Source organism: Phoca vitulina, unplaced genomic scaffold, assembly GCF_004348235.1.
Source record: "Phoca vitulina isolate PV1807 unplaced genomic scaffold, GSC_HSeal_1.0 scaffold8, whole genome shotgun sequence".
In the NCBI taxonomy this organism is placed as follows: Eukaryota; Metazoa; Chordata; class Mammalia; order Carnivora; family Phocidae; genus Phoca; species Phoca vitulina.
This window is the reverse complement of record NW_022589711.1, coordinates 38,242,717-38,379,412: the sequence shown is the minus strand read 5'-3', so window position 1 is coordinate 38,379,412 and position 136,696 is coordinate 38,242,717. Positions and strand designations below refer to the sequence as shown.

General features: G+C 40.2%; 1 protein-coding gene and 1 pseudogene across 1 annotated transcript; both read right to left on the bottom strand.

Moving 5' to 3' along the window:
- Positions 1-12,567: 12,567 nt before the first annotated feature.
- Positions 12,568-12,882, bottom strand: LOC116633672 (annotated as a pseudogene).
- Positions 12,883-15,116: 2,234 nt separating this feature from the next.
- On the bottom strand, positions 15,117-114,130 carry GAP43 (growth associated protein 43). The gene is made up of 3 exons (XM_032406600.1): positions 113,848-114,130; positions 59,499-60,108; positions 15,117-15,820 (listed from the first exon to the last, which is right to left on the bottom strand). Exons 1-3 carry the CDS (start codon positions 113,875-113,877, stop codon positions 15,732-15,734), a joined length of 729 nt encoding a protein of 242 aa, XP_032262491.1. The 5' UTR covers positions 113,878-114,130; the 3' UTR covers positions 15,117-15,731.
- Between the last annotated feature and the right edge of the window lie 22,566 nt (positions 114,131-136,696).

The window sequence follows — 136,696 nt, the reverse complement described above, 5'->3', positions numbered from 1 at the left end:
ACAATAGATGAATGAGAGAACAAAATGCTAACAGGGTAACAACAACCCCAGAAAAATATACACTAAACAAATCAGAAGAGACCTGAAACCGGGGGAAAAGAAAGGGAAAGAAAGAAAAAAGAAAAAGAAAAAGATTAAAAAAAAAAGAATATGATCAAATATGATCAGGCTAGTGAATAGATCAGTGCCATACACTAGATTTTGGCGTTTTTTGGTCTGTTAGAAGAAAGTGCCTCCCAAAATTTTAAAGAAAGAAAAACTTATATATGTACCAAAAAAAGGGTAAATACAAGGAAGGGATGGAATATGACTGTAAGGATGAAAATTATAAAAGATTTTATAAAAGGAATTGATAAGAAGTTGGTTGAAAAAAGAAAGAAGAGGATTTAAAAAAAAAAGGGAGAAAATGTGATCAGGCAGGACACTAGAACAAAACCATACACTAGAGATTTAGGGTATATTTCGGCCTGCTAGAAGAAACTGTATCCCAAAATTTTAAAGAGAAAACAACTTATATATATACCAAAAATAAGGTTAACTACTATGAAGGGATAGAATATGACTCTAAAAATGAAAAACAAAAAAGATTTTTAAAAAAGGGGTTGATAAGATGTTGGTTGAAAAAGGGAAAAAGAAAAATTAAAAAAAAATAGAAAAAGAAAAAAAGAAAATTAAAAAAATTAACTTTGAAAGACTAAAGAATCGGTGGGGGGAAAAGCCATGAATTCTATGTGCTGTATTCCCCTAGTGCTGGGTTCTGCCGTTCTCATTGATTGGTAAACTTGGTCTTGGCTAGCTGTTCTTGCTGATCTTTTGGGGGAGGGGCCTGTTGCCATGGTTCCCAAATGTCTTTGCCGGAGGTGGAATTGCTCCAGCCTTGCCAGGGGCTGGGCTAAGCAATCTGCTCCGGTTGGTAGCTTCTGTTCCTTGCAAGCTTTCTGTACAGCTTTGGAGGACGAGAGTGAAAATGGTGGCTTCCCAATCTCCAACCTGGAGGAGCCGAGAACTCGGGGCCCCACTCTTCAGTGCACCCCCAGAGAAAAGCAGTCAATCACTCCCATCTCTCTGGTCTCTGGCCACACTCCGTGCTCACCCAGCCTGTGACCAAGTGTTTCTATCTCTGGCACCCGACCCCGTGTGGAGTCTCCAAACCCAGCAGATCCTTGTGGTGTGCTCCCGCACCTCTCCTCCCCGGATCTGCTGCTTGTTGGGTCCCTGCTGGGGGAGCAGTGGCCCGACTGTGCCAGGGATCATGGTTTATGGCAACCCCGAGCTGAGAGCCCGCTCCTCGGCTCCATCTTTGCAGCAGGCTTCCCCACTCCAATCCCTGGGAGCTCTGCCGCACTCAGGCACCCCCGGTCTTTCTGTGACCCCGAGGGTCCTGAGAGCACACTGTCCCGCGAGGGTTCCACCCCCTGCTTAGCCACTGGAGTGACGTCCCGCAGCAGAGCCGACTTCTAAAAGTTCCAATTTTGTGCTCCGTTGCTCTATCACTTGCCAGTAGTGGCTGACAGAGGCCCCCTCCCCCACCGTCTATCCTCGTGAATATCGCCTCGGATTCACTTCTCCGCACATCCTACCTTCCAGAAAATGGTCGCTTTTCTGTTCAGAGAGTTGCTGCTATTCTTTTTTTCAATCTCCTGTTGAGTTCGTAGGTGTTCAGAATGGTTAGATAGCTATCTAGCTGAATTCCTGGGACCAGACAAAATTTGGCTCTCCTACTCTTCCACCATCTTGCTCCTCTGATCTCTCTAATATACTCTTAAAAGATTTGTGGAGAAACTGAGGATCAGGGGTCCTTGAGTAATAGGACAGTGATAATCTGAAGGTAGACAACTTGGCAGGAACATAGTGTATGTTTCCTGATTCTGAAAACATGGATATTTCATATGTCAATACTTCTAAAATGAGATTCATCTTCAAGGGTGTATATACCTAATGTGATAAAGTTCCTGTTTTTATTTATTTTTTTGTTAAAGAAGCAGTTATTTAGAACTATTTTATTGGCCATTTGTGTGAAATTTCCGTTAAAATCTTTTGGCCAGTGTTTAATTGAATCATATATATTAAATTTATATTATATATTATATAATATTATATATATACACAAACATATATTCTAACTGTTGATTGTAAGAATTTTTGACATATTCTGGATACAATCATTTTCCAGGTTATATTTGTATGTATCCAGAGTATATCAAAGAATTCTTACAACTCAATAGTAAGAATACACATGAAATATACAAAAATATATATAATATATAAAAAATTTTCTCTCAATCTCTAGCTTGTCTATTTATTTTTTTTATGCTATCTTTCAAAGATCAGATGTTTTGATGACATTCATTTATCAATTTTTTTCTCTTATAAATCATACTTTTTGTGTCCTATATAAAAAGGACCACATCGTTAGGTCCTTTGCCTATTCTAGGATTACAAAGATTTTGTCCTATATTTTTTGGCCTTTTATAGTTTTAGTTTTTACCTTAAGCCTATGATGCAGTTTGAATTAAGTTAAATTTTGTATATGATTTGATGTAAGACCTGAGGTTTATTTTATTCTTTACAGATATATTGGTTTAGTGCCCTTTTTTGAAACAACTATTCTTTCCCCATTGAATTACCTTGGCTTTTTATAAAAAATCAATTGAATATATAAGTGTGGGTCTATTTCTGAACTCTGTTATTTTCCTTTGAGATAGGGCAACATCATACTGTCTTAATTACTGTAGCTTTATAGTGAATTTTAAAATCAGGTAGTACAAGCTAGTTCTTTTTCAAAATTACATTGCCTATTTTAGGTCCTTTGCCTTTCCAAATAAATTTTAAAATCAGTTTGCCAATCTTTCCTTAAAAAAAAAAAATCTTGCTGGGATTTTGATTTTTAATCATCTATGAAAAGCAAATTAAAAGCACAGTGAGATACTTCTACACATCCAATACAATGGCTAAAATTATAAAAACTGACAACACATCCAGTGCTGGTGAGGGAGGATTTGGAACAAATGGAGTCCTGCTGGCGTTGCTGATTAGAATGAAAATGGTATAACCATTTCAGAAAACAGGTCATCAGCTTCTTAAGAAATGAAACGTTCACTTACTATGTGGTCCAGCAATTTCAATCTTAGTTATTTACTCAAGAGAAATAAAAACACATGTTAATACAAAGACCTGTGCATAAATGTTAATAGCAATTTAATTTGTAATAGTCTCAAACCAGAAACAACTCAAATGTCCAACAACATGTGAGTGGATAAACAGTAGAATAATGTTCAGCAACAGAAAAGTCTGAACTACTGGTACATCTGGTACACTAAACTACATGGATGAATTTCAAAAAGATGCTGCTTGAAAGAAGCCAGACACCATGTGATTCAGTTTATATGAAAAGATAGTTCAAATAAATAGTGGTAGAAGGAGGACCAATTGGTGCTGGAGAGTTGGGGTAGGGTTGGAAATCGACTGGGAAAATGCAAAAAGGAACCTTTTGGGGAATAATGGAAATGTTCTATATCTTGTGATAAGGATTACAGATTACACAGGTGTATACATTTTCAAAGCCTATTGAACACTACAGTTAAAATATGTGCATTTAATTACATGTATATTATACATCAGTGAAATCGCTTTTATAGTTAATACTGTTGACTTCTATTTCCTTCTTGAAACACTCTTCTTTCCCAAGAATTTTACACTTTCATGGTCTTTCTCCTGCCTTTCTGGTTGTTGCCTCTTGGTTTCCTTTATTGGTTCTTATCTATGAATGCCCTGGAGCTTGGTCCTGAGCATTTTCTCTCTTCCCTCTCCAGGTCAATTGAAATACTCTCTATAATATTTAACTTTTATAGCTCCAGCTTAGCTCTTTCTTCCATGTTAGAGACTCATAAATCCATCTTCCTATTTGGCATCTCCAATTAAATGTATCATAGGCATCTCAAAATTAACATATGCAAACTAAACTCATTTAATCTTTCAAACCTGTTTCTCCCTCCCTCTTTGCTTTCCCAAAAAATGGCACCAATGTATGCAGTTGCTCATGACAAGAGTTTGAGAAATATCTTTTATACCTCCCTTTTCCTCACTCTCCAGACAGTCTGTCAGCAAGCTTTGTTGAATCAACTCTTAACCATACCACATGTACTAGTCACCATTCTCCAGAGAAATAAAGCCAATAGGGCATGTATATATAGAGAAAGAGATTGATTATAAAGAATTGGCTCGCATGATTGTGGAGGCTGATGAGTCCAAAATCTGCAGAGTGGGCTGGCAAGCTGGAGACTTTGAAGGGCCAATATTGTAGTTTGAGTCTGAAAGCCATCACGCTGGAGAACCAGGAATAGCCAGTTTTCCAGTTTGAGTCCAGTCTGTCTGCTGGAGAATTCTCTCTTACTTGGGGAAGGGTCAAGCCTTTTGTCTGTTCAGCCCTTCAGCTGATTGGATGAGGCCCAACCACATTATTCAGAGGTATCTACTTTACTCAAAGTCTTCCAATTTATGTGTTAATCTAATCCAAAAATACCCTCACAGAAACTCTGGAATAATGTTCAATCAATTCTCTGGACACCATGGCCCAGCCAAGTTGACATATTAAATTAAACCACCACACCATGTTTAATTTCTTCCCACCTTTACCACTGTTTCCCCCATCCCAGCCACCATCATCTCTCACTGGTATCCCATTTCCATTCTTTTTTGCCCACTAGCCTCACTTTTCAGAAAACCAGTCCCCTTCTTATAAGATACATGAAATCACATTGACTCTCTTGCTTAAAGTTCTTAAATGGCTTCTCATGCTACGTCGGGTACAATCTCCTTATCAAGGCGACAGTGACCTAACGATGTGGTCCTTCTACCTGACAGTCTCAAGCTGTCCCAATTTCCCTTACTCATCACCTCTCGCCACACTCCTCTGCATTTGTTTGCTAGAACACAGCCAGCTCTTGCCCACTTCAGGGCCCACACTTGCTATTTCCATGGCCTCATCTTTTCCTCCTCCCTTCTTCCCACAGCTTCCTTCTTCTCAACCCTTATTTCCAGTGTTTCTGCTTTTTCCCCATCTCCCATCTAAGCAATAATTTTAGCCTTCTGACTAATCTTCATCTTCACAACTTCTTTGTGCCCTGCAGTATTGCCAGTTTTCTTTTTAAACCACAAATCCAGTCTCTAAAATTTCTGTAGTATAAGCATATGCATCCATTATCCTCTTTCTCAGAATATTAGTTGAAAATAATAATATGCATACAATTATAACACAAATTTATTGTGAAATAGTTACCAATTTTTTTTCAAAAATGTGTAATATGGTTATTAATATGCTTCTTTGGTAACAACAGGATGTAGCAGTAGATTTCATTACCAAAATTTTGAAGAGGTGATTAGCATAAACATCTTTTTGAGGTATTTGCAATGACTGTAATGTGAAAAGAAAATAACTGATTTCTTTTGGTGACAAAGTCATAGGTACTGTTGGTACAACTGTGTTTTGTTAGCTACATTCATAATTGAAGGTGTTATGACTGAATGTTTTCTCCCAAAATTCTTATGCTGAGGCCCTAACCCTCAATATTATGGTGTTAGGAGGGGGAGAGCCTTGAGAAGCAAATAGATTTAGATGAGGTCATGAAGGTGGAGCTCCCATGATGGGATCAGTGCTCTCATAAGAAGAGGAAGAGACAGAAGAGCTCCCTTTCTCACTGCCATGTGAAGATAGAGCAAGAAGGTGGTGGCCATCTATAAGAAAGGAAGAGAGCCTTCACTAAGAATCAAATAATCTGCTTGTCACCTTGATCTTGGACTTCCCAACCTCCAGATCTAAGAGCAATAAAGGTCAGTTGTTTAAACCACAAGTTTATGGAATTTTGTTATAGCAGGCCAAGCAGACTGAGACAGAAGGAGACTATGTTTCACATGATAAAGATTTATTTTATTTTTTCATCTGAGTTTACAAAGCCATTGAATTTTATCCCAGATGGATTCTAGTGGTTGAGTCCCTATACACCATTGCTTATACAATAGAGTCCAAATTCCTTAGTTTTCTAAACTCTTTATAAGTATCTCCAACACTTTTTTACAGCCTCTTACCTGTATAAAACCATATATCTCTTTGTACTCTCATTTATAGTCATAGAGACCTCTTGCCTTTTCCAGTCATTTCAAGCTCTCTTGTACATTGAGGTCTGTAAAGGTGGTCACTCTAGGTGGGATTTCTTTCTCCTATTTCTTTGCCAATAAACTTCCACATCACTAAAAACTAAATGTCTCTAATTTATCCCCCTCCTCCAGGAAGCCTTCCTTATTGTCTGCACAGTTTGGGTGCACCTCTACCTGGTTCTCACAGCACTATTCCTCTACAGTAGTCATTACAACCTTGCACTGCCCTTGTTTTACTTTGGCACCCTTTAATCTTATGGACCACATCTTATTTCTTGTGGTATCTCCTTTGGGCAGCACACATGTTTAACACATTTCTGTGGAATCACCTGATGATGACTTGAACCTGGAGTAGCTTCTAGACTGAGCATAGACAAATAGAAGAAGTGATTCCATGTGAGTTGCCCTGGTAATAGCTTTAAAGTAACAGATGAGGACTTGGTTAATAATACACAACACGATGTGTTGTGAGGTCCAACTTAGGCCTCACAAAGACTATTTGGAGAAAGTCAAGCCAAAAGGGGAAAGAAAAAAAACCCGACTTGGTCTTTTCAAAAATACAATAAAGCCCCCTTCTAGGCAGGCCTTGGATACTAGCTAATCATCCTTATTTTAAGTGCAAAATGAGCTCTTCCTCTGGAAGAGATCCGGGATAGATGCTAGTGACAACTGATTCTGTATTATAGCTGTTAAAGTGAGCCTCCTGTGTTTTCGTTTTATTTTTGTTTTCAAATTTTAGTTTCTTATCTCGCTTTCTGCATTTTATCAAATTACCGTATATGTGTATATATATATACACATACATACATATATATTATGTGTGTATATATGCATACATACATACTCACATATATGCAGTGTTTCTACTCTGGGCAAGAAAACTATACTAATTTTTATTTCATTCAACACCCACTCTATTTCAGTGTAACAGTAATATACCCAGAGTAAATATTTTAAAATATTTGTTCAACATAGTTTGCTAATAGCAAAGGACTCATGTTCATTGAGATGTATAATTACTTTCATACCATATGCTGTTCTGATATAAATTAAGGTTTGATATTTGAGAGAGATACCTATGATTTCAAGACTAGATTACACTTGATATCCTGTTCTTCTAAGCATATAACATGTTTTATGACTTTCAGTCAGAGTTTGGGGCTGGGAAAAGTATCATTGGCATCCCTAAACCTCACTTCCAACCTCAGCTCTATATTATCATGTTTTTCTCCTCTGTAGACACAATGGTGTTAGCTCTCAGCATTTCAGTTTATTCATTAAATCTTGAAAATATGTGATCAACATGTGGGGTGAAAAAGGAATGTGTTATATACTTGGATAACAAATCACCATGCTTATGCCACAGATGTTGTGAAAATGTCCAGGGGCCAAGAGAAACCAGGACCAGCCAGTGGGAGCATCACCCAGGGGGTTACTTATATGTAGGAGGTTACTGGGACTGGTCAAGCATAGAAGGGTTGATATATCAGGAGTATTTTAAGTTGTACATGGCAGAAATCCAATTCAAACTCACTTAAGCACAAAAGGGTATTAACACAGATAAATGAAAAGTCCAAGATTAGTAGTTGCTTCAGGCATTGTTAGAACTAGATGACCAGTTAGGAGAAACCAGTTTTAAAAGTGAGAAGGTCAAAAAATATGTGCTAAATTCAGGGAGCAAATAAAAGACTTAAGTAAAGTTTGTGGTTGTAATTTTGAGAGAGATTTAGTCATTCGCTGTTTACTGAGATCCTACTCAATGCCAGCAGTGTCTTAAGAGCTGAAGACAGAAACAAAACAGAGGAAGTTCCTAACTTCATGAATCTTACATTGTAATGATGGAAAATAGGTGAATAAAACAATTGAGTAAAGGATATCATATTTATTATTTATTTATTTATTTATGTATTTATTTATTTTAGAGAGAAAGCCTGATCATGAGCTGTGGGGGGTGGGGAGAGGCAGAGGTAGAGGGCAGAGAGAGAATCTTAAGCAGGCTCCACACCCAGCAACCCTGAGATCATGACCTGAGCCGAAATCAAGAGTCCCACACTTAACCAACGGAGTCATCCAGGCACCCCAAGGAAATAGTACTTTAAATGGAGACAAGACTTGTTCCCACCTGAAATACTTTCACAGGAAAAGGTGATACAAAATATTGAGCAAGCTGGTCATGAAAGGCTTTGGTGAGAAGATGCTATTTGAGGAAAGACCTGAAAGAGGTATCTAGGGGAAGAGCATTCCAAACAAAAAGGGACAGCAAGTGCAAAGGCAATGATGAAGTAAAGGAGGGCCAAGATGCAAAATCAGGTGTGGAGCAAGCAGGGAGGGACAATGGGGATACTGTTGCTGAAATCTCTCAGCCATCCACCATTTGTGACTGAACTGCAACTTGTAAGATTGACGGGGCCTTTGCTTCTCCAAGTTCATCGCTGGGTATGATATGCGAGAGTGCTGAATTCTCAGGGAAGTACTTCTTTCTCTTAGACAGGAGCCTTAGTTGCAGCTTGGAGCTCCTGTGAGAAGTTTGCAAAACCAAAGGAAGGGAAAAGGAGGTAGAGACTGACAGGCAAGAATCAAAGCTCATCCATTCATTTATTCATTCACCCATTCGTGTGTTCTTGAAGCATTTGCTTGATATCCACTTGCTATTTTCAGACACTCAGGTAACCAGAGTATGAAACTGAGTATGACAAAAATCCCACCACCTAAGTGGTTTACAGTCTGGCTGGCAGGAGTCGTCTACACAGACAGGGTGGGCTACGTTGGCAGGGGGTGGGGGAGGAAGGCAGGACACAGGCCCAGGCTGGTAGGAGGTCAGAAAGTCAGCAAAGGCAGCACTGGAGAGCACTGTTGGTGATCTCCTATGGGAAGGGCAGAGGCTGCCTACCCTCCCGGGGTGGAGGTGACTCAGCGCGCAGGGGCTGCCTCCCTCTGGCTGCCATTTGCATTCCCCCTTGTTCACTGAACCCCTCCCCCCCAGTGTCTCCAGGCTCTTCCCTGCCTCCACTTACTCAAGATAGAGGGGAAGGGCTATGGAGGGTAGAAAAACAAGAACGGATGGACACAAAATTTCTCCTTTTGTTTCGAACCTGCATCTTCTTTTTCCAACATGGTGGAAAAGAAATTTTTAAAAAGCAGAATTCTACCTCCCTTGCATAAAAAAATCCAAACAAGAGAGATGCCTTCTTTTTTATCCCTAAGTATAAAGTGAAATAGTCATCTTATCTACAGTTTATTTATTTTTTTTTTTTTTAAAGATTTTATTTATTTATTTGAGAGAGAGAGCACATGAGAGGGGGAAGGGTCAGAGGGAGAAGCAGACTCCCTGCCGAGCAGGGAGCCTGATGCGGGACTCGATCCAGGGACTCCAGGATCATGACCTGAGCCGAAGGCAGTCGCTTAACCAACTGAGCCACCCAGGCGCCCCTTATCTACAGTTTAAACACAAATTTGCACTCATGGTGAGTGAATAAAGGAACACTTTGTTCTCACAACACTTAGTAACCGTTAGCTCCAGGTTCTAAGAGACCCTGGTTGATCAGCTTCTCCACCAACCCCAGTTTTGAAGTGACCAAGTCTAGTTTCACAGCTGCGCGCTTCCCAGGCCGTGAGGAGTGGTAGAGCCCACCAGGCATTGCAAACTGGTGGTTTGGTTTGGCAGGCCAGTGTTCTTCTTCTTTACTTTTTTAGTTTATTTCCAGAGCATTTAGGTAGGGCATGAATTCATTTTGCCACAGCCCCAACCAGCTTTGGACCACTCCATACTGCCTATATCCACGTGTTTCACCGTCTCTACCTTCTCCTGAAGGCAAGGAAACGTCTTAAAGTAATTCTATTAACTTCCTAGGAATATTAGACATTTAATTCTGAAGTCCTCATGGGCCCACCCGCTCTCAAGCCTTACAGTCCCTGTGTGTCCCTAAGAGCCCACGTAGTCACGGCTGCCAGTCAACAGAAAGTGTCTGTTGAGAAAACAATAATTCTAGCATTCCCTTTGGGAGCCTCAAGGCCAGGATTAGGGTGGGGCAAGTGAGGTGCTTGCCCCAAGTGTGAACTTTAAGGTCACATCAAAAAAATCCGAAATTAAGATAAATAATATTTTAATGCAATATTTGACAAATCAAAATGAAGGCACTGATAAATGCATTAGCGATAAACAAAATATCAAAATTTCAAATAAAGACAAGCTTCTGTTCGTATATCCGCAACCCTGTATTTTTGCACAATGACATCAGTTCTTTTCAATCAGCCCTAGATCCCTGGCCTGACAAGGGATCCATGGCCACCCACAGGCGGGTTTATGAGGGGTGACAACGGTGTGACAACAGGTTGGGCAACCAACGTGAGGCTTTGTATTGAGATATGTCTTTGATTGTAGAGATTTATTAGCCTTCCCACTTGTTCCAAAATATAGGATAATGTTCTAATAAGTGTATATGTATAGCGTTGCACATTTTCCCCCTTTACCTTGGCCATCCATAAAGCACTGGGAAGCAGCAATAGGAACCATGAATTTTAAATCATCGGTCTGTAATTTTAGCAATCTTTATGAAAATGTCTCTTGTGGAGCAATTTACAAAATATGTGCACCATGAACCCATTTTAAATACATATCTACATATACATAGAGATATAGATAAATAGATAAGTGGAAGGTGTATAGAAAGGGAAGAAGGCAGAGAAGCAGACTATATAAAGCTATATCTCTAAATGTTAAAATGCTCAATTTTGGGTGGCAAACCGTGGAGTATTTTTATCTTCCTTTTCTTATTTATATTTTTTTACCTCTCTAAAATGAAACAGTATTATTTGGGTAATTAAACAATAAAATTACTTTAAGATTCTTTTGACAAGCCCATGTGCTTTCATAGTCTGATCACATGTGATGCAATGTTAACCAGAAATGTTTTTCTTGGTATAGAAGCATCTCACCTCAATAAAAAGGTACTTATTAAGGTACCATCTGCAACACTAAATACGCAGCCATTACCAACAATGACACACACCTGTAAAAAAACAAATCAAGTAATCGATCTGCTGGAAAATGTACACTCAAAATATGTTTGCCACTTTAATAGAATTCTCCAAGAGCATTTAGTAACACATCATTCTTAGCTATAATCTTGCCCTCATTCCTGATGACGATGAATTTCTTCCCAGGAATACAGGACAAAATTGCAATTATATCAGAGTAAATATGTGACTGAAAGAATTGGTGGGTGTGGATGCAGGCCTTACCTACATGATAGGCAGGCATGAGTTTTAACCCCCCAGGAAAAAAAGCTAGGTGGGGTTTTTTTTTGGGGGGGGGGTTGTTTTGTTTCATTTTTTTGAAATAAAGAAGGCCCACATTTCTAATGCTTATTAGCTAACATTTAGCTAGAAGGGTCACCAATCATTAAATTATTTTTATAGGCAGCTTAGCAGAAGCTGTGTTTCCATGACAACAGACAATGTATGGAAAGGTTAAAAAAAAAAGTTAATGGGATTTGTGGTGATCTCAATAATGCTCTATGGAAATCATTCATTAATCTGATTTTCCTATTTCTCAGGCTTCCATGCCAACTGCAGAACTGGATTTTCTGGGGCTGGCTGATGTTGGAAATAATGCATTTTTGAGAGCTCCGAAGTGCCTTTTTCCTTAGGAGTTGAGACAGTTTGAGAATCCCTCCCTGAGCTGAATATGGGCAGGGACCACTATAAAAGACCTCCAGAACACTTAAAACTGAGCAAGGAAAGTGAAGATTTGGTCAGAGCAGCAGGTCCAAGTTTATCTCATAATTTGCTCATAATTAAATATATGAGGAAAAGAGATACCAGCCCGCTTTCCAAATTCCTGAAATAAGTCACAGGATGGATGATGGTGGAAAAAGATTGAAGGATGGGCAAAGTGTGAGTAGAATGATAGGAACTGTATTACAACATGACTGAACATTTTAGACCCAAATAATACAGCTCAATGAAAAGACTACTTCATGTAGACATGTCCATAGTTCTGCTATCAGTAGAATATTGGGAATAAAATACGGTTTTATCACTATTTGAAAAATTCACCTGTTGATGGTGAGGCTTTTTTTACTTGTCCTCAACCTAGTTTTAATTTTTTAAAAAGATTTATTTAGTGCTCGCTTCGGCAGCACATATATTAAAAAGATTTATTTATTTGAGAGACAGAGAGAACACAAGCTGGGGGAAGGGCAGAGGGAGAGGGAGAGAGAGAGAGTGTCCAGTAGACCCCCAGCTGAGTATGGAGCCCAACTCAGGGCTCAGTCTCAAGACCCTGAGATCATGACCTGAGCTGAAATCAAGAGCCAGACACTTAACTGACTGAGGCACCCAGGCATCCCTAATTTTTTTTTTAACAAAAATATAAGAGAACAAATCTATACCTTTATTTACTTTTCAGTAAGTTTAAATCCTTGAGAGGTACAGCATCACATGGATTCTGTGGCCAGTGGCTTTAGCAGGAAGGTTGCTTTGGAATTTGGCGTGAACCATGCCACTGTTTCCATGAGCACAAGTCACTTTTCTCCAGATTACTCTGGTTTTGTTTGGTTTGCCCACAGGAGTCACTGTGTTGTTCTTTGCTTTGTACACATAAGCACATCTCTTGCCTGGATTGAATTCCGTTTCATCTCGAGCATAAATACCTTCAATTTTAAGAAGAGCTGTGTGCTCCTTCTGGTTCTAGAGACCCCTCTTATAGCCAGCAAAAATGGCCTTGGACCAGGATTCCAGACATATTTATCATTTTAGGAGTCCTGTTCCCAGGAGGCCTCCACAGGTTCCAAGATGAGGGAAAGAGAAAGGCCAACCTAGTTTTAATTTTTATTAAGTACTCCAGATGTAGATTTTTTGGAATCAACAAATTATGTTGCTTTCTGACCAGAATTAGAATCTATTTATTTCTGTATCTTGAATGGTCTATACTAGCCAGTATCACCCTGACTTTGTGTGTGTTATGTATAAGTTTGAGTCACATTGTTTTGTGTCAGTGTGAGGACTGCAATTATCCTTGGTATATCTTTTAGGATTATCACAAGCTTCTCTGATGTGTCCTCCTCCACCTTGAAAATTCTATTTAAGGAACCAAGAGTTTATAAAGCAAAAAAACAGATTATTCACATGTAAAAAACAAAATCCCAACTTTAACACAACCAGTAAGACCACCAAACAGTGTATATTAGTATAGACTTAAAATGCTATTGTTTTCAGTGTGACCATGGATTCAGTGGAAGAAGTTTAGAATTATACTTTGAAAAAGAAGTTGAACCGTGCTAAGTCACAAGGATGTTACTTTTAACTATAGATTTGGGAGAGAAATGAAAGCATTTATCTTACCAAAAACAAAAAAACAAAAAAAACTTTAGGGTAAAAGAGAATGCCTAAATAAATACTGCCAGTATGACTCCAACCCATGGATGACCTTCTCCAACACCTTATCTCACACCTGTTGAGACTTTAATCAGATTATGATTGAGTCCCAGATCCTTGCTCCAAAGTCTTCTGTGGAAATCACACCAACTCAGAATGAAGTAAAAAAAAAAAAGCTCTTAAATTGTTTGAATATGTTACTGATGCTTTCTGACCTTTTTCTGTGTGGCTGTTTCTCCCAGTGAAAATTTCACTCAATAACAGTGACGAGGAAAGACCCCTTGATCCAGTGAGGACTCACCCCTTCTGTGACATCAGCTTTCTTCAATTTATTCAGTAGGCACTAGCTCCACACAGAGCTGAGTTAGCAGGGTGTAGGTTGTTCCTCCTAAAATCACGTATTTCCATGCTCTTCATTACTGTGAAGGCTTCGACATAATTTTCTTTTCCTTGCCAGGGAATTCTATGTGGAGATGAGTATAGGAAGCTGAAGGGAGACCACTGGCCATGCCTGTCTATGAGGGGACTCAAGGACAAGGCAGAGTAGGACATGTTAGGAATTTGCTCTGGGATTGATTTAGGAAAGTTAGAGGGAAAAAGAACAGCAACAGACACTTCAAGATTTAGGAACATTGCTGTTTCTCATGGGAACTGTTTACCTTCTGACAGAGAGTGCTCAGAAAATGGGAACTAGAAGGAAATTTGAAAAGGATGGATGTGCTAAATGTACACCTTTTCATCATATAGTATCACCCCTGCAGGAACAATGACTATAAGTAATCGAGAGTATGGCAGCTGCCTTGCGAGGGGATAAGCCCAATAGAAGTATTAACTTATTAAGGCTGAAAAAGATATAATGTATTATGTCAATACTTGGATTAAAATAAATCATCTAAACAAAAGCCAGGCGTTTTCTGAGTCATGTATGTCTCTATAAAACTTAACAAAACCTAGAATAACTTTCCACTGCATAATTCTCCGGAGTCATGAAAATACTCTAAGGTGATTTGAGTTAAAGCAAGCCTTAGTGCCTGATAGGGGTTGAATTGTGCCCCTCCTCCCCAAATGCATATGTGACTTTATTTGGAGATAGGGTCTTGACAGAGGTAATAAAGTTAAGATGAAGTCATTAGGGTGGGCTGGTGTCCTTACAAAAAGGGGACATGTGGACATAGAGATACCCACTGGTGATGTGAAGAGACACAGGAAGAAGATGGCCATGTATACATTAAGGAGAGAGGCCTGAAACAGATCCTTCCCTCCTCACCCTCAGAAGGAACCCACCCTACCAACACCTTGATTTTGGATTTCTAGTCTCCAAAATTGTGAGAAAATAAATTTATGTTGGTTAAGCTACCCAGGCTGGGGTACTTTGTTATAGTGCCCCAGCAAACTAATACAGTCTGCAACAATCCCATCAAGGACCAAAGCGATTGGTCCTGACCAGAGTCTTAGGCTTCATCCATCTTTTCCTTGTCAGGGTCATTGATGCCAGACTGGGAGGCCAGAAAGAAGACGAAATGTGAGACGCCAGTATGTCAAATCAATTAATGAGAAGGTGGAACAGAAACACAGAGCCACTGGAGTTTGATTACTCTCATGATTTATTAATATTCAGATTGAAAAAGGAGCCTTAGAGCCGCAAGTTAAGCTAATTGGCACATTTGCTTTATTTATTTATTTGTTTATTTATTTATTTTCAAAACAAACTGGGTTTTTGATTTTTTTCCTTTTTGTTCATTCCATCACATTAAAAGGAGGAAAAGAAAAATGGTTTTGAATTCACTCGATATTTTGGACTCCTCAGATGAACGGAACATTGCACACACACTTGGAACAGAGAGATAGAGAGGAAAGTGGACTCCCACAGGGCCACACGCACCAGATCAAAAAACTTGGATACAGTGCAAGAATTTCCCAAAATGATTGGATCATCATTACCAAAAACTCGCCATAACAACACCAAGAAACAAAAAATGTTTAAGCCACACTGTTTGACTTGGGATCTTTCCTGCTTTTTTTTTTTTTTTTTTAAATGTTTGCCACACAGAGAGAAAGAGGGCTAGTGGGTAGGAGAGGACAGACTCACGGACGTGAGCAGGACAGGAAGGGAAACTTCAGAGTGGAGTTGAGAAGAGGGTGGGGAGAGACAGGGTTCAGGAGAGGGGAGGGTGGGGACGTGGAAAGCCATTTCTTAAAGTTCAGGCATGTTCTTGGTCCGCCTCACGTTCTTCTCCTTTACCCTCATCCTGCCGGGCACTTTCCTTAGGTTTGGTTTCATCTACAGCTTCTGAGGAAGAAAACAAGGTGGGGAGGGGGGGAGAGGGGGTTAGTATTTTGTCTCATTTGTGAATATGATAATGCAATGCATTTCTCCTTTTCATACCATTTCATAAGAGATTTAAGATAAAAAGAGATTTTGCTATCCCAGTAATATATTTTCCAAGTTCAGAAGATGTTACCTCCAGGAGGCTGTTCAGTGACAGGTATGTACGAGCTCAGGAACAAAGCTATGCATTGGAGGAAGGAGCCACTAAACAGAAATTACCATGGTCTTTAATCTCTCAGTCTTGGAATTAAGATATCCATACATAGGCTCTTCAAATAAGGAATCAACAACAATCTTCTATCTCTTTTCCATCAAGGTCAGGCTAATTGTGACAGATAGTTTTGGGGGATCATTGAACAGCCATTCCAACTCTCTCACCCCTTATTTGTGGTGTTAGGCTGGAAAGTAAAATACTTGAGTTTCCAGATCCCCTTGCAGCTAGGGGTGTCCATATAACACAGTGATGGCCAATTAGATAGAGAAAGAATTCCCTGGGGAGGATCCCAGAGGAGGAGGTTGCCCTTTACTTTCTGCTATTCCTGATGACTGAGACATAGATCAGTACCTGATAGTGTAGCAGCTATCTCCTGACCATGAAGACAAAAACTATACACTAAGGACGGTGGGGCAGAAAGATGGGGAAAAAAAACTATCATTGAGTGACCTATCCCTCCTACACATCTTTTCCTCAGACTTTTTTTTTTTATTATTATGAGACAAATAGCTAACCTCTAAACTAAACCATAGTAGTTCTTAGTTTCTTGCAGTCAAGGAACATTCCAACTGAATATACTTATCCATAAGGCAATGTGCTTTGCTTAGCAAGGAAGACTGCATCTTTTTAAAGGATAATTTTTCCTCAGGAAGTAGGCAAATTTTCTAACTCTTCTGCCTGATTTCCTGATAGACTCAGTCAACTGATTTCATGTTACAGTCAGTTTACTAATATGCCAGCTAGTGAAAAGAGAATTCCTTTGCCCTACAATCACCTGTGTTGGTAACCTAAACTCCCTGTGTTGGGTGTCCCTCAGCTTACCCCCAGGCTCAGTAATTTGTTAGGACTCACAATACTCAGTATACAGTCCTATTCATGGCTATGATTTACTACAGTGAAAGGATATAAAACAAAATCAGCAAAGGGAAAAGTTGCATGGGATGAAGTCTGGAGGAAATTACACACAAGCTTCCAAGAGTCCGTTCCCTATGGAGTTATACAGGATGTGCTGAATTCCTTCAGCAATGAACTGTGACATGTATGAGATGTCATCCAGTAGGGAAGATCACCTGAGCTTACAAATACCGAGTTCTTACCAGAGGCTGATCATGTGGGCACCCTCTACCTAGCATGTACCAAATCCAGACTCCCAGAAGGAAAACAGATGTCCAGCATAAACCACATTGTTTGCAAAAGAGTTTAGGCATAGTAAAGACTCTTAGTTAGGGAATGGTAAGAACCCTCTCAAAATCCAAGTTGCTAGATGCCAGCCAAGGATCAACTTCACAAGCAGCCTTTCTAAGAATTGAGAAATGTTGAGACTAGAGAAATCAGGGCCTTATAGGAGACCATTAAAAGAATTCATACAAATGTATGTCTCTTTCAAATAATTCAGCTATATATTTATATTCAGATAAAGCTCAATGTCCACATCCAAATAAGACCACCACTGGAAATACATTTTTGGAGTTCTTTCTTTGGAACAAGCATCTAATAATATTCTTTTAAATCTTTCAGTAGCAGAAAATGCTTATCTCCTTGAAAATAGATTTGATTTTTAGAATGAAATGAGGCTGGTCTGGTAAATAAGGTAGCAGCTATGATGGATAATTTTAATGTTACAATGACTCGTTTTTTAAAGATTTATTTATTTATTTGAGAGAGAGAGAATACAAGTGGGGGGAGGGGCAGAGGGAGAGAGAGACAAGCAGACTCCCCACTGAGTGGGGAGCCCAATGTGGGGCTTGATCCCAGGATCCTGAGATCATAACCTGAGCCAAAATCAAGAGTTGGGTGCTTAACCAACTGAGTTACCCAGGCACCCCTGCAATGACTCATTTTTGGCCAAAGTTTTTAAGTCTGATTTATTTTGGGGATTTGTCATTGACCATAAGTTATTTCCAAAATGTAATTATTACAGTAAGGCTACCTACCATTACTCATAAAGATATTTTAAGGCTATAACCTTCTAAGTTGACCATTATTGGCATACCAATCATATTTTCCAGGAAAAAATTTTTGTATGAAAAGACTAACTCAGTTCTGATCATTGTAATGCTTTATGTACCAGCATTGTTCTCATGGATTATAGAACTTCAGTGTACTAATGAATCAGCTGATTTTCTGCCAGAAGAAAATTCTCAGATTTATTTCGGTGAGGTTCATTTATAGCAATTTGGAATTCTTTTAGAGAGTTTACTTTGTTCCCAGCCCTGCTCAAAGCTTTGGATACCAAAAGTATGCCCAAGGTGGTTTACTATCCTTACCACCCAGAGAACAATATATTTAGTGTCCTCTTCAAACCATGAAAGAAAGAGAACCTTGATTTAAAGTGGCCAGAAGCATAGAGAAGGTTCAGTTGTAGGAACAAGACAAGACTTTAAGCTTTTCTTTCTAAAATAAAAACTTGGGAGCTATGAGGTAGTTTTGAGGGAGATTAGGGAACTTGAGAGAAAAGGTAGAAGCAGGATAGGGAAGGTGAGAAGAACTGTTTGTAGAATAAGGGAACAACATTCCAAAAGGGAAAACAAAAGAACAAAGATTCAAGGAATCCTGAGAAGCAGCCATACTTTCTGTCCTCTGTTGGAGTAGAATCAGGTTAAATCCTCCCAAATTCCCATACTTTATCTTGTCACCCTTTGTCTGGCCCTGGGAGAAAGGGCGAAACTTGTATACATCTGTTTATTGTGACAGGAAGTGCTGCTGTCCACTCCCTATTAAAAGAGCTTCAATATCTAATTTCCTTTAAAAGCTTCAAAGTATTTGAAATATAATTATTTATTCATTTACTTGTTCAGTAAGTTGTTATTGAATACCCGCAATGTGTCAGACATTCTTCTAGATATTGAGAAGAAGAGGTGAAAAAAAACAGCAAATATTCTTGCTCTCACTTAAGCCTTTCAACAATATACCCTGAACAGACAATGAAATCCATAATCATAGAATGTTGGCAGGGAGAGGGGCCTCAAAGAACATCTAGTTACTAGACATAACTCTTCAAGGGTAACAACAATATCATTTTGCTCAACTTTGAACTCCCCCGTGTCTAGCACAGAACCTAGTGCAGAAAGGGCCCTCAGTAAACATTTGTTGAATGAAAGAATGAATGGACATCCTCACTTTATAGATGAGGAATCAGAAGTCCAGGTATTTCCCTGAACCATATGGTTTTCTCATGACCTAGCCAGGACTAAAACCTAGAAGTTCGACTAATCTTGGTTTCCCCATTATATCAGGTGGACAAACTTGACCAGAGGAGGGCAAGATCAAATCAGTTTTATCAATTCAGCATTAGAAATGAGTAGCTAGGCTCCACAGGCTTTCAGTGATCTAAAAAATCTCTGACATTAAGAACGAATCATTGGTTCCAAAATTTAAAATAAAAACCATAAGGGCGCCTGGGTGGCTCAGTTGGTTAAGTGATTGCCTTCGGCTCAGGTCATGATCCTGGAGTCCCGGGATCGAGTCCCACATCGGGCTCCCTGCTCAGCAGGGGGTCTGCTTCTCCCTCTGCCCTCTTCCCTCTCGTGCTGTCTCTCATTCTCTCTCTCTCAAATAAATAAATAAAATCTATAAATAAATAAATAAATAAAAACCATAAAATTAAAACTGATGAAGTTCAATTAGTTGACTACAAAAGGGAACATGTCAGTCAGTTAGCTGGAACTCAATTTAACTGAATACATACAATTATATATACATTATATTTTATATGAGATGAGTTTTTTAAATTTTATTTACTTGATATTACTGAATAATGAAAAAAGGCATCATCTTTGTATTAGAAGAAGGGATGACTAGCGGGTAGAAATAAAATGTGTCAAGTCAGTGGATTCAGTGAAATTTATATAGGCTCCCAGGAAATTATGGGGAGAAAAAATATGGAGGAAGGAAACAATCTAAAGTAAGAATCTTCTACAACCACAAAAGTAAAGCAAGCTAAGAACTCATAATAATATTTTTTAGGACCTACACAAAAACAGAAACAAGCCAAAATAAACTTACATGCAAATGAAGGAAACAGTAATCAGATGTGGAGCATATACCTGCTCTAGCTAGATCCACTTTGATGGGAGACTGTGTATGAGTTTGGGCAAGGTTTTAACCTTAGACAAAGGGGAAGTTATTGGAAACAGAATCCAAGAGCTATGTATAAATGCATCCATTTGAGCCTGAATGCCAGAGAGAACTTCTGGATATTGCGAACTTGTTCCTTCTCCTTCCGATACCAACTCTAGACAAGTCATTGTAGTTAATAAATCATGTTGACCACATACTTGTATAGCTACAGTTTTTTACCTCTTCTATTCAGCAACCTCACTGCCTGGAAAGAACCACAAATTATGACTTTCCTGACCCGTTGTATAAAGTATTTAGCTGTAGCTAACATAGTTGAGCACTTACTATATGCTCACTCAAAGCAGTTCTACATGTACTTGTGTCATGTCATTGAATCCTTGCAGCTCTTTAATTGTCCCATTTTACAGCTGGGGAAGCTGAGGTATAGTGAGATGAAGTAACTTTCCTAAGGCTAGACTGTTTGTCAATGGCAGCTGTAAATTTCAAACTAGGACAGAGACATCTAGGCAGGTTCTATTTTAGATTGCCCACCCCCCACCCCGCCCTTATCTTTGCCCAAGAAGAATGGGTGGGCTCACAGTGGGAACTAGAGTAGGGGGTCCATTGGTACCTACTCCTGCAGCCTACAAAGTCCAAAAACTGGCCTTAATAAAAGCAGCTCAGAATGGAGGGAAGAATCTTGATTAGTCTTGAACAATATGAAATCTGGTCTTGGCACTCTCTGGCACTAATTACATAATTGTAAATGCTAGAGATGAGTTAATATGTAATCTTTAGTATTTTGTACGAAAACTTTGATCACCATGGTGAGTGTCAGAGATAGATGAATGGCTGAGGCCGGCTGGTCACTCCAATTATCATGATCCAATTAGGGTAAATAATCACCTTCCCCATCTAGAGGATCAACCTCCCTCTGAGACAGTTACTGCTTAAGAAGAGGCTATGGAAGCTAAAGATTGAATGGGATTTTTAGTACCCGGTGATACAGAACAAGCAAGTGGAAGTAAATGGGCCCAGAGCTAGCAAACAAGGAAAGCTTGGAGTTGCTCATGTGATTGTTGAAATCCAGCAAGTTAAGGGGTAGCAAATGCTTTCTCTTTTTTTGGGTCAGCTCTCAAGAGCATTTTTGCTCATATTAAACATGGAAACCTAATATTATGGTTAAGATACTATAGAAAAAGCAAGATTAAAGGAATCACAAGTTATTCACAGGAATCACAGATATTTCAGGTGACCAGTGAACTTATTCTCATTAACAGACATTACTATTCGCTACCTAGCAATGGCTTCTCCCCACAAATCAGTCTTCACCAAGGGAAAACAACCCCGTAAATTCAGTTTTATTATAAGGCAGAATGTATCCCCCAAAACAAACAACAACAAAAAACCCAAACTGAAAACTGATGATGCATTTTAGCAGTCTGGTTTAAAGGGGTAAAAAGTTGTTTTTAAAAAAATGAAATTGGGCATTTTTTTATAATTATTGATATTAAATATATTAAATATTTAAATTCTCAAAAATTACATGTAGTCAATTTGAACAGATGACGTCCACATCTGGTAAAGAACTGTAACCTTCTCTGGCACTGGCATTTTAGCCTTGACAAAACCATTACTTCTTTCAGACCCAAAGACCTCTTAGAAATGACCATGTTCACTAGGGGTCTCCATGAATTTTACCATGTCTGTGTTAAGAAGAAAATTAACATCACAGAGAGTAAAGTCATGAATTCTTAATGTTCTAAAGTTGAAGACACAAAAAAGGGAAGACAAAATGTCTTCATTCATTCATGTATTTATTCGGTGAAAGGTCCTGAGCCTCACTATGTGCCACACACCATTCTACGCATTGCACCTACAGCAGTGGTGCTATCGCAATGAAAAGACCAAGTAAGAATCTCTACCTTCCTGGAATTTATATGCTAGTAATTACTGGCATATTTATATGTCATGTGTATTGTTTGTTGGAGAAGGAGTGCTAAAGGAAAAAGTCACAACTGGACAAGAAGAACTCAGCCCAAAGGGGCATAATTTCTCCTGGATTTGCAAATTTGAGTATCTTTAATAAGCCATATAAGTTTCAAAGTATGGAAAACCCTGCACTTTTCACATTCTGGATCCACAACCACCATTCCTAGGAAAGATCAAGACCACATTAAAACAGCAAGAAAGATGGAAGTCATTTCCGTATGCGCTTGAAACAGTGTGGTGGTGGCCTTAAAAGAGTAAGGGGACTCAGGCAGATGACTTCACAGTGGTCCTTGAAAGATGCATGCCAAACTGGCTTTCTGATCTTTATCGAAATCAAGTCTGGAAGCAGCTCTTGACTTTACGCATCCCGTTCATTTCCTCGAAAGGGTGAGAATAGCACGTCTGTGCATTCTGTCGGTGAGCACACAGCAGGAGCATATGAAGCAGCGACTGCTCGCGTGCTCAGTCGGGCGGCCCGGCTGCAGGCTGCAGTGCTGCTGGAGGGATGGCCGTGTTCCCAGCTGCCATCGCCTACCCTCAGCTCTAATGGCCCTGTTTACTGGCTCCGCTCCAGGCCCCTCCACAGCCCTACATTACTGAAATTAGGTTGAGTGGATTTCCGAGTAAAACATTATCTCTTGGGACCTGCCCAGCTCTCCCCAGCCTTGTCAACATTGATTAAATAGAAGCTGCTATCATCCTGGGGCCATGCCCACAATTACTCTACCAATCACACGGGGCTGCGGTGTTTGCTTTCCCTTTTTATTTTCACTTTTCTTGAATATTAAACATTATCACCTCGAAGGCTCAAAGGAAAGTAATTAAAAAAGCATTCTGTAGCTAACTCACATACATCCCTTTGTCGCTCACATGGTCTTCCTCTTGAGCTATGGACCAGATGTCAATTTGGAGCCTGGATCATGGCTTTGGATGGTCACCGGGATCCACATTTTGAACACCCTTTTTTAAACTATGTTTTACAGTTTAAATTCCTTTCAAAGCACTGAGCCAGTATACACCATTTTGATGTCAGCAGAAAGGTGCAAATTTTACCTCTGCCCCCACCTCTTGCTTTCTGAGCCTTTGAAAGAGAGGATAATTTTACTGCTTATACTATTCACTTGAGGATTTCAAAGAGTAACAAACAAAAATTTAACCAAGGAGAAAACTCAAAGGCAGCATGGTGGCGGGGTCCCAGTGATACCTGACACATACATACACATGTTTACTCCTCTCAAAAGGTTAGGCCTAGGACCAAGCTGATTTGTATTCCAACCTTGACCTTGCCACCAATTAGTCATATGATCTCAAAGAAATTACTTTTCCTTTCTTTGCCTCAGTTTCCTAATCTATACAAAATATGAATAATATTGACCACCCCACCTTATTGCAGGTTGTATAAAAGCTCAAAGAAAGCATTTAAGAGGACTTTATAAAATTTAAAGTGTAGAATGCAGTATGTTGAGACTTTAATCCAAGCTGTGAGATTCTGGTGAAAAACACCCATCAAGTTTAACATTCTCATCCCAGGAGGGGAAAAAAAAATTCCCAAAGGGATAAAAAACTTCTTTCCCAGATAAATGATTAAAAGCACTTCTCCCCTAGAATGTTCCTGTAGTCTCTGACTCTGATCAGAAAATAAGTATGCAAGTGATTTATTAATTAAATAGCTATTCAGTTACAGAGGTTGGGAAAGAATCTAAGATCTCTAACATTTGGAGCAAAAGTTGGTGTTTTTTTGGTCCTGCTTCCTTGCTTCCTTGCTTCCTTCCTTCCTTCTTCCCTTTCTTCCCTCCCTCCTTCCTTCCTTCCTTCTTCTCTTTCTCCCATCATCCCTTCCTTCCTTCTTTCCTGAAAGAAAAATGACCCAGATATTTTTGTTTTGAAAAAAATCAAAGCAAAAGTCAAAGAACATACAAGTTGACTGGCCTTGAAAACTTCTTAAACATTCTCTATGTAAAATGTCTGCCAAACCATCAAAATTAGTGTTCTATCTTCTTCCCCCATTAGAAACGTGCAGAAAGATTTTTAAAAAATTGAAATTTATGTGGCTCACATAGTTGCCCTAAGTCATTTCTGGGACAAGATGGAATAAATATATAAAATTAAACTGTTAATAGTATTTCTTACCGTTCTCACAATGAACGAGTCAACTTTTAAAGGTTAAAAATGAAAACAAAAATCGGGGGGATTTTCACTCTAGCATAACAGTCAAGTAACTTTACCCCTTCATTCTTCCCCTTAGCTAAACTATGTGCTACGCCGGCAGTTGAATCTGGAGATCTAGTGAGACACCGCTCTCCGTCAGACCGTTAGTCTGAGGGGTCAGCACAAACAGTGACAGCTCCTATGACACAGAAACTTGGAGAAGGGCCATGTTAGGGATGCAAAAGTGATGTTGTGATATTGAGTGTTGCTAATAGTGATGATCAGAAACAGTTTAGCCTAAAAATTGAGTTTGTTTTCCTCTTTTCTGTGGAATTGTGTATTTTTTAAATACTTCAAAATTCCATCTGACAGGAGTTCAACTCTCCATGGCCCCTTTTCACTTCACAGGATCCCAGGTGAGGAGAATCCTAGCTGGGAGAAAGGCTTAGTTGCATGTCTCTGGCCTTTACAAACTCAATTGTCTTAGAGGCCAGGCAGATAACATTAATGTGAAAAATCTGGCCACTGGTAAAACCAGTGGTAGGGTCAAAAGGCATTCAAAAATTTTAAAACACTCTCACTGGAAAAATAAAAGGAGGCAGGGTGTCTGGAGTAAGATTTTTTAATTGTACCAAGAAGATACATTTGTGGACTCTGATTTCAAAATGAAAGAGGTTCCTTTTAATCAGAATAAAAGTCATATTTGTCTTCAAGAACCAACTTTAAATCAGGAATCCTGAAGAATAATGCCTCTTTCATTTTGTTAATTTTAAATTACAGATCTTCGACTTACAATGGGGTTATGTTCCCAAAACCCCATTGTAATTTGAAAGTATCATAAGTCAGGGGTGCCTGGGTGGCTCAGTCGGTTAGGCAGCCAGCTTTTGATTTTGGCTCAGGTCATGATCTTGGGGTCCTGGGATCAAGCCCTGCGCTGGGCTCCGCACTCAATGGGGAGCCTGAGGATTCTCTCCCTCTCTCTCTGCCCCTCCTCCTGCTCACTCATGTATGTGCTCTCTCTTTCTCTCTCTCTAAAATAAATAAATCTTGAAAAAAAGAAAGTATCGTAAGTCAAAAATGCATTTAATACACCTAACCTACTGAACATCATTAATTAGCCTTGCCTATCTAAAACAGGCTCAGAACATTTACACTAGCCTACAGTTGGGCAACATCATCTCACACAAAGCCTGCTCTATAATAAAGTGTTGGATATCTTATGGAATTTATTGAATGCTGTACTGAAAGTGAAAAACAGAATGGCTGTGTGGGTGCAGAGTGGTGGTAAGTGTATCTGTTATTAACCCTTTTGATCGCCTGGCTGACTGGGAGCTTCAGGTCGCTGCCACCACCCAGCATCACGAGAGAAGATCGTACCACATACTGCTAGCCTGAGGAAAGATCAAACTGCAAAGTATGGTTTCTACTGAATGTGTATCACTTTCACTCCATTATAAAGTCAAAAATCGTAAGCCAAATCATCGTTAAGTCGGAGACCATCTGTATTCATATTTCAAGATTTTTTTAGTGAATGGAATAAAAATAGGCAATGCCTATTTCAGGTTTTATAAATGGCCTACCAAAGCAAAAAGAGGTAGCAAAAAGTTAATTCACAATATTATCTCTCCCTTTGCTTGCCATTCAAGTTTTCGATACATCTCTGTATCCCTACTGAGGCCTCCAGATGTCCTATGCTCCTTGTCACAGATGCTGTCGGTGCCCTCTCAGATCCCTTTGCCATCTCCCAGCTGCTGGAGGTGTTGGCCGCCCATGGCACTCTTGCCCCTCGGGTGGGGGTATGAATTGTGAATCACCACAACCTGAGGTGCCTGAAAGGTGATGCCCCGTTTGCCCCCCGTGACTCTAGTGCCCTTGTTTTGGGGCAAAACAGTCTGGCTGTGGTACAGTTTGTACTTTAGAGCTCTCTGTGGGATCAGGTTGAGACTTCACTTTTCCTGAACTCACATCTTTGACTGTCTTCTTCCCCTGGTGTGTCCTCTTTTTCACTCCCTTCCAGATTTCCACTGATAAAGTATTCACACAAGAGTCCCATCTCAGGTGCAGATTTTAGAGACTGGGACCAAAGTTATTCCTTTAACTAAAAATTAAGGACTGGAGTTGGGAGGCAGGCCAGTCAATTATCTTAGTCAATGCGCATAGCGAGTCTTCAAGGTCTGAATCATTTGAGTTGGCTGCTTAATTTTCCCTCATGACACAGCTCAAATGTTGTTTCCGCACCTCCAAAACTATCCTAGGTGTAATTAGTCAGTTGCTTCTCTTTATTTATATGGAAATTATACTCTTGCATTATACATCAGTTTGTGGTATCCTTTGAGTCTTCTTGACCGTGAACTAACTTTTCAAAGGCAAAGGATACATTTGCTAGAATTTAAACTTCACAAAGGCAGAGATTTTTTTTTTTTAAGTTGGTCTACCTTTTATTAAAACCATGTTCTGACAATTATAAACAAAGTAAATAATAAAGCACTTCCCTTCATCAGGGAAGACCACTCCCACCAACCCACACCACTCTTGGTATGACACTGCTTTTAGGTTTTAGCATCCAGGCTAACTTCTCAAGAAAGTCATCCATGATCCTTTAGACCAGTTCCTCTGTTATGATCCTCAGGCAGAGATTTTTTTTAATTTATTTTATTCATTAATAAATCCCAAATGCCTAGAAAAGTACCAGGCACATATATATGTTTTAGTGAATCAATTCATTTACATTAACCCCAACTCTTAGTATCATGCTTATCACAAGATAGGCATTTAATATTTATAGGGGAAAGAAAATATGGAAGAAGGGAAAATCCCAGGAATGCTTTGTGACATGTAAATAAAACCTGTATTGCCTCAAGCAGAAAAACTGTGGACCTGTAATGTTTGAATAGCAGGGGTCTGTCTGAATTTCAAAACATTGGATTATAAGAAGGAACCTCAACATTATCCTGGCTCATAGCCATGAAAAGCATTATCCCATTCTCCTCCTTTCCTCCTTTTTTTTTTTTTTTGGTTAACTTTAATTTTATGTCTATCTTCTAATTTTATAACAAATTACTCAGATAAAAAAAAACCCCAAATGTAAAAAATAGATATGTACTAAAAGCATAACTATTTTTAGATGATGGCGTAGAGTAGTGAATAAGAAAGCTGGTTCTTCAGTCAGACTATTTGCATTTAAATTCTATCTCTGACACCGTGACTTTGAGTGAGTTACTTAACCTCTCATTGCCTCATTTTCCTTATCTGTAAGGAAAATCTGTAATTGGTGCTAGTATTGTTACCCACCTTATGGTAACACTATAAGATACCTTGCTTACCTATGTGCCTAAGAAATGAGAGTTATCATCTCCCTATCTCCACTAATTCATGCTTATCCAATCTTAGTGCACAGGCCCAATTTTTTTTTTTTCAAATAGCCCAAGAAAGGGAAGAACAGCCTGTGGCTTACAAAGTTTTTTGCTTGTAGAGTGGAAAAAAAATCATTCTTTGAGAAAAGGTTTTGAAGTCAAGGGCCAAAGTCCAGAAATGATTATAACAGCAAAGATGACAACTGACCAAACTTGAAGGGCATGAGTCTATGATGTATGATGAAAGAATCAAGGCTGCTAAACAGTAATGTTTCAAAAGGCAGGAACTTCTCTGCTATTGCTTCTGCTTAAGAACAGAACAATCTCCTCTATTTCATACCCAAAGAATAGCAGCTAATTGATTTCAAAAGGAAATAACCTTATCTTTGGCTTTGGCTCCATTTGATTCCATAAATTTTGTAGCAAAAGTTTACCACACTGAATGAACAAGAACTAAGTCACCCCCATCCCCAGATATGCAGTAAATCTTGCATCCAGTAGGCAACTTACAGAGGTTATGGCAACTCTCCAGGCACAAGACATCATATCCAATTTTAAGAAAAATTTCCTTATTTGATAATAATCACCGAATCTAAGACTTGAAAGAGACCTAAGACTTCTTGTCCTTTAACCTTAAGGAAAACTATTAGATACAGTGAGATTCTTCAACTTCATTATGAGAAAGATCTTTTCATTTCCAAGAAGACTTACAGTCATCTGGGGACAGGGCGTATGTTGGGGGATAAGTCCTTGGGGGCTGTGTAGAGACTGCTCTGATGGGTTTTTCTTCCCACCTATGCACAACACTCTCTCATTTCTGGACCTTCTAAAGCAAGGAATTATAGCAGACTTTGAAGGACAGAGTAAAGATAGAGTAGGAAGGATTGTTCTCTTTTAAAAATTCTAGGCAAGGAAATACCATACTTTTTGGAATCTTGTTAAAATATGGTTAATTTAGCATTCCCCCCACCAAGGCTTATCTATAATTTCTCCTGCTGCGTTCTGGAGAAAGTTAGTAATTTTCAAAAAAATCAGACCCTCAGGTATTTGATATTAATTATTTAGGTCCCTACTTAAGAGATGGGAAAAATTAAACAGGATTATCATTTGTTGGTCATTTTTCACTGAGTCTACTTCTCAGCTTTTCTTTCTCACAATTTTTCCTTTTCACTCAAACAGGCTGCTTAGACATTGTACCAGCCTTTTCAAGTTTGTTTTTCCTTAGGTATTTCTATTATAGTCACTATAGATCTCATCTAGAGATCAGTTATGCAAGTGTGGTCATTTGTGTTTGTCAGACCTTAAGAGATTTCATGAACAATCTTCTGGACTATACTGATCTTCTTTTTCTTTTTCTTTTTTAAGATTTTATTTATTTAAGAGAGAAAGAGAATGAGAGAGAGCGAGAGAGTGGGGATGGTCAGAGGGAGAGGCAGATTCCCAGCTCAGCAGGGAGCCCGATGAGGGACTTGATCCTGGGACTCTGGGATCATGACCTGAACCAAAGGCAGTCGCTCAACCAACTGAGCCACCACTATACTGGTTTTCATTTAAAAATTCAACTCATCAGGGGCGCTTGGCTAGCTCTGTCAGAAGAGCATGCAACTCTTGATCCGGGATTGTGAGTTTGAGCCTCATGTTGGGTGTAGAGATTACTTAAATAAATAAAACTTAAAAAAAATAAAAATAAAAGTTCAAATAATCATTTGTAATGTTTTAACAGACTGCGTTAATATGCCTATTACAGAGATTATATTTTCAACATTTGTATTTAAAACAAAAACAGATCCTAGGTTGTCAAATCCCAAGATCTGATATTTGATTAAATGATTTGATTATCTGACCTGATAGTTAAAATACAGAAACCAAAGTTAGACATAATTGTAACTGTGTCAGAGTCACTTCAACAATGACTATAGCTGCCTAAGAATTTTTCCTACTTGTGAGTATCTATTGCTTAGGTAACATTTAGATTTTTAAATAAAAGCACTACATTTATGAGTCCTATTCAGCTTGTGCCTTGCTGTGACTCGCTAGGATATGTTTGGGTGGTACTTGAGATTAACCAGACTGTTATTTAACTTTGTTGCTGAATTTTCCCTTATGGCTGTATCTATATAGTACAAAAGAAAACTAAAGATGTGGCAGTTGCTAATTTTATCAATGCAAGTGGATAAACCACATAATTCAGGACAAAAATACAAAAACTATATGTATTGTCATAGAGTTGGCTTGTAACTGTTCATAAAATTACAGAATAGTGGGAGTTGAAGGAGGTCTTGGAAATTATCTGATCTCAGCCCCTCATTCCCTCTGACAAAAACTGACGATGGAGAGTCTCTATGACTTGCCCAAAATCACACAGCTAATTAGAATTCAGACCCTGCCATAATACCATTATACCTCTCACAGCCTTTGGGGATGAGTGGATTCCACTGCTTGATTTTAACTTGCATCTCTCCCCAGTGGTCCTAAATGCACTCCATAAATCTATTTCTCCACCCCCTGCCAACTCTGTTCTTACCCCTTTCCCCCTTTCTCTCTCACCTCCCTTCTCCACTCCCTCCCTCCATTCCTTTTCTCCTTTGTGAAATGAAAGGTAAATTCAATATAATTTTGCTTTAAGGGTCACCAGAAGTACTTTTAGATACTCTGGATGTTTTCAGAACCAGGACTAAGGATCATCGTTGTATCAAACTTTAATATATTGTGTACAGATTGTGAGGGGTGAAGCAGATATTCTATGCAGAGAGGAAAAACATGGGGACCTCTAAAATTAGTAACTTGGGCTGAAAATTTATCACCAACTACGGTAGGTTTCATAAACTAAGTGACTAAAGAGTTACCAGATAATAAAATTCCAGAATTGCTAAAATTACTACAAATGCTGTCATATCTAGGAACCTGTAAAAGACCATTACTATGTCCTGAAGAAGAGGAAATGAAAATGTACGTCATCCCACCTACCACCCCCTTCACTTCCCAATGGAAGCAGGGTGTTAAAAAAACCAACTGAGAAGGTTTAACTCAATTTTGAAATTAATTTTAAAAATATTATTGTAACAAGAAAGCCCTATAAAAGGTGCTTGTGTTATATGCTTGCATGTGGGTAAATAAATGCAATCCCCATCTCTTACTGGGACAATTTGTTTTGCACTCATTGTGTGTTTTGGCTTCCTGGGGCTTGTCAAATTATGGCACTGCCTTTGAGTGAAAAACTGCTTTAAAAATCAATAGCATTCACTGGAATACAACCAGAACACTATCGAAAAAGTAATATTTGTATTTGTACTGATTTTTCTCTCTTTAGTCAAAGAGCTGAAAGTTCTTTACTTAGTGGCAAAGAATGTAATAGCTTTGGCTATTTGAGGACATTGGGAAAATAAGCAGTTAAAGAATAAAGATTCACAGTGAGCCTGTGGTTTACCTGGAATAGATATACAATCATATATGTTCTGCCCATCATATAATACTCCCATTTGAAAGCTCATCCCACTGAAGGCTTTCTCTCTTTTTTCCACCCAGTGTTTTTCTCTAAGAAAGCCATTTTCCAAGGCACACCTTATGTCTATAATTTACCTTCTCCTCTCTTCCTTCTTTCAAAACCCTATTTATTTGAAAGTAATCAGACTATGTACATACAGAAACTATAGAGTAGAAAGGGGCTTTGGAGACCCTCCAGCAATGCCTCACCTTAAATACAGGAATCCCCTAGAACACTCTTAGTGGATGGACAGCCTCTGCTTCAACAGGCCATTCCAACTTTAACAGTAACTTATTCCTGATATCCAGCTAAAATCTACCTCCCTTAAGCCTTCATAGAGCTCTTTATTATAGAATAACATGGAACAAAATATATCCTAAATATATATATATTTTTGTACAAGACAGTCCAAAAACGCAAAGATAACTACCTCCTTGTTCGAGAAGTTTACAAACCTGTTCTTTTCCTCTTTGATCAAACTGCATGAAAAGCCAAGTTGCAGTTATGCTATCATTTCTTCACATCATCTTTTATTTCTCTATAAGCTGACTTTAACTTTACCATTTTTCTGACAGTACTCTCCTCAAATTCACCAAATATATATATATATTCCAAGTCATAAGGTCTTTTGTCATTTACTGTTGTCCTAGATCTTTTTTTGATAACTACTTCTTTTGACAGTTGTTGACCTTTAATTGAGCTCCATGCTCCAGAATACAGTGACAGTTAAGGAAGTCTCCTCACCCTTTTGTGCTCCAGAAAATGGCTTATTGCAAAACACCCTTCTCCCCATGATATGCTGTACACACTTTCTCATGATTCCCAGAAGACTTGTGGGTGACTCCCTTGTTTACCTGTAACAAGACCAAACATGGGGGCACCTGGGTGGCTCAGTCCTTGGGCGTCTGCCTTTGGCTCGGGTCATGAAAAAAAACAAGACCGAACATGGTTCTTCCCCCATCTTTGCCTATACCTGCTGACAAAGCCAGACACAGATGCTCCAACTGCCCCTTCTTTGTCTCATGAGTAGCTGAGATTAGAACTGTTTGTCCCTTTGAAACAAGCTAGATACAGAGATAAACAAATCCTGTTCAGCTAACGGACTATATACTTCTGCTGACTGCACAACCCCAGTTGTAAATCACCCCACCTGTAACTTGACTAGACTGCTCCTCCCTATAAGTCTAAGGGAAAGCTACCGCCTACCAAGCTACTATGATCTTGGGAGTTGGAGTCTCTATTTCAATAGCTTAAATAAAATAATCTCTTTAGTTGTTGATGCATTTTTGTTTCTTAAAATATTCCTTTTTTTCTTAACTTTAGTGAAGACTGTGTTCTAGATTTATTTCTGCTGTTTCCTAGGTCTTCTCTTGCCATTATGGGTCTAGTTTTTAATTCCCTGTCCCCTAACATGACTGCAATTCAAGAATCCTACCTTTTTTTGTAGACTCTGCAACAGAAAACATTCTAATGACTTCAACGCTGACCTCATAACCAAATAACTGCCCAATTTATATCATCACCATCATATTATTAATCCTTATACATCACTGAAAACATATTACTTTCTTTATCACAAAATTTTAATGACTCCTGGCCTCATATACATTAAGTTCCAATTTCTACTGCCAAATATTTCTCTATATCCTTGGATCTACTCCTGGTTCCAATCCTATATCTCAATCTATACTGGACATCACACAATCATTATTACTACAGATATAACCAGTTTGGCCTTATCATTCCTTAAAATCTTCTCTTTATAGCACCTTATTTATATCTGTTGATTCTTCTTTCTCAGCAACTTATCTCTCTACTTGAGGCCATGAAATGGAAAGAAAAAAATAAGAACTGTATTGACACTTTTGTTGGAAAAATGTGCCAAACTCAAAGGGAATAGAGACTAGCCATATTACTACTGCTTGTGTATAGTGCTCTTTAATTTTACCTATTCTAGAAAGGGGGCAGTGGAGACATTAAAGTCTGAACCAGTGCAGTCATCTTTCAATGTGTCTTTCTGTTTCCAAGGTGGCCCTCTTGAAAGTGTCTTCCCTACCATTGATAGTGGTAGCTAAAATAGTTATTTAAAGCCAGCAAATGATAATGTGAAAGAGAGAAGAGATGGTTCCTGCCTCACCAAATTCTCTGTCATCATAGTTTGAAACAGGGGAAATGTCTTTCCTCCTGTTTTAAATGAGAATGTACTAAATCAAAAATTTTTTGGTCATAGTCTCGCTATAATTTTGCTTAGACATGTTTGATGTTTGCACTCTGTCTGACCCACTTCTTTGCCATCACTGCTGATTCGGATTACAAAATTTCTGAAGAGTAGTAGGCTTTTAAAAAAAATTTTTATTTAAATTCAATTTAGTTAACATATAGTGTATTATTAGTTTCAGGGGTAGAATTTAGTGATTCATCAGTTGCTTATAACACCCGGTGCTCATTACAACAAGTGCCCTCCTTAATGTCCACCTCCCCCCCACTGACTTGCCCTCCAGCAACCCCCAGTTTGTTTCCTATAGTTAAGAGTCTCTTATGATTTGTCTCCCTCTGTTTTTATCTTATTTTATTTTTCCTTCCCTTCCCCTAAGTTCATCTGTTTTGTTTCTTAAATTCCACATATGAGTGAAATCATATGGTATTTGTCTCTCTCTGAATGACTTATTTCACTTAGCATAATACCCTCTAATTCCATCCATGTCATTGCAAATGGCAAGATTTCCTTCTTTTTGATGGCTGAGTAACATCCTATTTTATATATATACCACATCTTTATCCATTCATCTGTCGATGGACATCTGGGCTCTTTCTATATTTTGGCTATTGTGCACATTGCTGCTATAAACATTGGGCAACACGTGCCGCTTTGAATCACTATTTTTGTATCTTTTGGATAAATACCTAGTAGTGCAATTGCTGGGTCATAGGGTAGTTCTATTTTTAACCTTTTGAGGAAACTCCACACTGTTTTCCAGAATGGTTGCACCAGTTTGCATTCCCACCAACAGTGTAAGAGGGTTCCCCTTTCTCTGGATCCTCACCAACATCTGTTGTTTCCTGAGCTGTTAATTTTAGCCATTCTGACAGGTGTGAGGTGGTACTCATCATGGTTTTGATTTGTATTTCCCTGAACTGAGTGATGTTGAGCATTTTTTCATGTGAGTAGAGAGGCTTTTAAACTCATCCAAGGGCCTGGGTCATCCTGTCTCATGTTGAGACCAAAAGCAAGAAAATACTAGGGATAGGAAAGATAAATTAGGAGTTAATTTTATTTTCTGAGTTAGATTTTTATGAGATCTTAGAAGGAGAATTGGTAAACTCAGGGAGATATAGTAATAAATTTGGGGATAAAGATAACATTGGAAATAGAAGATGTGGGAGAAAATGAGAAAAAGATTTTTGACTGAAGTAATTTGACTATAAATTATAATATAAAAAGAAATTCTATGGATTATCAGCACCTTCCAGCCAAGGACTACCAAGAACACCTGTAGTTGAATAAAGTTGGATTTATTGACATGTTGCTCCCAGGGAGAACATAGACAGTGGGAAACCATAAGGCATCGCAGTAAGACAGGGTTAGAAAGGACTTATCTGGGCTTGTGCTAGGGGATTTGGAGTTAGATTCAAGGAAGCAGAGCTTTGGTCTGAATTGGATGCTACCATGAAACAGGGGTCATTTTATGATTGGGCATCTCAACAAACATTATCTAGAAGGAAGGAGGAATGAGGTGAGTATCAGCACTCACATTAGCCAGCTAGGGAAATATTTGGCTATTTTATGGTTTAGACAATGCCCATAATTAGTCTGTGTTCAGACATGATTATGGTGGTCTTGAGCCATCACACAAAGTCTGATATTGGCATTCTATAAAATTGGTTGTCAACAGGAGAATACCAAGGCCTATCTGTGAGTGCCAGGCCAGCTCCTAGTTATCAGGAGCTGCTTTTCTCTTTCTCAGAAGAAATAGGGGAGATTAAACTTGACTCTTCCAGATCTGATGTGTTGCTGTTAAAGCCCTTCCTTGCATGTGCCTGTATCCCACTCCAAAGTTTTCCATCTGGTAATACTTAGGGATGTATGATTCCCCTGAGCATCAGAGAAAGAGATATTACATTGATTGTCCAGAGACGGTGAAAGGTTCTACCTCAATCCAGTGCCATCAGCTGAAGCCTATCCTGAAATGCTTTTACTGGCTCTGAAAGATGCTTATGGCTCCCAATGGACAAGTGGCACTGTTTTCTAATTTAAAATATTTTAATTAAATAAAATCATTTGTGAAGAAGAAAGAGAAGCCAGATTGGGGTCTGTCACCTCAGTTTTTTCGCACTTCACTGATATGACAAGACAGCAAGTTTGGCTCTTCTACCCTCTCTCTCTTCCCTCCTTCTTTAATGGCCTATCAAAAGGAACTCCCATCCTGTGTTGGCATTAATGCCTACTGTAAATAAAGAGGAAATGGGAGGAAAGAGGAGGAGGGAAGAAAGGGGTGTGTATGATAGAAGCTAGATTTGCAGCTCAATTGCAAGGCATCTCTGGGTGTCTAGACACCAGCTGCCTGGTAACCATGGAAACCCACTAACTTTGGCTGATGGGCTGAGGAGTAACGACTCTCAGGAGATCTGGTGGGAACATGGTGGTGGGGGTGGAGGAAGGAAAGTGGGAGTAATGGCAGAGAGTGTTAGAGTAGTAGCAGAGAAAGCGAGAGCAAACAAAACTCTCTTTGTGAACAGGGGCATTAACCTTGTTACTGGTTTTCTTGTGCACATTACACACATGGTGACAAGGTACAAATCTGCCATACCCAGCAGGTGTCAGGACACAGGTTGCTAAAGATGAAAAGCTGAGCTGGAAGGATTATATTCCCATCAACCACCTGCCAGTGCCAAAGTACTTCCTCAGTAAACTAAAGCTTCCCACAGTAAACAGACACGATCAACAATTGTCTGTGGAAGTCTTGGGAGTAGGAAATTCCAATCCCCAAGACTGGCTGCCACTTTTACAAGCCGTCAGCAATGAAGATTAATCACAGCCCTTTATACCTGAAGTGTCCTCCCTGCCTGCTGCCCCCATTTTCCCTTGTTATATGCAAGGTTTGGCTGCTGATGGTGGTGGGAATCTGGAGGGAATGAGTAAGAAATGAAGAGTTACCAATCTTGAACAAAATCATCAATCATACTAATGTATTTTGTTCTTTATTCATAAACAGATTCTTATCATCAGAGGTTTCTAATCCATAGACTTTAATGCTTTCCAGTTGTGTGCTATAATCCTGGTTCCTTCCACTACCCATTCCTTCTGGATTGGGATTTTTCAGGCAGCACTACCCCCACCCTCTCATCACCTAATTTTGTTCCCAGCCCCACCCCCCACCCACATGTCTCCATTCCACCTCACCACAGACAAACATACCCCTAGGGACCTCCAGGCTCTTTGCTCCTGCAAAACAGTCCTTTCTCACCAAAGTTCGTCACAGCTATACAGACTCGAGTTTCTTGTTTCCAGTGTTTTGCTTTTACTCAGGCAACCTTGCCCACCTAATAGACTCTAACAGAAGATCTGCGGGTTTTATTAGAGGTATCTGGGTCACAGAACTGCTTTCCAACTGTGCGAAGTTTATAGATGGTGTGAGAGTTAATCCTTGCTAGTCTGACTAATCAAAACCAACAGAGATGCCTGATTATATACATATACACATACAGTCTGCAGATCTGTATACAGTGGTTTCCTCCTGAAATGCTCCTGAGCGAAGAAAAAAAAAAAATGCCCCCATCATTATCATATTGAGCTATAATCAACATTAGGCAAATTCAACATACTTGAAAAAGGGTTACTAAGAGGTAAACGCTGACCTAACAGTAATTTATGATAAATAGAACATTTCAATCCACCAGGGACTCTTTATTAGACATAAAAGCTTCCATGACTTTGATTGGATGATTTCACATGAGAGAAAGGCAGCTCACTCCTAAGCAAAGGTGTGTTTTTGTCAGCTATTTCCAGTCAGGGTAGAATTCCCAGTGGTTCTGATTGCTAAAATGATTCTCTGCTTTTAGAGACATGTCTTTGTATGGGGAGATGAAACCGATTTCAGCCCTTGGACTTTTGCTCCATGTAGAGAATGACTGTGAAGCAGTGAGACTAGGACACGGCCACGCTGGTCCCCTGGTGCCACCAACACAGCCCAGATATAGTCACTGTCCAGCTGCCAACATCTCTGGTCAATAGGAGGAACAGCATCACATGTGAGAACTATATGAGCCACCAAGGAACTTGCAGGGCCAAAGGAAGATGGGGGAACATCTGTCCAGGTGGCAGAGGAAAAGTTTCTTTAGTGGCAATAAGGAGTGAACCAACTGAATGTCAGAGTGATTTGGGGTCACTCTGCCACCTAACCATTGACCATCGGGATGACTCAGCTACTCTGTTTGGCTAAGTAGGTATCTTCTTCCTCACCCGTTGAATCACGCACGCCTATTGAGCACTCACTACCTGTTCTAGTTGCTGGGGATAGAGCAGTGTACAAAACAATAATGAAACAAACAATCTCCTCTCCTCTGGAGCTTATATTATACTATAAATAGACAAGTGGAACGTATAGCATGTCAGGTGGTGCGACAGAGAGATAATAATGGGGGGAAGGAGAATAGAGAATGCTGGGATGAGGGTGGGGTGACAATATCAAACAAGGAAAGTCTCTCTGAGGAGGTGACATGTGAAGAGAAGCTGAGGAGAGTTAGGGATTGGATAATATGAGCCCCTAGAGGAGGGAGATTTCCAGGCAGAGGGCACAGGAAGTGCACACACCCTAGCTGTAAGCGCACTTGGTTGCTGGAGATGTAGCAAGGGCATTAGTAGTGCTAGGATAGAGCAAGAAAGGGAGAGTAAAAGAAGATGAGATCCAAGCAGGGACCTAGGCGGATGTTAATTGTGGAGGGCTTTGAGGCCATTGTAAAACTGTGGCTTTTGTTGAAGCCAGATGGGTGTCAGAGAAATTGAGATGGGCTTAGGTTCTAGATGTATTTTGAAGGTGGAGCCACCAAGATTTGCTGACAGATTTCACATCATTTAAAAAAAAAAAAATTCAGGGATAATTCCAAGATACATGGCCTGAGCCTCAGGAAGAGATGGGCCGCCTGCTATTTCCTGAGATGGGAAAGACTAGAGAAGGTGCAGGTGTAGGGAGAAAAGGCAGGAGTTTGGTTTTCAAAATATTTAGTTTTGGGTATTTATTAGATATACAAATTGAGATGTAGAGTAAGCAGTTGTCTGGAGTGGGAACAGAGATTTGGGCTGCAGATGGAACATTGGGACTTATCAGATTGTAGACAATAATTACAGCCATGAACCGAGAGAGATCACCAAAGGACTAGACGTGAATGGAGAAGAGGAGGTCCAAGACTAAGCTGTGGGGTACCCCAACATTTAGAAGCCAGGGGATGAAGAAAGAAGGGCAAAGGAAACTGGAAGGGAATAGACAACATGTGAGAAAAATCAGGAAGAGACAATATGCTGGAAGAGGAGTAATGAAAGCATTTCAAAGAGTAGAAAGTGGTCAACTATCAAACGCTGTAGGTAGGCCAAAGAAGATGAGGTCTTAGAATTGACCACTGGATTTTAGCAAAGTAGAGGTCATTTGTGACCAGCAAAAGTTGTTTCAGTACAGGGTGGGAGGGTAGGTGTGACTGTTTTTCTTTCCTTTGGACGCATTCAAGAGAGATTAAGAAGAAAATTGTAGACAGTGAGTATAGACAACTCTGGTTAAGAACACAGACTCAAGGGCTAGACAGCCTGAGTTTGAATCTGGAAACAACCACTTCCAAACAAGTTTGTTTTTTTTTTGTTGGTTTGTTTTGTTTTGTTTTGAGAGGGGGCAGGGGCAGAAGGAGAGGGAGAGAGAATCCCAAGCAGTCTCCATGCTCAGCAGCACGGAGCCCGACGCAGGGCTTGATTTCATGACCCTAAGATAATGACCTGAGCTGAAATCAAGAGTCCCACGCTTAACCAACGGAGCCACACATGTGCCCCTCCCAACAAGTTATATAACCTTTCAGTACCTTAATTTCTCTATCTATACAATGGGGATACAGTACCTACCTCATAAAGGGGTTGTTGTATCGACATAAAATGCACAGATGATATGCTAAGTATTAACTAAAACAGTCCTTATCATTGATTTTCTCAATCCTCAATAAGACAGGGTCCTTGTGAATGAGTTCTATTACCCGTTCTGGAGACTAAAATCATAAAAATTGTTGTTTGAGCAGCTATGATGAAAATTCTGCTAACCTTGATCTACTATAGCGCTTTATAACAGATTTGGATCGAACTACCTCAAGGGAATGTCATATTTCATTTTCCACATAGTGTAACATTCTGGTTTAGTAAAAACAGTTTAATAAAATACACAGTGATCCAGAATATTTAATGAGTTTGAGCTTTTCCAAGCACTAATATTCTTTACTCTGAAAGATCCCAAAAGATTTTTTTCCGATCACAATAAGCTCCAGTGGTGGTTCACATAAAGTACTTCAAAATATAGAACACTCAAAAGTGTTATGGCATTGATATGTCTGTGCTACAAAACAGTTCATCTGGCATTCTGTCAAACAGACATCTTTATCAACTAACACTTCTGCATTACAATAAAAATTGACATTTGTATAATGATCCTGAAGCATTTTATGACTATGATTACTATACTTCTAATGTTGTGTATATTTTATGATGTCCTAAACCTTTCCCAAATGGAAATCCAATTATAACTCAGATGGTAATTCTTAATCAAAACATTTGATTTATCAGAATGTTCCATTCCCCAATCACACTGGAGAACATATAATTTACTGTAAATGCGTTGTTCCTTTTCTATCTTGAGGACACCCGAGTTAGATAAAATGGGAAGAATAAAAGTAATTATATAGAGGGAGCAGAAATGAGACCCCGGTGTACTGACACTCGCTAGCCATGTGGCCTAAGATAAGTTGTTTAAGTTCTCTTACTTCCCTATAAGGGACAATGATGCCGCTCATCAAGGATCATAGCAGAGAGCCTGGTACAAGGCAAGTAAATGTTCTCTATATTGTTACCGACAGCACTTTTATTGTTGCTGCTGCAGTTGTTCTAGGGTGAGGACCTAACAAGCGAGCACCACACCAAAGACTGAGCGATTCAGAGCTATCAAATATGCATTAGATGCGAATATGCATTGGCTTCACATGTTAATTAAGGCTTGAGTTAATATTAGAAATATAGAGTCGCCATTGTCTTTGTGAGGGAGCCTCAATTAATTATAGGAGCTCAATAAACATACAGGGTATGTGATATCTTCATATGGATTTACTCCAGATGGATGGCTTTTAGGGTGGGGCTGGAAAAAACCGTCTCCACTCAGATTTCTGGGCTGCCTGCAATAGCAGCCACAGCCACTCAAGGCATGGGGGGGGGGGCTCACACAGCCTCCTGAATGACTGCACTCCCCTAAGTGACAGCGGGACAAATGGCTGCTGTCTCGCCACACATCTCCCCTTCCCATCTCCTCCACCCTCCCGCCAGCCCACCAGGCACGTGCCAGCAATGAGCTGCCTGCCTCGCTGGGATCCTCAGCTCCATTAATAAGCCCTGCAAGGCTGATAATTGGGGATTTGTGGAGCCTGCAGTCTTTCAATAAGCCAGGTTGTTATGGAAACCAGAGGCAAACCTCCATGTCCATGCTATTGATCTTAAAAAAAAATAAAATAAAAGTGGAGTGTTGGAAATGATCATTTCATCCACTCCCCCCATCGTTTTATTTCAGAAGTTCGCTTCCAGTGTGCACACAGGAGAATTCACAACTCTTCTCTCTTCTGCTTTCCTTCTCATCACTCCCCCAGCCCTTTCTTACTTACAACTGAATGTGTTTGCACCCCTAGCAAAAAATCAGCTGAGCAGGGTACTACAGGAACCCCAGAGTAGACACTCGAAATTTAATTTAACACCATGGCATTAATTCTGATTATTTGAGGCAAGAAATCAGTGATGAATATCAATGCGCTTTACCCACCATTAAAATTGAAAAAAAAAAACAACAATAATTGAACAGGATAAAAAAACATGGCCTCAGAGTTTCTCACTGGCCTCTCAAGAGGTATTGTTCTGTAGCAAGATGGCCACCACCCACAATGAGTCATGGTATTGTGTTCAGTGAAAGGAGAGTCCAGCTCTCAAACTGTCAAGTAAAAGGGGCCAGTTTTCTTGGACTACTTTTAAAAATTAGCTGACAACCTCTTTACAATAAAAATCCGATTACTGCTTTTGGTTAATGAATTCAGGCATGATGCCAGAGCATACCTGACTGGGATGGTTGTAAAGAGCACTGAATGGATCCAGCCTGGAGGCTGCTGTGGGCTCAGAATCTGGGACTCAGCCCCTACACTGCGGAGACCAAGACACCATTGTTTCCTGCTGAACTTCCCATCTCTGCCCAGCAGAGGGCACCAGCGTAATTCCATTCCCAGACGTCGCGCTTGGGTGGAATGCTAAGTCAGGATTTACTCTCCGGGAAGAAATGACTCCAGCCAAGTGACAGAGCAGATGCAATCAGTAGGGTTGGTACAACCTATTGTGACTGGGTCCTACTGTAATGCCATCCTGAAATTAATTTTTATTTTTCAGTCCTTCGGAAATGATCAGTCTAAGTACTTTTCATTTAAAGTGCTTTAAGGAATAAACTGAAACTATTATTAGTCTTTGAAGTGAATTAGTAAAGTGTAGATTGTGATTTGCATAGATCTTGCAGAAACATCAGAGTCCTTCTTGGAGAAAAATAATATAATAAGGCACCCTCTATTTATTTGCACTGTCAAGTCCTTTGAACACTTTAAGTCTTTTTAATAAGCAAGTCCAGCAGATTCACCTTCCCCGCATGGACACAAACTACTAGGGCCAGTATTCCTACCAATATCCCATAGTGATGTTCATTTCTTTCCTTTGGACACTACCCACCATCCTGACTTCTGAATTCCTTCTCTGCAATTACAGGCTGCAGCTTGCAAGCAGACATATTGTTCTTTACTGGTCCTGGGTTTCTTTTTTCTTTAAAGACCCCTACTTTTTTCTCTCAACCAGATTGCAACTTTCTTGACAGCAGATATTCACATTTATACATCTATACCCCCCATCGTGCCTAATGCAGTATGGAAATTATGCATATTAAAAATAAAAATCAATTGAATGATAGGAAAATTCAGTCGTTGGAACATCTGGGTTTCCTGCCTCTATTCTGATAAGCATTGTGTGACCATGGGCAGACCATGCAACCTGAATCCCCGAGCATGTTTCATCTTTCATTAAAACATACATCTCCTGAAGATTGTTTGAGTACAATGGATCTTAATCTTTTTGTGTCATGGTCCCAGCTGAGTATCTGATGAAAGACAAGGACACAAGAATGTCATCCATATACACACATAATATAACATGTTGCAAATGATTTTGGGGGATTAAAGGACCCTCTCGAAGCCCACCCATTCCACAGATCTAGGCGATAGTTAAGTTTCCTTTTAGGTCTAAGAATGTAAGACTGAAATCCAAGATGTTACAGTTTATAAGCTGGTATCTACCTAGAAAGAGTGTATTAGCAATTTCCCTTAAGGGACCCCAACAGTTTCTGTTGAATCCCTAGATCACAGTTTCTGAGGGACCAATTACGTGGAGCCTAAATTAATCCTAACATCACTACCTGTGGCCTTGGCTGACTTACAGGCTCAATCATTACTGATAATGTAAGGACTCAGTAATCTCGCTGAACTACAAGGTAGGCCAAATAGAATAGTCTCGACTCCCAAAAGAGACTGCAAATCATTATGTGTCTCTCTTGCTGGCCATAAAACATGTCCTATTTGCCCATTAATTTCCTTTATAAAATCAGAGGTGTAACGCCACAGGAAAAAAAAGTTTCCTGATAGCTTTAGCAGAAAAGAACCAGGAGCAATGGTGACTTTCCATTAGACACTTACGATGTGTTCAATAAAATACCATGGTAGGCACTTTACATGTGATCTATGTAATGCTAACAACCACCAAGTTCAGCAATGAGGATATTACATTATTTCAGAGATGATAAAACTGATGTTGAGCTAGTGCCATAAAGCTGGTTAGAGACCAGGCCTTTCATCCAAACACAGATAGGTCCAATTCTAACACCTGTGATCTTCTCCTTGCACTGCAAGTCTCTAAGGAAGAAAGTTGGCTAAATCCAGGGCTGTTGCAACTCTCTGCCTACTGTTGCAGTATCCATTAAGCAATACATTTTTCTTCTGTAGTACTTATATACTCTTTGAGATACTTTACTTTGGATTGCAAAAAAAAAAAAAAAGTTTCTCTTTATTTACTGGATGAAAGAATCTCTTTCAATATTTTACCTATGGACAGATGACAGATAATCCTTGCTTCTACCACCTCCAATTCAAAGATCTGCCCAGGGGATCTCCATATGGGGAGAGGGGAGCATTGAGAACTATTTATTTCAGGTTATCAGAAGACAGGGAAGGCAAAATGATGTTCACTGCGGACCTATACTGTACCAGGTTCTCTAAATATGTTACATTACTGAATCCCCACAACAACTGTTTGAGCATTAGGTTATTACCTCCATCTTAGGAATGAAGAGATTGGGGGTTAAAAGAATCATGAAAGCCACACAGTAGGAAACCTGGAGCTGAAACCAGGACCCAGTACTGTCTGCCTATGGGGCGTTTTACATAAAAAAATATTTCTCAAACATGCCTTGGCATCCATAATGGGTTTGTATGAAAAGAGCCACCCATTGAAACTTGTGGGGTAATGAAGCTCAACTCCTTTTTCCTTCTGCTGCCTGGAAGCAAGCAGAGACAGTGTTTCTTGGTGGCAGAGGCTGGGGACTGACGCTGTAGAGGGCTCTAACAACAGTGAGCCCAGCCTGGGGGCTGGGGCAGGGTGTGTCTCCTTGGGGAGCAGCCCCATCTGCCACTTAGCTCTGCTCAGAGACAGAAAATCCATTTGCTAGGGAGGTCTTCAGGCCTGCTATTTGTGAGGTCAAGAAGAGAGAGTGCTAGAGATGGAAGATACTTTCAAAACCATATCCTTTTATCAGAGAGAAAGGTAAATATGTCCTGCCCACTTCAGAGAGCATGTTCTATCTAAAGCTGCAGGGACACAGTCTCCTGGTGCCTAGCTCCATGCCTTTCCTCTGCTCTTCCCTGTCCCTCCCAGTCCTGCCCCCCATGCTTCATGCTTTCCTCTCTTCCTTTTTTCTACCTTCTTTTCTTTCTCTCTTTCCTTTCTTATTCTTTCTGGTCCCCCTGATACTTTCATTTCCGGTCCTCATCTACTTTTCTACTACTTTTTTCCTCTCCTATTTTCTAGCCTCTCTTATTCTTCTTCCCTTCTACTTCCTCTCTCCTCTTTGTTCACTGAAGGGTCCCCACCCACAACCTACCTGGTTTTTCTAGGGGCCCCAGCTTCTTTTCATACTTCAACCAATTTTCCTTCTGAGCCAAACATCCAGATGCAAAGTGTCTGGGTGCCTGGTTGATACTCAGAAAGTCATCGAAAGGAGGTTCCTGATTTATAAAGTCTAAACAAGTTGGGCTGTAAGCAATAAAATTGGATTCTTGCCTTAAAAACTCTTAACTTCTTTGTGGGTCTTCAAATTTGACAACTGAAATAATTCTGTCCTTTTCTCAAGCTGCTTATGAAGAGAAATCTCTCCATAGGTGAAATTCATGTTATTAGTCCATCAGTGATGTCCATCAAGGGCTATCTATGCGCCAGGCTCCATCCTGAGGACTGGGGCTACAGGGTTGAAAAATGCAAGTCCCTGCCTTTGAGGAATGGGAAGTCTAGCAAGAGATAGAGAAATAAGTAATTTTATTTTATTTTAAAGATTTTATTTATTTTTGTGAGAGAGAGAGAGAGCATGAGTGGGGGGGAGGGGCAGAGGAGAAGCAGATTCCCTGCTGAGCAAGGAGCCTGATGTGGGGCTTGATCCCAGAACCCTGGGATCACGACCTGAGCCAAAGGCAGATGCTTCACTGACTGAGCCACCCAGGCACCTGAAATAAGTCAGGTTAGATAGATAAATATAGTCCTTTTAGGCACTGAAAGTAATATGGAGAAAACAAATTGGGTAATGTGGTAAGAATTGATGGGGTTGACCAGGGTAATGTTCTGGTCAAATGGTCAGGGAAGTCTTCTCTGAGCAAGTGACTGCAAATGGAGACCTCAGCACTAGGAACCAGCTAGGGAAGATCAAAGGAGAAAGCAAGTGCAAAGTCCCGGACATAGGAACGAGAAGAGTGTTAGAGACATTAAAAATGTAGTGTGGCTAAAGAAGAGTGAAGGACAGAGTAGAAAGACATTAGATCAGAGAGGTAAGCAGAAGTCAGAGCACACGGGGCCTTATAGGCCATGGTAATCCTTTAGATTTCATTCTAAAGGTAAGTACTGGAAGGCTTTATATAGGGCATTTATATGGATAGGTATACATTTGCAGCTTTGTATGAGTGGTCTTCAGAATAATCTGTTAGACCGGGATACCTGGGTGGCTCAGTCGGTTAAGCATCGGGCTCTTGGTTTCAGCTCAGGTCATGATCTTATGGGTCGTGGGATCGAGCCTCACGTTTGCTCCACACTCAGTGCTGAGTGAGATTCTCTCCCTCTGCCCCTCCCCCGTCTCTAAAATAAATAAGTAAATCTTAAAAAAAAAAAAAAGGATAATCTATTAGAAATTGTAAGATGAAATCAAAGACCCTCAAACCCTAAGCCTAAGTTTATCATGGCATGATTGGATCTACTCCTTTTACCCAGCTGGGTTGTTTCACACTGTGATTTTAATCATTCAAGTGACATTTAGGATGTTAATCTCTGGAGTAAAATAAGAACTGGCCCCATTGCCCATGGGTGTTTCCCTTTTAGGCATCCTTTTAGACAGAGGTATCCACCATGGCTGAGGAGTGGAAAAAAGAAAGTGGCAGATTTTTTTGGAATTTTTGAGACAGATTTTGGGCTTAGCTTTCTAGAAATCTTTTTTCTTTTTCTTTCTTTTTTTCTTTTGGTAGATATTTCGAAACTACATAGATGGAATTCTTTAAATGGTATTGCATCACAGAGGATGTTTTGTTTATATAATTACGTTGAAAATTGGAGTAGAACTAAAAAATATTATTGCATTATTAATTGGTTTCTTTTTCTCAAAGACCCAGAGACTACAGATGCAGTAATTTTATTTAGCGTTGGTTAGTAACCCTGGGTGAGTTCCCTAACCTCCACTTGTTTACAATTTGCAATATGAGCAAATTCTTATAGATTTCAACAATCTGAACAACTCCTATTTGAATCTGAACAACTAGAATTTGAACAGTTCCTATAATATATCTGGGAAGATCATCTGTTAGTAAAATAAACCATTCAGGCTACATACAGAGTGGATGCCTGAATGAAAAGATGAGTTCTGAGTTATGCTCAGTTGAGTCTGAATCATGCCAACATTCAAGGACTTTTGAAATTGGCCTTAAGTTTAGAACAGTAATTTTCAGTTATTATTAGTTAGAATGTCAAAATTTTACCAAGAGCCAGAAACAGTTAGTGGAGGAAACAGGGATTATGGGATAGTGGAGGACCCGGATCTTTGCCAACCTGGCTCTGCAAGACAACCCAGTTTCCAGAAACCACTTCTGAGGTGCTACCCCATGGAATTTCAGGGCTCCAAGGAACACGGTTCAAAATTCACTGATTTCAGATTTTAAAACAAGGTTTTAGAAAATAAATTTTCCTTGGATTTGTGATTTATAAAATAAATTTTGCATCACTTCAATACTGTTTAGAATCAAAATAAAATAGAACACTGTTTAATGTACCCAACACCACGCTGAGAGGTTCCTCAGACCAATTCTATCTGTGTCTAAACAACTGGACTATAATAAGGGGGGAGGGTGTTATGTTGACCTTCTAAATAATACACATAATCTACTCCTAAATCAACATGGCTCCAGGTAACCATACTCGTGGTGAAGACCAGCTGCAGTGAGTGAGATCGACAGGTTTGGACCTGACATTGACCATTTTGCTGGCCATGTGTCGAAAGCCAGTAAGAGAGAGATTTCTTAGTGTATTTCTCATTTAGAAGGGAAGGATAGAAGCAGAGTAAAAGGAGCCCTGGGCCTCATTTCCCCCTGCCATTCCCAACCAGATCAGCTCGGTTTGGGGGTTTCATGTACATATATTTGAAACTCATTTGAACAGGTGGTACCCTGGTTAAAATTTTTTTAAAACTTCTGTCCTCAATAATGACTCACTAATCTGATCCTACCTTCTGTGGCCTCACGGTGTCACAATGCTCGGCCTAGGTTTAAAAGCATTGTGCTCCCTAAAAATTAATATGAGGAAAGGAAAGAGGCAACCCTTCCTCTACAATAAAGGTAAGAAAAGCCAGCATGGTCGTGATTCAATCTGAACCCTGAATTCACCTCTGAAAAGATAAAAAGCCTTTCAACTAATTAAAAAGATGCAGCTGAGATCACACTTTTGAGGGCAAGAAATGTATCAATTCCTCCTGAAGCAACTATTTTCCTAGTTGTATAGCAGGTACGATTCTGAACTTCACCCTTTTCCTTAACCTTTGATGAGTGTACAATGCATAACAGAAATCACTGCAAGGGTTAAAACTAGTTCTCAAGGCATACGTTAATGCATATATATGTAAGTTTGTGAGTGTTATAGATAGATATTTATCACTGTTTGGGAGCTGATAACTACTGTCCAGTATTTTAGTCACCAAAAGTTAAGTTTATTAACTTCTAGAATATATTCATTTGGGATATGATGGAGCTGGCTCACATCGGCTACTGAAAGTAAGTTGTTAGCATCACTTCCCATCTGTGTGTTCAGTGACAACACATTGGTAGCCTGAAATCAGCTATGATGGGAGGATTTATACCACAGAAATTGGCAAATACTACAAACCAGGGTTTTTTCAATTTGGGGTTTTGTTTTGTTTGGTTTGGGTTTTGTCTTGTTTTGGAGAGCCAGTTTACTAGTACATCACTACAGATATCTGATAAAGCCATCAATCACGAATGATTTATGTTTTGGGTTTGTTTGCTTGTTTGTTTGTTACACTGTAATGATATCCATGTGTAATCATCAGGAAACTCAGGGCAAATGGCCAGACAATGACTACAATGAAGATAGGGAGAGAGTGGGAAAGAGAAACATTATTCTATAATACCTGAAAATGTGATAAATGCTCCTTCTAACTCATCTTTCAAACTAATCCTCCGGTGGAGACTTCTGATGTGATGCAGCCAGAGTTCCCACATTAATTGGAACATGAAAACCTATTCATTTATTGTGTGATACTCTTGCAAAAGCCTGCTTTATCAGGATGTTAGGAAAGTAGAGAAGGGTTTCGGCTTATAGACGTTCAAGAGCAATAAGTAATTTGACAATTGCACCCAACTGGTATTCAGACCACACTCAATGTAGCACAAAAACAGTGTTACATCTTACAGGTCTACCTTTCTGCTGGGGTGAGAAACATGGATAAATAGCGAATCAGAGACTGACAAGGCTTTGCTTCATTTTTACCCCTGCTTTTCCTTTTTTAAAAACTGGCAAGAAAGAGGAAACTGACCGGTGGGCAAATGCTGCAAACGCATGGCTAAACTCTGGGTTTGCTCAGCCCTTTCCACTGGACTAGAGACATTTCACAGAGTCTGTCTTTCTTTTTATTGAATCCATGAGAGTGGCTTCAGGTTAGAGTTTATATGCGGGAAGAAATTTATTCAACCTTCCACTCCAACGTTCCTTACGGTCTGTGGCCTAAATGGCTCGCAAGCTGTACACAAATTATGTTTACACCACTGTGGGAAAGGAGACTAGGCAACAGGAGTGGGAAAGCCTGTTTTCTGGTCTCTGTCCCGACACTGTGGGCTTGGGAACATATTAATTCATCCTATAGTGGGGCACAGCAGGTTCAGGAGACTCTTAACACCCTGTGAAGATTACTTAAACATGTCAGAGCAGGAAAAGGAGCCAAGGAACCTGGCAGATCATTCCTTCCCCGGGTGTACCTGTCACACACTGGCACGAACCTCACACAGGTCACTCATGGGGCTGGAATGAAATTAATCACCTGCTTTCAGAAGGGAGCAGCTTTGGTTTCCTCTAGTTTTCAATATGTTTCTGAACATGATGCAAAATGCTCACTTTGGTCTCCGAATGGCTTGAAATCTAGCTACCTCAGGGATGACGTATGCCTCTGAGTAACAGCAAAATTTCCAGCAAGCTCTGTATTCAGCCTCCAAAATAGCAGAAAGTTGACAGCAGCACAGCTTTCTGGTTAAGCACTTAGAATCTGCATAGAGGTTGGCATGTGTCATAAATGGGCACTGTGGAGCTATTTTATTTATTTATTTATTTATTTATTTTAAAGATTTATTTATTTGACAGAGAGAGACACAGTGAGAGAAGGAACACAGCAGAGGAAGTCAGAGAGGGAGAAGCAGGCTTCCCGCTGAGCAGGGAGCCCGATGTGGGGCTCGATCCCAGGACCCTGGGATCATGACCTGAGCCGAAGGCAGACGCTTAACCGACTGAGCCACCCAGGCACCCTGTGGAGCTATTTTAGAAACAGCGGTGATCCTGAGATCCTCTGTCTGATATTTTTGTTCCACGAAAGGGTAAACTCACTTCCAGAGAATGCAAGGAATTTGCCTGCCCCAAGCATTCAGGTTAGAATCCAGTCTCTTAAGTCAGTTTAGGACTTTCTCTATTATAATACCATTGTTCGCTCATTCTTAATTCATTCATCAAATACTTACTGGCTGCCTTCTATTTCCCAGTCATTGTTACAGGTGCCAGGGACTCAACAATAAACAGAACATGTCATGGAGCTACTTTTTCCCCTATGGATTAATCTTCAATAGCTGCTGCTGAATTATGACTTAATTAAGTTATTTGTATTTTTGTGTTAGTTCAAATGAAAGGTAGTTTCTCGAGGTTTTTTTTTTTCTTTTAACAAAAGATATCCTTTTTTTAGTAGATACATCTTGTCCTTCAAGACTCAGCAGAGGTAACCTCTACACCAAGAAGTCTGCCTGGACTCTTTTCCCCTATTTAGCCTACACAGGAGTCTCATTTTCACACACTATGGATTTCATCATAGACAGCCTCAGTCCTGACTCCCAGCCCCCCTCCCATCTCACCGTACACTCACAGACACATTCCAGTGACACATCCAGCAGAGGAAGCAGGGGCACCCTCCACAGAGATCCTCTGAGAGGACACACAGGTGTTCCCAGAGCCATCCGCCCCCTCCCCCTACTCCTGGCTTCTTGATGGCCTTAAGAGTGGAAAAACATGTAGTTCATTGTTCTTCCAGATCTTCTCTGATAGCCTGAACTCACATGGGCAGGCCCTTCCCACATGTCAGATGTGTGTGTGTGTACATATGTGCTGGTGAGTTGGCAGAAGAGTATTGCTACAGGCATAGATACACGCCCATACACAGAAATGCTTAAACATATCTCAATTATATTTTTCACCTTTTCATACCCCAAAGAGAAGATTCTTGCAAGGCTACAAAAATGTTCATCTCTATCTGAGAAATACACACATTCACCATGCACCAGCAAGAAGGGACTATTTTAGGGGAATGGTTTCTGGTTTGTATTACAAAATCCAAAAGTTTCTACCAACTACTACTGGAAAAAAGTAAAAACAAAACGCTAGGCTCAGAACTTACTTGACTATATTTATGCCTCCAGGAAAGAACATTAATACTAAACATGATTTATAAGAAAAAGCACCTAGCCTTCTTAGGGTACTTTTTTTCCCTTGAAGATACCTTAAGAATGGTATTCTATTCCAAACAGAATACTATGAGATGATCAAACTGAAATATTTTGTCTTCTACATTCCCCTAATTTGTGATTTGAAGGTTGAAAATATGCGTGAGAATTGCTAAGTCCTCACAACCAACCTGTGCCTCACCTGAACCGTCTCTTCTTGGAATGTTCGGTAGCCTAAGTCCAACCACTTAGACCTGTCAGCTAATTTCACTCACGGCCTAAGATCCAATTTCTATGACGGTAGAATGAATGAAAGAATTGGAGGGACACAGGATTGGGCCTATCCACATAACCTTATGTTTTAGTGACACTCCACTGACAAAATTTTTAAAATGCTTATCAACCACAATTGTCTGTCAGATGCAGCCATTTCTCTACACAGGAATCCAAGGCTCCATGTACTGTTGGAGTTGCTTTAATTATTTTAACAAATAAGACGGGTAAAAAATAAAAAGTGAATTAAGTCCAAGATGAAAGTGAAACTGCTGACAGCAAATTATAGCTATAGATTTCCATCTCAGAGACAGGGTCGGGAGAGACATAAGCAAGAGTCTAACCATATCAGAAAACATCATTGTCAACTCCTCATTTTCAATCTCAAGTATAAGGTGGGTTAGAAAATTTCATTGAGTTGTTTTTTTTGTTTTGTTTTGTTTTTTGGTTTTTGGTTTTTTTTGCAGTCTCCTGGGCCTCCAGTGTAACCATAAACTTTCTTAAAGCTGACTCTTCCTGGATTCTTTGCCCCTCTATTTAGACTTGTTTATTATCTGCCCTGTCCCCTAAACCCACTTTTTAATAGTTTAGAAAATAAGGGACTGCAGGAAAGCAAGGAAGGTTGAATAAGAGGCCATGCAGCCACACTTGAAAGATTTCTCTTCAGTCTATCATTGCATATTGCCTTTTGGAACTAGAAGGCAGAGCAGACCTAGTCGAACACACTTACTTTGCAGGTGTTGGAACTAAGCTCAGAGGGTAGAAGGGCTGGCCTGGAATCACAGCAGGACCTGAACGAGAACCCAACTCTCTTGACTTTAGACGTAGGTTTAGTCTATTTATGCTGAAAACACAGAGCACTTGAACCAAATAGTGCCTATAAGATAGTGGATCCATTAAAAATATGGATTCTATTCATCATCTTCATGAAAACAATTTATGGGCAATTCTTTTAAATAAGCCCAGAAATAAATTATTTGCTTAGAGAGCCAAGCTTTATTGCTGTGAGATCAATAATTGGCAAAAAATTTTTGAAGAAGGCAGAGGTTCAGATTTTCTTGATTATAGGAATTGGTCTGAGGTTCAGCACCTGATTCAGTCATTTCCTTATGACACAAAATTCACACATGACTAAGAGGGTTGGCAAATCTTACATATCCGCTCAAAACCCTCCCTCCTCTTTATGCGTGCTGTAAACCATATCATCTTGGGAGATCTTCAAGGGCTCAGGTTCTGTAGCTCGAAGCAGCAACATTGATTTCCTTCTTCCCCTCCTTCTGTGTCTGGTTATAGAAAGCTTTCCATTCTTTATTTAATGAAGCTATGATTGTGAGAAGAAAATAAGAGTAATGACCGCTCAGTGCTTTCTAGTCCATTAAATTGAGTGCTCTGCTCTCTCTCCATGTTTAGCCAAATGGACGGTATAACCCTCGCTGCTCTTAGTTCTGTCTCCTCCTCCTCCTCCTTTCAATCCTTCTGCTGTGTGCATGTGTATGTGTGTAGAGAAAACGAGAAAATATATTTGATGAATATACATTAGCATCTGGAAGTATTCTGTATTTTAAGAAAAATTCTTTCATTTTCAGTTCCAAATATAATTCTACACTTTAAAATTAGTAGAGTTACTTACATGCCTTTCTGATTATTAGCTTCTTTATGAGGGAACAGCAATTAATTTAATATGAGCTATGAAAGAATCGGTGAAAGGCTTCAAAATATGAGTTTCTTGGTTCTAAAACATCTCTTCTGATCTTTTGTCAGCTTCCATTTTTTAAACTGAAGAGAGAGTGATTGCTCTCCAACCTGCCCTCTCTATTAAGTTCTTTATATTATTTTAGTTACAAATATAAATGTATCGGGGTCCTTTAGAAATGTACTTGCCAAAAGGGAGGAAAAAGATATAAACAAGAATTTTAAAAGATGCTAATTCTGATAAGCCAAATTCAGAGTAGGCATCACCTAGAACACATGAAATTACCTTCATCTGATTGAGATCTGAAAGTTTCACTTTCTAATGTTCAGCTCTCCCAGCATATTCAATGGAGTCAGTAGTACTTCTGTTAAGGACAACCAATTTCAACTGATCTTTATAACTCTCTTAGACTTAATAAGACAGTGCTTAAGGATTTTCAAACTAGGAACCCAAGACTCAGAACTAGTTTAATATTCCCAATAATTTTGGGGTGATGGAGCTATGAGGGAATTATGGCCAGGAGTAAGGATAATTACTAAAAACTCATCTGTCAAAGTGATCACTTACGATTCCTGGAAGAGCCGAGAGGGATGTTCTTAGATTAAGACACAATGTTGGGGTTCTTAGATCTCCCCCTTGTCTTTGTTTCTTTTGGAATAGTACTCATAGTGGTGTCAGGGTTCAACGTAAGGCTCAGCACCTGGTTCAGTTACTTGCTAGCTGTTAACAATGACTAGGTGCTGCAATCTCTCTGAACCTCAGACTCCTCGTCTGTCAAAGTACTTATACCACAGAGTGCTTTTGATGACTAAATGGGGTAATCCCCATATAGCAGTCAGCAAAGGGTCAGACACTTGTCAAATGCTCCTTAAGTGCTAGCCATTATAAAAATTATGCATTTTAAACCTTGAAAAAACTTTAAAAGCCAACTCTCCTAGCCCCTCCTCTTAAAACTGGAACCTAGAGAGAAGCAATGACTTGCCTAAAATCTCACAGCTGGTTAGCAGAAATACTGAGATAGAACCCTAGTCTCCTTATTCTAGTCCAGTGTTCTTTTCTCTGCATTATCTTACTGGGCACACAGGACACAGAACAGCCCAGAAAATCCTGGTTGGTATTGTATGACAATAATCAGAAAATGTTGCAACTGCTAAGAAAAAGAGAAAATGCAGGAATTGAGATAAAACAGCACCTTAAAAGAGATGTAAAGAACTGCAAGGCTAAAATTAAGGTGAGAATTTAGAGTCCTATCAGTTTGACCCCTGGTTCATCACTGACTGTGTCTGTGGGCAGAATATGCATTTACTTTGCCCCTATTCTCAAAACATAAAAGCAGAAAGTAAAATATTTTCAAGTGCCACTGGATTGTTGTCAAGAAAAGCCAATAAAAATGATTACTCTAGCAATATAAAAACGCTCCATAAAAACTTAATAATCAACAGGTTTAAGCAGCATGCCACTGAGTATCTGATGGGGTGCCCGTGTTTTATAGACAACATTTATGGACTTGCACAACCCAAATTTTCACTCTTTATGAGTTGTGTATAAATTTGGGAAGTGGTTGAAACCACATTTCAAATCAAAACTGCTTATGAGGCACCCTGCCAAATAAGTGTAAATATACTTGGGAAATCTCACAGCTAACACAGAGTTTGGTGGAAGAGGATCTGTCCTTTGGAGAGCTAAAAATGTTATGGATGGTTACCCTGGGACTTAGGAAAACTTTGTTTAGAGGAACATAAAGAATTGCCCCAAATCCAGAAACATGGGCTGGACACTTAATTATGATTCCAGAAACTATAAATTTTGCATCCATTCTTTTGGCTAACAATTTGGCAATAGAGACACACATTATATAAAAACTTTTTTTTTAGCATGCTTCAAATTGCATGAAGCACTGTCTCATTCATATTTTGTCCCATGGTGCCTTGGCATACAGAAGTAGTCCATACCTTCTTGCAGAATTTAATTTAGTTGAGATTATTACTATGATTGTTTTCAACACCACTCCCTGAATTTCACCCCACACCCACTACTGGATCGGGACTCCTTAAGATCAGTGGCCATATCTTACTCATCTTTGTGATCTTAATGCCTAGCACAGTAGAAAGTTAATATAAATGGAAGACAAAAAAAAAAAAAAAGGAAGAAGGAAGGCAGAGAGGGAAGGAGGAAGGAAGCAGAAGAAGGAAAAGGAAAAGAGGTATGACAATGACAAACTCCCGTTTCAGCACATGAAAAGATGCTCAACATCACTCATCATCAGGGAAATACAAATCGAAACCATGATATACCACCTTACACCTGTTAGAATGGCTAAAATTAACACAGGAAACAACAGATGTTAGTGAGCATGCAGAGAAAGGGGAACCCTCTTACGCTGTTAGTGGGAATGCAAACTGGTGCCACCACTCTGGAAAACAGTATGGAGGTTCCTCAAAAAGTTAAAAATAGAACTACCCTATGATCCAGCAATTGCACTACTAGGTTTTTACCCAAAGGATACAAAAATACAGATTCAAAGGAGTATATGCACCCCGAGGTTTATAGCAGCATTATCAACAATAGCCAAACTATGGAAAGAGCCCAGATGTCCACTGATGGACGAATGGATAAAGAAGAGGTGGTATGTATATACAATGGAATATTACTCACCCATCAAGAGGAATGAAATCTTGCCATTTGCAATGACATGGATGGAATTAGAGGGTATTATGCTAAGTGAAATAAGTCAGTCAGAGAAAGACAAATACCATATGATTTCATTCATATGTGGAATTTAAGAAATAAAACAGATGAACATATGGGAAGGGAAAAAAGTGGGGGGGGGGGAATAAACCATAAGAGACTCTTAACAATAGAGAATAAACTGAGGGTTGATGGAGGGAGGTAGGTGGAGGATGGGCTAAATGGGTGATGGGTATTAAGGAGGGCACTTGTTGTGATGAGCACTGGGTGTTGTATGTAAGTAATGAATCACTAAATTCTACTCCTGAAACCAATATTACACTGTATGTTAACTAACTAGAATTTAAATAAAAATGTGAAGGAAAAAAAACTCCCTTGTTTTGAAGATCATTATTGGTGACTCCAGTTAGAAAGAAGTAATGAGACCATGAAATTAAAATGCAGCCAAGTTCAATATACAGAAAGCCTAGGGTAATACAGAGTTACACCCCCCACTAGCATCAGTCAAGTACCCCGTGGAACCACCTCTTCAACCTCTCTGGTTTCTAGCCACCTGGATGTATTACTTTGGTAGTACTACATCACTGAATATGGCCACAGCAGAAATTTTGGAGTCCTCTATTGGGGAAAGTCAATATAATATCATGGAGAAGAGACACAGCAGAATTCCTTCACTGGAAAACCCAATGAGGAGAGTGACACTGTTTAGCAAGAGACACCAAGGACACTATCACTGAAGTTGGCTTGAACGTTCTCTCCTCATGGCTAACGGGGAGCAGTGTCCTAGATATGCCTAAATACTCCTCCTCCTATAAAGGAATCATCATCAGAAATGCACTGAAATCTTTTGGTCATAGGCATATCAAGAGATAGGCAGGGAGAGTGGCAGAGCAGAGAGTGAGGGAGATATACTTGGAGGATTTTAAAAAACAAAAGGAAAGAAAAAGAACTAACCAACTCCAGAGGTTAATGTAAATGGCATCTATGTGTAATAAACCCACAAATGGTAAAGGAAGTAAGATGACATATTTATAATTTATAAAGCATTGCCATTTGTATTAAAGCAGTGATCAGATTTGGTCCAAATTTTTTTTACCCTCCCGCTGACAGAAATTATTGTCCTGAATTCTCTCTAGTGACTTGTTTTGCCCCAAACCCTGCTCCACATTCTCTGCTTATCTCTCTAAACCCATCCAGGCAGCCATAGAATCCTACAGCAACCCAGGGTAGCCATCCATTTCCAGACAGTGGAGCTCAATTGGAAATACTGTTATTTTAACTTGGATTAGAATGAAATGCAATGGGATATAGAAGAAAATGTGGTACAGGGCTCCTGGGAATTTGGGCCTGCTATGCTGTGATAGATCTCCCTGCCACCTCTAGTTTCTGTGATTCCTGAGACTCACCACATCTGGATAATTTGTGCTTGTCACATACAGCAGGCAAGGCTAATAGACACATCAGTCCAGAAAGAAGCTACCGGCAGCATTTCAGAATCTAACCAAGAAGACAATACCTACCCCAAACTCAGAAACAATGTAAAATAAATTGTCCTTTGTGATTACCTTCAAGTGGAACTTCACCTACACTTTCAATTACCTTTCGATGTACATATTAAAAATTAGATTAATTGAGACATTTTTCAGTTGGAATCTGTAAAACTTAGGACAGAGCACAATCTTTATTTGCCTACAAAAACCAAACACATGTTTAATCAAATAAGTGAATGGAGTAAGCAAGGTTGCAGGAGGAATAAGAATGAGTGAACAAATCATTATAAATTAAATCTAGTCAATTTCATTCATTCATTCGTCACTTGACATTTATTGAGCATGTACTACATAAAGTACTTTATTAAATCATTTGGAATTGCCATACTTTGCAAAATAACAAAACTGAATTTCCTTAAAAATATATTTTAGGCTTCTCATTGATTCAAGCTTTCCTTCTTTCTATTAATCCAAATCATGAGCACATACCTAAAATCAAAATGTCCTTGTTTATTCTCACACTTGAGAAATTTCAATTAAAAAATATGACTTCAGCCATTCAAATATTTTGTTTTTAAAATCATGATCAATTTCTAAATTTATGAGGATATGATTTCCAGCCATCATATCTGAGATTATAACCTTAAGCCTAAAGAGAAGCAGTTAACTCTTTTAATTATAGAGAACAAACTGATGGTTACCAGAGGGGAGGTGGGTGGAGGGATGGGTAAAAAAGGTGATGGGGATTAAGGAGTACATTTGTTGTGATGAGCACCAGGTGATGTATGGATCTATTGAATCCCTATATTGTATACCTGAAACTAATATAACACTGTATGTTAACTAACCAGAATTAAAATAAAAACTTAAAAAAACAAAACAAAACAACAACAAAAAAGTAGTTAACAAGGTTGGTTTTGCTGAGAAAATTAAAACCAACTCCCCGTTATTTATCACATGCCTTACCTTTTCTAGGGAAATATTCCCATCTTCTTAACCACAAGGTCCAGCCCCTGGGGCAGGTATGTAGTTAGAATAAAGATTTAGAATGAGTCACTGGGAGAAAGAGGTGTGTGATTTGTCTGGAGCTAGAGAATGTTAATAACAATAAGAATTAATACAGTCTGGCTTCTTACAGTATTTTGGGGGTAAGATGAAAGAAGTAGCCTTGAAAATACCTAAAATAATCATCTGCCAATTGTAATATCTAATTTAGTATCTAACATGAATATCAAGGCAAATGTCCAATGATTACTTTCTCAATATAATGGTCAGATGCCAAACATTTTCCCATGTAGTAGGTCCTTTCTCAAGGGCACAATGTGGTCCAGTCCAAGTGTGGGTCCTTGGACACATCATGGGTTAAATTCACGAAGTTTGAAAGCAGTAAACCCAAACTTTTAAACAGGCACAGAAGCAACTTTAAAGTCTTTGAGGCTGAAAGGTATTCATGGGTCATATTAGGCTAGAGAAAAGTCTTGGAGACTGTTGGCCTCCTTCACCACTATGGATGGTTAGGGTGAGGGATGGGTCTAGTCTCCAGAGGTGACATTCTGATAGATTGATCTTGCTCTGGGAATGCTCTATTCCAATTCTGCACAGGCTATTTGGGCCATAATAGGGAAAACACTCCAGCTTTCAAGTTAAGCTCCAAACTGAAGAGAACCCAGTTCCTTTTTGTAATCATAGTCAACCCTCAATTATTTGTGCATATGGTAGAAAGTAGTATCTTCAATAGTAAAATGATAATTTATGTTTGACTTCACAGCATGTTCTGTATTTGGGGTTTTTCTTTTGTTTTTGGCAACATCAACAGACTTATTTTCCTAATTAGTTTGACCCTGATTCAATGGTACAATTAACATTCTCTGAGAGTACACACACATACGCACACTACTCACCAATTGGTGGTGGGGAGAATGCCCAGAAACATACTGAGGGATAGGCAAAGGTGGTCTGAGATTATGTTTTTGCTGCCAGCAATTCACAAATAGATCATCTAGATCAATAGGGAGTTGGCTGTACTTATAACCACGCACTTCCTAGAGCCAAATAATCATATTAGCTAATTCCCTTCTATAAAATATATGTAGCCTCCGTGATTACTTAGTAAACTAAGTGTAACCAGCACACTTAATATTTTTTTTTAAAACCGGGATTTACCTAGTTTTGCTATTTATGCAAATTCAATTAACAAGACGATTGCCAGACCTCTCCAGTACTGACTGCTACACAGACCTGCCCGAGTTCTCTCTCAGGCTTGGAGATACGGGGGAATGTAAGTGGCCAGAGTCAGCCCTCTGCGCCGCCACTTTGGGGAATTAAGCGCAGCTTCCCCGGATTTCCTTGAAAAGCCTTCTAGACTTTTTCCGTCTCCCCCGTCGGCCCTGGTGGCCCACCCACCCGCGGCGCGGGACCCTCGCGGCGGCTCACCTATCTTCTCCTCGGCTTGGCTGCTCTCCACAGCATCCGTTGGAGGCTGGGCTGTTGCCTTGGCAGCAGCATCCTCTGCAGCAGGGGCGGTGGCGGCGGCAGCAGCGGTGACAGCAGCAGGCACATCGGCTTGTTTAGGGTCCTCCTTGGCTGGGGCGTCTTCGGCCTTGGAGGACGGCGAGTTGTCAGTGGAAGCTTGAGTAGCACTTTCTGTCTCAGCAGAGCCAGCCTTCTCCTCTGAGGGGGCAGGAGCCTGGGGGGCTGCCTGCTCTGTGGCAGCATCAGGGGCGCCCTCCCCCTTCTTCTCCTCGGAAGGAGTTTCGCCTGCCTTGCCGGTTTCCTCCGGCTTGGGGCCCGAGGCCGGGGCCGCGTCAGTGGGAGTGGGACCTTCTCCCTCCTTCTTCTCCGCGCCATCGGCAGCAGGGGCTTCATCCTTCTCATTCGCTTCCGCCTCAGCAGCTTGGGCATCACCCTTCTTCTCTCCTTTGAGCTTTTTCCTTGTTATGTGTCCACGGAAGCTAGCCTGAATTTTGGTCGCGGCCTTATGAGCTTTATCTTCTGGTTTGATGCCATCTTGTTCGATCTTTTGGTCCTCATCATTTTTTTCAACCTTTGTGGAGAAAAGGGGGGTTAAAAAAAAAAAACAAACAGAAGAGGTGAAGTGATGTTCTTTTCCTTCAGATCACAGCATTCAACAAATATTCGTTAAATGATTTCTTTTGTGTCAGGCTCCAGATTTGAAGTTAAGAAATCAACAATACCCTGGATTCAAATCAAGCCTTTCCTCTCTCCTTGATGGGGAATTAAGTGGCGCACACATTATCTTATGGCAAAACTAATGTCCTTTTGGACTTCCAGAATCACTGGCATTATTTTATACGTGTTTCTTTCCCCAGCTCAATGTCTCTCCATTACTAAACTTAAACCAGACTTTTTTTTGGATGTACCTTGATAATTCAAATTACATTCATCCTAGGTTTTAATCAAAGAGCTCCGAAAGATACTGTTTTTCAGAGTTCCTGAAAGAAAACTCTGTGAAATATGTGACGGCTTAGAAATTATTATGGAAAAGTCTATTCGTTTCCCCAGGATTTCAAATCTGGTCAGGAAACCAATAGATGGAGGCCAAGAGTATGATAAAGGTTTAGACGACAGATCTATCAGGGTTTGGTGCAAAACGCAAATGAGTTTCAGGGCTTGGAAGGATTTGTTCGGGTTGTGAAAACTCAGAATGCTGGTCACAAAATGATGCCTACTTTCACCTGTATGCGGTCTAACATCAGTAATCAACATAGAAACCTTCAAAATTTGAATGCAGAAAATGGCCATTATTTTGAGTTAAAAAAACAAAAGAATGGAAAACACTGCTTCCACTTTTGAAAGAGTAGTATATATTTACTAAATCATAATTTCTTACTCCCAAAGCAATTTAAACCTAAAATTAGTTTTATATTATCATTAATGGAGTCATCTTGGTACTGAAGGCAGGAGACTAGAACACAATTTTTTTTTTTTTTACCATTTGGTTGTAACATTTATGGAATAACATATGCTGCAAATAACTTTTTTCAATAAGGAAATTAAATCAGAAGATAGGCAGAAAAGGTATAGTCATGGAAAGAAATGTATAAGGAAGTACACAAAATTCTATATAGCTCCATTGCTCACCGCTCACCGTGGTGCCCTAATGTGGTTACTTATAGTCTCCATTCACTTCTTCCTTTAACTTTGGAACATCTAACTTTTGTTCACTTTTGTGAGCACTGTTCTAGGCAATGGGGAAATACAGTAGTGAACAATACAGCAAATTTCCTTCAAAAGACTAATAATAGAAGAGTGCTTATCATGTACCAAGTGCTGTGTTTGGCCCCAATCTTGACTTTGGCCTGATCTTGGCCTTTACTCCAGTTTAGGAGGTAAGCCACAGCAGGCCCAACACAAGGGTGTATTTTCTATCTGTCATACCAGCTCTGCCCCAGTGACCCAGATCCTGTGAATCATGATGTGGGTGTGTTTGACATTCTTTGGACAGGCAGATGGGCCTGTTGCTATGTAGATTCATCAACATGCTAGTGGGTATACATATATTTTGGAAAATTAGCCACATTTGAGAGTAAAAGCAGGATTGACAATTTTCCGGTAAAATTTAAGACAAGTTTTTCTTTTTCCTCAGTTAAATGTGCATGTATTCATACAAAGAATGAAGGAGTGGATGAAAAGCATTTTGGAGAGGCCCATTCCTCTCCCTCCTCCCAGTGCCATGCTGCGACACTGTTCAGTTCTCTGATGCACCACCACCTTCCTCCATCCTGCTGCTTTTGATAACTCCTACTGGGATGCACACAGCGCAATCTGGGGCACGGGAGCAGCTGTCCCTGCCAGGAACTCTCCGCTCAGAGATGGAAGCATAACCCTGTTAAATTAACAGTTGTGAATGGAGCACAGAGCCAAGATGTTGTTAATTTATTTTACTCTATCTTGAGTTTTCTGAATGAGGCACAGTCGTATATGATAGGACATCTGCACTTGGGCATTGATGCCAAGTGGCTCTTTAATACAAATACTGCTCCTTGTGAAAGTAGACAAACCAATTATTTCAGAGTGGGCAGGTGTGCAGAAAAAAAAGCTACAATTTTACACTCCCTTTTTCTCTTTAAGAACACAAAGCAAAGTGGATGAAACTTTCAAAAAGCTGGAAACATAAAAAGAAGGAAGCTGAGACTCTGCCTGCTATAACGAAAGAAACTTTACATGGATACAGCAAGAGCTCCTCTTGATTCTTCCCCCCAACCCACTCATCTCCCTTTCTCTCCTACCCTCTCTCTCTTTCTCCTTCTCTCTCTCTCTCTCTTTTACTTTTTCAGATTATCTGCCACTTTAACTTTCCAAACGATCAGGGCTTGAGATTTGTACAAAGCATCTACACTAAAATATCTACTTAGAAGGGCTCAGACTAGGCTTGGGTGCCAAGATTGTGGGACCAGCCTCATTGGAACAATCCAAGAGTATAAGGAACACAAGAGAAGAAGAGGTAGGTAGGAAGGGAGAGAATCAGGGAAGACCAAAGTTAGGGGAGACGTGAAGGTAATCTTGTAAGAGCTAGGCACCAAAATAGGCAGATAGAACCAAAGAGGTGCTGAAAGTATGCCATGGGCTTGCAGCTCATTCTGGAGAAACTGCTGGACCACTTAACATCATTAGAAATTTAGAGAAACTGGATTTTAGAGATTGGTTGAAAAAAAGAACTCATAAATGTTTCAGATAGTCAGAGGGAAAGAGACTGAGACAGAAATGGAAGGTGAGGGGAAGAGAGAAGAGGAGAAGAGAAGAAAGGGGAGGGAGGAAGGGAGGAGAGGGAAGAAACCAGCCTAAGATAAGGTCAGACTTAAGTGATTGAATAAAAACATCCAAAGCCAAAAATATTTTAAATAAAAACTGGGTCTTAAGCTAGACAGTGCTAGATTGTGAGTGTGCATGTCTTTCTTTTGTACCTGTAATTGATTCTATTAATATGACTTAAACTACAGGTTATTTTCTGATAAAATTCCTTTCACAGTATTAGAGGTAACTGGACTAAGAGTGTATGTTCTTGAGAGAGGACCAAGAAAGAGGACATTTCCCAAGAGTGGCTGCAGGGTAACCCTAACGTGTCAGGCCACAGAGACTTTTTCCAATTGGAAATAGAAGAATAACCCAAGACAAAGGTCATTTGAGCCCAGAGAAACCAGAGGTCACTCAGCAAATTCAGCACAACTCTTTCAGTTTCTAAAAATGGCCCCGAGAAGTTAAGTGACTTGCCTAAATTTATAGTGTGTGTGGGTGAGTCAGCAGCCCAGCTTGTATTTGAACTAAGGTCCTCTTCCTTCCTACCCAAACCCAAGTCTGATTTTATTGCATTAGTAACCTGGAATAGCTTAGGCTTTCTTGTGACAGATAATCCATAAAGCATCATGCCAACACCACCATTCATTTATTCATCTAAAAATACTGAGTACCTATGCTAGGCACCGTGGACACACTAGTGAACAGATGGTACTGTATTTATCCACATAAGATTCTTTTTTAAATATGCTTTTTTGGGGGGATAACCTCATGCTGCCTTAACAATCAGAAATTTCCCAGGAATTCACATTAGACACCTGATCTTATGCTCATTTTGTAAAGTAGGGCCGATAGTCTACACAGTGAGTTATAGATGGAGGAGGTCTGGAAAAAAAGAGGATCCTGGTATTCAATAGCTAAAGAATCAGTTCATAAGTCTCATCAAGATAGATTTACTTTTGGGGCGCCTGCCTGGCTCCATTGGGAGAGCATGAGTTTGAACCCCACACTGGGTGCAGAGATTACTTAAAAATAAAAATAAAAAAAAATAAACATTTACTTTTTAAACTTAGTCCTGTAACAAATAAGCTTTATGCTGAGCTCTGATGTTTCTGAGGGAACTTCAAAATTCTTTCATTTTTCACATGGGACTGTTGCTATCTGTGAATTAACTGAGGAGGACTTTCCAGGGCAGTGCAATTTATGTAGGAACAGTCTCATTATAAGTTGCAATAACTTTTTCAGGAATCTTCACTTCTATAGCTTTTTGTTTTTATTGACCAATTTTTTGGGAGCTCTGTAATTTACAAAGTCTCAAAGGAATTCAAAGTATGTAAAATCTTTACCTTTCATCCAATGCTAAAATCTTGGATGAATATTGGTCTGAAGATGGATACTATCATACTAACTTGTTGGAACCCAGTCAGATTTCTCAGTCCATTAGGTGAAGGGGCAATAATTTTCAACAGTGTTTAAGAATCACAGGTAAGAAAGCCACATATAAGATGTAGTTATTTAATATCCAACACTGTTGCTCCGGTTAATAGTTTCCTTTCCCTTTGGGGAAGGTGGAGGGCACAACTTAGGATTCATTCTAAGATGACCAAACATTTGCATTTATTAAGTTGCAAAAGAACTTTAGGCAAAAATCTATGAATGCCTGACTTTCATAACTAAAATAACATCATCTGTTCAACTGGGACATCTCAATTCATTCAATGTTTTCCAATTATCATAGGACTGCTTCAACCTTCCAAGCACAGAAGAACTTGGCCCTGTATCTATTTCTGCCAGCCATAAATACTACTATTAAAATACTTCAAATTCTCTCTTAAATAAGATTGAATTGTAAATGCTTTTAAAAAGTCATTTGTGTATACCAATTCTTCCTAAGAATATCTTTAGTAAATCAAAGTATTTTCCATCTGAGCAAAAAATATTTCTGAGAAGCAAAATTGAAGGGCCAGAGATATCTTAAGCAACATTTTCTTTATCATACTATAGTTTTCATGCCTATCATCTTATGCAATCCATAAAGGAACCAGAATAAAGTATTGATGATGTATATAAAATTTGGCAGACATCTACTATGGCTCACTTTAGTTTTATTAATAATTTATTGAGATAAAATTCACATAGAAAATTTCACTCTATTTTTAAGCTTAGTTTATTTTAAATATAGTTGGCATATACTTTAGAAAAAATGCCCAAGCATTAAAGTTCATGCTGAAGTTTCTGTATTTCTTCAAACCTAGTCAAAGATCAGGAATCTAGTGAAATGCCCTTTATGGAGGAGAAAAAGGAAGATGGACCAACCTCTCCCAGTTGTGAGGATAAAATGTCTTCAGGTTTCTTGGCAGTTGTAAGGAAGTGTCTGGTAAAAAGATGAATTGACACAGCTGGGATACACAAGGTTCCCTCAACACTCAGTCTGGTTTGAAGATCTAACTAAGGGTGTGAGGCAGTGGGTGGGAGGAGCAGAATGCAGGTGAGAACAAGGAAATTGTGGGGGGTTTTGCCAACAACTGTCATCACATTTTTAAACTCCGATTTTCAGGCGCACCTGAGTGGCTCGGTAGGCTAAACACCGCACTCCTGGTTTCAGCTCAGGTCATGATCTCCCAGTAGGGTGAGGGAGCTCCTCACTCTGTGGGGAGTCTGCTTCCCGTCTCCCTCTGCCTCTCCCCCACTGAAATAAATAAATCTTTAAAAAAAAGAAAAAAAACAACTCTGATTTTCAGTCCAGGGCAAAGTCCTTTTTTTTTTTTTTTTTTAAGTTTCTGGTCAGGTGGGAGCACAGCAAATATATAATGACTGAGAGCATGTAAAACATCAAGAGTGATTTTGCAAATCCCGGCAGAGTGGTGGTGAGGGAACTCTCTTTTTCCCGTCAAGTAAAGGGTGCCACATATTGCTGCAGCTCCAGAGTTATAATAAATGAGTAAGAAATGCTCCTTGTTTGACTAAATTAGAGGACTAAATATCCCATTTTGGAAACTGGAATAATAATGTTAACTTTTCAGATAACAGCTAGTGATCAAGACGTGGGTCTTTAGCTCACTCTCATATATTATTTATTGGACATGCACAGCCCACCTGCTATAGAATATGAGGTGGCATATGCAACACAGTGTAAGGTGCTACTGGAGGAGAACTCAGTTTCCTTTCAAAAGGGCTCTCTTTTATTTTGTATTATGTATTTGTAACTCTTTCTGTCCTACAAAGACAGAGAGAAGAGGTAAAGGGCATATGATAATTGGTAGCTTCTAACAGACAAAAGTCAGCACATGAAAGACCTTGCCCATTTTGCTCACAGCTGGATTTCCAGTTTCTAGAATGGTGTCTGGCACTTGGTAGGGGTTTGATTAATATTTATTGAATGATTCCAAAATGTGACCCTGTCAGTATCATTTCAGAAAGATGATGACAGACAAGGAAGTCTGGGGTTCCATTTTGTCAACTTTCCTTAAAATCCTTGATTTCGCAGGGATGGAATTCAAGAGCATCTGACTAAAACAGGTATGTGTCCCCCAGTACCTGAATAACTGACCTCATATGGTGAGGTTGAACACAAAAACCAATTACAGAAATGAATGAGTAGAAATCAGAGAAGAAGAGAGATCGCAAACCTATAGAATGGCATTGATAATAAAAGGCACTTGAAAATGGCAATAAATCTAAGATAAAGACAAATGATTTATATTTATCTTATCTATGAATTGGCTAGAGTCATATCAATCAAATTATTTTTCAAATATATATCTCTGATGCTTCATTTGTAAAACAGGTGAAAATATGCATTGGGGATTGTTGGAGACTCCTCCCCCTTCCCTCTATTTATACTTAATCTGTATAATAAGCTCCAGGGCCTATGATTGTGAGCTGGGGATAACTACTAATCCCTTAGTTATTCAAAGAAGAAAGCTCTCCCTCCAGAAACTGGAGCTGCGGAGAGCCCCAAGTTGAGATGAGGCACATACTTAATGCTGGTCCATCTATCAGGACATATGGTGGACAGAATTTGACAAAACTCTTTCAGAAAACCTTTGAGTACGGCAAACATGGTGTCCAAGCAAATACTCGCTAAGAGTCAGGTCTGGGAGTAGGACGAGCCCCTCTGACAAGTGTCCATTGTAGTTCACGACCTCTATAAGTATTCACTACCTCTACAAGTGTTCACTGCCTTGACAAGTGGCACGCTGAAAGGAGAAAAAGGCAGGCAAGGTGAGGGAGACACTAAATCCTGCTCTTGGAGGGGTTTCTATGCCTACAGAGGCCACTGAGCAGGCAACAAAAGGGAGGCACTCCCCGTCAAGTGCTGAGAAGGCTGGGCTTACACAGGAGAGTGTGAGAGAGACTGGGGGGCTTCTTCTGCTAACGCCTGGACAAAGAGGGAGAACCGCGGGCAGCCAGTACATCTGGGAGAAGACAGAAAAGCAGCCAACCAACAGACCGCCCCTCGTACCACCATCACGGGTGAATTGCTCCCAGGTGTGAGTTCCCAAGAGCAAACCACGCCCCAAGCTGCCGGAGAAGGTGCTAAGAGCCAAGCAGTGGGAAGAGAAGCCCCAGGCCCCAGGGAACCTGATAGAAAACTATCCTCCTTCCAGACAAGATGCTCCAAAAGTCTCTTGTTAGACACTCAGGAATACAGGACACAATGAGCTTTTAAATAAATTATTATATTCTTCCTCTTATAATGAACAGTGATTACTGATTTGTTATTCCCTAATTAAGCTTCTTTCATCAATTATATTCTAAGTCAGTCGTACTTGAAGTATTTTGTTCAATGAATGCATGAATGAGAGAGACCTCCCTCAACCACTCTAATGCACACCCTTCCTCTTGGTCTACTTAACTTGCTTTTCCTTCTTTGTGCTTATAATTAGCTGACATATTTTTATTTCATTACTAACTGACTCTTTCCTTGGACTATAAATTTTTGGAGAGCAGGACCTTGTCCATTTTCTACAACCCTCAAAACCTCAGTAGCTAAAATAGTGCCAGCTCGTGGTTGGTGCCCCAAAAACGTTTATTTGTAGTTGTCGTCAAGTGACTCTGTGCCACACTGTGCTAGTGACCAGAGCACAGCTGGTGTCCACGAGTGGCAGCCCGCTGAGTGGCCAGGTGTCCCGTCTCCACTCTGGGACACCAATGCTTGGGGTCTCTCTCTCCTCTTACACATATCGAGAGTAAACAGCATATGCAGGTAGTATTTCAACCCAGTCCTCAGCATAACCATGTGAGGAACATATCGCGGTGCCTATTTTATAGTCAGGATAACTGAGAAAACAGAAAGGGGCCTGTGTTATCCAGCCTCGGAGTGACAGGACCCTCCCTCAATCTTACTCCTCATCCAGTGCGTTTTAAAGAATGAGGAAGCGAGGATTCCCTGGTATTTAAGAGCACGGGCTGTAGAGTCCAATGTGTGTCAGGTTGGATCTCGACTCTGTCACTTGATCCCCAGCTCGAGCTTGGCTGGTCAGCTTCAGTGTCCTTACCTGTATGACGGAGGGGAGAACAAGTCTCTCACACTGGATTGCTGTGAGGATCACATGAGTGAGTATGACAGATAAAGTTCTTAGCACAGTCCCTGTCACATTCAAAACCGGCTAGCTGCTACTTTTTCTCATCTTGATCATTATCCTCATCATTATCCTCTCACAGTAATTTCTTTCTTTTTTTAAGATTTTATTTACTTATCCAAGAGAGAGTGAGAGAGAGAGAGAGAGAGATCAGGAGCAGGGGGAGGGGTAGAGGGAGAAGCAGACTCCCCGCTGAGGAGGGAGCCCAATGCAGGACTCAAGGCCAGGACCCCAGGATCATGACCCAAGCCAAAGGCAGACGCTTAACTGACTGAGCCACCCAGGCGCACTTATAGTAATTTCTACATTACCATTAAACTAAGTTAAGACATATTAATAAGATAAGTACTGTAGAGGCCCAGGCCAGGCCACCCCAAAATATACCACACTGGCATATTAATTATTTTGAATTGAAACTACTTGGGAAACAACTGGTTCAAGGACACTCAAGCCCTCCTCTGTCCCCCTAAAAGCAGGAAACAAATCTCCCATATGAGAAATACCTTCCCTGTACTAAGAAGTAAAATGATATCCTTATCACCAGAGATAGGGACTTTAAAATTGAGAAAGCTGCAGAAACAAACCTTGTTATTATTATATTTTTTTTCCTAACCTATTACCTCAGCCTAAATTCTGCTTAGGATTCCTTTTTAAAGTTCCCAAATACCTGTTTCCTTTATCCTGTCAATTACTCACACATTTATCATCTCGTTGTCTAAAATGTATGAAAATGGCCCGCCGTGGTCATTTCTTTGGATCTCAGGTTCATTATTGGGCCTTCATGCACATGTAATTTTCTCCTGTCTCATGTTAATTTAATTCTTAGTTAAGCTGGAAAGACCTTGAAAGGTACAGGAAAAATTTTTCCCTCCCTACCATCCCGATGAGGTTTGGCCCTAAGACCTTATTCATCTCCATGATTATTGGTATCCCTACCCAGGGAGGGGAGAGTCCATTTCCTTAACTCTGTAGTGCTCCAGAGCTATCTATCCTCAAAGAAATGAGCAGAAATCTGTCTAAAATGTGCCACAATACCCATTCTTTCTATCCTGGGGAAGGGGGAGGATCTGTTCACAGTGTCAAGCATAAACCATATTCCCTCTCCTCTGCCACCGAGCACACACCAATCCTCCCTAACTATATCCATCCCTAAACCTCCACATGGTCCAGCATCCAGTGATGAAAATTCACCCAAACTGCATATCTATTCATTTTCAAAATATATGCCCTTCACTTGACCACCACCTGCTTGGAAAAAAAATCTCATTCAGCTACTATTTCATATATCTATCCCAGGGATCAAACTCTAGACCTTACACATCAGTGAAACAATTGCCAGTTTAAGTTCTGAGAGCTACTCTGTTTACTCATGTCTGGTCATACTCATACCTGGTAAAAGCTGTGGATGCAGCTGCCCGACATTTTGTGGGGGCTTAGCTTAGGAACATCTGGTCCTGAGGAGAGAGGGGCTTCATGATTTGGGATTTCTAACTCTATCCACCACACCCCCACTGGATAGTTAGTAGAACTCTTTGAATGTCATTTTACCTAATGTCTAGTGATGGTTCATAACTTGTCATCAGAATGCATGTGATTATAAAACCTAGCTGATGGCAGATGGACAAGAACCGGGACTCCATTTGCTAAGGAAAAAAAAGAGAGAGAGAATAGCTTGAATTTTTGTATTACCGGTTATGAAGTACTTTCAACTTCATAAAACTGTCCCTCTAGGCTGAGCAAGTGTGCTATGCCTTTTACAAAATGAAGACATTGAAACAGAATGGAAAGCCCCACAAATGGCAGAATGGGTCTTAACCCTAGGCCTCCAATCTCCTACATTTTAAGGAACTTAACAGAGAATTCAATCTAAGAATTCACCACTAAACACTCAGAAGTTATCATTGAAGAAGTAGCAACCCTCACATCAGCATGTAGACTACTCGAAGCACTTTTTACTTAACAGAATTGGTCTTTATTTCAGATCCTGGGACAGAGGTAGCTCCAGAATCTCTATGTAGGAGGGGTTAGGGGCAGAGACCCATTTGGAAGGGGGAGTTAGGTGATTCTGCCTGAAATTGCACTCGTATGGCAAGATTCTTACCGTAGGATTATTTATATGAGGTGGCTGGTGGGATGATTTTACAGGGCGACTGCTATCGATCAGCAATAGTTTGCACATGCCTTAATGTACTAGATCAATCACCAGGTAAGTGATTGCCCATTTACAGTAGTACTTTAGAAATCTTTCAAAAAGTGCAGGTGTGGGGATGTCTGGGTGGCTCAGTCAGTTAAGCGTCTGCCTTGGGCTCAGGTCATGATCCCAGGGTCCTCGGATCTAGTCCTACATCGGGGTCCCTGCTCAGCAGGGAGTCTGCTTCTCCCTCTCTCTCTGCTGCTCCCCCTGCTTGTGCTCTCGCTCACTCTCTCTGACAAATAAATAAATAAAATCTTTTTTTTTTTTTTTAAGTGCAAGTATGTATCCTCTCTGATTCTAGAAGATGTGTTGTGGTATTCTTCCATGTGTGGAAAAAACAATGGAGTGTTTTTGTTGGGGTGAGGCAGGGATGTCAGGTAAAGGGCATAGAATTTGAGGACAAATAGACTTCCATTTAACGGGGCTTCTATTCCCAAGCTACTAGACAGTAAATCATAACTGAGTCTAAATTTGCTCATGATGTGTTTGTCTTTGTTGTTCTTCCTTTCTTATCCCTCCCTTTGTTTTTGGCATCTAGCTCTCTCTTGATCATCAGTCACTGACACTCACTGATCACATGTTCCCTGGCATGGTTTTGGGGTCAAATGATTTGAGTTCAAATCCTGACTTAGCCACTACTCAAATGTATGACCCAGAGTAAACTACCCAATTCCTTTAGAATGCAGGGTCTTCACGAACCTTCAGATTGGGATAGTAATACCTACTGTGCAAAATTTTCTTTAGATGAAAGAAAGTAGTATTTGTAAAGTGCCCAATACTTAAGAACTCCATAAATAACTGGTTGGAAGAAGATATTATGAGTGAAGTGCAAATTACTACTTTCTGGAGACTAGGGACTGAGTGCATTATTTGATAAATATTTTATGATTTTCTTTCCTTGATGGCTCATGAAGGAATTTTTTTCAGGACTATGCACATTTCATAAAAATAATAAATGCCCCTCTCCAAAAACAACAACAACAACAACAAAACCTTTTAAAGGTAAAGACTATAAAATACCATCCGATCCTTGGAGGAAGTAATACTAATAATAAATTGAAAAAAATATATAGTACTATGTGCCCAGTACTCTTCATCCAAGTATTTTATTACATATTTTATATACACACAAAAATATATTTATGAAATATATTATATATATTGACTGGCTTAATTCTAACAAGGCTATACCGGGGGTACTATTGTCTTACAGATAAAGGAACTGAGGCACAGGACATTAAGTAACTGCTCAAAATCACACAGCTGGTAAGTGGCGGAGCTAGGATTTGAACTCAAAAGACTTGTATAGGTTGCATGTGAGATAAAATCATACCAAGAAGACAGGGCTGATCTACTCTCTGCCAGGTTTTCCCTGCAGGCTCCCAGGCAAGATGAAATGTGGAGAGGAGGATGTGGTAATTCAGAGCAGGACTTTCTTATGGCCAGTGCCTACTAGGGTTGGGCTAGTTCCGAGTGTCTAAAGGACCAGGCTTCAGAGCTGTCACCACAATTTCATCTTCCCCTTTCAAAAATCTCTTTACCAAAGAAAAGTACAAATACATTCTCAAAGCAGGGGCTGTGGTATCAGGACCTCATCACCCAGGTTGATGCCATGACTCATTTTCCTTGTGAAGATGTTGACAGGGAAGATTCACACTTGAGATGTTGAGAACAGCCCAAAGACCAGGTTCCCTATTAATTCTGAAAGCAGGAGAGAAAAAATATCAGAGATCAGGGGAAAGTGGCAGGGAGAGGACTCCAAGTCAGGAATTAGGGCTATGTAATTACATGAGAAAGGCAGATGAATGAACCAGAGTCACCGATATGCATTCTTATCAGAAGGAAGGGGTTGAGCAGGTGGTAAAGAGCAGGTTCTGTGACTTATTCCCAAATCTGAGGATTTAATTCAGCCAGAGTTCCTGAATGAGACACTGCCTTTTCTTTGAACCAACTACTCTAGTTCTTTTTCTCACAATTGTAGAGAAGCAAACAGGGAAATCCATCTAGAACATTCCATGGATGTCATACTAGTCGCTCTGATTATATTCTCAAAAACTGTCATACTATTTATGCCACATAGTTCATTGGAGGAATTTAGTGACAGGGTTCATCATGGCACAAAGAACCAGCATACCTCCCACTTTGTGGTTCTGTAGGGAGAAACACTGTTTGGTACCACCAAAGAGAGAAAGTTTTTGAAACTAAACAGGCAAATTCTACAACTTCTGAATGAGTCTGTATGAGCTGTACAGGGATCCATCATAATCTGATCTTTGAGCCAGAATTGGGTAAAAATGAGGAAATATCAAGTCTGATTCTGAGGTCTTGAGGTGAATGAAAATCACTTTCCTTTCTTTTTGAGGCATAGACAACTATGAGATGTGCCATGACCCTCTCCTAAGTGGTATCGCTTGACCCAAAGAGCCACAGAGAGCACCAAGTCGGCCCGGCACTGTGAAACTGCAAAAAATGATGGGCTTTGTGGATGTGTCACAACACGGAGAGGCCTTGGAAACTGTCCTGAGCTTCAGAGTCCCAGAAGGTAGGGTGATGCCCCCACGTTTCCCTGAGTTCCGATTTACTCATCACAAGTCAGTGATTCCCCATATGCCTGTGTCTGCTCAGGACTAGACCCAAGACTACGAAGATTCCAGGGTTGGGACGCCTGGGTGGCTCAGTCAGCTAAACATCTGCCTTCAGCTCAGGTCATGGTCCAAGGGTCCTGGGATTGAGCCCCGCATCAGGCTCCCTGCTCAGTGGGGGAGCCTGCGTCTCCCTCTCCCTCTGCCTGCCGCTCCCCAGCTTGTGGGCTCTCTCTTTCTCTCTCTCTGACAAAGAAATAAAATCTAAAAAAAAAAAAGATTCCAGGGCAATCTGATAAGCATTTTCCATTGTGGTTGGGGTAACTCAAGTTGGGGCAACTGGACAGCTCCAAGCTAGAATAATTCCCTACTTTCTACCCAGGCTGAACTCACAGTTTAAAGTCACATATAAAAGCGCAGTGAGTCTGGGACCCCTGGCTGCTCAGTCAGTTGAACGTGTGACTCTTGATCTCGAGGTTGTAAATTCAAGCCCCAGGTTGGGTGTAAAGATTATTTAAAAATAAAATCTTACAAAAAAAAAAAGAAAAGCTCATGAGCTTAAAAAAGTAAAACTGCCTGGTACCTCTGCAGCCTGTGTGTGTACAGTCTGGCTGCGCCATGGTGTACGAGCAAGCCAGGAATAAACAACAGAAGGCTTAAATCACTGTGGAGAGCTAAGGGAATAATGGGGGTGGCTGGCGGCAGTAGCTGAGGGGGTGTGCAGGGAGAACTCAGACAAAGATTCTCCTTCTGCCAAAAGGCTGAAATTCCACCTTGGAGCATGATTCCCTTATTCCCTTATTATTATTATTCCCTGAAAGCTAAAACTATAGACACTCACTTAATTGGTCTGCCTTCCACCTTCTGCTACACATTTTATCGGATTAAGCGAAAGCAGAATTATGGTTTTATAATTTGTCCACTTCCGCCACCCCAAACCACCCTCTGCCCCTCCCAAAACACTTAAAATATTCCCATTGCTTATCACACTAGAAAGAAATGCATTGTTTTAGCATTTGAGAAATTTATGGAATGGACCCAGTCTGCCCTTCCAACTTCTTGTGTGAGTACGCTCTTTACTTTAGCCAAGTAATTGATGTGCTGCTCACTGAACACGCACCTCACTCCCTGAGTTCTCTGACTTCACTTATGATGTGGTCCCCCTCAAACATTTCTCTGTCCCATGTCTGCTGAAACCCCACCTGCCCTTCACGGCTCATCCCAATCCTTACCTCCTTGGCAAGAGAGTTTTCTTGCATCACCCTAAATGAACAGTCCAGGGGTCAGCAAATTTTTTCTGCAAAGGGCCAGAAAGTAATTTTTGGGGGGGGGGTGCTTCTGAGCTATATGGTGTCTGTCACAACTCCTCAATTCTATCATTGTAGTGTAAAAAAACTATAGATGCTGCGTAAATGAATGAGCATGGCTGTGTTCCAATAAAACTTTATTTATGAACACTGAAATTTGTATCGCTTGCAATTTTAAAGTGTCACAAAATATCATTACTCTTTTAATTTCCTGTCAACCACTTAAAAATGTAGGGAAAATAAAAACATTCTTAGCCCGTACACTGTCATTTACCAATCTCTGGGGCAGGGTATACCTTTACATTAAGCTCCCACAGCATCCTTGGTTGTATTTTCATTAATTTTTTTTGTATTGCAGTTATTGGTGTACTTAATCACCAAACTCCATTATAAGATTTTTGAGGGCAAGAATATTATCTTATTATTAGAGACTGTGATATTGTGACTTTTATTAAGAAATATATATTAGGTCTTTGTCCCCATTTTTGGCACAGAGTTCCTAAAACCCTTTGAATCACCTGTGACAATTGCAATAAAGGCAGCTTTTGTTATGTTAATGAGGCGACTTTGGGAGAGCACCTAGAGATGGGGCTGGTGGCTCCGAACCACCAAGTGATTGGAGGGTTGAAACTTTCCGTTCCAGCCCCCTGACCTCTGGGGAGAAGTGGGAACTGGAGGTTGAATCCATCACCAATGGCCAATGATTTAATCAATTTGGCCTAAGTAATAAAGCCTCCATGAAAATACAAAAGATCAGAGTCTCAAGAGCACCCCGGTTGCTGAATATATGAAGGTTTGGGGAGAGCGGCATCCTGGGAGGGGGCAGGGAAGCCCTGCACCCTTTCCCCAAACCTTGCCTTGTACATCTCTTCCCCCTGGCTGTTCCTGAGCTATACCCTTTTATAATAAACCGGGGATCTAGCGAATAAAGAGTTTTCCCAAATTCTGTGAGCCACTCAAGCAAATTAATTGAACCCAAAGAGGGGGTTCTGGGAACCTCTGACTTACAGGCCACCGTTCAGAAGTACAGGTAACAACCTGAGCTTGCCATTGGTGTCTGGGGAGGAAGGCAAGATTTTGGGACTGAGCTCTTTACCTGGGGAACTGATGCTATCTCCAAATAAACAGTGTCAGAATTGAGTTGAATTGTAGGACGCCTAGCTGGTGTCCGGGGCACTGTTGGTATAGGAAAGCCCCACCCCCACAGTGGAATTGGGTTCTGGACCCTTCCAGAGGCTAACATTTATAGATCACTTTGTGCCAGGCACTGAGCTAAGTGTTTTCCGTGGAAAATAACAACAATAATAACTGTGTGAGGGAGGGACTATTATTTTTAGTGAGGAAACGATATTATTATTTTTACAGGTGAGGAAATAATAAGGAAGATTGAAAGTGAGCTCTCAGAGCAATTTAGAGAGCAAAGGCAGAGGCCCTTCCAAGGCAGGCAAGCTTCAGAGAACTGAGAACGGAGTGGCACTGAAGCTTGCCTACCTTAGAGGGGTTTCTGTCCTGTGATCCCTTCGACGCCTGCTCAACTCAAAGGGGTCACAAAGACACTGAGACCTGAATCCAGGTATCACATACAGCTTGAGAAGAAATGCAGGGCAGAAGTGAGCGGTGGGAAAAATGCCCGGAGAATGGCTGAGCCCCCGGGGGAGGGCCGCGGCTGTGAGCGAGCCGCAGAACAGCTGTAGTCCCAGAAGGAGAGAAGTGAGCTGCAGCTGGGAGGACACTCGTGGGAGAAAAAAGACTTTTTTTTTTTTTTTACCATCAGAATTGAGTAAGTTGCTTATGTGCGAAAGCTTTTGTGGAACCAAGTTAGATGGTGCTAAGTCACTAGACAAAAGATCACACCCTCCAGCTCAAGCTACCTGTCTCCAGGGACTGTTTCCAACAGTCTTGGGTCTGAGTGAGGACAACGGAGTGAAAGGCATCTAGATTAGCTGAAGGAACACAGTGACCTGGTAACAGGGGAAAAAGGGGGGCTCCTTAAATCCCCAGGGCTGTTCTATCAGTGAGAAAGAAAAGATGAGGAGTAAATGCTGTTCACAGTTCGGTGGCTCAGCACTCAGATCAGCAGCCTCTGTACCACCAAGAGCTGGGTGGCAATGCACTCTCCTCCCGCCCCAGATCTACTCATCAGGATCTGCATTTCCACAAACCTTCTGCACATCACAATGTGGCCTACAACACCCAGACCAAACAGACCCATCCCAGGAAATCCACAGTTCCTTTTGAATATTTCTTTACACAAAAATATGATTTCAGAGGTGCTTCTCTTCTCTTATAAAGCAGTAAGAGAGAAATAAGAAGCTGCAGGTAAAGTAGCAGAAGCTGTGGACTAGCCATCAGGAGAGCAGGGCTAGAAACAGGATACATCCCAAATTTTCAACCTCATGGAAGTCCGTTCACTTCCCTGGGCCTCAGTTTCTGTGTCGCTACATGAAGGGAGTTGACTAGGAGATCTAAGACTCAAACATTCTAAGTATCAGAGTCCTAGTTGTGTGCAAACGTATATATGTTCCATTTTCCTATTTCCCTAGAAAAGAAAGCCTCAGAGAAGTTGACTGTCATCCAATCCTACCACCTGGAATGGACAGGGTCTCCCCCACACAGTCACTTACCTTCTAAAATTAGTTATATACATTGAACATTCATGAGACTAAGATCATTCTCAAAATGTGCCAATCTCCAAAGGGGATCACCAAACTGAGGGAGCACAGGATTTTTCCACTGACCAGCCTCCCATGCACTAAGACTCTTGAATCTGCACAGTTCAGGATGACTTTGCTCAGGTGCTTCTATGAACTAGTAATGACCCACCTCATCAGGAAGGCAGACACCACCTTCCTTCTGGCGCCTAATTTCAACCCTTTCAGAATGCAGGAGCACATCATTCCTCAGTCAGCCAAAAGCTGCCTCTTCCCCACCTTCCCCAAAGCCTTGATGTGAGAGACTGAAGCTATTCTAAAGAACACCTTACTTTACAATTCTTAAGGCCTCACTGTCAGTCTGTGTGGAAAATCTGAATGAGATTTACTGTCCTAGTTGGGGGGAAAAACCAAGACTGCTAAAAATAAAGAGGAGATGCAAATCACTCATTCTTTGCCACAGTTGGTTTTAACCTACTTAAGAAAAAGAGGTCAGAAAAAGAGAGAGAAAGCTCTAAGCCCCATCAACTTCTTGCCCACATCACTTACAAGTGTGGCTGGTCTTCCTCTCCAGCTCCTCTACTCTCCAGGTCCCTTCACATTCTCTCATTGGGGGGGGGGGAGGGGAGTGGCACGGGGGCATCCAGGCCCTAGAGGAGCTAAGGCCACACCCTGGCTCTCCCCTCCTCTTCCTCAGAGCTATGCCCTCAAGTGGACCTGAAGTCACTTACAGCTAGAGACAAAGTCCATCACAGAGTAAGTGCTCAATGTTCAATACATATTTTTGAAGTAAATTTCTAGGCCCAAGATGGAGGCGCTCCTGCCCCTGGCACCATGTCAGTAAACTGAAAGTTACTTTTCATGTCCCTGTAAATGCTCCACTTAACCAGAAACACAGTATATCCAGTCAGCCCATCCCCAAATGTCAAGCCAACCCTGGTCTCTGTATTTATTTCCTTGTTCCTCATTGTTTATCCTATAAAAGCTTCCTTTCACCCCATTTTGCAGTTCCCTGGGACCCTTGAGACCAGAGACTGCTGGCTTCATGAAGTGTTAAAGTCTGTTTGTAACACCTAAATTGACTTCCTTAACCATTTTTTAACAATATTATTGGATGAACGAATGAATACATGCTGGTACCATATGTTTCCAGGTTAAGAGAAAATCTCACACCAAGTCTAAATTCGGCCACATCTCCAGAAGTCATCTCATTTCTTCCCTTTTGCCTCAGTCATCTTCCTTCCCCCAGTTGTCTAAGGAGCCTGCATTTCATCGCGGGAAATGGTAAGCTCAAATGAAGCAGCCTAGGAAACTTTTCTCTTTTCTTTTCTTTTTTTTTTCTCTTTTTAATAATGAAGGATCATTGTCTCTGGCTCTGACCTAGCTGGTTTTCTCACTGTTATACTCTAATGACAAGGCATTGCTGCTTAGTTTCCAAAGGTCTTTTCCTGCGGACAAACAGAAACCTTCCTCCTTTTCTGGTGCTGGAGAAACAGGCGCGCACAACCCAAGGAATGCTAATGTGCTTTTTGCAGCCTCCAGGCAAGGAAAACTGGGAGGGACAAGACTGCGACTTCCAGTTGACCCAGCTTTCACTCTCTTCCTTCCCCCTCACCCCCGCCACCCCCGCCCCGCAGAGTAACCTTGACATGACTGAGGGCCCAGTCCCTGCAAACAGGCTGCTGCTGGTCCTGCAAGCAAGGGGTGAAGGCCAACAGACTAATGAAGGGCGAGGGAGGGAGCCCGCGCGGCGCCCCTGGTACTCCTCCACCGTGAACAGGCCCAAGGCTTTTGTTCTCCGGGCCACCGAAAGCAGCAGTTACCGCCCAAACAGGAGCTGGCGGAGATTCGTTAAAACAGCACTCCGCGGTGCTGCGGAAAACAGGAAGGCAAACCCGAAAGCGAGGATTTAAAAGAGGAGCTGTGCCGTGCGAGCAACGCCCCGCGGCCAGGCCCCGCCCACCGCTCCCGCAGCTCCGCCCAGAGTCGGGGCGGTGGCGCGGGGAGGGGCCGGGGTGCGGGGAGGGGGCGGGGGGCCGGCGGCGCAGCCGGGGAGAAACAAAGGGATGAGGTCACCCTAAAGAGAGGCGGGAGGGAACGCCCAAAGGGGACGGAGAAGGAGACGCGAAGCGGGGCAGTGAGACAGAAACCCGAGTCCAAGTGCAGGGGGAGGAGGCCGGGGGACAAAGGCTGAGCAACGACGCCCGACTCGGGAAAGGGAGGCCAGGCGCACAGTTGTCTGTGCCGCGAGAAACGGAGTGCGGAGAGACCCGGCAGAACCAGCTTTCCTGAGGAAAGATGAAAAAGTTTGCTTAAACCCTCTCCGCTGCTCCCCGTCATGCTGTTCCACAAACTCCCATGGTTTCTGTCAGTTCTTTGAATTGCATAATTTTTCAAAAAATGTCTGGGGTGTTCTAAGGATGGGTTCCTGAATCTGAAGTAGTATGTGATGTAGGTTGTTTATATAATTATGTTTATATGATTATTTTTCTGTTGAATGTCCATAGCTTTACTACGAATGTAAGAGGTGTCCATTACCCCCCAGGAGATTAAATGTTACTAGACTGCGGCATTGTAGGAAAGAAAAGGAAAAAGAGAACAAACAAACAAAAAAACACCTAACATGCAAATGACACCAGGTTTGAGGAATTCTGTAACACCTCTTCTTTTTGGTTAATCGGGTTAATATCAGTCACCCTAACCAGGATATTTTGATGGAGAAAGGCCAAAGGAGAGTAAGCTTTGTTTAAAGGAAGACTGAACACTTGGTTCTGAAAGACCCAAGAAATTGGGTTGGAGTAGAAGTTCAGGAGGCACTGTGGGCATATAAGTGAGTGGAGAGAAAGAATTCCTGGCCTGTCTTTGGTTTTGTCTGGGCTGACATTGAGGCAAGTCGTCAAAGGAGCAAGCCTGTATCTCACTGCAGAAGAATATTAACTAATATTCTAGGGCCACTCTTGTGCTTGCTTAACCCCCCACTCAACTGTAAGTTCATTGAGGGCAAGGACTTTGGTTGGCCATTTCAATACCAGTTCCTAGCATAGCTGATAGGACATAGTGAGCGCTCAATAAGTATTTGTGGAGTAAATAATTGAATTGCCACAATAATACCACATAATCTCCCCTCTTCTCTATAAACTGACCAGTACCCAAGAGGCCTTGGATCAATTTTGCCATCTGGTGGTAAATATAGGTAATTGACAAAATCTCTTACCCAGTGTTCCTTTCTTCTGTCTGGGGTTGGTAAACAGGCACCCAGTAGGTTTTTCTCCTTAGACCTAAACAACTCACCTCTCCTACACTTCCACTTCAGGCCATCACATGCTCACATAAACCACTCATTTCCTCTTTACTCCTCTTTTTCTCCATTTTCTCTCTGTCCTGACCTTACCCCACCCCCAATGGTATTTCTCCTGACTTTTATCCAGTCAGCATTGGAAATTTCCATTTAACCACCCCTCTTTTCATTCCTCAAGAGAATCCTTTTATGAGGGTGCTGTGGCTCAGTCGGTTAAGCTTCTGACTCAGCTGAGGTCATGATCTCAGGGTTGTGAGATTAAGCCCCACGTGTAGGCTCTGTGCTGGGCCTGGAGCTGGCTTATGATTCTCTCTTTCTCCCTCCACCCTTCCCATCTCTCCCTCTCTAAAAAAAGAAGAGAGAGAGAGAATCCCATTATGACCCAAAGTTGCCTAATAAACAAGAATTTTGCTATAGTTTTCATTCCTACTACTGTTTCCCAGAAAAGGGAAGTTTGTGTATTTCCTTTTTCAAATGAAATTAGATATAAAAAACTGGTTCTGTTACCTTCCAAAACCCAATAACATTGTTTTCTCCTGTGCTTCCATTACAAATGTACCGAATTTGAGCTACATTTGGCTTAACCTGAATTTTATAGACAGGTCTAGAAATCTTAAGAGGATTTTATGTTATTTCTGTGGGGAAAGCATTGTACATTTTAAGTTTAACATTGTATTTTTGAAATACAATCCATTTGTAACTAGGAAATTGCTTGCTTTTCTAAGAAGCTGTTTTCTAAAAGGCTGTTCCACTAAGACACTAACACTTTTACTTTCTGGGAAATTGGGAAAGACTAATGTTTCCATTTTTTTTTTTAATATTTTATTTATTTATTTGAGAGAAAGAGAGCTAGAGCGCGCACCCATGCACTCGTGAGCCTGGCGGGGAGGGCAGAGGAGGAGGAGAGGGAGAAAGAATCTGAAGCAGACTCCCTGCTGAGGGGGAAGCCCAGATTCCAATACAAGGCTCTGTCCTGCAACCATGAGATCATGACCTGAGTGGAAACCAAGAGTCAGACTCAACCAACTGAGCCACCCAGGTGCCCTGATACTGTTTCCATTATTACAAAATTGAGGTTTAGGGCAAATTAAGTGATTTTGCTCCCAAGAAAACTTCAGGTTAGCAGAAAAAGTGCTCTTTCATTGGGACTAGGGGTTTCCAAACCTCAGCATGCATATTTACCACCAGGAGTGCTTGTGTAAGTCAGATTCATGGCCCCATCTCCCATGATGCTCACTGAGGGAGTATGGTATAGAGCTAGCTGCGGAGCACATGAAATGCATTTTAATAAGTACCCTCATGGGCTTAGACCACAATAAGGGCTATAATCTGACCCACACTCCGGTTTGGAAATAGCTTCCTTGATTTTCTTGAAATGTCTATATTAAGCAACAGTGAGAATTTTCTATTCCTACCCCATTGCCTCCTGATTTTAGAGACAATTTGCACTAACCCACACATATGACCAAGAATTTCTATTCTAAATTCCAGTATGCGCAGACACAATGAACACGGAAGTCTAGAAGAGGTCATCAAACCATGTCATTTCACAGCCATGGGAACTGAGGCCTAGAGGTGAGTGGCAGAGCTGGGTTAGCCTTCATCATCTCCTGTGTTTTTGTTTGAGTCCCCAAGGCCACAGAGAATGAGAAGGCTGAATTTGGAACAAAGTAGATAACTGAATTAGATCATTAGTGTCAAAAGGCATGCTTTGGCCTAAGGCAATTGGCAGGTCTCTTTATAATCCTTCCATTCTGGGCCTGAACGATCCAGATTAGCAGACTAGATTGTTCCTCTGTTACATTTCAATCATAGAACCATGGTTTGGTGCTGATGGGTAGTTTGTATGGAATCACGAATGCAGAAAAGCATAGCCTGATAAAAGATTATGCTTCTGCCCCAGAAGCAAAATTCCCAAGTCAGGCATAATGTCGTTGCTTATTATAGTTTGTAATGTAAGTACAAATTAACGATGTTTTAGCACATTTACTAAGTTATAGGATACATACTGATCTTCTGCAAAGTTTTGGAACATGTGAAGGTACAGATAGCCTGGGTCCAGGAGAAATCGCATCCTTTAGGCACACACTGAATCACTGTATAACATTCTACACGTGAAATTTGACACAGTTTAAGAGGAAGAGAATTTATACAGAAAGAAGGTAGTGAAGCTTATAGTGATATCCATATCTGTGATAACAGGCCTGTTCAATAAGCTATTCCAAAACAATAAGCTTACCTTGTTCACTTTGTGTTTTGTTTTAATTTTTAGGGGTCACACTGATTTCCATATATTCACATAAATATATATCCTCAGGGAAAGCTAGTATTTTCAATACAATAAATTCAATAGTAGAAATAATTTCATCTAATTCGTCTTATATCCAAGGTAACATAGGCTTTTAAAATAAGGAATTATTGGATTCTAGCTGTCAGGGGAGGATCTAGGGACCCCCAATCCTTGCCAGCCCCTGCAGTGGTGAGTTTAGGAATATTCTGGTGTTCACAGGTCAAAAGTATGATCACTTTGATGCAATCTGGTTTCACTGAAATCTGGTTTTTGTATCTTAAATGCACAGAGGTTTCCTAATTCCACTTTTTACTCGATACATATTTCTTGATTGAAAACTTTAGAATCAAAGATTTGTTATTACCTTCTCTGGATATGGAAATTTGTCCAATATCACTAGGAATTTTTAAACACACCAAACAATCTGAATTATTTTCTGGGTAACCCTGGACTTCCCTGTTAGATGCGCAACTGAACTTTCATACTCTTTAAATGTAGGCACATTCAGTTACAGACACTAAAGAGACCTCCATACAGAATATTACAGCTGCACTGCACTGTGTACATTTCTGGAAAGTGGACTTGGTATTATTTTCCCCCAAGAAACCACCAATTTACACATCTGTTCTTTGCAGCAATGGATATAATTACTACGATGCTGTTCGTAGGCACATGACCCTCTGAAGGGGCACTGGTTAAACATCTGTAAACAGGGATAAACATCATATTGTGTCTTTTTCTCAAGCAATTTGAGTAATTTTTGCTGGAGGAAAAAAAAAAAAACAAAAAACAAACCCACAACGTCTTTTGTCCAGTGTTCAGCAGTATCTGTCTTTCTGGGAGTGTGACTGTGTGAGATTGCTTTGCCCCCAGGAAGACAGATTTTGCTGAAGTACTCTTTTGACTCAGGAACACAGTGTTCAAATAAAATAGGGCTTTTAAAACAAGACTGTGAGAGAGGTGTGCTGAAGTAGTATTGGGTTTGCTCACCATTTCCTCAGATCTTCCTGGGAAGAGCTGAGCTCTTCAATAAAGAGAGAGTTTGTATTTCCTAAGTCTCTTTCTCCAGAGAAGAACTTTTCAGATAAACTTGTGTAATTTGCTATTTCATCCACTGTAGGTGGCTAAGTGGACAAGTATGTGATTTGCTTAAAGTCGTACTAAAAATGAATATAATAGTCAATATTTGAATCACTTGGTACTTTCCTCTCAGTGCCAATTCTGTTTTATACAGATAGTGGGCAACTGAAAAATTAAAGTGAAAACAATGGAAAACTTGAAATATAGGCTATTCTACAACAGAGCAGAAAACTTAAAACCAATAAGACTTAACTGAGCTGAGTTTTCCAGCCTTAAGAATGGCAGAATTATCTTATCACAGAGGCAATGCATAAGTGCTTATATACAGTAGATTTGGGGTAGAGGGAAAAGTGGACAGGACAAAGGGAGTAATATCTCCTTTCCACTATTGTTACATATATTTTGGGAAATACTCTTTAGGAGTAATTTTTAAATTTCAAATGTTAAGTATCTGAAAAGTGAGAAGTGAATCTACTTTTTCGTGGAAAAATCTATTAAACACAAACAAAGCATTTAAAATTTAGAATGTTGGGGTACCTGGATGGCTCAGTAGTTAAGTGTCTGCCTTTGGCTCAGGTCATGATCCCAGGGTCCTGGGATCAAGCCCCGCATCAGGCTCCCTGCTCCTTGGGAGGCCTGATTTTCCTTCTCCTACTCCCCCTGCTTGTGTTCCCTCTCTCTCTGTCTCTCTCTCTCTGTCAAAAAATAAATAAAATCTTTAAAAATAAATAAATAAATAAAATTTAAATGTTATTTTTAATATAACAGCAATATTTTCATTTGGATGGAATTACCCAAACTCTAGGACTAGTACCAAATTGAGGCTTCAGAGATAAGACCCAGAGGTTGCATATCTGTAAACAAGGGATTTGAACTAGATGGCCAAGTCTTTTCCAGCTCATTAATTCTAAGAATCTATAAACCTACTCCTGAGAGAAATAGGAGTTTAAGGTAGAGGTTACTCTTGGTGAACTAATGGCACAAAACACAAGGTAAGAGCAGAAACCATTTCTCAGATCTTCCTTAGCCTCCTTTGACACTGGAAAAACTATCCCATAATTTGCTCAAGAAAAAATAAGAAAATGCAGATCCCCTGATGTCAGTATTTTTCCAAATGAGGTGTAGAAGTCCAGTGTCCAATTCTTAGTTCAGCCTTACCTCTCATTTGGCTGTCTATTTAACCTAACCTAACTCTAGACCCTTCAGCTTGCCTCATAAATTTTTTGTAGCTTCCCTCTACCAGAGGTTATGAATAACAGGACACATTCAGTGTAAGCATGTATAAAATTGTACAGAATCCACTGATTGGGGTGCCTGGGTGGCTTAGTCGGTTAAGCAACTGACTTTCGGCTCAGATCGTGATCTCAGAGTCATGAGATCAAGCCCCATGTGGGGCTCCATACTCAGCAGCAGAGTCTGCTTGAGATTCTCTCTCCCTCTCCCTTTGCCCCTCCCCACTCCCCCCCACATGTGCATGTTCTGTCTCTAAAATAAATACATAAAATCTTCAAAAAAAAAAAATCCACTGTTAATAATGTTACAGAAATTCTCCTGCAAGTAAATTTATTAGCTGCCATTTTGTCTCAAGATGGTAGTCTGAACACAATTAAATCTTTGTAACTACTACTTTTTATCAAAATCTGTCAACCTTTCAAAAGTGACAACAATGAAAGAGATATACAAAATATTAGCAACTTAGTTGAAACATCTTAACAATAAAAATAATTTATTGAACACTGCATCAGAATCAGGAATATAGGGACAGAGAAAATGCAATTCTTGCCCTCAAACTATTTAGTGTTTAAGTAAACAAGCAATAAAATGGTAACAAGAAATAAAATGAAAGAATTAAATAAATAACACAAAGCAGCATACGCTCAGAATTAAATGGGAGGTACAGTTAGTATGTGCTTTACAAATTCAGATGAGAAAATCATCACTGAGACGGGAAGAAATAACAGAAAGGGGGGAGTCCAAAGGGGAAGATGGATTTTGGAGAAAGATGATGGATTCAGTTTCGATCATAAGGGTCTGGAAGGGGAATTCAATTAAAGATATCTAGTAAGAATCATTTTAATACAGGAAACATAAATTTGGGAGTGATTTATGAAAAGGTGATTGCTGAAGCTAGGAAGGTGAATGAGATTTCTGATGAAGATAAAAGGTCAGAAAGACTAAGATCTTGTTCTGGGGGATATCTGTATATAGAGGACAGGAGGAGAAAGTTGATCCAGTGAAAACCAGCCTTGATAAGCATTGAGAAAAACCAGAATAGGAACCAAGAGAAGAGAGAATCCCAAGAAGGTGTGTCCAGCAGAGTCCAATGCAGTGAAAATGTTGAGTGAAAATTGAGAGAAGGTCTTCGGAAATGGAAATGCAGAGGTCACTAAGGACCTCAGACAGCAATTTTAGAACAGGGAAGGAGTGTGGGGAGGACCAATTATATGTGTTTAAGAGAAGCGTGGGACAGATAAAAATGGAGGAAACTACTATACTCTTTTAAGTATATTGGTATATTGGTTGAAGGAAATAAACTAAAACCTCCCATTTCTGCATTGGTAAGTAAAATGGAATGCAGTGTAAGAAACAAAAATATAGAATTTACATATGAAATGAGTTTAGGATATGTTTACTCTTGATGATAGGGTCCAATTCAGTGTTCCAGCATTCAGTGTTGACGCTCTCTCACCCTAGGTGGTAGTAAATTTTTTTCTACCAAACAAACAAAAAACTCAATCAATCAACCAACCAACCAAACTAAAAACTAATGAGATAATCTTCAAACACTAAGCCTAACTTTTCAAACAAAATAAAATAACAGTTCGTGTGTGTGTGTGTGTGTGTGTGTGTGTGTGTATGAGAGAGGAGAGTGAGAGAGAGAGAGAGACTAAAACTTCACCTAGCAGGAAACTAATAATGCTACAACTCCCAGAACTCCACCACGAATCCTGTGCTCCTGCTATTGTGGGCCTCCTGGTATATGAGTTCTAAATAATTAAAGGTATCCCCATGTGGCAGAACTGAATTTTACTTTCTTCCACACACTTTTTCTTTCCTCTTTACTCTTTATGAGGAGTAAGACAAGATTAAGAAACACTGACTTCTTAAATATAAAATAATATATCAAAGTTATGCTACAGAGAGGGGGGCAAGGTTACCAAGCAAATGTCAGTTGATCTACATGTGCAGCTTTGAAAACTCTAGGGACCAAATGTCTGAAGCTTCTAATGCTGATCCAAGAACTAGAATAGAGCAGGCACAGAACTATAAAGATCTAATATCCCACCTCAAATCTGGGATGGAACTGGGGTGGGGGAGAAGGAGGGACAGACAAAGTGCTAGAAAATGGGGATGAGTGAAAAGAGAACAATAAGGGAGCCCAGAGAGAGATAGGGACTCCCAGATGCCCAAAGGAAATTCCTAATGAACTAAAAGGAAATTCAGTGGAAAAAATAAGTGGTTTACATCATCCTCTAAACTTCAGGTACATACCTAATTAAATTGAGGTTTTCTTCTTGGCTGTAGATACACCTTAGCGCTTTCCCAGATGTTATGGACCTAACCAAGAGCTCTTGTCAGTATATGCTGGGGTGAGTTTCACTCTCTTTCCCATATAAATACACCTAGTGAAGGAAGCACTCTGAGGATTGTGAAGATTAAAATGGCCGCGGGGTGAGAGACATTGTAGTTTCTTGTTAGCTTCCTAAATTCACAGTATTTTCAAGATGGCTCCACCTCTCAGTAAGGCACTGACTCCTGACCTCACATGCTTCAGAGTCCTCTGAGGAGCTTGTATATGAAGTCTCTCCTCCAGAAAACTGCATTTGAAAAATCTCTAGGTGATGCAAATTCATAAACCACTGGGGAACATGCTACTTAACTCACTCTTGTTGCTTTGTAAGCTCTCCTAACAGTGTTTGTTTCTCATTTTTACTCTGAGCAACTGGCTGAAGTTCTTCACCAAGAAAAAAAGGAAGGGGTGTTAGAATATGACAGGATCCCCTGAATATATAACATCCCAATCCAACAAATCTCTCATCCTCTTCTTTTTCCTTTTTATTCTGAAGGATATTTCTCCACAAGGAACTCTCTTGAAATTTAGGAATTTGAACCTGTCTGGTCATTGATGTCACTTTTGTTTCCTGCGTTAGCTTTTCAGTCTTCCCTTCGCTATTCCTCTCTCTGCTTTAACATAGGTCTCTCCGTAGCTCAAAAAATAGCACCCTTTTATTACAATTTCATCTCTCTCCCTCTGTTCAGTGCCAAATTTCTTGTGTGTGGTCTCTGCCAATTGCCTGTATTTCTTCCACCTCAGTCCCCTCCTACGTCTCTACAATCTGGCTCTCATCTTCACCATTCTACTAAATTGCCCACTTGGAGGCTATCAATGGTCCTCCCACATGCAGTGGTCTATTCTCCATTTTCATCCTTTTTGATCACTCTGATTTAGTCATGTTGACCATTCTATTTTGGAGCTTTCTCCTTACTGGCTTCTTTGATTCTGTATGCTAGTTTTTTACTAACTCATCTGATTCTTTCTTTCTTTTTTTTTTTAAGATTTTATTTATTTATTTGAGAGAGAGAGAGAGAGAGAGAGCACACGAGCGGGGGAGAGGCAGAGGGAGAGGGAGAAGCAGACTTCCCGCTGAGCGGGGAGTCTGAGACGAGGCTTAATCCCAGGAACCCAGAATCATGACCTGAGCCAAAGGCAGACACTTAACCAACTGAGCCACCCAGGTGCCACTGTTTCTTTTCTTTTAATGAAGTATCTTCTGCCACTGAAGGGACAGTAAGCCTTTCCCTCAGCTCTTCTTTTTCTAACTCTCCTTTAACTGAAGCCCATGGACTTGAATAAGTTTTCAATCATCCTTTGAGTCACTTGCCCTGTCTCCTCTCCCGCCACTTCTGAATTTTCAATTAAGCATTTATTTCTGGATACCTTACTCATACAACCCATGCTGGAAATAAAAACCATGGTCTTCCTTAACAAATCAGCTCTTAACTTTCAAGTTTATCAATTCTGCCAATACTATTTCCACTCTACTTATCTAAGCTGGAAATCTTACAATCATATTTTATTTCTCTACCCATCACAGGGCGAGTTAGGGGCACTGGCGTGGCTTATAGGGTTCATTGGATTTGAAATGGGTGACAAAGTTCAATGTTAGAAATGGTCTCCAAGGCCAGAGAAGACAACAGGACTGAGAGGCCAGTAGAGGAAAATCCCCAATCTCAGGCCAAGAAGGAATGCCTGATAGAGTACACATGAAGGGGTCAGAAGCAGAAAATAAGGGTGGGAAATAGAGCTAGTGATCCAAGAACTAGGAAATTGAAAATGAGGAACAAGTAGATCCATAGAAGGGCCCAGAATAATTGCCTAAAACAAGAGCTGCTCTTATGACTTGCTTTGTCATCCTACCTATGCCACCTGTCACCTAGTCCAATGACTAGGAAGAGTCACAGACCACATGCATTGACAGAGACTTTGCTTCATGCCCCTAGCCTCTGAAATTGGTCCATTTTCTTCAAAAGGGCCACCATCAGCTTTATATTTCAATTCCACCTGTGAACACCCCAGTCCAAGGTTTCATTTCCCTACTTATATATGAAAAAATACTGAGCTCTGAACTCACCTTCCTGCCTCCAGTCTCCCCAGGAAACGCTGCATGCACTCATGCCCGAAATACGTCTTCCATCATGTCACTCCTTTAGCCAAAAGTTGCTGATGACACAAATTTCTTACCAGAACAGGCCTTTTTTTTTTGGCTAGGCCTCATCTACACACCTATTTCCTCCCCTAATTCTTATCATCAAACACTCTTCACTTTTTTCAGGATGGTCCCCTCAAAGCTCCACAATTTGCCCTGTGTCATCCCATGTAGCTGGAATACCATTTCTCCTCTCTCATCTTGACCACTCTCTGCTTTTCCCATCTTTAAAGTCTTCATGTTCCCCTGCCTCTTCCAACAAGGATCTGTCATAACACCTGTATCCTTTAATTATAGACTGGCTATTTCATTATTTTCATGAGTGTCATTCCTCAGTTTGTACATATTTCTTAAACATCAGTCTTCTTTCCTCTCCTAAATGGTGGGGTTTACATTCTCTTGGCCATCACAATATGTCCTCATGGAGTTAGGCTCACAGCAAGGGCTCAGGAAAGACAAGTTGGTTGTTACTTTCCTGGAAAAAGATACTTAAGAAAAAACAATGTGAGAAGGGGATTTCTAACATATAATATGGTATCAAATTGCAAATGAGTCTCAATGGAGAGGTCTCCTGTGATTAAGGTTTTTCCTGATTATATCTTCAATATAAGAAATGGCAATCTACTTAGGGCACCACAAATACTTCTGAAGGCTTTTTTTTTTTTTTTAAGATTTTATTTATTTATTTAACAGAGAGAGACACAGTGAGAGAGGGAACACAAGCAGGGGGAGTAGGAGAGGGAGAAGCAGGCTTCCCGCAGAGCAGGGAGCCAGATGCGGGGCTCTATCCCAGGACCCTGGGATCATGACCTGAGCCGAAGGCAGACGCCTAATGACTGAGCCACACAGGCGCCCCTGAGGGCTTATGTTTAATCCAAGATACCTGTTGAGCTTTCCCTCCTTTGTCTTGAATTATTTCTACAGTTTTCCCTTTCTTCAGAATGATTTGAAGCATGTACTCAGTCTCTCTTTCCTTTTCTCTCATTATACCCTTTCTGAATCTCCACCTACAGCAACTGTCCCTAAGTCCTTGCTACATGACCAAGGCATACTATACAAAGCTTGAACATTATAATCTTGAGGGCTTCTTCTTTGACTTCTATCTTTGACCAAAAGGCATAGGTTAATTGAGCCTTTCTTGGCTCCAATACATAGCAAAAAAAAAAAAAAAAAAAGATAAAGAAAGATAGAAAGAATGACCCAGCACAGTAGTAATTAGTTGTATAAGCAAAGAAAACCTGGGAATGACAGCGTTGGAAGTTTCCACTGTGCATATAAACAGTCGGCATAAGCAGAGCTGCTTGCAGGAAAAATCTTTATAGGTCACAAATGTTGGACAGATTGGTGGCCTAAGCCAGACAATCTGTTTATCTAAGGCTGACTTACCCTTGGCCCTGAGTTTCTGGACCCTGACAGTGAGGAAATATTAGGAGAATCTGAAATCATGGTTTAGTCTTATCAAGAGGCATAATCTAATATGCTTTGGTTTTAGCATCATATTTTAAATTTTAAAAATTAGTTCAATGTTTAATTTTTCTAAATTATTATTGAACCAACATTCTGATAAGTGACAATTGACCATTACCTTAGACCCAAACTAGAAATCTCAATAATCCCTAAATTTCCATACCTCGAGTTTTTGTGTATATGTATGTGTTTGCATGCCATTTTATTTTTCATTTTGTGGGAAATCTTAATGCCTTAATTCTTGCCAAGGCCAATGCTGAAAAGCCTTAAGAAATGTTTTTCTTGAGATGTCTCTAAACATTTTACAAATGTAGGAATTTCATTTTAATACTGTAGATTTATTCTAAAACTTAATTTTTCTATGCAAATAAAACTAATCTGAGTTAATGAGGCTCCATTCAATAAGAAGGGAAAGTGTTCTGAAATACATTAAGAGTATTCTTTGTGGCAACAGGAGACTAATACTCATTGGGTTACAAATATCCAAATTCAGTATTTAGCTCCCATCTCTGGGTGAGTATGGAGAATGGTCAGGTACAGTGAAGTTTGACAGGACCAAGACAAGAATACAAAGGTAAAAGAGGTCACTGAATTAACTGTTCAGAGCTTTGAGGACTCTCCTTTGATCTCTGCATCTGACTTTTTGAATGATGAAGGGTAAGCACATTTTTAGTTGTGCCTCTCTACCCTTGTAAGTGAGGTTAACCTAATTTCTCTCATTTGTAGAGTGTTGTAAATGCATAGCAACACACAAAATGTTAGGCTGAACTCCAACCTAACAAGGATATCATGAAGAGGAATTAATGAATCCCATAGAGGGGACAACCATATCTAATTCATATTTTCAGTCTACATCTTTTAATTTGTAGTAGGCACTCAGTAAATATGTCCTGATGAATAAATGAAAGATTCATGGATGACTTTACTTCTAAAATCTCTTCTAGCATTGAGATACTATGAAAGAAGTGAACTATTGATAAACCAAAATAATATAGGGACCAGCCACACATGTGCCTTAAAGATACCTTTCTCTGGTGAAAGATGAAAGATTAAATAATAGCATCTTTAGGCTTCCTGCTTCAACAAGACTGTCAGATGGATCCAGGTAGGCTGAAGACACCCTACATTAGCAGAGTTATCACCATACTTCTGTCTGGAATAAAGCCTCTGATGAAAACGGGACTTTGAGAATGTCAGTGGGAGACTAGGTTTTGATTCAAGATCAGCTTATAACCACAGACCTCAGTGCCTGACATGGTGCCATTTGCCATTATATATTTTAATCTTCAAGTCCTACAAATCAAATTTCTTCTTAGAATGTCTTGGGATGTCTTTAAAAGGTTCATTTAAAAAAAAATCTCATTTTATAAGTCACCAATGCTGTTAAAAGATATACACAGAATTCTAGCTACAACCATAATCATGTGGAGTCATGGCATACTCAGCAACCATAAAGGATTTTTCTTTTTTCTTTGCAACTTGAATCTTTTCTAGATGATCTTGCTATTTTTATCTTGGAATGTTTTTGCCATGTTGGCTCTTTGAAGATTAACCTGGAATGCAAATAGGACATGCGATGGATGTTCTATCTTATTCAGTGTTTAGAATGCCTCATGGTGTCTGACTTACGGCTACAGGTTTGTTATCCTTTCTCAACCAGTGTTTGAACCCCTCCCACTCTCACCCATTCATCATCCTGATAGTCCTGTCCAAAGACTATCAGGTAAAATACAATAATCAGTCAAAGCCAGATGGTGCCAGTGGCAAAAGCAAGCGTTTCCCCTTACGGCGCCCGCAATACATAAATAACTAATACCGTCACGTTTGACAATTTAATGAGTATAAATTTACCACAGCAGGAAAATCCTCCCCAAATATTTAAACAATTAAAATGTAAAAGAAGAGAAAATAAGCATTTTGTAGTGGTAGGCAGGACCAAATTTCTCTTTCATTATTCTAGCAAATCTACTGTGTCACGTGTCTGAGACTGACAGATAGGCAGAAAGACATATACAGGATGCTACTGGTTGAGATTAAAGGACAGGAATCAAGAAGGACATGAAGGAAGGTGGAATGGACGCATTAGCTATAGCACATTTTTAGCTTATTGTTATTCTGGCATCTGAGCAGAATTTAAATTCATTCATTCATTCAAGAAATATTTATTGAGCATCTAATAGGTGCCAGGCACTGTACTAGGTGTCAGAAAATATCAGTGACTAAGAGTCAGGGAGTTTACATGCCCCTGGGATGAGCTGATAATAATAAATGAATACCTTGGGTGGATACAAGGGCTAGAGAGAAAAATGAAAAGTATAAAAGGGGCCAGAGAGGGAGTGTCAGAGTGGGTGCTGCTTTATATGGAGTGAAGAGAGAAAGTGTCCTTGATGAGATCTACACTGGTGAGAGTCTAGCAGAGCCCTAAGGAAGTCAGGAAGCGAGTCAAGAGAATAGGTGTGAACAAAGCATTTCAGCCAGAAGGAACAGCGAGTGCAAAGTCCTGAGGCTTTTGCAGTAATCCAGGTGAAAAATAGTAGCTCGGGCCTGATTTCTTGAGTATTGGGTTTCATCAGTCAAATTCTGGGGTGCAAGCAACAGAAACTAGACTTCATTAGGACAGTATTGGAGCTGACATTATTAATGGGAAAGCCAGAGAAGGCGACTTGAAAAACAGGCAGGAAGCAAGCTGAACTCAGGAAACACAGACAAGCCAAGACCACCGACGGATTAGCACATCAGACTGGGCACCCCAGCCACCAGATCCTGGATGCCCATACCACTGAGGATAATTTAGAATTGTCACTGCATGTTTGCATTTTTCCTTGAAGATTCAAAATGTCTAAGTCTAGATCTTGAGATGCTCACATTCCAGTTGCCTGGAAATGATGGGCTCCTTTAGCTTCTAAGTATGAGGCAAGCTCAAAGTTCCATTCCTATTTTATTGGCCACATCTGTAAGACAGGCTAGTTATATCTCTGAGTTCTAGACTCTAAGAACCAATATATATTAGCCCTAAAGAGCATTGAGAGTGCAGAGTGTACAAAATCTAAATCCGTGACATTAATAACTCATTTTTCAGTTAACCAATTATATGTTCGTTAAACCTCAGACATGCATACACGTACACACACACACCCCAAAGTCCAGAAGCTAGTCCTTGAAGAATTCCTACCAAAAGATACTGAGACATAGGATTCATTTAATATAGATACAACATCATCATCAACAACATCAACTATAATGAGCAATAGCTAACATTAAGTGCTTATATATGCCAGGTATAGTTCTAAGTATTTACATGAATTAACACATGTAATCCTTAAAAACCCTTTAGAGTTCTGGCATTTAAGCCTTAATACTTGCGAATGTTATCTTATTCACAAAACTCACCCTCCAGGCCTCCAAAGCAAGTTGGGTACTCATATCTAATGAGAAGAAACACTAATTTATGCCTATAATGGGAAGCTTCCCTGAGCAATAGGAAAATGCAACTGAAATTAATAAAATTATTTAGGAGCACTTTCTAGGACACAGACTTTAAAATAGACACACATAGGTCTACCACACTATACTTGAGGGTAAAGATTGTTTCTTTTTTAAAAAATTACTTCTATATTTCCAGTATTTCACATAGTTTCTGGCTTAGTACATGATTCATAAATGTCTGTTGAATGAATGAATGACATCCATATAATATTTGAGGAAAATATTATCCCACAAAATTCATCCTGATAAAGAAGACTAATTGAAAAATAAGATGAATAAGTCAAAAGTGGGGGGGAAAAAAGGTACTTCTTCATTTGTAGAAGAATCCTGTCTATTGATGAACCACATAAATGCTAACATCACAAATTTAGACTATTTAGGAATTTGTACATGTAGAAATTGAGAGCCTGATCCTCTTTCATCCTCTGAAAGAAGTAGTACTGATATAGGAAGGAATTTCTGTTCAAACCTTGCTGTGCTGAATGACCTTGATCACACAACTCCCAACATCTGCACCATGAAGGACTGGACGTAGATCAGTGTTTCCAAAACTCTGCTTCCTAGGCTTCCTCAGAGGGGCCTCAGAGGAAGGAGGGGGATGCTGACCAGACAGATCTCTGAACCACCAAACTCTGTTTAGCCACAACAGCACCTTTATCTGTTTTACATATTTGGGATTCTGATAAATATCTGGGACAAAAAGTTTCTATGGCTAAAGAGAAATTAAACAAACAAACAAGCTACATAAACTGTAAAATCCCTTTAGCTCTACTAGTCAATGATAATTATCACCATCAGACATATAGTGAAAAAGGATGAAAACTTTTCCCTGGGAGATTAAATAAAAAGATAGTAGGGTAAACTGCAGACCCAGGATGGGCAAATATTGTACAGTGCCTTGTGAAATCTAAAAAGAGAACTCAGGAATGACACCGAAGCAGTGTCTAGGGAAACAGGAAAAGACAACACACAAATACACATATAAAATGTATATAAATACTCTCTCTCTTTCTCTGACTATGTATATGTGTGTATGTATATTTATGCAACATATACCAATATACACAAACAATATGGAGAAGGAGGATTTACTAGGGAGGTTACTATAGTGATTGCAGTATGGAACCAGATGGGGAATGAGGAAATGTCTGAAATGATTTTATAAAGAGGTGATATTTCAACAGAATTTTTGGAGGCAGAACATGGTTTGGCAGAATAGAGGAAAAGAAAGTATTTCAGGTGGAGAAAATAGCACCACTTAATGTTAGGAGGTAATAAAAGCTTGTATGTACAGAATGCCTTGAAGGTCTTGTTATTCTATTCTCTAGTCTTCTTGTACCAACATAGGTCTGACCTGTAGACCTTCCACTGGAATCCAGAGAGAACCTCCATTATTTCCAGTGTGGCTGAAGTTTGGCTTAATCAGAACAACCCAGATTTATTGGCTATTCCTGGAATATAATAAAATTATTGGCAACTTAAAATTTATAGTGGCCTGACACTGCAGTGTCTCCGGGTATACATCAATTGAGAAGCCCAGAACCTTGATGTGAAAATGGTTTTCCACCCTATTAAGGGTTCTGTTGAGAGAACAGTCTACGGAAAAGTCTGTGGAAAGTGGAAACAAAAAATATATGGCTAGATCACTGGGATGGAAAATAAATCCTCTTCTAGAAATGGTTCCAAGTCGTTCCACCTATGTGTGGTGGGTCTCTCAAAGTTCCACCATATCCCACCAAACCAACCAATGTTGAATACTTGCTTCTCTCATCTACTCTCTCAGCAACCCAAACTACTCAAGCATCTTCTCCACCTCCCACATAATCACCAAAATAAAAAATGTACAACTGAGAAAAGTGACTCATTTTTTTTCAGCTGAATCTGCTTCATCTTGCCTTCCTTATGTTCATCCATTCCTTAAGCAGGCAAATTATATTCTTTTGGTCCTTCCCAATATGATTTTGGAGTGAGCATTACCCCAACCTATAAATGAGAAGTGTTTCCAAAGTTTGTTTTGCAAGTTAGCAGCTTGAAACCTAGAATATCATTTCCTAAAGAAATAAATTTGAAAAAGTGTTTAAGTTTTCCAGACCAAAAATGTATATTTAATCTCGATGTCATTTAGCTTTGGTTTAAAGGGACCCCCCCCCCTTTTAAAGTGACTTTTGGTTTAAAGGACCCCCTTCCCTAGTGACCATGGATCCATGCATGGATCATTCTTCTCCCTTCTTGATTCTCATAAGTATTCTTAAAAAGGAGACAGGCTAAGTTGAAAAATATTTCTCCCTCTCCAGAATTCCAAGGGAGAGCCTGTTTCTTTTCAGCTCCATTCCCCAGAAGGAATCATATTTTTGTGTGTAAGAGACATAAAGTAGATGTTGCTAACTCAGTGATTACCTGGCCATTTGTTTCTTCATTCCCCTGTAGGTAAATGGACTAGTATCTTTCCATTTGTTTACCAGTTTGGGGATAAATACAATATCAGACGGATGGATGCTTCCATAGCACATATACAGGGACCAGGAAAAACAATTAAACATGCATATTTTTTCTAACTAGAAATTTAAAAGAGTGAAAGGAGAGGGAGAGTGTGTACATGTACATACAGATATATAGGTCAGATCATTAACATACAGAAGAAGGATATGAAACCTCACCAAGATTCCTGTGGGAGCGGTACTAGAAGACACCAGTTATAGGTATTAGGAAAGGGCTGATATTTAGCACTAGGCTTAGGAGGCAGATTAATGGGTTAAAACGACTATAGCAATATATTTTAAATGGCTATCTCATCCTTAGCCCAGATCATAAGAAGTTCATAGTGTCAAGTATGGCTATCTTTCTGTCAATGTTGAAGTATCTCTCTACAAAATGGTGCCTGTTATTTGCTGAAGCAACCAGCTGGCACCACTTGGGCGAAATCCAAGTCTGTGTAGTCTTAGCTCTGTGAGATATCTATTAGGTGCCCAATTATAAACTGTGCCAGAGTGAGCAGGTTCCATGATTGATCGGTGGGAACTAGGAGATTTTTGCCTTAGATCTAACCAAATTTTGCCATCACATACTACTTACTAGACACTAATATTTGTCCATTTGTATAGGTTCCATTTACTCAACTTTTATTTAATGGGAGCCTAGTATGTGCAAAGCATTGAACTAGGGCTATACATAAGCAATAAACAAAACATGATTACTACCTTAAAGGAGCTCTGGTATAGTAAAAGAGACAGACATTCATGTTAATGAATATTTATAATTAAGTCTGTTGAAAGTTGTAGCAGAAATATATACTAACACAATAACGGCAGAAAGGAGAGGATCATCATATCTGCCTGGAGGATGAGAGAGTCTCCACAAAGAAGAAACCCACTCCAGCCACATTATGGAAATAAATTAGAAATGCGTTATATAAAAAGAAGAGAAAGGAAGACATTCCAGGTGAAAGGAATGGTGTTTAGAAAGAGGGAAAAGATGAAATATGGGTTATTCCATGAAATTATATAATTGCAATGGAGTGTAGGATGTGAAGAGGGGTAGATTTTGATGTTCAAAGAGATAGGCAGGGACCAGAAATTTAACAAGTAAATATTTTTTTAAAAATCAGATTGCGGGCAAATCCTAAAAGAAAATAAAAGAAGTGGGTTGATGTGTTAGAAAGTGACTTCCTGGATACCACTCAGATGTATTTGTCACAAAAGACCTCTCAAGTAAAGGCCAGAGAAAGAGCATTCCTGGTAGAGGGAGTAATACATGCAAAGCCTTGAAAAAGGAATGTTGTGTGATGAGTTTTAAAAACTAAAAGTCCAGTAGACGTGGTGACCAAGAGTATATTTTATAAGCCTTGGTGGTAATGAGTTTGGTTTTGATTCTAAGTGGAATGGGAGGCTATCAAAAGTGGGGTTTTTTTTTTTTTGGTTTTTGTTTTTTTGGAAAGAGAGAGTGTGATGGGGGTGGGGCAGAGGGAGAGGAAGAGAGAGAATCTTTTTTTTTTTTTTAAAGATTTTATTTATTTATTTGACACAGAGAGAAAGGGAGGGGGAGAGCAAGCACAAGCAGGGGGGGCAGCAGGCAGAGGGAGAAGCAGGCTCCCCACTGAGCAAAGAGTCCAATGTGGGGCTCCATCCCAGGACCCTGGGATCAGGACCCAAGCAGAAGGCAGCCGCTTAACCGACTGAGCTACCCAGGTGCCCCGAAAAGAGAGAATCTTAAGCAGGCCCCCCACCCAGCACGGAGCCTGATCCTGGCTTGATCTCAAGACCCTGAGATCATAACCTGAGCAGAAATCAAGAGTCAGACACTAAACCGACTGAGTCACCCAGGCACTCCAAAAGCTATCAAAAGTTTTTAAGTGAGAGAGTCACATGATCTGATAGACACTTTATAAAAGACAACTCTGGCTACTGAGGAGAGAACAGTTGTAAGGGATTGAGGTTAAAAGGAAAGAGATTAGAAGGGAAAGCTACTGCATTTGAGTTTTTTGTTTGTTTGTTTGTTTTAAAGGTTTTATTTATTTATTTTTGCGAGAGAGAGAGAGAGAGAGAGAGCGCATGCCCACACGTGCCTGAGTCGGGGGTATGGGCAGAGGGAGAAGCAGACTCCCTGCTGAGCAGGGAGCCAGATGCAGGACTCAATCCTAGGACCCCAGGATCATGGCCCAAGCCGAAGGCAGATGCCCAACCAAGCCACCCAGGAGCCCAAACCTATTGCATTTGTCTCCATGAGAGATGAGTGGGTTAGCAATGACAGAGGAGATGGAGAAAAGTGGACAGAGCCAAGACATATTTTTGAGGTAGAGAGTGAGGGAAAGGAAGAATGAAAGGGGCTTTTTACTTATAGAAACTGGAAAAAATAGTGGCATCTAATGATCAAATAGAGATGGGAGGAATGAATCAGGATTCCATTTCCATTTAAATGACTGGATGAGAAAGGAGAAGAGATTTGGGGACAAGAAATGATGACTGATCTTTAAGGTATGTTGAGACTGGGGATCCTGTTGGCAGTCAGAAAAAGATTTCCAGGGGACAGTTAGATATAAAGCGAGGTAGACCCCACAAGGGTAGGTTTGACTGGAGAGCCTAGAGAATTTGAGACCCACTTGTCCATGTAGGAGTTGTGGGCATGAATTAGATTACTCATGGAGCTTCTTTTGAGGAAGAACATTCAAGAAAAAGGTCGAAAGCCTGGGTAACACCAACTTTTCAGTTAGTAGAGAAAGAGGAGCCAAGGGAGGGGGGCGGAAATAAAAAATATGCAACCAAAGATGCAAGAGAGAAAAAGGAGCTAAAATAGGCATTATGGAAGCCAAGGAAGTAAAGATATTTAAGAGAGAAAACATGTTTCATGGTTTCAGATGTCCTAGCGAGATCATTCAAGATAGCTCCACTTGTCTTTCCCAGAGTTTACTGAGACTTCTGTTTGTATTGTATACTGCCTTGGAGTCTAATGCAGAGCTACTGAAGAGTAGATATCAAGATATCAATCAATATGTGTTTCTTGAACCAGATACTGAACTTGATAACTTACCTTCAAAGAGTTTGTAACTAGTTGGGAGAAATCAGGTACATATAAATACATACGGCCAATTAAGTAAGGCTCTGTTTAATGTATGCTGAAGAAATGGGACAGGTAGTATATGCTACTGAAGATCTAAGAGGGGAAGAAATCACACAGAACTGTGGTAGTCAGAAAGGCCTTCAACATGAGATAACTCTTGATTCAGGACTCAGGTTGGGTAAGATTGAAGTAGGCAGAAAGGGGACTTAGCAAGTAGTGGGAATGACAATGAACAAAAGTCCATTTAATACTTAAATTCATATTAAGTCTGGCTGGGACAGGATGCCGAAGTGGAGGAGGAGCTTAGCTACAGAACACATTATTTTGTAAGCTGGAAGGCCTTAGACACAACTTAGTCTAATTTAAAGGAGATGGCAACCCAAAGAGATTAAATTTGTTTAAATTCACAAGCCTAGGGGCACCTGGGTGGCTCAGTCGTTAAGTGTCTGCCGTCGGCTCAGGTCATGATCCCGGGGTCCTGGAATCGAGCCCCACATCGGGCTCCCTGCTCAGCGGAGAGCCTGCTTCTCCCTCTCCCACTCCCCCTGCTTGTGTTCCCTCTCTCACTGTGTCTCTGTCAAATAAATAAATAAATAAACAAACAAACAAATAAATAAATAAATTCACAAGCCCAGTCAATGACGGAACCAGTAGAAGGCAGGGCAAGATTCTGAGGAGCCCTTAAAAACAATCATAAATAAATAAATTGGAATTAACCCTGTAAACAAAGAAATACCATTGACATTTTGAGAAAAAGTGGAGTGAAATGTAAGATTAACCAAAAGGCAGTGCGCAAAGCCAATGCCAAAAGCAAGGAATTTTGGTGACTATCAGCCTTTCTCACCTGGAGCTTCTCATCTGAACCACAGAACATAAATAAATGACTTGAGTGATGATCTTCTCCATTCTCACAAGGATGGTGTGTTCCTAGTACCAGTCTAGACACACAGGAAAGAGGTTAATTCATTATGTACATTCATAGGCCTTAAGGCTTGGTTGTCTTTTAGATTGCTGGTTGAAAAAGGCTGGCAGAAGAAGGAAAGGACAGATGTGAAAGATACCACAAGTAGAACTTGCTAACTGATATTATGGCTTTTGTGAGAGAAGGAAGAATAATCAGTTATTCCCAGGTTATGAGCTGGGAAATTGGGAATGTGCTGTTATCTCTCAAAGATATTATCAAGAGTAGAGGAGTCAGAGTTCTAACCTAGGGAGAAGATAATTAGTTTAACATGAGACTTTCTGAGGCACCAACAAAGAATAAAAAGAAAAAAAAAAAAAAATATATATATATATATATATATATTTTTTTAAGATTTTATTTATTTATTTGAGAGAGAGAGAATGAGAGAGAAAGAACACATGAGAGGGGATAGGGTCAGAGGGCGAAGCAGACTCCCTGCCGAGCAGGGAGCCCGATGCGGGATTCGATCCAGGGACTCCAGGATCATGACCTGAGCCGAAGGCAGTCGCTTAACCAACTGAGCCACCCAGGCACCCAAAAGAAAAAAATATATATTTCTAGTATCCGAAAATCTTGGATTATGGGAAAATTAAATTTTCTGTTGGTTTTCCTATGGTTCTTACAGTTTGATTCTTTATGGATAGATTTTTACAGTACACCCAAGTTCAAAGTAACAATATTGATAAAATATATTTAATAAAATAAATTTCAGTTTGTTCATGAGCCAATCAGTTTCCAACGTCACTAGAATGATAACGTAGAATTGGAGAGGCCTGCAGAAAAACCCGTTAAGTATTGAAAGATACAGTCTTGCATAAAATAGGGCAATACCTGTGATGACAAAATTGGCATTTCTTTTCTAAGTCAAGAATCAACAGTTTTGGGTGCCTGGATGGCTCAGTTGGTTAAGCGTCTGCCTTAGGTTCAGGTCATGATCCCAGGGTCCTGGGATCGAGCCCCACATCAGGCTCCCTGTTCAGCGGAGAGCCTGCTTCTCTCTCTCCCTCTGCTCCTCCCCCTGCGTATGCTCTGGCTCTCTCTTGTTCTCTTTCTCTCTCTCAAATAAATAAATAAAATGTTAAAAAAAAAAAAAAGGAAAAGAAAAGAATCAATAGTTTCTTCCCGCTTAAGTGAGGATAAACCTGAATTTGGTCCTGAGTGTGCTTGAATATACATAAGTAAACTAATGCCCAAACTTCTTGTATTCTTTCCTGAATACGCCTGTTCTTGGGCTTATTGTGGGCTTATTGCATCTTCCAGCTGACGTTCAGAAGTGAAGTCGGAGCCATCTGTGGTCATTAAATTTCCCATGACAGTTTTTACTAGAGGGTTATGGCCCAATTCCAAACTGAGTAATTCTGTTTTACAGCTCCTCCTCCCTTTTCAATTATAGTAATCTTCATTTCCTCCTCTATAGTGGTTTCACCCCAGAGGTGTAAGGTATGAAGTTCAAGATGGAAGAAAAAATACGCAAGAAACAAGGTCTTCATGTTTTCTATACAATTCTCAGTATGGAGCACAAATCTGGCTGAGTTATCAAAAGCTATCACCCCAGTGTCTTTCAATCAAAGGCAATCAAAGCCATGAGGAACATTGAATTTATATTAGCATGAAAGACTTATTCAAATGAATACTAAATACCAACCTGATTTCTCCAGAGTAGCTTTCCCAGGTGATCTGAGTAAACAAGTCCTTGAGATGCAAGGTTAAGGGAAGATTGCAAAAGATACTCTTCAGAACAAAATACATTTGAATAAACCAAACCCCCACGTCAGATCTGAGTAAAGAAAAAGCGAATGTTTTTTTAAATGAGATGATATCATGCTCTCCCTCCTTTTGAAAATCTCAGAAGTTTTTAGAAACATTAATCCAATAAAACTTTGGAAGAAAAATTCGTCAAATGCCTAGGTAAAGATGAAATGGAGTAAGTTGATGACGGGCCACTTATAAAGTCTCACTATTAATTTACATCTCTCAAATAAAATAACACCTTTTTAAAAGTGATTTAAAGAGAAAGGACCTTCCAATGCAATGTCCACCAAATCATACCCAATACCTATTGCCCTTCCCCCCCCAGAGCCCTATATGTAAGAGTCTGGATAGCCAAATCGAGCTGCCCTCAATAGGACATATACCTAGAAATTAAACTGCAAGTTAATTATTAGAAATTGAGAATTTTCTTTTTAAAGAAATTCTGGTTTAATTGGTGGGGTGGGGAGGTAAATAATGGAGACAATTGCTTCTACTGGAGTTTAGATGGAACTGTGGAAGGCATCTTTGGAATAGCTGTTAAGGATCTAGTTTGGTAATTAGGAGGAGATTTTACTTCTCATCTTATACCCCAAGCAGGTAAGTTGGTTTCTGAACCAAAACAAAGAGTGGGAAGAGGATTTGCATTCTAACAGCCCCTGGTCTATGCCAGTTCCTTGGCTAGTCGTGCTAAGGGATTCTGAAGTCATTTAGATTTAGATTCTGAAGCAGCCAATTTTTGCTTAACCTTTGGAGATCATTTAATTAATTTATTTTTTACTCTCCTTATCTAGTTCTTTTATATAGTTGTTAATGGGAAGATATTAGGGTCTTTCAAATTTTCATTTAAAAATAACATTTTCTGAATAGTTATTGGAACTGGGATTATAAATAATGGATGTAAGGCTAATTACCAAAATTCTACATTTAGAGCAAACTGGTGCATATGGAGACAACAGCTCAATATTTCAGAAAGTGCCAATTTGCTAAAAATAGATACATATGATGATTATTGCTGGAATTAATTCAAGGACATTCAAAATGAGATGACTAATATCAAGGGGTAGCATTTCTCTGATACAAATCCAAGGGAGATGTTCTACACCCATTATTGCCCAATCCTTTTGCAGAAATGGATCCCAAAAACTAAAAAAGAAAAACTAGAGCAAAGTTACCCTATGTGAAATTAGCAAGAATATATGGTAGCTAGTATTCCTCTTAGACAGGTAGTACCTGCCAGAGTTCAGCTCCTGGAAGACCTTGAAAACCCAGTGCTTATCAATTCCAGGTGTGGAGATTTGCCCTAACCTTCTTTTTTATGGGATCAATTATCTGTTTGGTTACTGCTTCCTTTTTTGAATCGTCAGGGATGATAACCCTACCAATAATAGGAATACACAATACAGGACAAATTGAAAGCAACCAATGGGAAAAATTAGTGTCCACCACATCTGAGGTAAGTCCCTCCTGATCTGGTTAGCTACCCTATTATACACATATACATATATATACAGGAGACTCTTTCTCAGCCAATTTACTCTCTTAATAGATTCACTGGTGTGGGCCTCTAGAAATTGTGTATGGAGTGCGACTTGGTCCTTCCTCCAATCAGAGATAATTGGATTACTGGTAACTAGCTGATCCAAGAAGGACGAATTAGATTCATTCATTCTCATTCTTTCTCTATATCCTCTCTCTCTCTTTGAATGTGAACAGATGATATATATACACACACATATACATATTTATATTTATCTCTCATTTAGAATTTTGAATTGTGAGATAGAGAAGCTAAGGTTATTAGTAACTGGGTCTTTTAAATTCAGGGCTCCAGAAATAAAGTCTATGAATTCCTGCTCTTGAGGTTTCTATGAGCTTGGCTGTTCAACTTCTTAGTTTTGTGTGATACCTAGTTTCCCTTTGATAGATCTCTTTCATAGATTTAAAGTTGGTTTCTGTTATACCCCATCCAAGTACATATAAATAATAGAAGTGTGTGTGTGTATGTGTTTGTGTGTGTGTGTAGAGAGAGACAGACTGAGAGACAGAAAGAGACAGAGAGAGAGAGAGGTGGCGAGAGTGAGGGATTAAGGGGTGATATTGACCCTTAATAAACTGTAAACATAATCAAAGAAATGATTGTTTCCTCTGGACACCAGCTTATTTTGAAATTTCTAGTTAATATGCTTTTCTATTAAACTCTATATCAGCCTGACATATGAAAGATTTTCCAAAATATGCATGATATTAATTTTTCCATATTAGACTTTTACTTCTAGGAGAAACAGAATGTCCTGGACAAACTTGATCCAATTATTACACTTTAAAATATTTCAAATATTACCCATATATTAAGAAATCAAATTCTTTAGGTTGCAAAATTCCATTGCCTATATGAGAATTTGATAAATTTTATTAAATTGGTAATTTATGTCTATCAATCAGGGACACAGGAGAACTGAAATGTCCTTTGTAGAGATCCTGAGTTTAGAAGATTATATATGGCATTAGAGTTGGGTTGGAGAGGCGCCTGGGTGGCTCAGTCGTTAAGCGTCTGCCTTCAGCTCAGGTCATGATCCCAGAGTCCTGGGATCAAGCCCCGCATCGGGCTCCCTGCTCCGTGGGGAGCCTGCTTCTCCCTCTCCCACTCCCCCTGCTTGTGTTCCCTCTCTCGCTGTGTCTCTCTCTGTCAAATAAATAAATAAAATCTTTAAAAAAAAAAAAAAGAGTTGGGTTGGAAAAGGTTCAGGATTGCATATCACTTCTTCTGATCAAGGTTAACTCCTGATGCATCGGGGAACCTTGAAGTTGTATGAAAATGGTGCTCAGGTGATAATCTTTGAACTGTGCTTCCCCCAATCAGGTTTCATCACAATAGTCAGTCACTCCCAACCAGCCCCACACGCCTATTCTTCTGCCTGACTGGGCCCTCATGTGATGGATGTGAGCACAGCATGCCTGGTAATCTGAGTGCCGAGAACCCGGTTTAGAAGTGAGGTGGGGGTGGGGATGGGGATGGGGATGGGGGAGAAGCAGCCAGTTTAACAAATGGAGAAGAGAAGAAATCTAAATATGAAGGAAAGACTAAAACAGAAAAAGATCAAAGAAAAAATAGTGGAGATTTCTAAATGCATTTGAACTGACCCTGGGGTTGCATGACAATTTGAACATTGGCTTATTTAAATTCTGTCACTAAAGTTTTTGAAGGAAATGATAAAGATATACTATGCTCCCATCCATTAGCATGGTTCCTATTTACTCTGTAGAGAATAAGGAGAGGTGGGAATGGATTTTATACAGAAAGCAAGGGTACTTCTTTGCATAGAACCATGAACACTTTGGGTTTCAGTATGTGATATTCCTCAGTTAATAATATCTTACACTTGAAAACACATTGTTTGCAAAACACTTTTATTTTTATCACTTTATTTGAGCCTCACACCAACCTAGTAGAAAAGGCAAGTCAGGATTTGGAGTGTTCTTTTTATGTGCCCACTATATCGATGGATAAACTGAGGCTCAGAAAGATTAAGTTACTTACCCAAGGTCACAGGACAAGCAATTGGCAGAGCCAGGTCTAGAACTCAGGGGAAGGGTTTATTTCACTACAAAGACATGAAACAGGACATTAAACAAAGAATATCTAAAAGAATAAGATCTGTAAATAATTAAGGATAGGGAATCTGGAGGGTCACACTCCCATACTATAACCTGAACTCTCTGCAAGTGTGGCACTCTGATCTCAGCAGACAGGAGAGGGAATTGTAACTTTGACCACAACCACTTTGTGAGGAGGACCAATGGAATTGAGTATGCATTTACACAAAGCCAGCTCTGAATAAGTTCACAGGAATAGTCTGCTCCAAAACACCTCCCCTAATGGCCCATTATCCATCTCTCCCTTCCTATTTTTTTTTAAGATTTTATTTAATTTTTATTTTAGGGAGAGAGAGAAAGAGAGAGAGCACAAGCGAGCAGGTGCAGGGGCAGAGGGAGAAAGAAAGAAGCAAACTCCTTGATGAATGAGCCCTACCCAGGGCTCAATCTCAGGACCCTGAGATCATGACCTGAGCTGAAAACAAGGTCGGAAGCTCAACCAACTGAACCACCCAGGTGCCCCTTTTCCCTTCCTACTTTTATTCCTTCGATGAATATTTTTTATTGAGAAGCTACTATGTGCTAGACATAGCTTAAAATATCTATTTTGTCTAAAACACCTCTTTGGAAAGTTGGAAGGAACACTCTTTTTTTTTTTTTTTAAGTTCTCTTTTCATAGCCTCATGCATCAAACACTAGCATAGGCCGGTATTACATAATCAGAAACCTCCCCCTGGACCTGAGGAGGGAAAAAAAAGAAAAACTCAAAGAAAGAGATTGAAAGAGATTGAGAGCAATGAGCAAGATATGGAATAAAGGTGTGGAGATTAGAAAACATTACCCAGCTTTAGCAGTTGAAGACAAACTTCACCTATAAATCATTTTGTCTTACTGTTCTTCTCAAGGCTATGCCAATTCAGTCAGAGAAAATAAACTATGTAGAGTCTGGCAAAGAGCATTTTCATGGAGAGCTGTGGTTGCAATTTGCCCTATATTAACCACAATAGGCCTACTTCAGAAGCCAAATCCCTTCAGTCCATTGAAATGTAAGAAAGATAAAGTTGATCTGATTCTCATTCATGTAACAGACATTTGAGGGGCTACTTACCATTCAACCTCCTTTTACCTCCATGAGAGATTTCCCTTTGTGGAATAGTAATTGGATACTTCAGTGGGAAGGAAAGAAACCCAAGTAAAGGTAAAATTGATTCTTGAGCACAGACCCCAGGGCACAGGCCAACACTACATATATTTTTGGAAGTTTGTGTGTCAATGAGGTAAATCAACTAAGTAGCGAGAAACTGAGTCAAATTCTATTTGGAACAGTTGTGGGCAAAGCACCATGTGTAAGCACTGTGGGATCTTAAAGGAAGGGCAATAGAAGATCCGAGACTGGTAACCATGTGTCTAACCTGGCACTCTGCTAACCTCAGAGGGTGGACTAGTTTGCTGGGTGGCTGTGGGAAGACACTGAAAGGATGTTTCCAGATAGCACCAGTTACGTAGTTTGGAGAACCACAATATAAATGGGCTCATTTTGTGTCTGCTTTCATTAAAAACTGATGATTGTCATATTTATACATCAATAATTAGAATCAATGATGATTAGCTTCATCTCAAAATTTGATGCCAATAGATTAAGCAAAAATCTGCTAGTGGTTCCATCCATTTAGCCATGCCACAATTTATGGAAAGTTTGTAAACCTGGTTTTATATTTATTTAGGAAACATATTATCCACAGATAAAGCCAGTTACTCTACGTGTCCAACATTGTGATAGGCCTGGAACTAGGGAAAGAATTAAGATTCCACCCAAGCAGCTCACAGTAGAGACACTGGTTTATGAAAAAAAAAAAAGCTATATAGTGCAACAAGTGATTTAATAGTGATGCTACAAAATATAGAATGGTCACAAAGAAAGTGGAACTTAACTTAGGGAGGTCAAGAATGGCTTCAAAGAGCTAACTCTGACAGAGGAAATGGGAATTTTCCAGGCAGAGACAGAAGTGTCATGTGGACAAAGTATACAGTATGAGCAAGAGCACCAGGGCCTGAAATATAGATGTGGTATCATCAGGTTGGAGGAGCAGGTATTTGAGGATGGGACTGGAAAGGTAGGCAAGACTAGATCATGTCATCCATGCCAAGAACTTTGTATTTTAGCTTACAGTTAACAGGGAACCACTGGTGGATTTTAACAAGGAAAATAATATGACCAGATTTGCATTAGGTAAAGATAAGTGTGGTATTCTATGCAAGGAGAATTGAAGAGCAAGATGGAGATGGGAAGTCCAAGCAAGAAGCTTATTGCCTTGGTCTAGATGAGAGGTAACAAAAATCAGAACCAGGTTATTTGTGATGGAGTTGAAAAGCAGAGGACGGATTCAAAAGCTTTTTACCTATAATCAAAAAATTTAGTATCTGGATGTGAGGATTGAAAGCAAGGACTGCCTTCAGATTACACCCAGGTTCCTAGAGCTTGGAAGCTGGATAGATGGTGTTATAGCATAAGGGATGGAATTTGGAGGAAGACTAAGTGGTACCACACAGAAGACACTGAGTCTGGTTTTGTACATAATGAGTGCGGGTGTCTCTGAAATACCTAGACCTAGTGATATCCACGGATCAGGCACCGAGGAAAGATATCTAGTCTACAGATTGGGAAATCACCCTGGCAGTTAAAACTTCCAAAATGGATGAGACCACCTAGAATTAGTGTGTCAAATGAGAAGAGAAGTGGATCAAGATCATTAACGAAAAGATAATTGATATTTGAGGGGAAGAGAGTGAGAAAGTCAACAAGGAAGACTGAGAGGGAGGAGAGCTAAGGCAGCTCTCATGGGAGCCAAGTGAGGAATTTCAGGAAGAGGAAAGGACAACAATACAAAATGCCAAAGAGATATCAAATAAGATGGAAACCAAAGAGTCACTGGAGGTGGTGTCTTTTTTAGAATATGAGAACAGAAGCTTTATTAAAGTAAATGGAATAGTGAATGAGGAGTGCTAAAGAGAAGGAATCACCCCTGACCAGAAGGAATTGCTCACTGACAGTAGGCACACCACAATCCTGACAAACAGGCAATCCCAAGCCAAGACTCCCATCGCACAACTTGGAGAGAAAATTTTCTTACATTTGTATTGATTTTGTCTTCACATGAATTTTGTTTAATCTCTACAAAAGCCCTTTAGGGTCAGCAAGGTGGGGTTTTTGTTTGTTTGGTTTTATTTTTTTAGTCTTCATCTTACAGGAGGTAACTGAAGCCTGGTATTATGTGATTCATTCAAGATCACAGAATGAGTAAGTGGCATAAACTGAGGACTCTCAGCACAGTGCTCTTCCCAACACCTCAGAGAATGTTAAGCAGACTTCAGTACAATGGTGCAGAGGCAATCCGACCACACTTCAGAAACTCAGAAGGGAGAATTGCCCACAATCACTTTCTTGATTGATAACAGACATGCTTGGTTGCCTGAATGCCTCTCTGATAGCTAATAGGGAAGTGAATAATTAAATGCTGTATCTTCTCTTGAGATGACCTGCGTATGTTCATCCTTTGAAATAGAGGAAGATTTTAGACTTGTCTTACTCTATCAATGAGAACAAGGGGAATATTTGGTTAATATATATGCACTCCTGTTGACTAAAAGACACCCCCCCCTTCTTTATGGGGTCAGGTAAAACTGAAGTATGTGGATTAATCAGCCCCACGCACTGCACTGACAATTTCGCCATGAGGGAGGCAAAGGAGACCCAAGCTACTCTCCCTCTCAGTGAGCGGGAGCTTTGCCCTTTCGCATAAAACATGAAAGGAGGTTTCTGTAGTTTTGCCAACTCAGCAAGAGAGAAAATTAACCCTACATTTTCTTATCCCCATTGCCTCAGCCTAGGGGGGGTGGGGGGACTTGAGTTGTAGATTGACAGCATGAGGAAGCTGGGCTCATTGTGTATGCACCTTGGCATGGCTTAGAAGGAATTACAGTCACCAGATATGAACTCATTTCTAGATTTACTGTGAATTTTCTAAGGTTCTCTGCAAGTCCAGATAATTTGGCAGAAAAAAAAAAAAGCCCTTAAATAATTTCCTCTTCTGTTTAAATTCGGAAATGTGTGATAGAAATCACCATTAAAAAAAAAAAAAACACAGTTTCAATTATATTAAGTAGAATGCCTCCATTTAATTAATTCACTTAGTCCCTGGGTGACACTGGGTGTGGCTCAGGGAGATTTAGGAGGAATCCAATTTATCACTAGGAGGAATGGTCTGCACCAAGCAGCAAGGCGGCATCCTTCCACACCTTTCCAACACCGCAAGGGAAAGGCGCAGTGAGGCTGGAATTCCAAACCACAGATCACACTCCCTCAGATAAGAATTATTTGTTTTACGAGGAAAAAAGCAGATATTGGTGGGGTTGAGAGGTGGGGGACGGAGGGGCCACTGGCTTGCACTGGTATTCTTTACACTTCGATTACAATTTAAAATCCTTATTTTTAAACAAAGGAAGCACCTCAGTTTTCTGGCTTTGTGGACACAGATCACATCTTGCAAGTTTTTCATCATCTGCAATACGCATGGTAATTAAGCTATTTAAAGTTAGCCCCAAGATATTTGAAAATCAGAAACCAATAAAATCTCAGGGATTCTTTTATTCCTCCTTTGCCCACTCCTTTATCATGTTCTCATTGCCACCCGACTCTCATGCTCTTCTTCCTGCTATAATAATCCATAGTGATAACTAATGGCTAATAAAGATCATTTACGCTTTCTTCTCACCCACTGGCCATGTATTACAACTCAGAAATCCAAGATTGCTTCTTTATGCGGCTCAAGTGGAAGAGGAAGGAAGTGCAGTCCCTCCAGCCCCCTCCCACGTTTCTGCTGGATTTCATGGGTGTGGCAGAGTTTAGACCTTTGCAGGTTTTTGCCCTTGTTTTATTCCCTGTTAAGGACTAGGATGATGAATAGATGGCAGAGGGATAAACACAATCGGGTTCTGCCCTGAATGATAGAGGATCATTTCACCCACAAGCAGGAAACCTGTGTGAGACTTAAGTACTCACGCTATCTAAATGCCAGTCAGTATAGTGTGGAGCCCACGCCCTGAATACACCATTCCTTCTGTCTGATTTAATGGTATCCTAAATACTGACTTACGTGAATGATACACAACAGTACTCAACAGGGCACATGGCCACTTCACACAGAGGTACGCATGTATAAAATGCATGGGCAAATATGACCATTTCTATACCTTTCATGTTCTCTCTTGAATATGATTTATGCTAAAACACATGCGGGCATGTGGAATCTGTGCAGAGTACATGCCTGACTGTTGTACATGAAGCATGCGGAGGCTCTAGACATTTACATGCGAATTTCTACAACTCCCCAAACACAATTTCAGCTTTATCACTTTGCACATCACAGTGAATACTTGGGGCTGTTAGTGAGATAGAACCCAAGCGAAGGCAGCTGTCCCCCTTTTTGGGAAGGGAATTCTTTTAGCTTCAATTCCCTTTCTAAAATTATGCTTGGTTTCTTTTGTCGGAGGGGGTGTGTGTATACCTGTATGTGTCTACATGGGGTAGCAAAAAGTTGTAAACCGGCATATTTTTCTATCCAAAATGAAACCTTTTTTAATGAATAGCATTGGCTTCCTTAGGGCTCCGCCTTCCTAAATTTTATTTCCTCAGCTCACCAGTGGGGTAACCTCAGAACGTTTCCTTGACAGTGTGCTTAACCCAGCCACCTGTATCCATTGCATTTATGTATTAGAATGAAGGGAGACAAGAAAAGGAAATGTCCTGGTTTGAAAAATGAGCCAATGGAAGCAGCAATCTCTGGAACCATATAGCAGTTTAGGGAAGTGGTACGTGTAAGACCCTCATGCTCTTTTTCAAACACCCCTACACAAGCCACACACAAAACCCCGGGGTGTCTGCTACTTCGAAAAATTTATTTATTTATTTATCTATTTATTTATTTATTTAACTTATTTTTTCCCATGCCTCTCCACCCCTCTGCACCCACTGATCTATATTCTGCTTCTGTTTCCCTTCCCCTCCCTCTCCTTCTTCATCCTCATCCCCCCCACCCCCCCACCCCCGCCCCTTCCAGGGCGATGGCTAAATGTGCAAAGCTGGCAGGCTGTTTCTTCTCTGCTCCCCTCCACCCACTTCGGATTCAGCGAGTGTATTACAAATTGCCCAATATCCAATACCTGCACAGGAATAATGCCCAAATCCTATCTCTTGCACCCCACCCCTAAGGCAATCAATCTGCAAAGGGCTTTTTTGACCAAGACCTGCCCCCCCCACGAGTATGCACACACACGCGCGCGCGCGCACACACACACACACATACTCACCCACATCTCACACCCATTTTTCTCTTTAACCTTCGCCAAAATCACTCAAACATGTTCCAATAAATGTTTGAAAGCTTCATTTGGAGAATGCCAGGGCACTGTCTGTTGCTGCAGAATACTGAACTCGTCATTCCTCCCCACCCTCAGCCCAATCAAGTTTCTAAAATGTCTTTCAAGAAATAAGTGAGCAATTTGAAATAGAAGAGAAACCTGGGTAGTGGGGGAGGGACGGAGGGACGCGGATTCTCGCTAAGCTTGTATGTGTCCCTGTTCTGATGAAAATGAGTCACCATGCTTAGTATCCAAAATGTTAGCCCCTCTCCAGTCACTGACAATCCCCGGAAAGATGCAAGGGTAGGGAGAAGGGAAAAGACCTGATTTCCAACAGGTAATACTCGGCTCGTCTTTCCCATCCCATCGGAGCCCAAAGCTCCTAGGGGCGTGGTCCACCTTCTCCTCCGACCAGCTGGTGCACAATCGGCTACCGATCTTGGGAAGGCGATTTTCCCCCTCCACACGGCCAATTTCTCCCCCAGCCCCAGTTGTCTTTAGAATCTCTTTTTAAAAAAACATCTTCCAAATCACAGTTTCATTCATTCATTGAAAAATAAATAAATAAATCCTTCACATGTTTTTCCATTAATACCTGCGCCCATTTGAAGCTCATGCATGTACGAAATAAGGCTTCTTCCGCAGCACATGTGAGAAAATCGTAGGACAGAACAAGCAACACTCATTACTGAATATGATTCCTTCGACCCCGCTTTTTGCAAATAATTTAAAGGATTGCCTCCCCATCTTGTAGGTAGAGTCCACATCTTTTCCCCACACCCCTTCCTGTACCCACACCCGCAAAACCAGAGACCTAAAACGCTGAGCATTCACTAAGAACCCCACAAATCTTATTTCTAGCCAAACAGGCATATTTTTTTCTAACCTCATCCTAATTAGTAGCAGCGTTCCCAAACCAGAGCATGAAAGACAGAATGGAATAAAAGCTGGGATGCAACCATCAGTTACCATATGCTAAGGAAACGCGAGCACCATGGCCAGAGCAGAAGCAGTTAAAATATTTTTTTTTCTGCCTTTACAGGGAAATATTGTAGTCTGGTAATTTCACAACAGCAAGAAGTAAAAATCTTTAGCTCTACCTGTTTGGTTCTTCTCATACAGCACAGCATGGTTGTATCGTCCCTTGCCTTCTTCCTGCCTTCTCTCCTTCCTCCTCTCTCTTTCTTATTCCCCCCCTCTCCACCTCTTTTCTGCTCGCTTGCTCACTCGCTCTCTCGCGCTAGCGCGCTCTCCCTCTCCCTCCCTCCCTCTCTCTCTCTCCCTCACACACACCAGGGCAGTTAGCAGCAACTGTAAGGTCCACAGCTACTGCTCATCGCACATGCTCGCTCGCTCCCTCTCCCTCTTCCTCTCTCTGGCTCTCTCCTCTCTCCTCTTCCCTCTCTTCCCCTCTTTTCTCCCCCTTTCCCTCCGTCTTTTTCTTCCCTTTCTCTTTCTCAGAATTGTTCACTAGCTTTCAATGACTAATCATTTCCCCAGCCCCCACCCCTATTCCAGACAGTCACCCCCTCCCAGTCCCCTGCCAGCCTCATGAATATTTAAACATCTCCAATCTGGACCCAATTACCCACCGACTTTCCCACTGCATTGAGATGGTGGGGTGGGGGTAGAGACGGATATTCCAGCCGGTTCAGGAGATTGGATGGAATGTGTTTTAGGGAAGAGGGGCTTGAGGAACGCTTGTATTTCTTTACTAACTCTTCTCTTTTCCAATATCATAAGAGCAAAGAACAGCTTAGTCAGACCTGTACCAATATGTTATATTTGCTATTTAGATTTTATGTACATTTAATAATTGTGAGGGTTAAGTTCTCTCAAAAAAATGAAATAGTATGTAAATATACACTATGTATACTGTTCTCAGTATTCATATAATCTAAAATACATATATATAAGCTTAAATATGCACAAAGAACATATCTCATATATGCTCCAATATCCTTGAGAAATCCACATGAATATGTAGCATTTTAAACATTCGAAGCACTTAAGTTAAGAAATGATAACTAATGTTTAGGAATTAGCATTCATATCTAAAATCACATGGTGGTTCTTAATGCACTCACACCTGTTTGAAAATTGAGGTTTCTTCTAATTTTATTTAAAAAGCAGAGCACATTTGAAAAATAAGTCTGTAATACTAACGGTGCCCCAAATGATATTTTACAGTTTGGTCAAGAAGAGTAAAAGTCGGGGCCCCTGGGTGGCTCGGTCAGTTTAGCGTCTGGATTTGGCTCAGGTCGTGATCCCAGAATCCTGGGATCGAGCCCCACGTCGCCAGGCTCCCTGTTCACTGGGGAGTCTGCTTCTCCCTCTCCCTCTGCTGCTCCCCCTCTGCTTGTGCTCTGTCTCTCGCTTTCTCTCGCTCTCAAATTAATAAATAAAATCTTTAAAAAGAAGAATAAAACTAAACGTAATTGTTGTAAGAAGAAAACATGTATCATGATGTCTATGTCTTCAATTCCTTCTATGCTTTTTCATAATTTGAGTAGAGGAAAATATGACTTTAAGAAAAAGTGTATCTAACACAATTTTTAGATGTATGGTACTGTGTGATCTTGAGAATGTTACTGACCCTCTCTGACCTAATTTTCTAATCTGTCAAATATGGATTACAATGCCAACAAGTTGTGAGGACCAAATAATATAATGTATGTAAAGCATTAGGATGGAGCCATTCTTACTACATAGTAGCTTTACCTCAGAGATTGTACTTTTCTGAAATTTTGATGGCATTTTTAAATGAATATCTCAAAGAACTTAACAAACTATTTCTTGTTCATTAGTGACAAGCATTCCCAATTAAACACCTTATATTCTTTCTATTCTCTCCTGGACACAAGCCTAGTTAATGGGTGTCAACCAGACAGCTTATTATCATACATATTATCAGGATCACTGAGCTTAATAGGTGCTTAATACATTTTAACAAAATTCAAGGTACATCCATCTCAGAATGGACTATCTCAAAGAGACACCCAAGAGGTGATGGTTATAAATTATCCCCAGAGGTTTTTCTGAGCGTGACCTGCTTCAAATCCTTCCTTACCTGCTCTTTTACTCCCTTGTTGGCTTCTTAATTTTCATGTTTTATGATAAGAAACAGAGTTAGACTCTGAGTTTAATATTTTTTTTAATGTTATAGTGAGTCAGAGTGAGCTTTCAAAAACAACCTTCTATGGATGTAAGTGGTAGAAGAGGACAAAGAATGGGTAAGAACGGGCTCCATTAGAGACATTCCAGTTGTGGGTATGATGGCCCTACTGGCTTGCCCTGGGTTGAAGAGTGGAGAAGAAAGGAAAACGAGGAGGTGAGGACTGGGGGCAAAGCAGAAGAAATTGCTTCTTTTGGTGTTTAAAGAGACACATAACTTCACTGATAAGATCATTTTGTCAACTATGGCAACCTAGTTGGCCATAGAAAGGGCCCATCTCCTTTCCTTTTCAATGCACTCCCCTCTGCCCTCCCAATTATATCTTTTTCCCTTTTATTTTTTGGAAGGGACCTTGGAAACAACATGACATAATGAAGTCAGGCAGAGCCTAGAGCTCAAAACCAGGCATAGGCATGGATGAACTCTTTGACTTAATACATTAAACCACCCTCTTGGCACCAGTTTCCCCAGCGGTTGACGTGCACTAATTCATCTAATACCCAAATGAGGGAGGTGTGATCGTTAATCCCATTCTGATAGGGATACGGGATACGAAAGCTAAGTGAATTAAGTACCTAGCCTAGGTCACACAGCTAATAAGAGGTAAAGCTAGGACTCCAAAACCCTCTTAGCCACTAAGCTACATGGCATTCAATGGACTGCTACACCTCTTTACCTCTGGTCCTTAGGGGATTAGACAATACAGTGGAAGTTTTTGTGTTGAAATGACACCAGCATTCTGCAAGGTCCACCTAACAGATCCAGCCCTTACCTCAAGAGCCATGGAGAACAAGCTGATACCCTCATCCAACAGCAAGCCCTCTGTATACTTCTGACCAAACATCACATACTTCAATCACCCTCAGGTGCCTCAGTATTTAGGGTCCTCGCCATTCTGAATGCCTCCTTCTGGACATACTACATTCAGTCAATGAACCCCTAAAATTAATTTCCAGAAGGGAGCTCAGAATTCCAAATTCAGTTCAAATATTATGGACTCAATTCCAATACATTTTTTTCCCCTGAGCAATGGAGATTATAGGATGGTAAAAGAATGAGAAGAGGAAAAGCACACTGATCTAATCTTGGCAAATTAAAATAAATAAAATAAATAAAATAAAATAAAATAAAATAAAAAACCAGTATTACCCTGATCCCCACCAGCCAACTATTCAGTGGAGCCACTAATCTTTATCCTCTTACAACCAATCCCAGAAAATGCCTAGGCTTAAGCCCCATGGTTAAACCTTATATAATTTTAATTGGCAGGTTAACTCATGAGACTGTCAGGTAAATTCCTAACTGTAGGTTAGGCAGCAACATCATTCTAGAAGAGGGTGAAGAGTGGTGGAGGCCAGGTGCCAGTTCCACTCTCAGATCTCTTTAAACTTCATACTAAAGTGATATTGTTTTCATAATAAACCTGGAAGACTCTGGGCTTTACGAAGGGCTCCATCAGAGAGTGTGTCATTTTAGGAAAAGGACTGGCCCTTGAGAGAAGAGTGTCAGCAGTGCAGGTAGAAATATGTTCATCTTTTTACTCCCCCTTTCAGGAGCTTATTTTTTTGACTTTCAATCTTAGCTTTTTACCTGTTGTATTCTTGTGCTACGGCTGCCGTAACAAAATACCACAAGCTGCATGGCTTAAACAATAGACATTTATTTTCTCACTGTTCTGGAGACTGGAAGTCCAGAGGATTGGTTTCCTCTGAGGGCTCTACAGGAAGTATCTATTCCAGGCTTCTGTCCATGGATTTGTAGATGGCCACCCTCTTACTGCCTCTTCACATGGTTGTCCTATGCACTTGAATTCCCGGTGTCTGTGTGTGTCCAAATATCTTCTTCTTAAAGGACATCAGTCATATTGGGTTAGAGCCCACTCATATGACCTCATTTAACCTCAATTACCTCTTCAAAAACCCTATCTCTAAATACAGTCCCATTCTGAGGTACTGGTTAGGGCTTCAACATAATGTCTTTCGAAGGACCCAATTCTGCCCATTACATGTGCATTCTCCATCAGCACTTTTGGACATCACTTACTTATTCAAAATTTTCTGGTTACAAAAACATCCTGCCCTCAAGGAGATACACACATATGTGAAAAGCGAAACAAATGCTATTTGGACAAAACACGATTCAATGTCAAATGTGTGTTACAAGAATTTAGAACATAAGAATGAAGGGGGGGAAATCGGAGGGGGAGAAGAACCATGAGAGACGATGGACTCTGAGAAACAAACTGAGGGTTCTAGAGGGGAGGGGGGTGGGGGGATGGGTTAGCCTGGTGATGGGTATTAAAGAGGGCACGTTCTGCATGGAGCACTGGGTGTTATGCACAAACAATGAATCATGGAACACTATATCTAAAACTAGTGATGTAATGTATGGGGATTAACATAACAATAAAAAAAATTTAAAAAAAAAAAAAAAGAATTTAGAACATAAGAGAAATTGCCATGGACTATGGTAGACCTTCCATTTCATGATTAGGATTTGGACAAGTACAGAAGACACGATGGGTTTTAGAGAAGGGAAAGGGGTCACGTTGGAAAAGGTAAAATGTACCACTGATCACTGCATGATCAAGAGATTGTCAATATGGAGAAGAGGGGCAGTTGTACAGGAGGGTTGTAAAGAGAGAACCTTAGAAGCGCAGGCCACACCCGGCTGGGAAGAACCTCAAGGGTCAGGCAAAGGGGGTGTATTAGTGTCCTAGGGCTGCCATACAAATTTCCACAAACTTGGGGGCTTAACATAACATAAATTTATTCTTTCAGGGGCACCTGGGTGGCTCAGTCGGTGAAGCATCTGCCTTCAGCTCAGGTCATGATCTCAGGGTCCTGGGATCGAGCCCCATGTTGGGCTCCCTGCTCAGCGGGGGGCCTGCTGCTCCATCTCCTTCTGTCCCTACGCCCCACTTGTGCTCTTTCTCTCTGTCTCTCTCTCAAGTAAGTAAATCTTTAAAAAAAATGTATTCTTTCACATTTCTGGAAGTCCAAATTTAATGTTGACAGGATTAGTTCCTTCTGGATCCTCTGGGGGAGAATTCATTCTATACCTTTCACCTAGCCTCTTGTGGCTGTGGGCAGTCCTTGGCATTCCTTGGTCTGAAGATGCATCACTCCAATCTCTACCTCCATCTCCACACGGCTTTCCCTCCCTCTGTCTTTCCTTCTTTTTATAAGAACACCTGTCATTGAATCTAGGGTCCACTCTAAATCCAGGATGATCTCATTTCAGGATCCTTAAATTAATTATATCTGCAAAGATCCTTTATCCAAGTAAGGTCACATTCATAGAAGTGGGGGTTAGGATTTAGATAGTTTTCTGAGGAACACAAGTCAACCTCCTGCAGCGGATTAGACATAAGATTTGTTATAGGAATAGTTTAGACAATACCTGTGGTGGTAATGTTGTACAGTATGGAATAGAGAGAAGGGTACACTGGGACCTGGTGAGAGAATCGTGGAATTGTTCTAATGCTTAGTTCAGGGAGGAAAGGTGGAGAAAAAGTGAACTGTCACTTGCTGAGTGCCTAGTATGTTCCAGGTATCACATATACTGCACTCTCCCTATTCTGTCGCATTCACCTCACAGAAGAATCTCCTGGGGAAGAGACAAATGGGAGAACTGAAAGTTGTTTGGAGATTGGGCCTGGGCAGCCTGGAGAATGAAAATACCAAACCCAGATGTGAAGAGGTCCAGAAAAAGGGCTGGTACTGTAAGGGAGGTGATGAATCAGTTCTGAAAGCATTCATTTTCAGAAAGCATTGAAAGTTTCAAGTGTGTCGCAGGATCAGATCGTAAGAAAGAAGACTCAGAAGTTGTGTGAGCCTGCCAAAGGTTTCCAGGCAGACATGGCTACATCGGGATCCAGGGAGAGGCGAGTCTCTATGAAATGATGTCACCACATTAATTAGGCTGATAGTATTTCAGTATGGCCTCACTGCCAGAATTCATCCTGCTTCCTGCAGACAGACAAGGACCTGGATGGTTTTTAGGACCCTCTAAGTCTCTAGCCATCTTTCCAAACTTGCCACAAATCCCCTCAGAGTTTCTCTTTCCAGCGCACTGGAGGCCATCCGAATCTGTGAGTAGCCAATATCCCAGAACACAGGAATCTCAGTGAGGGAACCATGTACTGGTGGCACGGGAGGAGATGAAAGACACGTGGCCCATAAGCTAAGACTCAGTAGCCATGCAGCTCCTGAGGAAGTTTGTGATTACCTGAGTGAACAGATCTAACTCAGTGGCTTATGGAGTTATTAATAGCAGCCGATGTGAAAAATTCCATCAGGTTACACAAACCTCCACCACCAACACAGGATCAGGGGCTGAAATAAGAGTTTCATTTGATTTGGTCATGAAAAGAACCACAGAATATTTCCCATACTTCTCTATTCCCCCTGAAGTTTTGTGACAGCTTATTTGCCAGCCTGTCTCCTCCCTGTAAAGCACATTCCTGAATGGCAAGCACCGTGACTTACCTTTTTTTTTTTTTAGTCTCAGAGGTAGAATTTAGTGATTCATCAATTGCGTATAACACCCAGTGCTCATTACATCAAGTGCCCTCCTTAATGTCCATCACCCAGTGACCCCATCCCCCACCCCCCTCCCCTCCAGTGACCCTCAGTTTGTTTCCTATAGTCAAGAGTCTCATGGTTTGCCTCCCTCTCTGTTTTTATCTTATTTTATTCTTCCTTCCCTTCCCCTATGTTCATCTGTTTTGTTTCTTAAACTCCACATATGAGTGAAATCATATGGTGTTTGTCTTTCTCTGACTGGATGTCTTAGTTTTTCTTTTTTTGTTTTTTTTTTTAATTTGTTTCTGGTGTCTTCAGCAGGGGTATAGGTGGGTTTTATGGGACCTAAAGCTTTTAGGATTTAGGGGAGACTTCCTTAAGAAAAAGAATACAAGGGCGCCTGGGTGGCTCAGTTGTTAAGCGTCTGCCTTCAGCTCAGGTCATGATCCCAGGGTCCTGGGACTGAGTCCCACATCGGGCTCCCTGCTCAGCGGGAAGCCTGCTTCTCCCTCTACCACTCCCCCTGGTTGTGTTCCCTCTCTCGCTGTCTCTATCAAATAAATAAATAAAATCTTTGAAAAAGAAAAAGAAAAAGAATTCAAGTCAAGTATGAAAGTGGATATTTATTTGGAATAAGAAACCACAACAAGTTATATATATATATATATATATATATATATATATATATATATATAATTGATTTTTACCATAAATATCACAAAATTCAGAAAAATAAATGTAACATTTTAAAATAACTACCTGACACATCTCTATAATTCCTACATTTTTGGCTACATGTTCTCTCATCATCTCTTTGTATAACAATGACTTTATAATATAATATTCTAAAGAAGAATGGAAAGATAATCTAGCCTTTCTTCTAACACAGTTGATTGGATTTGTTTTTATTCTTGATAGTTGGGGGGGCTTAAACCATGAGACTTCACATACCGATGCGTTTCTGGTAAAGGGCACAAGTGGTAATACAAAAACACAGGAATTCTGAGAAATTCCAAGTAATTGCTCTGGAAAGAAAAAATATGCATGGTATATTTATAAATTATGAATTATTAATTATGTGTCATTATCAAATTTATTCCTAACAGAAAAGAACTTCAGTTTTGGTTAGGCTTTGGTGAAAACTGATTCTCTCACATTAAATTTTATACAGCTGATGATTGGAAAAATTTCCCACAGACTAGCTGTTGGTTCATACATTTCAAATCTTGTTTCTCATCTTTACCACATGACTCAGGCGCTACGTAACATAAGCCAAGTGATGTTTATATTTGAATTCAACCTCTGGTTCTGCACTTCAGGTTACCATGCCCAGTGAGTTGGCTCACTGTATTCCTTGGAGCCATAAATGGCTAGCAATAACTTAACTGTACATAAAAGCCCTGAGAAGAACATAAATATATCCCACTAAACCCAATTTAAATGTAACACCAATACAACCACATCTTACCCAGTTCCCGGAACTGCCCACAGCCACTCAACACAACCTGACATGAGGGGAAGTGTTGCCGAGAGGAAGTTTGAGTGGAAAGAGACAGAAGTCGAATGGGTTGTTATTAAAATATCTTACTATTTCAAATTTTATACAAATGTACAAACCTGTGGCTCATGGTCCATGTGAGTGGGGAGTCCTAAAGCTTAAGCTGAATTAGCTTCTTTGTAAATTTGCTTCTGGTTTCTAGTATTGACACAGAGCCAGTAAGTCTTCAATAAACAGTTGTTAAAGAATAGGAGGGTGGGAGAAAGGGAGAGAAGAAAGGGGAAAAAGGAGGCGAGAAGGGGAAAAAAAGAGGGAGGAAGGCTGTTTGAACTAAATTTCAACCATTAACTCTCAGGATTCCCAGTCGTTTTAATCTGTAATTGTGATTTTTGTTCTACACAGAATGGCTGTTTCTCACCAGCTCCACTCATATCCTGAATTTGTCCCATTCTAAACTTCCTTCTGGAGTGTACGTGGCTTGGGGAATGACAAAATGCAGCCTTCTTGGTGGGATCCGAACATGAGTCTCCCCATTTGTGTTCCATTAAATGTTAACTGCCACTCTGTGGGGAATCAGATAGGTGTCCTCCAAAGCCTATATCCCTAAACTCATCACCTTTTATCCTCTCCCATGTCTTGTGATACCTCTTTTACTATTTTTGATAGACTACAGCTGTTGGGAGGTATTGTATACTACACAACGTATAGTTGGACAGTAAGAGAAATTTCAGATATATGGCTTCATATTATTTAATTTGCTCATCCTGACTTGAAGCATTGATAGAGTTCACTTAAACATTATTAACTTCAACCTTCATTCAAACAGGGCAGCTCATCCTACAATACAATCCCTTGGTTTATTTTTCTTCTTGTTCCCTTTCTCCAGTCCACTGTGATTCTGTCAAGTCTAGAACTGAACTTTTTTTGCTTAAACAACTTTGACCCTTTTCTGTCTGAAATCCAAGTCTACTCTCCTTTACATTAAAATTCTTCATAGTGAAGCCATTCAAAACATACTTAGAGTTGCCACTGTACTCTGTCCACAGAATTTTCTTGAACAGACTTCCCCATTCTCTGTCCTTAATGCCCCGGGGTATTTATTTCCAACAATTTTCATCTGGTATTCCTTTAAATCCCTTCCAGTATCTGTTAGATCCTCCAAAATTCCTCTGCTGATTATTTGGCTCTCTATTTCCAAGTCTCTATTCTTTCCTTCATCTCAAAGCCCCAAACTTCTCTAAAATTCAACAAAAAAATTCCACCATTCAAGTTTTAAGACTCTCTGTTGTTTGAAATATACCTCCCTCAATTTTCCAGGCAAAATTAGCATGTAATAATTCTCCCAGGCCATCTACAATTGCCCTGTACTTCAGTCCACACCCTAGTCTCTTTGACCCACATAAAGACGTTTACTACTAGAAAGTGATATTATATTCATATTAGTTTACTTATATTTTAATCCATTTATTTAGACTGTAAAGCACTGAAAGGTTTGAGTTACTGAAACTGGAGCTCAAAAATGTCATCTTGTCTATGTCCTAAACACTAACTAATGACTAAAGTTTTATTTACTTTTTTTAAGATGAGGGAGTCTCTCATTAAGGTTTTGTCATCCTCATTTCTAATATCTGATGTATTAGAGGAGTCTTTTCCCCTCATTTTAGCATATTGTTGTCTTCTGGGGGCCTTCATTGAATGGATGTGTTTCATGGTCTGAAGGAAAATGAGGACATGGGGCCCATCTTAACAAGTCTTGAGGTAATCAGTTTCACAGAAACTGGACCCTGCATGCCTTCAGTCATTTGTATTGAATGCTCCTGAACTTCAAAGATTCCAGAAGGTTGGATGATCCCTGTAAGGTCATCTGGCCCGGGTCCTCATCTGATGTTACCAAATGTTAAAACATCCTGTGCTTGAAGGAAAGAATGTTACTTCCAAAGTTTTTCATTTTTTTTTCACTTCATTTTCATTCATTCACTTTTGACAACGCTTGGGGTATTTGTTGTCCCTATTCGTTGTCCTTATTCTTTCCTATAGAAATTGATATTTGTCTCCTACCTGTTAGTCCTGTTTGTAAACCTTGGGGCCACTTAGGATAATCACATACTATTTCAGCAAGTGTTTAAATATAGCTCATCCATATTCCCTGTCTCTTGCATACTAAGCATCTCTTGAGCTATTTTTCATTTAACAAGATTTTGAGTCCTTTCATTCTGGTTACTCTCCTATCTCCTTTTACTATACTATAATTTATCAATAGTCCTTAAAATGTAGCATCCCTACCTAATAATTACACTTGAAGTGAGAAAGCAATAAATCAGTGCCATAATTTTAGATGTTCAATATCAATCAATACATGACCAAATTGTAAGATCTCTGTGTGTGTGTCCCACCACCATACCATTAAATTGTGAACCTATTCATGTGTGTGCTGGTAAATGTTTAACAACTGGCTCTCAAGGGGCTAGGGATGAGGAAGACATGATTTGTAGCTTTTGCCCATTTCCATGGTGTAAATACTCTCACCATGTCCTATTTCAAACTACAAATGTGGCATCACTGAATTCAGAGCTGGGAAGAGATGCACAGCAAAACAGCATTATATAGTATTTCCACCAAATAGAAACAATAGAAATAAATCATCTGCAGAGTATAGACAGTAGTAAAAACAAAACAAAACAAAACAAAACCAAAAAAGGAAGTGAAACATTTTGAGTATTTATTACTTTTGTTTTTAATATAATTTACTTAATTTTAAATTTGCATAGTTTAATTTTTAATAATGGCTGTGTTTAACAACTGGCTTGCAAAATTCCTGAAAATTCAACAATTAGTTTGCAAAAGCTCATATGGCCATATATCATACCACTTATTTACTCCAACTGATATTTTGAAACATTTGTTTATGTGTGACCCTGCTAAACTAAGTACCTCCTACACCTTTCTGAAACTGTCTAGTGCCATTGTTGATGTTTGTTTTATTTTTTCATCTGGGTAAAATATTGCATATGTATTTTTATTTATTTTTGTTTTGTTAGATTCAACCAATTATTTCATCCTGTCAATAACTCTTTAGATCCTAATTCTGTCATCCCATATTTCTGTCATCTTTATCCCTTCTGGCTTCATATCATCCATATATTTGATGAGCAAGCCTTATGTGTCTCATCCAAGGCACTGAATTTAAAAAAAAAAAAATTGCTTGACAGGACAGGGCCAAGGACAGAATCCCTGGCCATGCAAATAGAATTCTCCTTCCACACAGGCATCAAACCATTAATCAGCATTGAGTCAATGAGATATTTGTCTACTTAATAGCCTTTGCATCCAGTCCAAATTTCTCCACCTTGTTCGTAAGATTCTCAAGAGATTATTTACAAAGTATATGACTCAAGTCCAGAAGCCTCACTTTCTTTCTTCTCATGTCAGAGGAAAAGATTACCGACCCCCTATGCAAAGCTGAGCACTTTCTCCAGGATTCATCAGTTATGCCTCCTCTCTTTTGTCTATTCAATCTGCCTCTTCTTCTACCTCCACCCCCCTAGCATGTGAACATAGCATATAAACAGTGCCGGAAAAATCTTTGTTTCTCTCTGCTTCTGTTTCCCATTTGGAATATTGCAGAATTCCATTTTTTCCACTTTTTTTGGGCTTACTATTTCATCTCACCCTTCTATTCTCAGCATGACTGATCCTGTGACCTTGTTCCACTTGGAAAGTGGATGCATTCAGGTGAGACTTCACTCATTTGCTGCTTTGACACCTTCAGACTTAATCTGAACCTGGCAAAGTGGAGGTAGGTGGAAGTTTCCCCTGCATATCTGGAATAGTATCTTCTCAAAATTCCTCAAGATCTTGGCTCTCTTTTCTCATCCCCCTCTTCCTCTCAACTGAATCTCTAAGCCTCATCTTTTAAAAGACGCTAGCTTCTTCCATTTCCTCATAAATGAAATGTTCTCCTTCAACTCTAACCCTGCATCATATTCTGCCCACCATCTTTACCTCTTCACCTCTTCCATTCTCATTGATTGGTGATTTGCCTTTGTGTTCACCAATCCATTGGCTCTAATTAGGTGCCCATAGTTGCCATCACTCTCTCTCTCTCTCTCTCTTTCCCTCTCTCTCTCTCTCTCTCTCTCTCACACACACACACACACACACACACTCACACACACCTTTTCATTCCTTACCTTACAAGGCTTCTCTGCAGCTTCAAGACTAACCACTCCTTGTGGGTTTTTTTTCCTTTAATTTCCTTTTATCTTTGTTTCACTGACACTCATTCTCCTAATTTTCCTCCTCCAGCTCTGGATGCCTCCTCTTTCTTCTTGTCAGATCTCTCTTCCTCAGTCACCACTTGCCTGGGCCTTCTCAGCACTGCCCACAGCTTCCTCCACCACCACCACCTCTTTCTGTGTGACTCCCAATTCTGTATTTTCAGCCCAGACCTTGTTGGAATTCTGCTTCAAACACAGATCTCCATATGCATGATTCACTCTCCCAAAATGAACATCTTATCTTCCTCCCGCGTCCTCTCACCAAAATATGCACCTCCTCCTGGAATCTCTATTCTGGTTTATAGGACTGCCGCTCACTCACTTGCCCAGGCCAACAGTGTGCTCTCTTCCTCCTCACAAGTCAGTCAGTAGGTCAGGAAACCCTCGAGGTATCAATTCTTCAGGTTCTCATTTCTTGTCTGATTTGTTTGTGATAGATTTCTAATTACTGCCTTGCCTGTAATCTCTCACTTCTTTAATCTATTCTCTATCCACAGCCAGAGTCATTGTTCTAAAACAACCATACCAGATCATGGACCTCCTTTACGTAATACCCCGCTTAACTCCCAGTTAACAGCAGGAGAAAGTCCAAATGCCTCACCACCAGGCAGTCTGCCTATCCACCTCTCCAGCGACATCCCCTGAACACCAAATTCACTGCATTTTCCAAAGAGGTTTATGCCTTAATTATCTCTGTGCCCTTACACATACTGACTTTGATTCACAGAAAAATTTCCCCCATGTTTAGTGATGAAATTCTCATTCTTCCAAATAACAGCTAAAATAATCTCTCTTCCGTGAATCATGAAGACATCCCCATGCCACCGTTTCTTGTGTTACTATTCTTTCTCGTGCTGGCTCCTGTCAAGCACTTACCGTCCATTATGATAGTGTCTACTTACCTGGCTATCTTCATTGTTACATGGAAGTTAAGAAACTAACAAATTTCTTAAAGGAAGAAATTGAATTCTATTTATCTTTGCGTCTCCGGTTCTTAGCACAAGCCCAGCATATCTTAGGTAACTCAGTATATTTTCACTGAGTGGATAACTTTTCCTTACTTAATATTTTATACTCGATCAAAGAAAGATATGTGGAAACTAGCATGATTTATTCTTGGTGAATAGATGCTGGCTGTTTGGGATTGGTACTTTTTCATTTATGTTCTCAAACCAAAATTTCAATATTCAACTCTAGATAAATGTACCAATATTAAACTCCTTAGCTTGTGGGATAACTTTCTTTTCTCAACAGACCTAAAATTTTTCCAAGTTCAACTCTCCTGTTCCAGAAATGGTACTATAGATAAAACTCTGCCATTTACATAAAAGCCACCACTGTTGGGTAAAAGCTTTTGGAGTGTATATGTGTGTGTGTGTGTGTGTGTGTGTGTGTGTGTGTGTACTGATACAAAACCAGGGACAAAAGAGCTATTTTAGAGCTCAAAGTAATTAACTAAACCCAATTAAAGATGACTTTAAAATGTCATTTCCGTATTTTATAACAAGAAATATGATGGTAGGTGATTGCATTCATTCATCTCATGGATGGAATCATTAGGGACCCAGGTTCTTTGATTTTCTTTGTACTTTCTTTGTTCTTATATCTTGAACTATTTTGTTCATTTGTTTGTTTTCAATCCCATGTATGCTGCCTCTGACAGTAAAATGGCTGCTATAGCTCCTGGTATTATGGATACTTTCCAGACAGGAAAAGGGAGGAAACAGCACCAATATCTGCCCCTTTTATAACAAAGTAACACCTTTGCAGAATCCTTCAGGCAGATTTTGCCCTACATTGTATTGGATGGATCTAAGGTGAATGACCATACCTGGACATCAGGGAGATTGGAAAAGTAACCATTTTACTTTTTTTTAGCCTTCACAGTGGAAGAAAAGTAAGGGAGAATAGGGTTGAAAACCAACTCTTGTCTGCCTTGGGGGATAAGATCAGATGTGACTGTCTGATCGCTGTCCTGTTTCCCAATATGTATTGGCTTTTACCTTACATTACTCCATTGTTGTTTTTTTTTTTCTTAAGATTTTATTTATTTGAGAGAGAGAGAATGAGAGAGAGCACATGAGAGGGGTTAGGGTCAGAGGGAGAAGTGGACTCCTTGCCGAGCAGGGAGCCCGATGTGGGACTCGATCCAGGGACTCCAAGATCATGACCTGAGCCGAAGGCAGTCGCTTAACCAACTGAGCCACCCAGGCGCCCTCCATTGTTTTCTTAATTCAAAAATTGTACTGAACTTGTCTCTGGATAATTTGACAATGTTTCTGCTGCCTTTCCCACCTGCACAGCATCAGTTTTGAACAATTTTTCTCCCCTCACCTCTCTCCTGATCATTGGCATTTTTTAAAGATTTTATTTATTTATTTGAGAGAGAGAGAGAGAGAGAGAGAGGGCAGGTTGAGGAGCAGAGGGAGAAAGAAAGAATCCCAAGCAGACTCCCCACTGAGCATGAAGCCTGACATGGGGCTCGATCCCAGGACCTGGAGATCAGGACCTCAGCTGAAACCAAGAGTCTGAGGCTTAACCGACCGAGCCACCCAGGCACCCCTGGTCATTGGCATTTTAGTAGACAAAAATCTCATTTTTTCTACTCATCTTTCTAACCTCTTTAGGTTCATTTATATTATTTTGTTTTTACCAGTGCTGATATATAACTCAAAATTTAATATAATTTGCTAATTTTACTAGAGTTCTGCTTACTTCCTTTTCTAGATCATGAATATAATACTAAATAAAACCAAATCAGGGGTGCCTGGATGGCTCAGTTGGTTAAGCGTCTGCCTTCGGCTCGGGTCATGATCTCTGGGTCCAGGGATCAAGCCTCACATTGGGCTCTCTGCTCAGCGGGGAGTCTGCCTCTCCCTCTCCCTCTCCCTCTCTCTCTGTGATCTCTCTCACTCTCACTCTCTCTCAAATAAAAAATAAAAACAAACAAAAATGTTTAAAAAAACCAACAAATCAGATTGTATAATATTAACCTTTGAATCATCCTAATGAAAACATCTCTCACCAACTGTATATGTACTCATTTTATAATTTCCTCACATCTCTAAACCAAATCTTAAGCCTTTTCATAGAGTTAAAGAAGACCAGAACTAAAAGGAGCTTCCAACATTTTTCATTTTATAGGTCAGATAACTGAGACTGAAAAAGTCAAAATGAGTAGTTAGTGTTTGAGACAATGCTAGAAACCTTGGTATTCTGGTCTCCAGTTCGATGTTTTCTCCACTTGATTGAGGTGTGGGTGGGTTTTGCATGAGAAATATTTGCGATAACAGAAACACTGGGCCAGTGGAACAGGAGCCAAGGAAATGGGCTATAGTATTAGTCCCAGAAAGGACAAGGACAAAGCCCAGCTGAAAATCATGGAGCTGAGGAATGGTTTAAGTGATCTTGGGCACAAGGTCCAATCTGGTAAGACAGGGCACAGCAGTGGGTGAGCCCTTGGGAGCTAGGCAGGTGGCAGTCATGATTCTGGGAGTTGTGCCCATATGTTGCAGAATCCCCGCCAGAAGGCTGAGTTTGGGCGAGGCTCCAGTTCCTGGAGTGGAGAGCTGACAGGTGCCAGGTGGGGTCCTGGCACTAGCCAGATGTACTGCAGTTCGGAGTGCGGCTCTGGTCACAGGGAGGGGGGATGACAGTCCCTGGATGACTGGTTGCAAACTGAGGAAGAGGAAGTTAGGCAGAAGGAAGAGAACATGGCCAGGGCCAATCTCATGACACAGGCCACTCAGGCACCCAGGACTCACTCACCCAGAGCTTTAGCATGTGGATCTCTAGGGCAGTACAAGATGCTTGTAAGGCATGAAGAAAACCCAACAACCACAGCTGAATTTTCAGACCTCAGGTCTAGGGTCAGGATTTAATTCAAAGTCTCACCAGCCTTGGTCAGCACTGGCTCAGGATGGGAGGCAGGACCAAGTCTGTAGGTTTGCAGCACTAGTGACTGATTCTGTCTGAATCAGGAGATCAGAGCACAACACCCGGAAGTTGCTAGAATCCAGGTTATACTTAATGTTTGACCTAAAATTATTTTGGGGTGGGGGATAGCAGAAGGCATGTCAGGATCTACAAACCTCAATTTAGTATTTCCATAGGAAAAGTTATCTTGCAGCTTTTTAAAAAAGCATCTCAGTAGTAGGTGGTGTTCATGAATTCATTATCTACAGTGTGTTTACAGATTTGTATGTCTTAATATAGTCACGTCGTTGGTTTGTGTTAATTTTAGATCTTCTTTAGCAGCACCTTAGTTCTCTGAGACTTTTAAAAAATAGAGACAGCATGGAAATAGCTATAAGGACAGTATATGCATTATAAAAATATATCCATTGGAGATGGAGAGAATGCATGGCGGTCAGGATTCTGCAGTCAATACAAGTGGGTCATTAAGGTGACCAAGATCACCAGACCATGAAACACTTGGTCCAATCATTCCATCCATCTTAATGACCAAAGCCAACCAACTGCACAATGATACAATCAATTGCTCAATAACTATCCATTATGATGGCAGAAAACAAAACAAAACAAATTGGCAGTATTTTGGTCAGCTTAGTAAAGCTACACAGACAAGATTGCCAAGCATATGCTGGCTCCTAGTTTTTATGCCTTTTGTGGTCCAGATGCATTTCCTTCATTCTGATTACTTAGGAATACTCAACTCTCCCAAGTGTTTATCTCCAGCTTGCTCTTTGCCATTAGTTTCTGTCTACTTTACTTTCTTCAATTATCTTGTTTGTGACAGATTTTTAAAGCAATCGGTACTTCATTTTTTAAAGTCATCATTCATTTTATATCCCTACTTATTTATTATGCCTTATTAGAAAATTTCTTTTTGTGTGTATTCCATTTTTTGGTGCTACATGTATGTATGAGCTTTCCAATTTGCCTCATTTCTCTTTGAAAGCATTAATTCAAACAGAACAGTGGTATAAATTATATTTTACATATAAGCCAAATATAATAGATACATATGTTTTTTAAGCTTTTGCCTGGGTATATATTTGAATACACATATATCTGCCTATGTAGTTTTTGGATTAGCTACAATCCATGCCCAAATACTGAGACCATTTATTCTAGATATATTAGGTTTGTATCTTGCAAATGGATTGATCTATTTTTTTCCTTGTGGAATTATACTTAACTGTATGTCCAGCTTTCATTTTCCTATCTTTCTATAGTGGTCAGATTCTACTAAGTTTTTACCGTTGCTTTGTACTCCTTCTGTTTTCTAGGCTGGTCCACACAATACTTCATCAAACAGAAGCTAAATATTTGGTAATCTAATAGTTGTTTTTTTGGTATGCATTTGGGGCGGAAAAGCAGACTAACTTCTTTTCTTTACTGATTTCTTTATTTTAATGAAATTATTAGAATTGCCTAAATGCTTTGGTACATGTAGGCACAGAAAATAATTTTGTGAAACCTTTATTTCCTGAAAAAATTTTTGACTAAAGAGAAAGTTTTATAGTAACAATATAGCTTCAGCAAACAAAAGGTGAAAAGGATCAGAATCATCTCTATTTTCCAGGAATTAGCTTTGTAACCATCTGATAATTAACTTGAGTACTGAGCTCTTTGTGTTTTTAGGTGTGTATACTGTGTGCATGCATGCACAAGAGGGCATATGTGTGGATGCATTTTTTGGGGGGAGGCAGTTACCATAGTTAAACGGTAGCGATGGGAGACTCACTGCAATAACTGGATTACAGACACAGAGTGTATGTGCCTCAGGCTCTGCTACAGGAACAGATGGTAGTTGAGGTCAGGTGAGGTCAGGTCTAACCAATTGGAGCAGGGAACTGATTATAAGGATGAATGGTGGGCAGGTGAGGGCGTGATAAGGGTCAGGGGAGGCAGCTGCTATTTGGGGTAGTTGAAGTCAGAGAAACAAATTTCCAGGCAAGGCACTTAGGCGTATGGGTGGGCTCTGAAAGTGGGAGTTAAGAAAGTGCTTCAGACAGAAACTAACCATGGTCTGGGCAGCTTCCCTGAAGTAGGTTTAACAAATACCATGGTCCCTGTGATGTAGGAAAGATGTTGGGGTTTGGAGCTGACAGCCAAGAAAGAATTCTTGAGACATCTTTGGTGCAGAAAGGTGGTTTTATTTAAGGGGACAGGACCCATGGGCAGAAAGGGCTGCACTGAAGTCATGAGTGGCCCATTATATACTTTCAAGTTGGGAGGGGAATAGGGATAGCATAAGCCTCCAAGGTATTTTAGGAACAAGGTTTCCAGGACCTCGAGGGGGCCAGTTATTGTTAGGAAAATGTCATTTATTACTTTTTAGTAAAAACTCAGTCATGAGACCCTTCAGATGTGTATCAGTGGGTCATATACTTGGGGGATGATTGCCAACATGTATCTTGGGGAGTAGTTAAAGGAAGTTTTCAAAGGAACTTTTATATATTCAAGTAGATTCACAGGATTCTGGGGTCCGGCTAAGATTGCCTTTTGCCCTTTGTGAAGTATTAACATTGAGGCAGCTGAGTTCCTAGAGGAATGTCACTCTGCCTTTTTCAAGGACTTGCAATGGGCTCTAAGTAGTAAGGGAATTTAATTTTTCTTTTGTCTTTGTTTCCTACATCACCTGGAGGCCTTTTATTGTCAAAGTTCCAGACTTCCAAGGTTGTCCCTTCTATATAGTAGAACTTCAGTTAGAATAGCCAACTCAAACCTTTGTTCCATGTATGGATTTCCTCTTATCCTTAGTTTATATGAACACAGTCATCTCCATAATCTAAAGAGCTGTGGATCTCCATCTCAGACAGAAATACCATTTTTTTACTGTGCTGAACTGGGCTGTTCAGAGATGTCAAAGACTCTGAAAGGTTTGACAAGCTGAAGAGGAAGAAACTTTTACTCTTTATAAATACATGATCCATCTTTCAGGGAATCCATCTGTCTGAGTAGATTGACCCAGGTTAAGGGCCTTTACACCTTCTTCCATACAAAATGATTTCCATCTGTCTTGGAAAAACCTGGACTTTATGGAGAGCTTGTGGTGGAAATGTCAGAGCAGATGCACTTATATCAACTAGTACTCAAGAATTACCTGGGGAATTAAAAAATTGGCTATTATTGCCTGCTCTAACAGGTATAAGAGTTAAAGATTTTATAAAGTTCATACTCATTTTTTTTTTTAAGATTTTTATTTATTTATTTGAGAGAGAGAACGGTCAGAGGGAGAAGCAGACTTCCCGCTGAGCAAGGAGCCTGATGCGGGACTCCATCCCAGGACCCTGAAATCATGACCTGAGCCGAAGGCAGCCCATTAACGGACTGAGCCACCCAGGCACCCGAAGTTCATACTCATTTCATTAATTGCTTAGGAAAATATAGAATTTGTGTATATGTCATTGTTATGGTAAGTAGAGGAAGAAAAAGAATGGGGGATGTAGTATAATAAGAAATATAGTTGGTCTTTGTCCCCAGTTTCTGTCACAGAGCTCCTAAAACCCTTGGCATTTCCTGAGTGATAAAGGGTTTTTTTTTTTTTTGTAGTTGTTATTCCTAAGAAGCTCATTTTGATCACCTCTGAGTTTATGCTAATGAGGTGGCTTAGGGTGGGGCCTTAGACAGCCTCAGGATGGGGACTGGTCACCAGAAAGACTAAACTGATTAGAGATGGGAACTTCCAGCCCCACCTCCCAAATTTTGGGATAGGAGGTGAGGCTGGAGATTGGATTATAAAAACTCTTAAACAATAAGGTTCAGAGAGCTTCTGGGTTGCTGAACACATCCACTTGCAGGGAGGGTGGCGTACCCAGAAAGGGCAGGGAAGCTTTGTGCCCCTGCTCCCCATACCTTGTTATGCACCTCTTCCATTTGGCTGTTCTGAGTTTTGTCCTTTGTAATAAATTGGTAAACATGTTTAAAGTGTTTTTCTGAGTTCTGTGAGCCATTCTAATAAATAATTGAACTTGAAGAGGGAGTCATGGGAACTTCCAATTTATAACTGCTCAGTCAGAGGTGCTAGTGGTCAGGGGCTGGTGTGTGGTGTGGGGGCAGTCTTATGGGACTAAGCCCAGTAACCTGTGGAGCCTGGGCTAACTGATAGTTAATGTCATAATTGAGTTGAATTGTTGGACACCAAGTTGGTGTCAGAAAATTGGAGAATTGGCTGGTGTCAGGAAAAATAGTCCAGAGGGGAAGATTAGTTTGAAGGTCTTTGCAGAACTCAATCAGTCAATTGGTAAGTTAAAAACAAAACAAAAAAGCAGGCACAGGGGTTTTGTTTTAATGGTTCTGTAGATGTTTCCATACTAAAACTTAAAAAAAAAATCTATCTACCTTATTAGCGGGTTAAAAGGAATGTGCAATTTAAGGGAAATTTATGATGCACTGGTTTACATAGTCTAATATAATTTTGCCGGTAATTAAGTTTAATTTCTATATATCACTCTGAAGAAGCCAAAATAGCAGAAGAATACATTTATTCTTCATCATTTACAAAATGTTAAAAGTTGGGGCTGCTTGATCGACACTAAATTATACTTCCAGAGAAGAACAGAGCTGCTCTCACGTTGTAGCTGGATTCTTCACCTACATCTTCATCTGTATTTAGTTATGATTTATTGGTGCTGTAAGTGAAAGAAAACTGGAAAATAATGGCATAAACAGAGAAGCGACTTATTGTTCTCACATAACAAAAGATATAAGGGATATGTAGTCCAGGGCTGATTTGGCCGTTCAGAGGTGCTCTTTGGGACCAAGGCTCATTCTATATTCTTGCTTTACCAACCATGGCTCAGGGCTTCATCTTTGTGGTTACAAGATGATAATTATAATTACACAAATCACATCTATGTTCCAGGTAGAATGAGTGAAATGACAAAAGCAAAGGGCAAAAGGAAGCAAAAAGCCAGTAGTCTGTCCTTCTAAAAGGCTTTCCATAAAGTCCTTACCAGTGATTTCTTCTTATATCTCGTTGGCCAGAACTGAGTCACAAGATAGTATTGACTGAATGTGCCACCTCAGAATTCATGCAGTAGTCCCTTGTCATTCATGGTTTCCCTTTCTGTGGTTTCAGTTACCTATGGTCAACCATGGCTGGGAAGCAGATGATCCTACTTCTGATGTACTATCAGAAGGTCAATAGTGGTCTAAAGCTACGTCACAAGGCCTACATCATTCGCCTCACTTCATCTAAGCATGTAGGCATCTTATCGTCTCACATCATCACAAGAAGAAGAAAGGTAAATATAGTACAATAAGATACTGGCGGGGGGGAGAGAGAGAGACCATACTCATATAACTTTTATTACAGTATATTGTTTTAAGTGTTCCAGTTTATTATTAGTTGTTAATTTCTTACTGTGCCTAATTTATAAATTAAGCTTTTTTTTTTTTTTTAAAGATTTTATTTATTTATTCATGAGAGACAGAGAGAGAGACAGAGGCAGAGGGAGAAGCAGGCTCCCCGCGGAGCAGGGAGCCCGATGCGGGACTCGATCCCAGGACCCTGGGATCATGACCTGAGCCGAAGGCAGACGCTTAACCGACTGAGCCACCCAGGCGTCCCTAAATTAAGCTTTATCATAGGTATCTATATATAGGAAAAAACATAGTACAGATCTTCCTTGACTTATGATGGAGTAACATCCTAATAAACCCTTTGTAAGTGGGAAATATCATAAGGTGATAATTCATTTAATATACCTAAGCTACTCAACATCATATCTTAGTCTAGCCTACCTTAAATGTGCTCAGAACACTCCCATTAGCTTACAGTTGGGCAAATCATCTCACAAAAAACTTGTTTTCTAATAAAGAGTTGAATTCCTTATGTAATTTATTGAATACTCTATTGGAAGTGAAAACCAGAATGGCTGTATGGGTACAAACGGTAAGCATATACTCATTGTTCACGCTCATGACTGCCTGGCTGACTGGGAGCTGTGGCTCGCTGCCACTGCCCAATGTCACAAGATAGCATCCTACCACATACTGCTAGTCTGGGAAAAGATCAAAACTAAAAATTTGAAGTACAGTTTCTACTGAATATATATTGCTTTTGCTTTGCAAAGTTGAAAAATCGTAAGTTCAACCATTTTAAGTCGGGGAAGAGCTGCATATATGGGGTCCGGTACTATCCACTGGGGGTCTTGGAACATACTCCCTTGGGATGGGGGAAGACTAGTGTGTATTGAAAACCTAATGGCAATGTGATGGTATCAGGAGGGGGAGCCTTTGGGAGGTAACTGGGTCATGAGGGCAGAGCCCTCATAAACAGAATTAGCGTCTTTATAAAAGAAGCTGAGAAACTTCCCGCCTTTTTGCCATGGGAAGTTACAGCTGGAGGGCGTCTTCTATAAGCCAGAAAAAGGGCTCTCATCAGACACTGAATCTGCTGGTGCCTTGCTCTTGGGACTTCCCAGCCTCCAGAACTGTGCGAAGCAAATTCTTGTTGTTTATAAGCTACCCAGTTTATGATATTTTGTTACAGCACCCTGA

Excerpts from the sequence above, each read along its gene's own strand:
- GAP43 (XM_032406600.1), bottom strand. The coding sequence starts at position 113,877 with ATGCTGTGCTGTATGAGAAGAACCAAACAG. Across the intron at positions 60,109-113,847 it reads GTATGAGAAGAACCAAACAG|GTTGAAAAAAATGATGAGGA; the intron begins GTAGAGCTAAAG and ends TTCTCCACAAAG. Across the intron at positions 15,821-59,498 it reads CCAAGCCGAGGAGAAGATAG|AAGCTGTAGATGAAACCAAA; the intron begins GTGAGCCGCCGC and ends TTTCTTCCTCAG.